The 141,404-nt window shown below is 51.7% G+C and overlaps 2 protein-coding genes across 9 annotated transcripts; both read left to right on the top strand.

Moving 5' to 3' along the window:
* Window positions 1–8,856: 8,856 nt before the first annotated feature.
* LOC125104943 (uncharacterized) lies at window positions 8,857–12,660 on the top strand. Of its 2 annotated transcripts, XM_047737879.1 has the most exons (4): window positions 8,857–9,126; window positions 9,850–10,049; window positions 10,158–10,262; window positions 10,758–12,660. In XM_047737879.1, the coding sequence occupies exon 4, from the start codon at window positions 11,034–11,036 to the stop codon at window positions 12,261–12,263; it is 1,230 nt and encodes a 409-aa protein (XP_047593835.1). In that variant the 5' UTR covers window positions 8,857–9,126; window positions 9,850–10,049; window positions 10,158–10,262; window positions 10,758–11,033; the 3' UTR covers window positions 12,264–12,660. The 2 variants fall into 2 exon arrangements, with proteins under 2 accessions (XP_047593835.1, XP_047593836.1); XM_047737880.1 differs by lacking the exon at window positions 8,857–9,126 and having other exon boundaries at window positions 9,843–10,049.
* Window positions 12,661–27,443: 14,783 nt separating this feature from the next.
* Window positions 27,444–135,153, top strand: CLMN (calmin). 7 transcript variants are annotated; one of them, XR_007128642.1, is made up of 16 exons: window positions 27,444–27,640; window positions 100,634–100,695; window positions 105,222–105,317; window positions 107,995–108,078; window positions 113,223–113,315; window positions 115,059–115,249; window positions 117,144–117,337; window positions 118,746–118,828; window positions 123,248–124,915; window positions 125,747–125,815; window positions 128,319–128,515; window positions 132,227–132,287; window positions 132,898–132,968; window positions 133,381–133,473; window positions 134,495–134,584; window positions 134,938–135,026. XR_007128642.1 is itself a non-coding variant. In XM_047736997.1 (15 exons), exons 1-15 carry the CDS (start codon window positions 27,559–27,561, stop codon window positions 135,100–135,102), a joined length of 3,213 nt encoding a protein of 1,070 aa, XP_047592953.1. In that variant the 5' UTR covers window positions 27,444–27,558; the 3' UTR covers window positions 135,103–135,153. The 7 variants fall into 7 exon arrangements, 5 of the variants coding, with proteins under 5 accessions (XP_047592953.1, XP_047592957.1, XP_047592955.1 ...); XM_047736997.1 differs by lacking the exon at window positions 134,495–134,584 and having other exon boundaries at window positions 133,381–133,477; window positions 134,938–135,153; XR_007128643.1 differs by lacking the exon at window positions 133,381–133,473 and having other exon boundaries at window positions 27,445–27,640.
* Window positions 135,154–141,404: the final 6,251 nt, after the last annotated feature.

Below are 141,404 nucleotides of genomic sequence, written 5' to 3'. Positions count from 1 at the left end.
AGTGGGATCAGTATTTCTGATCTTTCCTTTTACCTCAGGTTACAGTATGGATCTGAATGGCGACATCACTGATCCTTCTTTATTTAACATTTTTATATTTTCTTCAGCACTTCTACCCATGAGTCACCAAGGAAATTAGAAAACATCTCAATCTGAATCATAATGAAAAGATAATATAGTGAGATATGTTGGATGCAGCTAAAATACTTCTTATGGGAACATGTTTACCTTTAAATGTCTATATTATAAAAAGAATAAAGTTTTAAAGTCTGTGACCTAAGCTTTCATGTTAAAAGCTAGGGGGGGAATAAAAGAGCAGACTGAATTTGAACAATTTGTTCGTTACAAAGATGCATAGAAATCAATGAAACCAAAAGCAAACAGAACAGTAAATAGCAGCAGGGTCAAAAGTTGTTTCCTTGAAATGATGACTAAAACATACAAATCTCTAGCTAGATTGATAAAGAAAAGATAGGGAGGAAAAAAACCCAATGCAGCTTACCAATACCAGGAATGAAAGAGGAAGCATTGCTGCACATGCTACAAAGTTTCAGTGAATCATAATGAATAACTTTATGGTGATACATTTGACAACTTGGATGAAACAGACAGATTACTTGGAAAGCCCATCCTACTAAAGTTGACTCAAGAAGAAATAGAAACATCTGAAATTATTTAGTCCTGCTCTCAGATAGAGCTACTTTTCCCTCCAGCTCCAGATAATTTTCCAGCCCCTCTGTATCTTGTATCTCAGGTTTCCCTGGCACCTGGCCCCTCTTCTGGGAGCCAGAACTAATTAACTAATTAACTAATTAGTTAACTAATTAACTATTAACTAACTAGTTAACTAATTAACAACCATTAACTAATTAAATGTTGTTATCGGTTGCTATGTTTTATTTTATAGTTTTCTGTTACCTAGTATATATTCATTCTTTTGTTGATTCAGCAAAGCTTTACTGAGCACCTAGGTGTCAGGGCACTGTACTAAGGTATTAAGGACATACCAGCTAATTATATTGATTAATGGTGAATTAAATTTAATCATTTGTGTTCACTCTTATTAAAATCGGGTCTTGGATCCTTGGTGAAGGACACAACCCATCATTATGACACTGTTTCTATGGAAAAATCAGAGTTTCTTGATGTTACTTCAGGGCAGTATCTTTGCATTGGAAATCAAGTTTATTACAAACTTGAGGGTTGTCCGTACTCTAATGAAGTGGTAGGGACATGCGTACTATGATTTAGAAAGCTTTTTAACCGGGGGGGGGGGGGGGGGGGGGGAACAACAACAACTAAAAAATGGTCAAGGTTTGAAAAGGATTGTCAGCTGTCTAGGAAATAAGGACCCCTAGAGGCTGATTCTTGAACAAGAAGCTCTGGATTGCATCTTGTGCTTCACCAGCTGTGGCTTCATCCCTCACCCAGGGACTGGGAGGAGGGTGCTCTTGATGCTGGAAGACCGGAGGTGGGGGAAGGGGCCAGGGTACTTAGGTTGGCGGGTTTGAAATCCCAGCTCTGCCCCTTACCAGCTGCATGTGTCTGGACTGCCCCTCAGGGTGCTCACTGGTCCCAGCTCCCAGTACAAAGCCACATCATTCAGATCTGCCCTGGGTGTGGCTTATGCTGACCCAGCCACCTCCTCTGAACTGGCTGGGGGACCAGAAATTCCAGCCACAAGGGTCCTGAGAACACTTCCCTACAGGGCTCTGGTCCTACACCCATGGACAACGCAGAATCCACTCACACCCACCCAAGAACCACAGTAAAACATCAAGAGGAGATGGAGATACTTATAGGTTTAAAAGAATATGCCTTTGCCTGTGCACGTACTTGACCACTTGGGAAGCCCTACTTCTTAGCTCACTTGGTTTTCACAGCCATCATCTATGACCCTGAGGTACAAATTGCATGCCCATTTCACGGAAGAGAGAACTGTTAATCAGAGGGACATAGTGACTCGCCCCAGGGCCCACAGTAATCGCACGGCTAGGACTACAGACCTATTCAAGTCTTTGTCCTCCCTACCCTGGGCTGCACAGGCTTCCCTTGTTCCTAACAGTAATGGAGGCGATGTGCAAAACTCTTGTGGGTGCTGAAGACCTAGCTGGGGCATTTTTGCTTTGTAATGGACACTTGTAAATATCCCTGGAGCCAGGTGGGGCCAGTAAAATGTTAAACAAATAAGAGCTATTGTTTGGAATCTGTAAGTCGCTTCCTGGAGTCAAAGCCAAGCAGGCGTGGTGGGGGTGGGGTTATCCCTTCTGCTGTGAAGGGACCCAAAGCAACCTTTGGGGGTGGTTAGCTTCTGGGGATGGTTTGGTTTACTCCCCAAACCTGTGTCAACATCTGAAAGGTTTCCAAAGGCTAGAGTGGTATTTGCCAGGGTGATACAACCAGACCGAGAAGGAACTGGAAGGCAGCTTGTACCACGTGAAAGTGGTGCCGAGTCGCTGTTCTGGGCCAGGGTTTTCCCACTGTGTCATCTCCCCCAGGTTTTTCTCCCCACCTGCATGAAACTTGCTTCTTTTCAGAAGCAGAAGTCTGGGCATCTTTCCACAATCTGTCTTCTCTCCAGCCCCACTCTGGGGTAGATTTCAGACCTTTGGCAGCTCCTGAATTCCACCTGGGATTTCCATCTCAAGTTCAAGGTCTACATACAAATCTACCCCAGGACTGTTGCACTGCCTTGGGTCTCAGCCAGGGGCAGCTCCAGAGGCAGCTCTGGGTGGGGGGCTTAACCATCTCCAGCCCAGATCTTCACCAGCCTCCTCTCTCCCAAGCCACTCCAGGTGATATCAAGGGAGACAGCCTGCTTGTCCTGGGAATGGGGAACAGCTCTTACATCCTCCTCCACTGGCAGGGAGACCCATCCGCCTGTCCTATACTGGATTTCCAGAGCTACCACAAGCTTCCCCTCACCTCTAATCTGCCCTCTCAAAACCTGTGCCTCAGCCCTGTGCCTCAGTTTCCTCATTGTAGACTACTAAGAATAATAGGACAGACCTCACTGGATAACGGGGTCAGGCCTGCCCCTGTCCCATCGTAGGGCCTCAAGGAGACTATGAAGCCACTCCAGCCTGCCTTCCACAGCCTCGTCCAAACCTGCTCTTTGGGGCTAGTTTCTGACCCATGGTGAAATCTTGGGCAGTTCTCCTGGCTGATCTGCTCCCTCTGGGACAATACCCCCAATAATAGTAGTAATCACAGTGGCCTCCTGTCTCATTTTAATAAGTACTGTGTTCCTTCAATACGATGATTAAAACTCCTCACTTCATTCAGAGTTAAAGCCTCTCCTCCCTCAGTCAGGAAGCAAAGAGCTAGAAGCCTCGCGGTCTGGGGAGAATGCTTCCACACCCTCTGTCCCATTTTCAACCCAATGACCATTGTGCTGTCCCCTCCTAGGCTGCCAGATCCACTCAGGCAGCCTCTCAGAGCCCTTGAGACTTCTTAAAAGTGAGTCACAGCCCAGTCCGCTGTGTCTCTGAGGCTGAGGAGGACACAAGACAGGCTCTCTGAGCCTTGCTTCCTTGAAGTCCCTCCCAACCAGAGCTGGAGAGAAAAGCACCACCCAGATGCACCCCCCTACATGTCCCCAGTTGGAGGAGGGATAAAGGGTGGGGTTGGGGAAGGGCTCATCTACAGGGACTCCTCCATTGAAGGACGCCCCCCCATCTTCTGGCCTCTCTTTCGTGGTCTGGGGCAGAGAAGACCACAGAGGTCCTGAGATCAGTTCTGGGCTACCCCCCTTGGCAAGTTCCGCAGAGGCGGTCCGGTACCCACTTTAGAATGTGGGAGTCTGTGCATCGAAGCCATCATCTCAGGGTCTGGATAGAAAAAGAACATAAAATAGCTCTGTCCTTTTCAATAGAAAAGGAACATAAAATAGCTCTGTCTAAACACTGCAGGATACAGTGTTCCCTCCATTGAGAAGCGCCTGGCACACGGCAACCACGCAATAAATGTTGCTGTTCAACTAACTACATAACTGTTACCTGGAGCTATTGTTACTAATAGTAATTACTGTCCTTACTTGTCCAGGCTCAGCTCTTGCAAGTCTTCTCCCCATTTATGGTCTAAGCTCTGCAAACGCCTTGCAGTTCCCTGCTTCAGCCCCCCTGGATACCTCCCTGTCCCACTCCCAGTCTCGGGGACTTGACCGATTGCTTCACGCCCCAGGCAGCTGCTGGCCTCACTGGTGGGTGGTTTCCACCTGCCCAGATGAAGCTGACCCCTCTCTTATTCTGGTGCTCCCTGCAGCAACTATCCTGCTTCTGTCCTGGCACTAATCCCACCCACTGCATGGCCTTTAGCTGCTGTATGCCCTTCCTCCCCAACACGACTTTGAACTAGGTCTTATGCTTTTGCATAGCTCTAGCATACCTGTCTTCAGCAAGGATTGTTGGATAAATAAGTCGTAAGTGAATGAATGAATGAATCAATCAATCAAAGAATCAAAAAACCAACCAACCAATCAAGGAACCAACCAACCAACCAACCAATCGAGGAACCAACCAACCAACCAACCAATCAACCAATCAACACGCTAGTAAAAGGAAGTGAACTCCTCCTCGGTGAATCTTGCCCTCAGCTCCCACCCTTGATTTCAATGAGGCCTAGAAACTAAAATGGAGCTGGGGATTTGTTCTGCATTAAAAAAAAAATGTAGATTTCTCTTCCATATTCATCTAAAAATAAAGACCAGTGAGTGGTAGCAAGAATGTGGTTCACTTCAGGTCTTCATAGCCAACCACCTGAGTGGCCCAGACCCTGACCAACCCCAAGTTTCTGAGGCCATTAAAATCAGTGCTTTGAGTGACAGTGGTTCCTTCCCATTTTACTGGGGTTGCCATTCCTGCGATTCAAGAGGTGTGAGGGACCTGTTCCCTGTGGGGTGCTGATAACTGTGATCACGAACACTGTCTGACCCTGACCAAGTCCTGCCCTTGACAGTTTATGGAGGGATGCCATTTATCCAGTCTCACTTGGAGTCCATAGTCATTGGACGTCCAGTTTGCCAAATCTAATGGTCAACTTTCATCATCATCTTGGCAGCATTTGACCTGACTGATCACAATTTCCTCCATTTTGAGATACTTTCTTCACATACTTTCTGAGCCACCACATTTTCCTGGTTTTCCTCCTACTGAGCGGACGGTGCTTTCCAGATCCTGCCTTCCCCGGGTCTCCTCTCCTTTCCCCCTCTCCTCCTACAATCCCTCCATCAGTGACCTGTCCATTCTCATGGCATTGAATATGACTTGACCCTAACGACTCTAAAATATCCATCCATAGTCCTGTCCTCTCTCCCGAGCTTCAGATTCACAATCCCAACAGCCTATTTGACACCCCACCCTTCTCTGAATGTCTCAAACTTCAGACTCTTTATTCCCACGACTCACCTCACTGGACGTAAGCCTGTCCCAGTCCCCTGGCCTCACCCATCTCAGTAAATGACACAATCGTTTATCCAGATGTTCAAGCCAACAATCTAGCATCATCATTCTTGCCTCCCATTGGCAAATCCTTTTGGCAGTCTCTTTGAAGTGTCTCTGAATTCTGAGTACTTCTCTTCTCTCTGCACCTGCTCTCATCCACATCACTGTCGTCTCTTCCTTGGATGAACAACAGTCTCCTGAATCGCCCCATTACTGCCAAACTCTGCCCCATTTGTTCTTCACACAGACACCTGAGTCATTTTTCAAAGCAACAAATCATATCATGCCACTCATCTCCTTTTAATTCTCTGATGATGTCCTAGCCAATGCAATAAAGCAAGAAATAGAATTGTCGTAATGGAGTCCAGTCATGAGAAACAACCAATTTGGATTCTGTGTTCATATCTTTGCAGTCTCCACCAATCTGGAATGAATTCTCATTTTTTCCTTAACTTTCAGGTCCTCAACAAATCTGTAGGATGACGCTCCACTCAGGCCCATCTGATATGTATGTTGACAGGATGTCCGTATGTTCAGCATCAGTAGAAACCACCTGGGAGTTTTCCAAAAAGGTTGTATTTAATGTGCACTCCTTCCAGGAGTCACTACACATCCTTACCAACACTAGTTGTTTTCTGTTCTGTTTCATTTTAACCACTCTGGTGGGTGGGTAGTGGAATCTCAAGGAGTTTGAATTTGCATTTCCCCGATGACTAATGATGTCGAATCTCTTTTTATGTGCTTATTGGCCATTTGGATGTCCTCTTTTGTGAAGATCCTATTCAATAATTTTACCCATTTGAAAAAATAGGTTTCCCCTGGGGGCGCCTGGCTGCTTCCATGGGTAGATCATGTGACTTTTGATCTCAGGGTTTTGAGGTTGAGCCCCACATTGGATACACAGTTTACTTAAAAGTAAAATCTTTTTTAAAAATTTCAAAAACAAGTTTTTCTGTCTTTTTCTTATTGATTTGTGTGAGTTTGTTAAATATTTTCGATATGAGTTATTAAATGTTAAAAATAATACAATAAAGCATGCAAAGGAAGCATAGGGGAATATCCTTATGATTTTTGAGTCAGCAAAGACTTCTTTAATTGAATACAAAGAACACTAACTACAAAGAAAAAGACTGATAAATTGGATTTTATTAAAATTAAGAATTCTTGGTCACCAAAAGACACTTTATTTTATTTTTTTTTAAAGATTTTATTTATCTGACAGAGAGAGATCACAAGTGGGCAGACAGGCAAGCAGAGAGAGAGAGAGAGAGAGAGAGAGGAGGAAGCAGGCTCCCTGCAGAGCAGAGAGCCAGATGTGGGACTCGATCCCAGGACCCTGAGATCATGACCCGAGCTGAAGGCAGAGGCTTAACCACTGAGCCACCCAGGTGCCCCCAAAAGACACTTTAAAAGGTGACAAAAGGAAAGCCACACAGTGGGAGACCCTTGTAGTACATATGTCCAATAATCATATTTTTTGGCCATATCTATAAAGTAGACTATATATACATCTAATGAATACATATACATACATATTCCTAGGTATGTATCTAACAGAAATGCTTACCTATGTGTGTCAAAAAACATGGACAAAAATATTATTAGCAAGATTTTTATTCATAGCCCCAAGCTGGAAACTACTCAAATGTCCATTAATAATAGAATGGATAGTTAAGATATAGTATAATGGAATACTACATAGTGATGTGGAAAAAAGGAACCAAATTTCTACATGGAACGCTATGGGTGACTTTTGGATACAAGTTAGATCAAAAGAAGACAGACAGAAAGAAATGTATACTGTCTCATTCCATTTATATAGAGTTCAAAATTGGCAAAACTCACCTTTCACTATGTAAACATTTATCGCTGATGTGTATACTTAATTTTTGTGTACTTTATTGTGTGCAATATACTTTGATTAAAATTAAAATAAAGATAACTAGCCCCCTGGTGGCTTCTCATCACACTCATTAGTCCATATTCTTATCAAGGTCATATATGATATGGCCCTACCTGGGTCATTGACCTCAAATCCTACCTCTCTGCTCTTCCTTCATTCTAGCCACACTGGCCTGTGGCTGATCCTCAAACACACAAAGCTGGCTCCCATCTGTAGTCAATAGCACCACTGTTCCCAGTTTTTTACCCTTCCATCTCTGTACTTCGCAGGTGCACCCACTAGAGGTAAGGTCTACTTCTCTGCCCAATGGTATTAAGCTTGATCATGTGATGTGCTTTCATCCATGAAGTATGGGTGGAAGCCCAGTGTGCCAGATCCAAGCCTAAGCTCTCAGAGAGCCCCCTCTTTCTGCTTGTCCTATTCTCTCCCACCTCCAAGCTGAGAACCCATCCTCCCTAGTGTGCTGATCTGAAGAGGACGAGAGACACATGGTTGCAGCTTTTAGCCAAGCCTGGATGAGGCCACCCTAGATCATCCAACCACTGAGGGATCTGCAGAGGCCACATCAAGAATAAGGAACTGTTTTCTCAAGCCACTGAGTTTGGGGATGTTTGTTACATGGCATTACTGTGGCACTAGCGGACCAATTCATCATCTCTGGATCATCACCTTCAGCCAGATACTCTTTCCCCCCAAATATTCACATGGTTCACATCCTCATTCTCTTCTCAGTTCCAATGTCCCTTCTTCAAAGAGTCCTTGTCTGGTCACTCTAACTGCAGAGCCGCACTGATCCTCTCATCCTGCTTTATCCCCTTGCCCTACTTCATATTTTCATAGTTCTTATTGCCACCAATGTTTTATTAACTACGTGTGCATTTGTTCAAGCTGCCTTCCCTAAGAGAATATAAGGCCCACAAGAGCAGGGTCCTCATCTTCTCATCACTGGATCTCCAGTGTCTAGCACAGGGTCTGGCAATAACAAGGAACTCAGTAAATATTTGCTGTGTCCTTGCCCTTGTCCTCACACGCAGCATTGCTGGCACATGGAGGAAAAAGATAGACTCAAATGTAGTATCCTTTCCCCTGCTTACCCAGGTGGGGCTAACCCGGAAACACAAAGTGACCAGCCACTGTGCTGGTGGAGGGAAAAAAAACAGAAGCAAAGAATTTGCAAAATCTACAAGCCGTCACTCCAGCCCCTGGGAAAACTTCTCCATTGTGAGGGTGCTTAGGTGTAAGTCAGTGGGGCCCATAAGAGCACACTTGCTCACCTCATCCCTGGGAAGGACTTTCTGGGGCTTTGTTGCAGGAGAACATGCCCCAGACAGGAAGCAACAACCTACCGGCAAGGCACTGGGCATCTGCCAAACGCCACCCCCACACCTGATGTTCCCAGAGTCTCCCGGCAGTCCACAAAGAGGACCAAGGGCCAACTCTGTGTCCGATTCTGCACTCTGCCCATTGAGGGCATTATGCCATCAATCCTCCAAAAGTCAAGCCAGGGAAACATCATCCTTATCACTATTTACCAAGGAAACTGTAGCCAGGGCGGCTCAGAAGTTTGCCCAAGGAGCTGGCAGCGCCATATTTGAATCCCAAGACTGATGATGCTGAAGCCCATATGGTTGCCACCACATTACCCAGTGCTCCTGCAGGAGAGGGGGCCCCAGGGCCACGGTGGACCCCCACAGCACCGTCAGCACACTGAGTCCTACCACACGCTCCCGAATCTGGAATTTGATTATGCGGGAACATCTCATTGAATCTGACCTGCTGGCTGTGAATAATTTGGGGGGTTATTTAGGTGGATAAACAGACAGCCCTTGATTGGAATTTTAGATCCCTGCCTCCTCCTGAAATGCTGAAATAAAGGCGGGAGCAGAGCACCTACATACAACTATAAATACAGGTGCAGACAGTTAGAAAGATAGATCATTATTAAAAAAAAAAAAAAAGGAAGGAGGAAGAAGTGGCCACGAAATATTTAGAGGGAATTGAAATAGAAGAAGGAAAGGGAATAAAAATTGCTTCGCCTTCTATAAGGAAATAGCACAGCAGAATTTGCAGAATTATGTATGCAGAAGCCTCTGGCAAGAGAGAAAGAAAGATGCAGAAAGTTTCTTGTTAAATAACTTTTCCAACTGCAGTGCAAAGGTCTCTGGGTGTGTGCCTGGCAGCCAGGGTGGCAGCAGCAGGCGGCGGGGTTGGGGGAGGCGCGAGAGCAGGACAAAGCCATGGGAACGAGCCCTTCAGCTCAGTTGGGTGCTTACCCATCTAGAACACCTAGAGGATCAGTCCTGGGAGAATTAAATCCACCTGTGAGCTGTTTGCGGCTCTGCAAGCCCCCCAGGTTGGTGGCCCGGTGTCATGGCTGAAAGGCACTCGGGTGAGAAGCAGAGCTGGTGCGAGTCTTGGGACTGCTCTTAGCTGGCTAGGACACTGAGCAAGTGGCTTCCCTCTCCCTGGGCCTGGGAAACGTCAACAGCAGTCTGTACCTTGCAGGACTGCACAGGAAGAAGAGGTGTAGTCACATCACTCGCATGGGACTCAGAGCCCCAGAAAGCCGACGGTGGTTAGAGCTAAGCTGCTCCTGATTCGGGTTTCTTGCCATTGGAGGTGGAGCTTTGTTAGTTCCAGCCAATATTACAAATGATTTGCATCTTCTGAGCTTGCACCGGCGGATCGGGACGAAGCCGATGCAGGTACTTATTTTTGCATACTCAGTAATAACACTCTTTCCGTGCTCCCCAAGAGCCTTCTCATTTGCCGACTTGCTACTTGTCTGTCGACCCCGCTGGAGTATGTTTCAGAATGGGAGCAAGGATGTTGAGCCCTAAGAACCTGCCAGCGCCAGCACACCGGAAGGAGCACGGGAAAGAGTTGGCAGCGGGAAGCTATGCATGCCCAGAAGCTGGGTTAGACTCTCTGGGGGGATCAGCCTTCGGAGACACTCACCAGTGTGCTGCCTGCAGGCAGTGCTCTGCCAGTCTCAAGTCCATGACGGCACCCTAGATGGTTTCAGGGTTTGAAGCTTAGCAACCAATGACACCTCCTCCTGGAAGCCTTCCTATACTTTAGTCAGAATCGATCCCCCTATGCTGTGCTTCCATGGCCCACGCTATGGGCCTCTATCATTCCACTGATGCCGGGCATTATGTCAATGACCCCAGTGCATCTCCCCATGGGGGAGTGAGAAGCAGCTGGATGATTGGAGCAGAAAAGCAACATTATCTGAATTAAGGATTTGCAGGATCCATCCAGCTGCTGGGCTGAGCCTGCAGAGCAGCGGGGGAGCAAGGGACAGATGGCAGGAGATTAGTCAGGACGCAACTGCAGTAATCTCTGGGAGAGGTGATGGTGGCAGGGAAGGTGGGGTGAAATCATTGCATTGTGGAATTTTTTTTTTAAAGGTAGCACTGACAGGATGTCCCAGAGAAACCAAATACGAAGGTCTGGGAGACCCCAGGAGGAGCCAGTTTGGGAGGAAGCCGAGGACGTCTGTTTGGGACGTAGTGAATTGGAGGCGTCAATTAGACACCCAGTGGAGATGGGACATGGGCAGCTGGATGTGTGCGACCAATTGTGGGAAGGGTCACGCTACGCACGATATCTGAAAGCCAGGAGCCCTGGATGACATCCCTGAGAAGTACGTGTTAGAGAAAAAAGAAGACAAGCGACTCATCCCCATGTCGAGTCCACAAGGCTGGGCGTTTGCACCGTGGCTGGCTCTGTACGGGGAGCTGAGGGAGGCACGGATTCGAATGAGACCTGATTTCTGTCCTCAGGAAGCGCCAAGCCTGGTGGAGAAGAGGGAGCCTGAAGCTGCCCAGAAGATTGGCAGTGTGGAAAGATCTCCGATCAGAGCTTGGCAGACCTGGGGTGGACCCCCTCCCCAACCCCCACCCACCAGCCACGGCTTTTCTCTGAGCCTCAGCCTCCTCGTCTATAAAATGGGGATAATTATACCTCCCAGCAGAGGCCACGCTGAGAGCTTTAGAGAGAAGAAATGTGCTTGGCACAGAAGTGCTTGGGAACCTGCGCTCTTCATTGTTTGTTGGCACATTTCACACCCTGACGCCCCCCCACCCCCGCCCTCTGCCCTGGAGTCCCACTGTCGCACATCATGTCAGCTGGGTTTCCAGGAAGGGAGCTGCGGACTCCCCTCACCTACCGCCCAGCCTCCCTCTGTGGCTGCTGCTGCCTTGTGCTGGCTGGGGACATGCAGTGGCAAGGTCAAGGCCATGCTGCCCCTTGCAGTAATTGGAGATGACAATAGCATTTTGTCTCTTGTGGAGACGGGTAGAGATCAAAGCCGGCACAAAGGAGCGGCTGCGACAGGCAGGAATGCCCCTGCAAATGCCACCAATTACCGAAAATTGGCTGCACTTAGGACTATTACCATTCAGGGCTGCCCGGCTTCCCCAGTCTGCCCCAGCGGCTCATTCCTGACTGCAGGGGTGAGAGCGTCCCACAGGGCTGGTGGGAAGGCGGCCGGAATTCCAAGGGTTTCCATGGACCACGACCAAGCTTCAAAGCGTGGATTACTGGCCAGGAGACAGGCCAAAGTGGAGTCTGGGAATGTTCTCTGGGCAAAGAAGAAGCAGGGGTCCTGGAAAAGTATGTTGGGGAGAGAAGGTGAGCTCTGGAGACCTGTAAGGAGAAGACCCGTGGACTCTGGGCTCTCTCACACCGGCTACTGCTGTGCTTGGCAGAGAGGTGGGCATCAGCCTTCTGCCCTCTGGCTCCGGAGCACAGGGCACAATTCTATGATGAACCAGCCGGAGGCCTCCTGTGAGCACAAGAACAAAGCAAAGACAGGATGCAGGACCCTGAGCCAAACCCCAGGGCACTCTTCGTGTCTGATGTCCATGCACTGTCCTCTTGTCCAAGCAGCAACTTCAGGAACAGAGTCCTAAGGAAGACAGGCAGCCAGAGAGTGGCCCCCAGAGCCACATGGGGCACATGGAAGAATTCTAGCAGGTTCCAGGGAAGATAGGAGAAAGTCGTGAAGGAACGAGTTACCCCTTCGAGAGAGGTTGACTCGGGGTGGAAAGAGCACTGTCTTTCTAGCCGTGAAATATGGATCTCATCTCTGCCTCCAGTGCTTAGGAGCTGTGTGACCTTAAACAAATTACTTAACTTCTCTGAGCCTCACAGTCCACATCTGCAAAGTGAGGAAAGTAATCCTGACATCAGAATCGTAGAAGATGGCACTTTGAAATGAGTCATGACAGTACTATTGCTGTGTATAAAAAGTCCAAGGCTAACTGCTGCTTGGCCATGTGCGTGGGGACACGGCCGTCACTCGGCTGCTCGGTGGGGGCCCTAAAGCATCATAAGTAAAATATAATTAAAAAATTATATTTTATATTTATTTATTTTTATTTACGTATTTATATTTCTTTATTATATTCATGTTTCTAAAACTAAATTATAAATAAAGAGTAAAAAAAGTAAAAAATAAAACGACACCATGTTAGGATGCTTTGGGGAGCAAATAACAAAATGTCACCTGACAATGGCTTAAACAATGAAGAGAATTAGCTCGGCCAGCAGCTGGGGGGGGGGGCTCTTCCAGGTCTGGTCTGGTTTAACAGCCCAATGAATAGAGAATCCAGTTTCTTTCTCCCCTCTGTCCCTGTCACCACGCCATCCTGTCCTCTCAGCCAGGGCCAGCTACACAGTCCGAAAGGCCCAGTGTAACGAAAACGAAGGGCCTGTGGTTTAAAAAGGAGGATAAAAGTGATGGGAAAAGTACTGGAATATAAAACCTTTTCTTTTTTTCTATTGTCTCTTTCTCGACCCTTCACAGTGTTTTTATTTGCTACTTAATGATACGCAGGGGGCCAGGGGCATCCCACCCTGCAGCCAATGGGGGGCGCTGGCTGCTGGGCACCTCTCCCGGTGACTGTGGGACAGACACGCAGTGACCAGGCTGCGGCCCTGAGCGCCAGGAGGTGGGTGGCCCCCCGCCGAGACCCCTCCTGAGAGGTGGGGAAAAGGCAGTAGGAGACAGGACCACGGGTGAGCGAAGGCTCCCTCAGACTTCACTTACAAAACACACGTTCAAAGATAAAATGGATTTTGTTTATTTCATTAATTGTTAAGAGAGGGACCCCAGAGCTCTAGATGTCAAGCGCGGGGTGCTTCCGAGTGACTGCACTGCCCCCCACCCCACCACCAGCCTCTGCCTCTGCTCTGCCCACCGTCAGGTCACAGTCACGATGCCCGCAGGTGGGAGTAGAGGGGCTTTATCCACAGCACCTCACCCCTCTTTAGGTGCCAGTGAGACACTGCTACTGTCCTCTCCTTAATGAGGGCGGGCGTGTGGCCACTGATGGCCACAGAGGAGTCTGGGAAGGTGAGGGTCTAAAACTCCAAGTTTCCACTGGAGGAGGTTGGCCAGGAGAAGTGGGCGGGCCATAGCTGGTGCTCAGACAGTTGGAGGCGTGGGCCCGGGCTGGTATGGGGAGCGCTCCGGGCTGGCTGCTGTGGCCTTGAGCTACGCTGGGCGGCTGGGTGACCACATGTCCGGAGTTCAGATCCATCGACCTGCAAAGGAATGGGTGCGGGAGACAGGATGGTGGCCACGCCAACAGGCTCCAGGCCACGGAGCACCCCCTTCCTGACCCAGGCTGCAGGAAGGGGGTGTTAATCCCACTTTCTGCAGATGAGGAACCTGACACGGTCTTCAGCACATTGTCCTGTGTCACATAGGAAGTGAGTTCAGGGAGAGCGTGAGTACGTGAACCTGAGCCGGCCTAACTGTGACGCCTCTGCCCTTAGCCTTGGCCCGGCCCGGTGCTCACTGCGGATGAGGGCATGGGGGCGACTTGCCCTGTGTGGGGGCGGGCAGAGGGCAGGGGCTGGACTGCAAACCAGGCTGGTCCTTGCTATATTCTGGATGGCCTCAGGTCCTTGCAGGCAGGCTGTGAGGGAATAGTTCTCTCCCAGAAGGTCACGGCTGAGTCAATGCCACACCCCGAGTAAGGAGAATGAGGAAACCCCGTTGAGGAAGGTCTCCACTCTTGCCTGTGACAATGCCGGGTGAACTGGGGGCTTGAAGAACAGACTAGCTTGCTTGACAGAAGCGGTAAAGACATCCCATTAAATACGACTGAAGAAGGTGAGTGACCACCCCGTAGCTCGTGGCTAGAGAGGCTCTCGAGCTTCACGGGACAACCTTCAGAGCTCTGCTCCCGCACCTGAGCCCCCCAGCCAGCTCCATGAAGCTGCCCGGATCTGGCCCATTGGTGCAGAAAAGGGCAGACCCAGGAAGGCCTCGAATGGAAAGGAAAGTGAAGGACCAGACTCTGAGAGAAGGATAAGGCTGCCTGGGGGTGACAGTGGGGCAAAAGAGGCGGCTAGGGAGCAGGAACCAACAAGGGGGGGGGGGCTCCTTGCACACTTCCCCCACCTGTTCCTCAGCCTCAGCCATCTTTAGTGCTTTTGTCCCTGTGCAGGAGATCGAAACTCCAGAGAGCAGAGACAGAGCCTCTGAGGGGCACAACTGGGGCCCAGACCCACTCCTGGGCCAGAGGATGTGAGCCCCTCAATTGAGAATCCCACCATCCAGCCTATCAGGAGGAGGAGGTGATTGCCCTCAAGGAAGTCAGGGCGCTACTGTCAGAAGGAGCAGGAATCAGTGTTGGACAGGAAAAAGGGACACATTCCTACCCCATTGCCCTTTCCAAGGGCTCAGTTTCCTCATCCATAAAATGAAAATAATGATATCCATCTGACGTGAAGATGGGGCTGATTCCATGCAGCTGTGTGTGCTGACACGGTGCCCAGCGGCTGTTCCTCTTACAGCCCAAGGGTGTCCCACCTGGTCAAGACCATCCCTCGTGTCAGTTGCACAGTCACGCAGTTGGAACTGACGAAGGGCTAGATGTTCGTGGCTGCTCCTGGGGGTCCGGAAGGTGTTTCCTCCACCAGGAAAAGGGGCAGGCCATACAGGCATCCAGTCTTGTTTAATCCCACAGCCAGCCCATTTTCTGGATGGGAGCTGAGCCTCAGAGAAGCCGGAGAGGTTGTTAGTGGTGCACACTGCCGAGTCTGGTTCCAGTCTATGCAACTCCAAAGTCACGATGACAGTCACGGTTTGAGGGCTGTGCAGCACATCCAAAATGAGTAGTCTGATTCACAGCCTCCCACCAGGGATGCTGCATTCCCTCTGGAATCCCTCAATGAGTTTTAGGGCCCCTGAGCTCTGTAGCTTTGCTCCTGGAAGAGTATTACGTGGATTCACTTGAAGTCATTTTTGGGGTGAACGATGTACCAGATGCTGGCATACGGCCACCCCCTCACTCTTCCTGAGAGGTATGAAGCTTTAATTTTTGCTTTTCTTAAGAAATAATGGTTCTGGGGGCAGGAGGACACATACAATGAATAGGAAATTATAGGCAACGCGCAGACAATTCTTAGTTTCCAGATGCGTGTCAACCAACGTCAGGAAACAGGCCCTCCTCACAGGTAGGGGCAGCCAGAAACCCTTCGGAACATCCCGCTGGAGAATTAGCAAGAACTCTACCTTCTCACCTGGGACCCATTGCTATATTTAGCAGCATTTAAGAAGCAATCCCCCCATCACCGCTGATTAAGAGGAACATCAATTTTAATGGAGAGGTGTTACCAAAGCCTGGCCATATGCCCTAACTGGAAAGGTCACTTTTCTCAGAGTGTCTGCATTACTTTCCCTCCCAAATTAGGCACGGGTATGTGGGAGGGGGCGAGCCTTTTCTACTGAGTGGCTGGCCTCCGTCACTTTCCAGGACGGGGGATCGCCCCGGCAAAGCTATCGGATGGCAAGTAGAGCCCACTTGTTTATACAAGGTTGTGGGTCAGGAGTGGGGTTACAGATTTTTCTGGTACTGAGGTCTCACCTAGAAACTCTGGGAAACATGATCACCCCTCCCCGAGCCATCTTCTCCTGTGCGCTATTTCACGCCTGTGTGCATTTCCAGCAACCCAGCATATCAGGTACATGCAAACTGCAACATTTGAAAGGAGGCCCAGCTCCCTTGGGCTGCAGGGTCTCTGCCCGGCCTCTTTGCCAAAGAGTCCCTGAGGCTGGGGGTAGAGGGGATGGGCTTCCAGCAAGCAAGGGATGGAGAAGGAGGAAGGTCGTGCGGTGCCCATTAGTCTTGATTCAGTTCCATGGAAAGCTTCGTGCAAATTGATCTGATGCATTGGTTATACTATTGTAGCTTACAGAGCAAAAAACATCGTCATTCTTCAGTCTACACCCTTGGCCATAGAGCCAAGCTGGGGGCAGGGTCAGGGGCAGAGACTGAAGAGTAAGTCCAGAGCAGGAGATGCGTCTGGTCTCATTTTCCCCAACCAGTTTCAATGCAGAGCCTCCCAAGTGCAGGGCAGCATTCTATGCATTAATATCCTGTGATGAGCAGGATGGACCAGATCCCTGTCCTCAGGGAGCCGTGCCTCAGAGTGCAGAAACAGGGGGAGGGGAGAGAATGAACAGAAGCAAGAAAGTAATGCCAGCTTGTGAAAGGTGCTAATAAGGAAAGGCCAAGGCTGATGCGAGCGTAACTGGGGCTTCTTAAAATTGCCCGTCAACACACAAGGACATTCCAGGTATGGAGCTATGAGTGTGTAGGGTCCTGTGTTACTGAGCAGGAAGAGATCCCTGAAAATACGTACCAGTTTTTAAACTCCTGCAACATGGCAGAAGCTGTATCTGGTGCCTGGTGTGCATTTTCTCTAACCCGTACACCAGCCAGGAGGGAAACTTGATTGTCCTACTGCGCAGATGGGGGAAACTGAGGTTTCAGAGAAGTTGAGTCACCAGTTCAAGGTCACACAGCAAAGTGAGGCCAAGTGAGGGTGGCCTCTAGGGTGGTCTGCCGCCAAGGGTAGAGGTTGTCCAGGCCCACTGTCTCTGTACAGGCGGTGAGGTCTGAGTGGAATCTTTTTTTTTTTTTTTATATGACAGAGAGAGAGAGAGATCACAAGTAGGCAGAGAGGCAGGCAGAGAGAGGAGGAAGCAGGCTCACTGCTGAGCAGAGAGCCCGATGTGGGGCTCGATCCCAGAACTCTGAGATCATGACCTGAGCCGAAGACAGAGGCTTAACCCACTGAGCCACCCAGGTGCCCCCCCCTTTTTTTTTTTTTAAGATTTATTTATTTATTCTGAGAGAGGAGAGAGAGAGAGAGAGCACAAGCAGGGTGGGTAGCGCGGGAGAATCCCAAGCATAGTCTGCTCAGCGCGGAGCCCGACGTAGGACTCCATCTCAGGACTCAGATCACCAGCCTGAGGTCACCACCTGAGCTGAAACCAAGAGGGCAAACGGAATGACATCACTGTCCTGACCATCCTCAGTGCTCTGCCTGTTCATCCCTCCACACCACGAACCCTCAGCGGCTGCTCATCTTTTTACCTTCTATGTAGTTTTGCCTTTTCTAGAATGTTACGCGGTTGAAAGGTACAGAACGCAGCCTTTCCAGATTCAAGTTTCCCCATGGCTTTTTATGGTGTGATACCACTTTCCTTTTCCTTCTTTTCTTTCTGCTGAATACTATTCTATTGTATGTGTAGACCACAAATGATTTATCCACTGACCGTGGTAAAATTCCAACAAGATAATACATGAACGGCATCAAAAATGTTCCTACCACGTAGCAGGCTCGCAGCAAGGGCCACTCGCTGTTCTTCGGGGCATCCGGTTAGCACCCTGAAGGCCCATGTTGCTCTAAGGCAAGGACAACCCTCTTCCAAAATGAGGACCCCTCATGAAGGCAGGACCTCCCATAAAGACAGGGTCCTCAGGTTTCTAGCGGTCTAGTGGTGACGAGGGCCCCACTGGAGCTGTGGTGTGAGGTGTGAGGCCTCGGGGCTCTTATATCCTTGAACTTGGCTCACGGAGAGAGGAAGGGCTCGTGTGGCCTTGGTCTCAGACCACATTTCCTGCACACGGCTCCTTTTACCAAAGAGAAAGCATTCACCGCATCTCCTATGCTAATTAGCCAAACCCCTCGGTGCCCATTTACAAAGCCATATTTGAAGCTCTCTGTGCTGTGGAGTGGGAGTCACCATTGTGTTCCTTCAAACACTAGCCCCTAGGGTGTAGGTTAAAGTTAACTAGCACACCCACACTCACGCAGCAGTTTCTACCGAAGCGTGCTTCTAAAGGTGGTCACGGACGTGTGACAAAGGCTCATGCAGGGTTGTGTCTCAGTCAACTCCCATTCCCTCTTGGGCGTTGGGAACTGGCTTGTCAGTAACTAGTCTCATCCCCTTGGGTTGGTCACAGACCCGGCTGGAAGCTGGGTGTGGAGATGGGGAGGGGGGCTGGGAAGGCAGTTAGGAAGGACAGGCTGTGACAGAAAGGATGCTGGCCTCCACTGGGAGCCCCAGGCTGCCCTAATTTGCTGCATAGGATTGGAAGTCCCTTTGCCTCTCGAGAATCGGCTCATCTCTTCTCTGAGCCAGTGGGCTGGGCTTGTCCTGACCTTCCTTGGAAACCGTGGCCGTGCACTGCCCACAGGAGCATCGCCCTGGAAGTGCAGGTCTGTCCCGGGGCCCCAACATTCCAGGACAGCCCCGTGCCAGCCAGGAGATGAGTCCCTTTGGCTCCCCTCTATCTGCTATTGCCCAGAGGTCAGAACCACGGATCCTCCAGGTCCAGCATCCATGAAGGCAAACAGCTCATGCCCTGGCCCCCCAGGTCCAAGGCCTCTTTCAGCTCCCGTTACACGCCCCCCCCTCCCCAAAGCCATTCCCGTTCTCATCCCCTTAATGGAAATATCAGTATACCCATCCCAGATTTCTCACCGGGATGGTGGGGTGTTCAGTTGAAATTGTGAAGGAATGTGTTCATGACACTGTGGGCATTGAATGCCAGGGACCCTTGGGCCATGCGGATATCCAGGAGGAGAGCATGGGGTGGGGGAGTTTGTTGGAGTGGGATGGGTAGACTTTGAGCTGCCCATGGGAGGATCCAAGGGCTGGGCGTGCAGGAGGGGGAAGGTGGGAGGGCAGCCCCGTGGGAAGAACAGGGGAAGCTAAGATACAAAAGCTAAAGGAGGAATAGTGAATTTGGGGGGAGTGGAGAATATGTGGGTACCTAGCCTCCCAGAGATGGCCCAGTCTGTCCTCTTCCAAAGAAGTGCCTCCGTTTCTCTAGGACTTCTCCCACCTTCCTTCTTTTCCTTCCTCCCTGCTCCCTATCTCTCTTTTTCTTCTCTTCTTTTGACTTTCTTCATCAAATATTTATCAGTACCCATCATGTCCCAGCCACTGTTCTGGACATGGACTGTATGCCCCAGTCCTTGTGTGCAGAGTTATAGGAAGCGAGGGAGGAAGATAATGAACTACCCACTCTACAAATAGTTAGTTACGGGGGGTGGGGTGAGCGCATGGAGGGAACTCTCAGGGAGGGGTAACAGGGAGGTTGTTCTCTGGGAGGAGCTGGGGAGGACAGCAGTGGTTGGAAGGTTTAGAAGACACAGTCAGACGACTTCCTCCTGTCCAGAGGTGGAGCTCCTTGCTTTAGCTCCTGAATCTGGGCTTAGCTTTGTACTCACCTTGGCCAATGGACATTAGCAAATGTGACACTAGCAGAGGCTTAAGAAGACCTTGGGCATTGAGGCTGGCCCTCTTTGATGGGCCTTGGAATCCTGAGCCCATGATGTGACAAGGCCAACTAGTCCACTGGAGAGGCCACATGCTGGTTTGAGGGGCCTCCACCAACACTGGACCTGCTGGGACACATGTGAGCCCATCCTAGAGCCATCGGTCCTGGCCAAGTGCAGAGACTAAGCAGGCCCAGATGAGACTCACACAAGACCCCTCCCCCCAACACTGGCAACCAGAGTCTGCAGCTGGTTCATGACTGTTGCTGTAAGTCACTATGTTTGTGGGTGGTTTGTTACACAGCCGAGACTGACCGATACAAGAGGAAAAGGGTCCCCCAATGAAAGAAGATCTGAGCTAGATCTGAACAATGGGCAGGAATTCACCAGGGAAAGGCTAAGGGAAGGTGGAGAATTCCAGGTGCAGCAAAGAACGTGTGTATTTTGGCAGGAGGCAAAACTGTGCTTTTATTTTGTACAAATTGGACTGTTCATGTAATGAGTAAATACCGTGTAACCAGACCCATATAAGAAACAAGACATGAGTGGCCTCCCAGAGGACCCCCTTCTGCCCTTTCCCAGGACCCCCTCCCTCCCAGGCTGACCACTACCCTGACTTGTATCACCACAGAAAGGAATGGTTTTGAACTTCCTCGATTGCTCTTGAACTTTTTCCCTGTGGAATCCTAAAGGACACATTCTTCTGTTATTTATCCATTCTCCGTTATTTATCTTCCATTATTTATCCATTCTCCTCCTGGTCGATGTTTGGGTCATTTTAGCTACTCAGAGGAAACCTGCTATACATGCTTCGAGACACATATTTGGGCAGTCTGTATGCATTTGTGTTCAGTATAGACCAGCAATGGAACTGCCGGGCCATGAAGCTCGCGTATAGAGTGATTCTTTCAAGGAAGTGAAAGGAACAGGTGGACGGCACAGGGCAGCATTGCTTTAGGGGAGAAGTGAGACCTTGCCGAGCACTATAGACATAGGATAGTGAACATTGGACGCTAGCTACAAGCATGGATTTGGGAAGAGCACGTAAAACTGGCAGGACAAGCTGCTGACTTAAGTGAGACTTTTACCCTTCGTCCTTTGGAATCTGCATGTCCAAATCCATTTGCATAGCCTGAAATACTTACTTTTCCAGCAGAGCCACACTGAGGGATCTTTACAAAGACAAGTTGCCATCTGAGCTGCACAGGGGTCGGAAGTGGAAATCCCTGCCAGCATTTCACCTAAACCTAAGAATCATCCCTGCAGAGGGCAAAGGAGAGTGTATTTTTTTTTCCTGACCTACTAGGAAAAACATGCTCCTAGTGGTCTTGTTTCCTTAAGGCCACCAATGGGCTGCACTTTTTTTTTTTTTTTTTTTACAGTGAATCTCTAACATGAACAGTTCCACTTAGTGACCTGGGCTAGTTCCAAAAGGTCAGCATTTGCTGACCAGAAGCAGAAAGATCATCAGGCTTGGTTTCTGCCTAATACCTAGGGTCAAATCCCTTCTCTGTTAGCCTATGACCTGTGTGACCTTGGGGATATTACTGAACTTCTTATCGTTAGTTTCCATCAATAAAGAGGCTGATTGGACCTCCTTCAAATGGTTGTGGGATTAAAATAGTAAATGCCAAGCCCTTGACACAACTCTCAGCAACTGTTAGCTGCACAGCGGGGAAGAGATACAGAGTAACTTTGTTAAGATCCACTTGCTTGTGCTGGGAACACAGGCGTGAGGGGCTGGTCCCAGGGATCTTAGTTGCACCAAGCTTTGGCTTTTAAATCCCCCTTCTGGGGATTATCATCAACAAAGTTTGCTTTGGATTCCAAAATGTTAAAAACTATATATATTTCTGCAGTACTGTTGCAAACAACAATATGAGATGTTTTTGCTCTGTGCATAACATCTCCCCTCTCCCCACAATTTCACATAGCCAACATCTCACACGTTCCTTTGCTTTACCGGAAAATCTACGGTCCTTAAATAGTGTTCTAATGCCTGAAAAAAAAAAAAAATTAGCAGTACTGTCTCCAGGGAAGCAGCCTTTGACTATTCAAACCTGGAAGAAATGAAGGGTTTTATTTGTGGAAATTGGGACATCCGGTGCTGTCTACTTAGGGAAGCAGGTTTTTTTTTTTTTAACCACCCATCAACACCTACACATACCAAAAAATTTAATAAAATTCCAGAGAACACATTAATATTTTACACTGTAGGTAATCTCCCAAGTTCAGGGGCAATTTTTCTTCTGAGTGTGGTTCATTTTATGCCATGCAAATGATCTGAATCTTACTGAAGAATCTTACCAAAAATCTTACTGAAGCATCTTTTCTCTATACCTATATCTTGGTTCTCACAACAATCCAGATAGGGACTCTGGGCCCCATCTTACAGATGAAATCAGAGGCCCAGAGAGGTTCAGAGCTTGCCTGAGGTCACACAGCTCAGGCCATTAACTGTCTGCCTACTATCCACCACCCCACACACCTTCCCTCCTTTTTGCTTGAGCCTGACTCTTCCCATTTCTCAGAATTTCTCTCTGCCACCAGCCTTTGCGTCATGTACTGCAGGATTCCCCGGGGCCAGGGAGCAATCAGTGGGAATATTTAACAGGAAAAAAATCAGCAGATAGGTAGACACCTGGCATTCCTAAGGCACGGGGAGACCTTCTTTAGGGGAGCCGGGACTCCAAAAGTTTTAAGGATTACTGCTTGGTGGGTTTCAATATAATTTGTTCACTCATACACACCGCTAACCCTTACTGAGCACCTACTACGTGTCCAGCGCACAGACAGGTGCTGCGCTGTTCTGGGCCATCCTCGGGTGGGTGCTGTCACCTCCACCATCTGAACAGCTGCCTCCATGGCCACGGCCACCTCACTGCCTCACTGAGATGGACTGTTCCCTGGGCTCCTGTCCCACACCTCTGACCCTCCCTCCACACCACAACAGAAGGGACAAGCTGACCCCTGAGAATCCTCCAAAGGCTCCTCTTAGGACAAAGTCCAAACCCCTGAGCAGGGACCCCCCCACCCCTCGTAAGCAGATTCTGGGTCTTGTCCACAGTTGGGTCCTGGCGCAGGGCCAGGCCATGGGTAGATATTCGACCAATGTTTATTAAGTGCATAAATGAGGGTGGGGCTGTTCATGCTACAGGGCAGCCTTGTGACATCATAATGCAGACCCGGCCTGCCCCAGCCCAGGAAGTGGTCTGGGTCTTTGTGAATCATCATCGGTGAGTCTAGCTGGGATCCACTACAGCCTCTTAACTTGACTTCCCAACAGTTTTTTTTTTTTTTCCAAAATTTTATTTATTTATCTGAGAGGGAGAGAGACAGGTAGCGAGTGAGAGAGAGAGCATGAGTGGAGAGTAGAGGGAGAAGCGGGCTTTCCGCCAAGCCAGAAGCCCGAGGCGGGGCTTGATCTCTGGACCCCAAGATCATGACCTGAGCCGAAGGCAGATGCTTAACAGACTGAGCCACCCAGGTGCCCCTCCCCAACAGTTTTTACATGCTGATGAGCTGTCTTTTTTTAAAATGTCAAATAAAAAAGACAATACATAAGTACATATGACTAATACCAAACTGCTATGTGTTCGGTCCACAGCATAAGTCCAGCTATACTTGGGATGGACACGGGCAGGCAGTGAGAAGGACAGTTCAAAGTCTCCTTTTGCTTTACTTTGTGACCTTGGGCAAGTATCTGAACAGCTTTAAGCCTCACCAAAAAATGAGCCTGCTTTGTTGGCCTCATGACATTATTAGGAAGACTGGCTGACACCGGCCATTCAGGGCTATTCAAGGGCTATTCAGGGGCTATTCAAACCTCAAGTGTCACACACAAATACGGGATCATGACCGGAGAAGGCAGCTTCCCACTGGCTGCGACCCTCATACCGCTTTCCTGCAGGGGGCTGGTGGGGACACTGGGGTTATCTCCGTTGTCTTCATTCTTTCCCAAAGTGGGTCTGGGATGCAGACCTGCAAACCTCCTGTCCAGATCATCTGCATGAAGTCATCCGTCCCCATAAACAGAGGCAAGAAGATAACTGGGCCAGATGTTTTAAAAGTCCCTACATAGGGAGGGATGTTGGACTTGATCTCTGAGGTCCCATGAGGGATTCTTTGAGATTCTCTGATGCCATGTCCTTTCACTTGGCAGAAGTCAGTTTTAAACAATGGCACAGATTCTAATGGAATTGGGCAATTTCTAGAAAATCCGTTTCTGGAAACTCCCAGGAAGCCAAGCCTTCAGGCAGAGTACTTTTCCTTCCCAAAAATAAAAGTGTGAAAGAAAAATAGTACTGTTAATTCAGGCAAGAGGGCAAACAGCCTAAAAACCCCCATGGAAGTCACATGCCCTTCTCTCCCCGCTGGACTTTCAGAACCAGGAGGCTGTATACACCCAAAGAAGGTACAGTGTGGTCTTTGCTTGGGGCCCGGCTTTGCCCATTGCCAGTATGTGAACATTGCTTTGACGGCCACTCCAGAAGTTCACTTGGGCCCAGGACATGGGGATCAACCATTTGTCATTTGGTCCTTGCTTTGTGAGTTCAGGCCTATAATGAACTCTTCAATCATCCACCCACTCAATATTGAGAACTCCCTCTGTGCCAGGCACTGTGGTAGTGCTCAGATAGACAAAGTCATGAGACAGCCGTGTTCTCAAGTACTTCAGCTTCGGCGGGAAACCACCAAGTATACCCAATTATAATGTAACGTGTTAAGATGGGGTTCATGGGGTATCATGAGCTTGTACTGAATATTATGGGACTCGTAGAAGATGGGCACTCAGCTGGGCTTAGGGGTTTTTGAGGAGGTCCTCTTGGGATGAACATGAGTTAGCGGTGATGTGCTGGGTGAAGGGAAAGTACAGGGAACAGGGGAGGGGAAGGGCATTTCAAAGGGAACAGAATAAGTAGAGGCCTAGGGGTTACTGGGCTGTGGCCAAACCTCTGTTTTCCACATCCTAGGTAGAAAAGCATAAAACCAGGATAGATGGGCAAGGAGGTGACACAGGGACCAGTCCGGGAGGGCCAGAGTTCAGGGAGAATGAAGGAAAGAGGAGTGATACTGACACATTAGCTCAGTGAATATTCAGGTACCTGCTAGGGACTAGCCTTATGCTTTGTGCCAGCTTGGGTTCCTGCTCCATCTTAACCACCTAAAATTCTCTACGCCTTGGTACAAAGAATTCCTCTGCACTGACATTTAGTACACGGTTGGTGCTCCATCGATGGTGATCAGGCCCCTCTCTGCCAGGGCATTGTTACCATCCCCACAACGTTCCTCCAATGATGCAGCCTTCCACTCACAGGACAGTCGTCTTTGTGTCCCAAAAAAGGGCCCATTCCTGCCCCTGCCATCCGCACCACCTTGTTTAAAGCCTTCTGCTCCCTGAGACCCTCTTCTCGATGCAGAAGGAAGCTGATTTTCTTAGCTCTTTGCTTTGTAAAGAAAATGATTTTCAGCCTCACTCCCCTCTCCACAGCAATTATGGAATATAAATTGAAGCATAAAAACGGGAGATGGTTAGCAGATGGGGCCAAACCAAGGGATGTCTGGCTACTGGCACCCAGCTCTGGAGGACACAGAAGCGGCCCTGCTCCCCCGAGTGTGAAATGAACAGGAGTTTTCAGACCCAGTGAAGGAGAAGGCAGCGCCTGCCTCGAGCCCCAGGGCCTGCACCCAGGCACCTAGGAGCCCCCCGTTGGCTTCACTGGCCTCCATTGGGCATGTCGACCCGCAGATGAGGAGAGCCTGGAAATACAGAGTCTTGAGAAGTTAGAGGAGAACTTGTTGGTTTTCTGCCTGATTATAAAAATACTTGCTCATGGTGAGAAACTTGGCAAACAGAACAAGAGAAAGAAAAAGCAATGCAGAGCCTGACATTATATTCCTGTTTATCCTCCACTGAAACTTCCCTACTGTTATGGTCAGCTCACTGGGCTGCAGTGTCCCATCCCTGATTATGCCCCTGGCGTCTAGAAACCGGTGGCACACAGGACGCCATCCTGGGGCCTGTGTCCACGGACCCTGCCCAAGTCGCTTTCCCGGTGGGGGCTCCCTTCATCCTCCAGGTTCAGCTCCAAGGTCAGTCCCCCTGAGATCTCCCTGGACCCCTTCCCCATCTCTGCACCTACCCCGGTGCATTTTCTCTGTTCTGGAAATCATTTCCATGTGTATTATTTGGTTTCTTGGTTGTTATGTCCCCCCTCCCCTCCAGGAATCTGAGTCTGATCATAGATTCATTCATCTTAGGGGCACAGGGTCTGTTCACCAGTAGGGGCTGCATAGTTATTAGCTACTGAGGAAGTAGCCCGTCTATATGAGTTTCTAGTGGTTCAGTAGCATGAACATGGCAATGAGGAACACAACTCAACCTGTATTTAAATGCTCAGGGAGACCTGCCCACAATTTTTTATTTTTTATTTTTTGGACTACCCCATATATAAGCCATTCTGTGTGGAGCCGGGCGGGGAGAGCCTGTCCCAGCACTCAAGAAAAGGTCAAAGTACTGAGCCAGGGGCTTGGATCTCATGTCCCTAACTCATTCTTCAGCCTTGAGTAAATTCCAAGATCCCAGGACCTCACTTTTTGTGTTCGGGAAACCAGTTAATTTTGCCTGATGTAGTAGCCAGCCCCAAACAAGATTAAGATCCTGCAACTCTCAAGAGTTAAAACAGTGAAGAACCGCCCCCCCCCACACACCCCAGAAGGCCCATACTCATTTTCAGGAAAGCCCCAGAAAGGGTCACTTGGAGATTCAGGGGCCTGGGACTGCCCGGTGTGGGGGTGGGGTCTCGGGCTGCTTCTTCCCTCCCCAGAATCTGGGGTCATCTCCGGACCGGATCCCCAAGGAAAAGGTTTCCAAGCCCGGAGAGAAGTCCTCTCGCTCGAGCTCCCCAGTCTGGAGGCAGAGGAGAGACTGCCCCCGACTCCATCTCTGCTTGCGTTCGCCCCTACCCAGGTGCTCGCCGCTACCCCAGGTGCCCACAGGGGCTCCTGGCCTCGGCCCGGGCCCCTGTCTTCCGCAGAGATGGCCTCTCGGAATTGTGCGGAGGCAGGGGACCTGAGGCGGTGGGGCGTCTGCAGGGGTTTGTACCCCGGACAGGGGTGAGCTGAGGCCCCGGGAGCTGGGTGGGAGGGGGCGTGCCCTCCCCGACCCGCTCTGGGACCCGAGGGCTCACCCAAGCCGGCGTCGCCCCGCCCACCGCCCCCTGAGACATCACAATCTGGGGGCCGGGACCCCGCGCCTCATCACCGCCCGTTTGCAACCCAACAATCCACCCAACAAACACCCCGGGGGGGGGGAAAGAAACCGGCCCGAGCCCAGCCTCCCTCCTCCTCCCCCACCCCGTCCCGCCCCGCCCCGCCCCTCGCCCCCCGGGGCCCCCGCCCCCGGATGGGGGAGTGAGCGCCAGCCGGGCGCCCCGCACCCGCCGCCCCGCGCCCGCCCGCTGCCCGCCCGCGGCGGGGGCGGCCCGACCGCGCGCCCGCCCCGCCCGCCGCCGCCAGCCGCCGCCGCCGCTCCGGCTCTGCGGCGCCCTCGCCCGCCAGGCTCTCCGCCCGCCGCCCGCGCCCTGCCCCGGCGCCCCGGCCCGCCGCCCGCGCTTCATGGCTGCGCACGAGTGGGACTGGTTCCAACGCGAGGAGCTCATAGGGCAGATCAGCGACATCCGCGTCCAGAACCTGCAAGGTAAGGCGCCCCAGCACCCCCCCCACCACCACCACCAACCACGGGGAGGGACGCCCGGTCGGGTGGCCCCGGGAGCCCCGGCGCCGCTCCCGCCCGGGACAGCGCCGCCCGGCGCCACCTCCTGGCCCCGCCTGACCCCGCTCGGGTCGCCCGCTGGCGGGGAGGGGGCAGAGACGGCCGCCCCCCGCCCCCCCAGGCCCCCACGGGGCCGCCCAGCCAGATTCGCGGTCGCCCAGGGGGTGGGGCGGCACACGTGCGTGTGTGTGTCGGGGGTCCGGCTTTCTTTGGCGGGGGTCGTCACGACTCCCCTGCAGCCGCTGCTGCGAGTTTGGCCAAGTTTGAACGTGTGGGCTCTTGGGGGCTGTGGCCCAGGTCAGGGAGGGAGGAGAAAGTGCGACTGCGTTTGTGTGTGTGCGCGCGCGTGAGCTTGCACACCTCCCAAGTGCCTCTGAGGCTACGGGAATGGACCGGGGGGCGGCGCCTGAGGGGGTGGGCTGGGGACCAGGGCCGGGGGCGCGGATCCGGGGGCTGGGCGGGCTCAGCTCGGGGCCAGCCACTTGCCGCAGGGAGCGGCCCAGCCGCGGGCTCCAGTGGGGAGGGGGCGAGAGGCCCCGCCCGCCGGACGCGGGACGCTGGGACCCGCGGCTACCTCGACGAGGTGAAAGAGAAACTCGGGAGGCCGGCGCGTCCGACCGGGGCTGGGGGTGGCTCCCGCCACACACGAAGTGTATTAATCTTTAGTTTATTCATGGTGGAAACTCGGAAAGCACAATATTTAAAGGGAAAAAGTTACCCACAACCACCGTCTAACCCACGCACCCCCCCGCCTACCCAAAGAAAGCTGCTGTTCGCGGAGGTGTATTTCTAGCCCCTTTTCATCCGTGGGCTTTGCAGAACGAGGCAGAGTTCCACTTCCGGCCTCGCAGGCACAGAGACCTGGCTGGGCAGGGAAGTTTCTTTCTAAGTTTTCTGGGCAGACTTGGGTTTCCAGAGATTCCAAGGTTGGGGGCGCTGCAGAGAGAGCTGGGAGCCCCGGACAGAGAGAGGATGGGGCGGTGGGTGCCCCCCTACCGGGTACCTGCCTTTACTGCCCGAGGTGGCCTGGGGGGTGGGGAGGGTGGGGATGGCCAGGCAGTCAAATTTAAACATTGCACCTGAGAGAATGTTTCCTGGGAGTCGTGTGGACCTGCTCCACCCCTAGGCTACGCAAGGACAGGGCTAGGAAAGGTGAGCTCCGGTGGGGTGAGGGAAGCCCAGTGCGGTGTCGGCTGGAAACGGAGTTTGCTCTGGGCTCCCCCCACCCTTCTGGCTGTGATTTGTGTAAGAGGAGGAGGATCAGGCTGGAGATGTTGCAAATGGTCCCTTCTGATAACAAGCCTGGTGTCTGGATCCTGTTGCCCCAGAACTGACATCCTATTTGGGGGTGGGAATTAGCATTTCTTGCTGAGATGGCATGTGGTTTGGGCGGTCGTGCTGTGTGTGTGTGTGTGTGTGCATGCGTGCGTGTGCGTGTGGGCACGTGTGTGTGTGTGTGTTAGGCAATCAGTGGGTGTTTAATAAACGCATGCTAACCAGTTTTTAATGCAGCAGCTCCCTGCATTCCTCAAAGCCCAGCTCCCAGCGTAAAGGGGATTGACTTTCATGGCGGAATGCTCAGCAGTGGGAGCAGTTACACCTGGAACTCTGAGAGAGGGCTTCACTCCATGGGGCGATTTGAGATGGATCCTGAAGGTTGGGTAGGAGGTCCCTGAATGGGTTCTCCCCTCAGCTCCCAGTGAGCAAACTGTCCTTCCCCTTTAGGCAATGTCAGGTACAATGTCAGCATCCGTGGGCTTTGCTGTTTAAAAAGATAAGCTTTTAGATTTGTGTCTATATTATGCGTACATCTTCTGTATGGTTATGTATGTGTAGAAAATGTGCCTTGCTCTTCGGTGCTGGGCCAACAAAGTTCTATCCATGGATATCCCAGGTAGTCACCGTCCATATCAAGATGTAGATGATTTCCAGTGCCCTGGATGGATGCCTCGTCTCCCTTCCAGGGCAGTGACTCCCTCCCCTGCACCCCCCCCCCCCCCCGCCCACGCAGCTACTATTCTGGGCTTTATCACTATAACTTTGCCTGTAGAACTTCCTATAAAATGGAAGACTACGATACACCCTCTTTTGCACGGACTTGCTTTGCTCTGTACTTGATCCATGTTCTTGCATGTGTTTTTTAAGAGCTTTTGTAGACTGCTTTGTTAAAGTATAATTTCCATACCATAAAATTCACTTGCCTTAAGTTTACAATGCAGTCATGTTTAGCAACTCGACAGAATGGGGGAAACCTGCCAACAGTCCAGGTTTGGAACACTTTCACCCCTCGATAAAGCTCCCCGGTTGTGGGCACATATGCATGTCTCAGCCCTGGGCCCAGGCGACACGTGGCTCCTGTTCCTTCTGTCTGACGGGTGCATCCCTCTTCGTGGGGCTGCTCATCGGTGGGGGGACAATGCGTTGTTTGCAGGTTGGCATTATTGTGAAGCGGTTTGTCCTGCGGGGGAGGTGTTTGCATGGTAGAAGTGCCTGTCGTGGCTTTGCTGATGTCAGGGGCAGGAATCCACCTTCTGTCCCTTTCTCCTTGGGCTTCCCCGTCTTTGGACTGGATGCTTCGTGGAGATCTTCTCTCCCCATCTCCGTGGTCCTCAGAAAGCCCCAGCCAAAGGGCCAAATCCAGAAGGCTCTGCTTGGCCGTGCTTTGAGCATTTGCCCAGACCAGCTGGCCAGTGTCACTGGGCCTGGACATATGTGGATGGCCAGCTCTGCTGGCCACAGGCAGAGTGGGGGACCTTGTCATCTGAACTCCGTGTGGGTGGTAGGCAAGGGAAGCAGGGAGAGTCCAGGCAGAAGGGCTGTGTTTTGAATAAAGCTGTGTGCTTGCTTAGAGCACAGGTAGCCTGCAGTTGTCGTGGTGATGGGAGGCCGGGTACTGTGGGATTTCATGAATCTGTAATCTTAGGGACCAAGGATGCCCAGCCTCCGTCTGCAGGTGGTGGCTGCTGTTCTGGGCAGGCATCCTGTTCTTTTCACAAGGCTTTGACTCTTGTGGTCCTGGGACCAGGGGCTTGCCCCACAATCTCAGGCTGGAGGACACTGCGTTTCAGGGAAGAATGGCTCAGTAGTATACCTGTATGTTTACATCTTTCTCCGTATCTTTATTTCAAATTTGACTTGGAGGTCTGTTGACCTCCTCTCATTTGCCCCTTGAAGCCTTTGTCCATGGCCCTGAACTGTGGGGTTCTGGAGTTCGAGCAGCTATGACTGCGATGTCACCCGATCACCCCCCCGCAGACCACCGGAATGAAGACTTCCGGGCCTGTCTTTGGAGAGCCGGGTGAGCCCGGCAGAAAGCATGGTCTCTCCCGAGAGGCCTATCCCTGAGCTTGCTGTCGCTGCCGCAGGAGCCGATGAAGTCCTCGTGGATACGTTTGCTCTGATGGCTCCTAAAAGGGCGCTCTGGTGGAGAGCACGGGTGTCCCTCTGAGCCCAGGCTGCCTCTGCCACCCTCACGGGGACTCCTTCAGGGAAACGGAGGTAGCCTAGGCAGTTGACCTTTTCAGAGAGGAGAGGGCAGAGCTGTGCCCCACCCCCCTGCCCGGTGGTCCCACTTCCCTGGAGCTTTGTGGGGTAGCCCTGAGGTCTGAGGTGGTCGGTGGACTGTCTGTGCCTTAGTTCTTGGCCTGGCTGTGCGTGGCCAGCGCTTCGGTGCTTTTCCTGCAACGAGGCTGCTTTGGCTGTTCCCTGCCCACCCCCGCCCCTCCCCTGTCCCTCCACTCCTCCCCCCATCCCCCTTTGACTTGGCCTCAGGGTACCGCTGAGTTGCTCCACCAGGTCTGTCGGTCCAAGGTTGGGTGGGTTGTTGGGAGTTTGGAAGACACTCCTGTTCAGGTCGGAAGCCTCCACCATCCTCAGAATTCCCCGGACTTTCCTGTTCTGTTGGGCAAATGTGTGCCAAGCGTATAGCAGTGTGCGGACAACAAGGAATATCACTGGTCCTTGTTCCTGCCATTAGAGCAGCACAAAGCCAGGCTGGGACTCCAGTGTCCTGCTTCTGGCCATCTGGTGCCTTGTTCCTTCTGATGCTGTGAACCTTGACCTCACTGCTTTAGAGCGGTTTGGTCAAGTCCTGGTCCCCAGAGCAGGGGTGGGGGTGAGGGTGGCTGGAGTTCGGTGAGCCCAGGCCTGCTCTGGCGGTGGACCCGGGGGGAGCGTCCACCGCTGCCAGCTGGTCCCTGCTGGCTGGTCGTCCCCGAGCTGTGTCCCCACCCCTGCCTCCGTGTCTCCCTCAGTCAGATGGGCTGGGAAGCCGTACTGCCCAGGGTTGACAAACAGGACTGAGGTTTGGGGCCCTTGGAACTGAGGTGGTGCCGGGCATGGTGCTAGCTGCCTCCTTAAGGTTTCCCACAGGCTTTTGAGGGGGGGGTGCTTGTTTCGGATGGGACTTGCCCACAGTCATGGGCTTCTAAGTGGAGCTGGGTTGTGAACCCAGGACCCACTGAGCCCATGTATCCTGTCACACTAGCTCCGTGAGTCAAGTATGATGGGTGCCCAAGGGAGGAGCTGGTGGCCTCAGGGCTGGGAGCTGGGCAGGCCTTGCAGAGGAGGGGCGTTGGGGTCCAGCCTTGGGGGCTAAGCAGAAACGTGATGGTGTGAAATCCCCGTTTCACAGTTCATAGCGTCAGAAGAAGGACAGTCGGGAGAGCCTGAAGGCAGGCTCTGGGCAGGACAGTGCCTGTGTGGTTAAAAAGATCAGGCCTTGCCATGTTCTCTGCCCCCTTCTCTGATTGCGTTGGCTTGGGTCCAGGAGCCGGCCTTCCCGTGCTAGCCTGGACTCTGTGGTCATGTCTTTATGGCTCAGGGCCTTGAGTCACTTCTTCCCATGCATCTACCACTTAGCCACCCCACACGTGCCCCTCCCAAGCTCCTCGGTGGGTCTCCATGACCAACCTGCGGGCTGAGGCAGCCCCTGAGTCCACCCCAGGATGATAGCATCATGGTCCACTGACGTCACGATGTGAAAAATGCTGGGCCGCACTGGCTTATGGGATCAAGGCCAAGCCCCTTAGTCTGGCGTGCGAGGTCCTCTGTGGTCATGTTTGAGATGCCAACCAGCCTCCCCTCCCACAGCTCCCTACCGGCTCCCAGCCCCCTACACCCTCCCCTCCTGGCTCTTATCCCCCTACCTGGAGACCTCCTGTGCAAACAGCAGACAGATCAGGGATGCCACCGTGGTCAAAGTTACCGTGCAGCAAGGAGGAATCGTTCCTGCTCCTACCGCACCCAGCTCCTGGAGGGCACAGCAAATGTGCTGGAAGTTTCTGTGTGAAAACAAAGAAAATCAAATGCAGAGGTTTCCAGGCCTCTAAGAACTGCTACCTATAAAGTCCCAGCCCAGGTCTGTGTGCTTGGTTCTAAAGGATTAAGTGCTCATGGAGAACATTTTTTCCAGGCTCCCTGCTGGAGTCAGGCCACAGGCTTTGAGTTAACGCTGGATTTTGCCTCCTTCAAAGACCATGTTCCAGTCCCGGCTCTAACCCTCACTTGGGGTGTGGATTCTTCTCCAGGAGCCTTTCTGGTTGGAGCATTTTGTGCAGCTGGGGAAGCCATAGCCAGGACCTGGAGGTTGACACCCTGAGCCCGAGTCCTGGCTTTGTCACTAACTTGCTATGGGATCCTGGGAAATCTCTTCCCCTGGCCGTGTCTCAGTTTCCTCACTGCAAAACAAGATGGCTGAACTCCCGGACTCAAATGGGCCCCCTGGAAGGTGGTGTGAGGAGTGGCATGGCCTGGACGGAGCATGTCCCTGTAAAGGCACCTGAGTTCCAGTCCTTGGCACGCTTCGGCGGCCAGCATGCAACAGCGGGCTCCCTCCTGGATTCTTTTCAGTGTTAAGTGCTAGACACTCACCCCACTGAGGGTCCCCTGTAGAAAAGGTTGCAGTTGATAAGCTCGTTATAGAAGTAGAACACAGTATACGGTGTGCGTTTTTGGTCTGTTCTCGGCTGATCCGTTACAGCTTCTATGAAGAGCCCAGGGCAGGTCTGGGACGCCTGCTCCGAACCAGCTGGGCACAGTTGGAGGTTCCCCGGGTGGGTGGAGTGACCCGTCCACAGTCAGGGCGAATGAGGGGATCCTGCCGTCACCCCTGTCACATTTATGCTGAGGACCGAGAGCGTCCAGGGACCAGGTGGGATGGAAGTCCGTACTGAGGGGGCCCCCCAGTCAGTTGGCGGCAGAGCTAGGAAGAGGTGTGATCACAGGGTTACTTACTAGCGGTCCCGGCTCCTGCTTGGCCTTGACTCCAGCGGAGCAGCCCAGAGCCGCCGGCCGCCGAGCCTCACGGGAGAGGCAGAACTTCTGACTCCACGGAGCGCTCCGGGGAGGCGGCCCTTAGCCGAAGAGGCCCAGATTGCATTAAGTGCCCTCCCTGACCTGTGGAACACTCTGGCATTTAATTTTTGCCTGGAACAGCTGAGGCCCAGGGCACAGTCCTCCCGCCTGACCAGCCAGAGGTCTCGCCCGCTCTGCTCCAGAGGGGAAGTGAGAAAAATAAAGTAATTGTCTTTTTAGTGATTGAACCATTAAAAATGAACTCCCTGTTCCCATAGAAACCTTCTCTGATTTCTCCCACCCCCTCCCTGTGTGTCTTTTTTTTTTCTTTTTACCCAGTGGTAGATTGCGTCAGTCTCAGAAGGAATTAGAGGCGGCATCAAAAATCACAAGTGTGGGTTTAAAGACTCCTTGTGGGTTTTTCCCCTCACAGGCCTGTCTCCTGGCCTTTCATCAGTTGTTTTCTATCAGAGCGGGGCCAGGGGTGGGGGCGGGTGGCAAACTCTGGTTTGCAGGCTGAATCTCGCCCACTGCCCGTTTTTGTGAATAAAGTTTTATTGGAACACAGCTGTGCTCATTTGTTTGCCTAATGTCCACGGCTGCCTTTGCCCTCCAAGGGCAGTTGAGGCGTCGTGACAAGAAAGTACCCCCCAAACCGGAAATATTTACTGTTTGGTTATTTACTCTATGGGATGTGGGAATCCAGAGGGCTTTCTGTGGGCTGGCAGGGGCCTCGAACCCAGACCTGGCACTTGACCAGTGGTTGATGCCCTGATGACCACAGCGGACGATGGTTGTTCCATGTGTAACAGGCCCAGCCTTGTTTCTAGAAGGTTGATGATGCCCGCCGAGGAGGGTTCCGGCCTTACAAAACCACATGCCCTCTGTGAGCCTGGCCATTCAGCCAAGCCGCAGTCCCGGGATTGCTGGAATCCTGAAATCCTGGGAGCTGGCATGTCCCCAGGACACAGAGGAGGTGGATATCATGAGGCGAAGATGAAGCACGCTAGGACTGAGGGTGCTCAGTGGGTGCTGCAGGAGTATGGGGGGGAGGGGAGGTCCAATCCAACCTGACGGGTGGGGGTCCTGGGAGGATGGGGAAAAGTCTGTAATTGCAGATCTGTATCTTGTGTGCAACCAGGGAGTAGGGGAGTGTATGGTGGTGGGTGAGGTGGGGGCTCTTGGGGAGAACCGTGGCCATGGTTGGGGTATGGGGCATATAGGGAAATGGGCCCCAGAAGTAGCCTGTGCCCCTGACAATTCCCTTTTCATCTGGCCCTTCTGGAGCCCTGTGATCCACTGTATGGGCGATTAGAGCCCAAGTCCCCCAGACGAGGACAGGGATAAGCCTGGGAGGATCTGGGGAATCTGCAGAAAGCCCTAGAGTCACTTGTCTGGTCTTGCAGAACTGGAGGTCTCACTGGAAGGACCTTTAGGGCTCCGATGATGTCATGCCCCACTCCTGCCTCCCTCTCCTGGGGGGCTCTCCACGCAGGCAGGAACCTTGGCGATATTTATATCCCTCTCCTCTTTTAAACTATTTTCAATCCTCTATGGTATGACATACTTAAAAAGCAGGGTTCTGAGGCCTTCTAGCTGGGAACTGGGACGGGGGGTGGGGAGGGGGCATGGCGATGACCTGCCAGTTTGCTGGTGCGGTAGCTTAGCCCGCCCTGGGCATCCCCCACTCGTCCTCCCTCCCGTCCCGCGTCGGTCCCGGGCCCGAAGTGGCTCTCCCCTCTCACTTTTCCGTGCTTGCCTGCTTTGGCCAACATCCTCTCCTTGGTCACCGGGACCACTGTTTTCCTACTTCCGGCACCTCTGATCCCGTTTCATCCCTGCAGTCCTGGAGATCTTTTTGTGTCTTGGTAGAAGATGCTCTTGGCCTGCAGGAAGAAGCGGTGCTATGTGCTCTGGGTCTCCCTCACTTCTCCTGCCCTTCCTGGAACGAGCCAGCCCCAGCTGCACCCACCCTTGACCCTGTATATGACTCCTGCAGAGAAGGACCATGACCCGGCTTAGAGCAGCTTCCCTGAACCCTGCCTGCACCCACCTGGGTGGAAATCACGGCCGCCACCTCTCGGTCCCCCCCCGCCTCTGGGCCCCCGGGGGCCCCCCACGACTAGGTCCCCGAGAGGGGTTATGTATTTTCCTCTGTGAGCACTTCCTGGGGACCAGGTCTTCAGAACTGTCCACCGCGTTGTGTTATGTTATTTCACCTGTCAGAGGGACTTCACAGATGTGGTTACTTGAAAGATGTTGAGATGGGATAATCCTGGATTACCCAGCTGGGTCCCATTAATCTCAAGCATCCTTAGGGAAGGAGGAGGCTCAGAGAGAGAGAGGAGAGGTGACAGGGGAAGCCGATTAGGGTCATAGTGGTGCCGATGCTAGAAGGGGCCGTGAGCGGGAGAGTGCAGGCAGCTTCTGGAAGCTGGAGAAGAGAAGGAGATGGCTTCTCCCCCAAGCATCTCCAGAAGGAGCACAGTCCTGCTGATAACTTCAATTTTATCCCATCAAGCCCATCTCCAAAGGTAATAAATTTATGTTGTTTGAAGCCACTAAGTATCTGGTAACTTGTCATAGCAACAATCGGAAACTGGCACACAAATGAATTACAACTGGCTGTCAAGCCTGGTGGACACCCAGGTGGTGGCATGGAGCCAGAGCCGGGAGCACAGAGACTGGGGCTCTGGCCACAGGGCTGCCACCACTTGGCTGAGGCTACCTGGCAGAGGGCAGGAGAGCAGGGTTTGAGGGGACAGGAGAGGGCGCTGGCCTGGGCTTGCAGGAATTCCAGCCAGGAATCCACAGGCATGGTGTGATCTGAGATACACATAGGGCTGTGAATGACCCTGGGGACAATGACATGAAGATCGATCTCTGCTCTGGCGCCTGGATGGTATGGATGGCTGGGGCATGAAGAGGGTGACATCACAGCGGCCTCTAGGTACCCACCCGTGCTGGGATCCAACACGTTCTGGCAACTGTGACCTCCCTTCTAAGCCTCCTGTTCTTTAGGGTTGAGCTACATGAATCCTGGAAATGCTGTTACCCAAGAGCGGGTCCAGTCCCGGTGCCTTGAAATAGTCGTCTACTTCACATGAAACGTTGAAGTCTATTTAGAAAACAAGAGAACATCCGTAGGGTATTGGCTTGTAGGCAGTTGTGATTTGTTGGTACCGTTCAAAGTCCAAGGCTAGACATACAAGTTATGAGGAACTTAAGTTCCCAGAGAATGAAAGTAAAGTCCTCATCAAGCCTCACGGTTGGAGCATGATTGAAGGCCGCCATATTGTGTTCTACCATTTTACCCATTTTCCCTTTCCTTCTTAGTTGAAGGGCACCCCCCTGCCCCCCACCAACTTAAAGTTGCTCTTCTCTGTGGTATTAAGTATGAAACCAGTAGTAATCACTGATAATGACACTTTCTTTTTTTCTGTTTCTACTTATTTTTATAAAACAAGGATGAAATGCAATCAGATGTTCCAGTAATTTCTGAAATGTGGTACCATGAAGAAGGCGGTATAGCTAAAGGGCTCCCCTGTGCTGTGGCTCGGCCCCTTCCTTGTCAGACTGTCTTCGTGGAGACCTGACTTGAGTAACAGAGGATAATTTGGTGTGTTGTTGTTGTAAAGTGTGTCATATTGAGTACAGGTTGTGTAAAAATCAACTAAATCAAGGATTGTCTTCATTGGTTATAGGGCATTGATGTTGCGATTATGGGGAATATGGTGGGGGGCTGGCCACTTGCTAGACACTGTATATGTCTTCCAAACAGCCCCCATAATGGGCATTATTATCTGTCCCCAAAACACTAAGGCTGAGCAACAATGCCAAGCTACTGAGCTAACAAGTCATAGAACCAGGAATCAGAAGTTTAAGTCTGGGAGGTTGGAGTAAGTTGGGGATGGGATATGAAGAGGGAGCACTGCTGGGACTTTGGTTTGGGGTAGGGGAGAGACTTGGTGAATGCTGGCTCCAGGCCCAGTTGGCTATGGAGGGCACAGTTGACTTGGAACCCTGGAAGAGAGCTGGACCAGGCTGAAGGATGTTGGGCAAGAAGGTAGCCAGCCTTGGGTACTGAGCCTTATCTGAGGGGACTCAGCGACTCAGCTGTTCGTGGTCATGTACCTACCAGGTTCTTCACACTGACAAAATCAAGTCTAAATTCCTGACTGATGACCCCCAACTAGTGATTCCCAAGGGCAGAGTTAAGAAGATTAGAGACAAGGATCCCATCTTAAGAGCTTGACAATATGAAATCTCTGTAACCTTGAATTATGGCAGAACCAGAGGCAGCCATGGGAAACCATCCTGTCCTCCCCATTGTGGGTTGTGATAAGGGTGGTGTCAGATTATAAAGCACGGTCACCTTCACTCTATCATTTAATTCTACTGTAACCTGTGAGATTAGTGTTCTGTTCCCTCTACAGATGCAGACACTGGGGCCCAGAGGAGGTCACTATGGCATCTGAGACTTCCCATGGCCCTCCAGTCCCACCAGCAGTTGCTGGGAGCTAGTTGTACAAGGGATTCACTTTCCTTTCATGTACACAAGGGACTGTGTGGAACTCTCCCTTGGAGAGTTGGTCTGGCTTTTGAGCTTGACTCTGATCTAAAACAAAACAAAAAGTGATACCTTTCCAATCAAAGCTTGAGAGCCTTGGGCCCCAGTGGCAGGGTGTTGGCAAGCCTGGACGATGGCCTGTCAAGTTCCCAGAATTGCTGTGGGCAAGTGCCATGAAATGGTATGTGCTGGAGGAGGGTGGTGGATGTGGAGGACAAGGTGCCATGATGCCATAGGACTGATGATGGGCGAGCAGAGGAGGTGGCCAGGAATCATTCAAGAGTTGCCCTTGATAGACTGTGTTTGCCCTGGATGGGCACTGCTGCATGGGGATTTGTTATTAGTGACAGCTTGTTGATGGCCTGGCTTGCCCGGATGAACCAGAAGGCTCACTGGGTTGGGCACTGGAGCCCATGCTGACCACCCCTGTGTCCCAGGGCCTAGCTTCCTGTTCTAGGTTCTGCGTGCATTTCAGAGTTTATCTGTTGGATATGTGAATGTGGACGCAAAAGTGTAGATTCCAGGATCTGGCAGAGCTGGGATTTTAATGTTAGTCTCCTTTCTGTGGACTAGCTGTACATATCTGAACCTTACATCTTTTTGGTGAAAATCCCACCTTCTCTTCTCTTGGTTGTTAAAACATTCAGTGGTATCACATACCTTCAGCATGTTTCCCTATACCTCGCCTTTTCTAAATCATATGTAACTCTAGTTTTCCAAGGTTTGAATGAAAAACAGTGTCTTGTTATTTGGTTCAGGGCTCTGATTTACAACTTGGAAGGTAAGGCTATTGCTCTCCTCTTTACCTCTTCTAACCGCAGATCTTTCCTGTCCTTCCAACTGCCTGATATGTTTTCATCATACTTTCGGAAGATTAGTAGTTGAGGTTAACATCATTAGGCCGGCACTATTCAGAGCTGAGTCATCTAGTTACTTATGATCACTGTTCCTTTCCTGTTCTACTTTTTGGTTTCCTTGGAGTTAGAATTGTCCATTGTTATTGGCATATGTGCTTATTAATTCATCCCTAAACTCTATTGGTGTTCTGGATATCCCCGCAACTTGTTTGGTTGCATCATATAAACTCTCTCAGTTTCCTCTTCTTGAGCACATCGGGGTCCTTTGATCTACTCCAATCTGGACTCCTTACCCTCCATACCTGGGGCCTGGCTGTCACCTGGGCCCTCCATCACTATCACCTGGGCCCACCCCCCACCTCTTTCCTGGGTTTGACCTCTCATTTCCTGTCTTCCTCTTCTGGTTTAGTCTCTTAAATACAAGGGCACATCCTTCCTGAGAAAGTGTGCCTGAGGGGCCAACTTTCTGAGAACTTGCCCATGGAAAAATGAATTTATTCTTTTCTGACTCTTGATTGCTAGTTTAGCTGGGTATCAAATTCAAGGTTGGAAATCACTTTCCTTTGGAAGTGGAGGCTTGCTCCATTGTTTGTTTGTTTTTTTAAGATTTTTAAAATTTATCAATTTGTCAGAGAGAGCGAGAGAGAGCGAGTGAGCACACAAGTGGGCAGAGTGGCAGGCAGAGATGGAGAGAGAAGCAGGATCCCTGCCGAGCAAGGAGCCCGATGCGAAACTCAATCCCAGGACCCTGGGCAGCAGCTTAACCGACTGAGGCATCCTGCTCCATTGTCTTCTAGCTCCCAGCATGGCAGTTGAGAAGTGTGAAGCCATTCTTGATCCTTTATGTGACTGGCTTTGTTCTCTCTGGAACCTTATGGGATCCTCTTTCTGTCCCCAGTGCCCTGAGACTTCAGGGTGGCCTGCCTGGGTGCTGGTCTCTCCATGCTGATCACTTAGTGAGACATTTCCCTCTGGAACTGTGGCCGCCTGTTCTGGGAAATTTTCTTGTTTTTTGTTGTTGTTGTTACTCGTGATTTCTGCTCATGGTTTTCTCTAATCTTCTAGAACTCCTTTTATTTGGATATTGGTCCTTCTGGACTAATCCTTTAATTTTCGATTTTCCATCCCCACTGCTTTTTGCTCTACTTTCTGGGAGATTTCATCAGTTTTATATTCTGCATTTTAATCTTCCACATTTTTAATTTACAAGAGCAATTTGTTATTCTTTGAAGAAGCCTTTATTTCAGGGTTGCAGTACCTTCTCCTACACACTGGGAATATTAACTGTGGACAGTGAGAGCCCAGGGGGTGCTTTGAAGGGCAGCATCTGAGAGCACAGAGCCGGGGCGCCTGGGTGGCTCAGTGGGTTAAGCTGCTGCCTTCGGCTCAGGTCATGATCTCAGAGTCCTGGGATTGAGCCCCGCATCGGGCTCTCTGCTCAGCAGGGAGCCTGCTTCCTCCTCTCTCTCTGCCTGCCTCTCTGCCTGCTTGTGATCTCTCTGTCAAATAAATAAATAAAATCTTTTGAGAGCACAGAGCCAAATGATCTGGTTCGAATCCCGGCTCTGCCACTCACTTGCTCTGTGAGCTTGAGCAAGTTTCTCAATGTCGTTATTCCTCCAACACCTCCTTTTCAAAATGAAAGTAATAATAATGTGGTCTGCCTCAGGACGCCAAAGGGCGCAGAGCTGTTGGGGGTGCTGTGTGTCTGTTACATCCGCCGTCCTTGTTTATGTGGGTTGGTTGCGTCTGGAGCTTTCACGTTAGAGCCTTCTTTGTTTCGCTGGCTCATAGTCCTTGATTGTTTTCTCATATTAAGAGTTGGGGACTGAAAAGTGTTCTGTGAGCTTGGAGCACGGGCTGGTGTGGGGGGGGCACTTCTTGGCGGGAAGTCTCTCTGATGGGCACCCTGCTGGGTTGTGTCACAGGGAACCCCGTGTTCCCTGAATCCTCCTGGCTGACCAGATTGAGAGAGGCTTACAGTCTTCTGTCTGGAGGGTACAGGCCACGGTGCTGGGGGTGAGGGTCGGGGGTCTGGGAGCTGGAGGAAGAAAGGGAGCTAGGGGCGAGGAGCTCCTCGGCATCCAGTGTGTAGAAATCACTTACTGTGCCACGTTTCAGCCCAATTCACACTCAGGCCTTCTGTTTTATCCTCTTTAGAGAATAGACTTGTGGTCTATTCTCTAAAGAATAGACCATCACCTGCGAGTAGACATGCGGGAGGGGATATAGGAACTCATCTTACTGTGTTTTCCCACCCCAACCCCATGTCCACAGATACCTGTCACCAGTAATTCCTGAGAACCTTTGAGACTTCTGGGTCATAAATTGGGCTGTCTTTGCCCTTCCTCACCGCCACATTAAGGTGTGGATTTCTTGCAATGCTAATCAGTTACCACAGATCTGTCTTCTCTCCACCCTTTGGGATCTTGCTACTGTCCTCCCTCCTCCTGTTCTCTCCATCCTTGTGGATTTATATTCTAAATACATAGCGCATATCCCAGAAAGACCCCTTTGCCCTAGGTTTTAGTAGGATTTCAAGATGGACTGAAATCAGAAGCTTGTGCTGAGTAGAAGCCCAACTCCTGTTCGGCAGGAAGTCACTCCCTCACCTCTCCCAGTGTCTCCCAGCAGCTGGGGAGGAAGCCGGCGACAGCAGCGTCCACCCCAGCCCTGAAGGTTTGAGGTGTGAGGACACTTGCTTGCCTGTGTTCCCTGCCATTTTGACTGTTTATCAGAAGCTGCTGCCCGGTCCTGGTTACCAGGGGAGATCAGGGACATTGCAGATGCGTTGGTCACCCCTGCTGGCTGTTTTTCCAGGCACGCTCTGGTTACCTGGAGTTTTGAGGCATGGGGATCAGGGGTCCAGGCAAGGGTGCAGTTCTAGGAGCAGAGGGACCTTCTCTGACAAACTTGCCCCTGACGTCCTCCCAGGTCTCAAATCCCCAGCCAGCAGCCTAAAGGCTCCTCTCGGCTGGGCTGCAGCCTGTGCTGCCCACGGGGTACACTGGCTCCCAGGAGAGAAAAACCAACAGGGAAGGAACGGGTTGTTTGGTTGCTACATTGTTTGATGTTGGAGCCCTGCCTGCTTTTATAAAACATCCCAAGCCCAAAGCCACAGGCTACCTGGGGGAGAATTGGCTGGTGCCAAGCTTTGATAGTTAAGCTATTCTTCATGGCAAGATGAAAGATTATCCTGCCTGAACCTCCATCAGACACTGGCAGGCTGACTGTACTTGATCTTCTCGATTTTTGAGTGGGTTGGATTACCCAGGAGGAGGAGCCCGTGGAAGAACCTTGGAGATACCCAGGAAAGGCAGAATCAATACATGACCCCGCAGGCTCCCTGAAATGATGCTTTTTTATCCTGCAGCCCCGATCGAGTCAACAGAGTTGATGAATAAGAACAAAACCAGAGAAAGGAGAGCCTGCCTGATCTCCAGTGGGAAGAGGTGTTTGAGGCCAGGTGTGAACTTGAATTTTAGCCCCTTCGCTTTGTGGCTGTGGAACGTTAGTCCAGTTATAGGTCCCTATGGAATTTTGATCTTCTCTATCTGTAATGTGGCTTTAATAATAGTAATGCCCTCCCAAGGTTGTTTGGAAGACTCCGTGAAGTCATGAATGCCCAGTGCCCAGCGCTCTTCAGGACCTTTGAAATAAATGTTTCTTTCTTTAAAAGAGGATTTTTGTTTTGTTTTGTTTTTTGGTATGGTGATAGAGATTTTGATAGGGGTCCAACTGAACCATAGGAATGGATCGATTGCTTAGTCCATATTTCAAGGTCAGATTCGGTGTCTATCCTCGGGATGATGTTGTGAAGACCACAGGGCAGTAGCTGACACTAAGTGAGTAGTGTAGTTGGAGGCCTGGCATCCTTTGGGGATAGGAGAGATGATGGGGGGTGAGCCATCCAGCAAGATGGAAGTAGCAGCTCCTTGTGTTGACAGAGGATCTAGGATGGTAGGAGGAGACAAGCCGGGATGACCCTCGCGGTGAGTGAGGAAGTTGGTGTGAGCCAAGGTGCAGAGGCCGGAATGAGCTGGAGTGTTCAGAAGGTGAGTGGTCCAGCCTGGGTCAGAAAGGGGCCCAGAGTGGGGCAGTGTCTGTGGGTGCTCGTTAATAATCAAGTGACCTTTTGGACTCATTTCTTCCTCCGCCAGCGTTTGACCCTGGAGACATGGCCTAGGTTGGCTTGTGGCCCTCTTTCCTTGGTGAGTGAGTAGTAGGGGGGGCCACTGTTGGTTTTCGGAGCAGGATGGTCTTCCTGGGATGAGATGTCCCCAATGTTGCAGGTGGTTTAGCATCCTTGAGTGAGCCCACGAAATGCTAATCAGGTGACAATCAAAATCTCCCTCCACGTTTCTCCCCGGGAGTGGTAACCACCCATTTCATACTAATGGGGTACCGTGGATGCAGATGAAGGGGGAGCCCGTGCTTCTCCAGAGCTGTCTCCACTTGTGTATGCAGAAGTGTCATCACTACATGTGCCCCTCACTCAAAAGACTCTTTGATCTGAAGCTCCAGCTCCAAGGCTCTTGGAGAATCAGTCGTTGATGTAATAGGCATTCTGTGAATCGTGTCCATTATAACCAAGTGCGCTCCAGCTGTTGGAAGAATCCGGCCGAGTGAGGTGATAACGCGTGACCTTTCATATTATTCCGTGGAAAACCGCTTGCTGCATCAGGAGAAGCTGTAATTTTTACTTCTGTGTTCTAAAATGTTGCCCGTTTTCTCTCCGTATCAGAACAGGCAGAGCCCCTCTGGCTCCTGAGTTAACTTCATGCGAGGACAACGTGCAGTGGGTAGTACGAGCGTCTGCTCAACAACCCTACCAGGCTCCGGGGAGAGACAGGCCTGTCTGTGTCCCATGGCAGGGACTCCATCCCGTGGTCCCATCGGGACATTAATGATGACCATGATGGGGAGCTATTGTGAGTGTCTCCCAAGAGAGCCCTGCATAGGCGCCGTGAAGGACTTGTGGACGAGGTGACATTTTCAGTTGAAGTGAGAAGAAGTGGAATTAGCCAGACGGAAGGGGGAGAGGAACATTCCATGCCGAGGGGTCAACTCAGCCAGGGGCTGCGGTGGGCAGGAGCATGGCTCAAAGACACAGCGCTACCGACTGGGGCCCCCAGAGATTGCCGTGGGGGCTGTGTTGGATCCCAGGCACTGTTGTGCAGACCCCTGGAGCCCTGCCCTGGGTGAAGATGGGCATATCTTTGGAGTTGGAGGTAGAGCCTCTGGATTTTTTCCGTGCAACGAAGCTGGTGGGGCTTTGGGCCCTTATCAGGGGGATCACAAGGTCTGTGAGTCACTTCCTTTCAAATAGGCTCAGCTCTGAAGACCTGCTCCCCACCACTGAGAGTGCACTGCGTGGCTTTGGGTCACAGAGCTGGGGTGGCTTTTGTCTTACTCCTATGTGTGCCCTGAGGGTCTGGTGTCCTGGGGGCGTGTCCTCTCCTGTCCCCATGTCATCTCATTTCTTCTTCCTGCTCTTGTCCCACCTGTCCCAGGCTAGGCAGATCTGCTCTGTTCAAGCACCATTTCTCTGTTTGGGGAGGATGACAGTGTAGATGGTGATGGTGACACAGTCACCGTGTATGTCACCATTATGTCCTTGTATTGACTACCTATTGTGTGTTAGGAACTCTGGTGGGTATTTTGTATTTAACTCTCCAGAAGCTGTATGAGTAGGGAAGGGGCTTATTTTGTTATATAGGATATTAAGGCTCAGAGAGGTCCAGTTCAAAGTTCACGGTCACACAGCTGGTTAGAGTTGCAGGCTCAGAATTTGGCTTTAGATTTTCTTGCTCCCAAAGCTGTGCTTTTTCCACCTAAGCCACACCAGGTCCCCCACTGAAGTTGAGCTTACAATGTGGTTTACAAGCCTGTGGCTCTGGCCTCTTTGAGTCCCCCGTGTAGACCTCTGAGTCTGCAGTGAACACTGAGCGCCTCTGTGGTCACCACCACTGATCTGAGGCTCCTGGGGACTTCGGTCTTATCCACGTTGAGACAGGCTAGGAGTGGGAAGGATGCACCACATTTGAAGACCCGCTAGGAGAAAAGGATGTAAAACATCTCAATAGTGGTCTTTAAAAATTGCTTCCATGTTGAAATGAAAATACTCTGGTTGTAGTTGGTTAAATAAAGTACGTTGTTAAGGTGAATTTCACCCGCGTCGCCTGACCTTCTGCAATATGGCAACTAGAAATTTGCAACATAACCCGCGTGGCTCGCATTGTATTTCGATTCAGCAGAACTTCGGCGAGACTGTGGTTTCTGAGGACCTTTCAGTGGTTCCTTCTGCAGACTCAGTGTCTGCCTTTCTCCTCTTCCTGTCCAATGTCCTTGATCCCCAAGCCCCCTTGTGAATTACTTGCCCCATGTGTGTCCCCGAGACTGTCCCGGAGGACTCCTCTCCTGTCTGACCTCTGACCCCATCATAGGATGTGCTGCTCCAGTGTCCCTTGCCACCCTGGACAAGTCATTCTGGCTGTTCTGAGTCTCATATGGCTTGTCTATAGAATGGAAGTGACTCGCCCTCCTCGTGGGGCCGTTCCGATATGAGGATATCCGTCAGGCCCCAGCACCTGGTAGGGGCCTTCTATAGCCAACCCGTGTCACCCCCATGACAGACAGGAGGTGAGGGAATGCCGCAGAGGCCGGTGAGACGCCCCCGCAGCAGGGCACACCAGGTGGTGCCGGCCCGTCCTGTGGCTTGGAGGCCTAGCTGGCGTTGCACACCCGGCACGGGGAAATCAGAGTCCGCCCTCTGAACAGATGGGTCAAGTGCCCACCTGTAATCCTGTCTCTGGTGCCCTTAGATCCCTCACTGGTCCGTCTGTCCCCTCACCTGGGCTCAGATCGAGAGACCCTGGGGTCAAGGATTTAAAACGGTAATTCACGGTGCTGGTGGGGCCATCCTGGCTGGTGGCAGCAACAAGGGGACAGGGGTAGAACAGAGTGCAGGGCAGCAGCGAGGGAAGGCTCACCCACCCTTAGACTGTGTTCTGTCTGGACACAGAGCCCTCGTAGGCCACAATAGCCGCGGATTCCAGGGCGAGCCTCCTGACCTCCCTGGTCCGTTTCCTTGTCTGTACTTGGAGGAAGCCAGGGCCCGCCTTATGATAAGGCCCAGAAAGCCCTTGGCACTGCTGGGCGCTGTGGTGTGCAGGGGTGTCCCGCGGGGTCCTCATCTGTAGCAGTTGCTGGTTTTGTTTTCACTTGGTTATACAAGTGCTACAAGCACATTTTGCTCCCCCCCACCCCCGCCCTGCACACTTCTGTGTTGCCCCTCCGGTATGTTTCTTGCGATCCTAGTTCCACACTTGTATCTCTTACCCCTTTGAGGCCTGCTTTGGGCTTTTCCATGTTGCGTCTCACCCAGTGCCGCCTTCCGTGCTGCTGGGGAGCCTCTCTGACACCCCGAGCTGGGTGAAGCCGCCCCCCCGCCATGCCCATCTGCTCTTGGCACCGTGTCTCAGCTCTTGTCACTTCGTTGTCATGCTGTCGTGACTTGTGACCGGAGCCCTTTGCCGGGAGGGTTCAGTCTGAGCCGGCCCAGCAGTGCCCACAGAGTGGACGTGCCGCGCCCCACTGAGCAGCCCGACTAGAATTTCCTTAACCAGCTCCCTCCTGAGACAGGCGCCCCCGCTTTCCAAGTAGAGCACCGCCGTGAGCATCTCGCTCGGGACAGCCATCTTGACCTTGGGGTGGTACTTTCTCAGGCTAGATGGGTTCCCTGAAAAATGACCAGGGCAAACATTCTCTGAGTCCCGATCAACATTCGTGGTGAGTTTTAAACTTGGGGCTGCTCCTTCTTTTTGGGAGTGGCGTTCCGGGTTCCCTTCAAACTCCCTTCACTGGACACTTAGGCAGGAAAAACCAGTTGTGAAGCTGATTCTAATGGGAGCAAGTGCGAGCCAGGAATTAAGATGGAATGGAACAGTCTGACCGAATCTTGGGCTCCCCTCAGCCCCTCCCTAGTGGGCACAGGCCGAGGGAAGGTGATTTCAGGTGGTCCCTGGAAGCCGGGCATGAAAGCCACTTCCCCAGGGTGGCCCATGTGGACAGAGCCTCATAGGCCAGCTCTCCCGGGAAGGGGGCTGTCCAGAGGGGAGGTGGCCAGCGAGGGCCAGGCGGTGCCTTGGGGTGAGGACGATCACAGTGCAGAGCCTGGGGCCTGGGCTGAACCTGTCCTACTCCTCGAAGCAATTCCCTGGGGAGCTCCTGGAAGGAGGTGTCGGCTTCATGCCCCGGAGAGCAGTGGTTCCCAAACTAGAGGTCCCTTGTCCTCAGCACAGGGTGATTTTGCCCCCGGGAGACCTCTGACAAGGTCTGGAGACATTTCTGGTTGTCACAGCTGCAAGGATGCTCCTGGCCTCTGGTTGGGGGAGCCCAGGGATGCTGTCGACATCCTACAGTGCACAGGACGGCCGCCAGCAGAGAGTGACCCAGCCCAGAATGTGCATCCCGCCGAGTCTGAGGAACCCTGCCAAGGGCCCATTGGGATTGCCTGGAGGTCTGGCTGAACCCCAGCTGTCCGGCCCCACCCCACTAGGTCTGATTGGGGGCCAAGAATTTGCATGTCTAGCCAGTCCCAGCGACAAGGGGACAGGGGTAGAACAGAGGGCAGGGCAGCAGCGAGGGAAGGCTCACCCACCCTTAGACTGTGTTCTGTCTGGACACAGAGCCCTCATAGGCCACAATAGCCGCGGATTCCAGGGCGAGCCTCCTGACCTCCCTGGTCCGTTTCCTTGTCTGTACTTGGAGGAAGCCAGGGCCCGCCTTATGATAAGGCCCAGGAAGCCCTTGGCACTGCTGGGCACTGTGGTGTGTAGGGGTGTCCCCCGGGGTCCTCATTTGTAGCAGTTGCTGGTTTTGTTTTCACGTGGTTATACAAGTGCTACAAGCACATTTTGCCCCCCCCCCCCCCCCCCCCCCCCCCGCACACTTCTGTATTGCTGGTGCTACTGGTCCCTCGAGACAGATCGACAATCCCCGGGCACATTCACCCGCTCTGCTCCTGGCTAAGGCTATTTTCAGTGCTTGTGAGAGCTCACCAGGGGCCTTGTGAACAGGTTACCCGCATGTCACGACTATCCTGAGAGAGGGCTACTTTTGTCTACCCCCCCATTTTCCAGAGGAAGAAACTGAGGCTCGTAAAATGTGATTCACGCTAAGTACCTGCATGCATCATTTCCCGGTGGAGTGGTGAGCTCTCCCTCTGAAGGGCCCAGGCCAGCCCAGAGGCGGCCTCCCGGCCCAGCAGCTGCTGGGAGATGAGGTCGGCGTGCTCCTCCCCCTTTTCCCCTCCCAGTCCAAGTTCTGTTCCTTAGCTTCACGGGGTGCGGGGGGGGGGGTTAGGACCCCCGGGCTTTAGTCCCCTGTCCTAGAGAAGAGTGGCGAGGGGAGGCTGCCCAGGACCAGCTTTGGGGACCCGTCTCCTGCCCAGAAGTGGATGGGCAGGGCCTCAGAACTCAGGGTGGGAGCGCTAAGCCCCCTTGTGTCCCTTCCTGCCCCTGGGACTTGGTGTGGGAGCTGAGGCCTGACGGGCCCGCGGAGGACAGGGGGAGACCCAGGTCTATGGGATGGCCACACTGGGTGTTGGACCCCAACACTCGCGAAGCCGAGCCTTGAATCTTGGCTCTTCCCATGACTTTGCACAAGACACTTTTTCACGAGAAATGGGAGAGATTCTCCTACCCCACTCAGAACTGTGGTGTGGATTAGCTGATGCCCACCATGTGTGTCACGCAGACCTCACACACAGCAGCCCTTCCAGAATCAGCAGCTGTCCATCCTAGGCTGCTGAGGAGCCACCAGACCCTGACTGGCCTCCCAGTCTCCCATCTCCTCCGCTGAGAAGCAGGTTTAAACCATTGGCCTGTCTTCCTCACAGTGGCAAAAGGGTTCGATGAAGCCTGGGTGAGGAATACCCCTCCCTCCACTCCCCATCTGTCTACTTTTGCTGCTCACCACTTCCAGGCAGCCTTCCTTGATTCTCCACCTCCTGTTTCCAGCATCCCAGCACTTAGCCCTCTGCCCCCTAATGAGCATTGACAGCTCTCCTCTGGAAGGTGTGAGCCCCCTCTGGGGCAAGGGCTCTGTTGTGGTCCCGTGTCCCCTGTGCCTGGTGTGGAGTGTGGGTGCTCAGAAAACACCAGAACAAATGCACAGAATGGCTGTGTGCTTGGGGAGCACTCTCGCTCCTGCTGTCAGAGCACCTCCCTTCTGATGGGAGAACCTCAGTGGGGCCTGAGCACCAAGAAACCGAATATTCTCTGGGGGTTCTGGTTTTCCCTGGCTGCTCACTCCTGATTTGGGCAAACCTTTTCGGGTTGGGAGAGGGCCTGGGGGGTGGCCCAAGGGGAGGACCCCAGGCAGACCACATCTCCCAGCTCCACGCACTGGCTCATTAGACCCTAAGTTCTGCCAAGGCCGGATTTGGTCTGGTTCATTCATGGACGTGTCCCAAGTGTCTGGAACAGCATCTGGCACATAGAGGGCACTCAATAAACATTTGCATGAGTGAATGAATGAATTCTAGAAGGTGCTAGAAGGTTTTTTTATGAGGCATTAAAATACCTAGAACCTGGTGGTAACATAGGAGTTTTTAAAATAAGTTTTCCAAAGATACGTTGGAGTCAGGAAAGCCCAGATGGACTCACCAACTGGCCACTCTGGATGTGTGACCCAAGCGGGTTGTTGTGTGTCTCTGGGCTCTTGTTCCTCTTCTGCAAAGTGAGGATGATGACACCCAAGTCACAGGGGGTTAGGTTGGATGTGCTCGTTTACGTGCGTCCTGTTCCCTTTTATGTTAGCCTGTGCCAGGCCCACTGCCCCTCCCCGCAGGTATGAACTCACCTTTTGTTTTTTAAAGATTTATTTATTTATTTTAGAGAGAGAGAAAGAGCCCACAAGTTCACAAGTGGGGGGAGGGGCAGAGGGGGAGGGGCGGAGGAGGAAGGGGAGGGAGCATCTCAAGCAGACTCCCCGCTGAGCCCAGAGCCCGATGCAGGGCTGGATCTCAGCACCCCAAGATCACGACCTGAGCTGAAATCAGGAGTCAGACGCTCTTCCGACAGAGCCCCCCAGGAGCCCCTAAAATATACCTTTTTGAGTGAAACAGTGCCTGCTCACCTGTTAGGGATCCTCCTGGTTGATCCCTGGCTCAGCGCTCAGGCCCCAGATCTCCTTCGCCTGAGCGGAAAGCTTCTTTCTCATACAGATTGTGTGTTTTCGGGGAGGGGCTGACAAGTGGGGGAGTCACATTGCTTTCGCCGAGGTTACCATCCTTTTGCACCACTGACCCTCCCCTGTTGGGGGCCCCTGGGCCAGCAGCTGTGTGGCTCTATGAGCAATCTCTGTTTCCGTGACCCAGCCTGACTCCAGGGGTGGCAGACCAGACGGCGGGAGAAGGTCCTGATGGCAAGATAACCTTTGCCAGTGGGGGGCTGCCTGGTACAGGCTTAACGGAGTCCACAGCTCTCCCTCAGGCAGATCTTTCTGTCCATAATGATAAGAGAGAGAAGCAGGCTTTGTGCTTTGTGGTTAGCTGGGGTACAACACCTGTTTGGGGGCGGCTAGCGGGAGAGGACAGAGAGCTGCAGGTGGGTCCCCATTGGGAGCTGGGCATGGCGGTGGTGGTGGTCCAGGGGCTGGGGCTGGGATGATCCCTGGTGTCTACAAGCTAGGACTTTACGGTAGTTCTCAGCAAGGGCTGGCGAGGTGGGGGCCCCCGGAGCGCCCTCACTGTCCACAGGAATGAAGGATGGCACCTGGGAAATCAGAAGTCAGACGCTGGGAAAACTGCAGTGGTTTTTCAAAAGCGACACATAGAGTTGCATTCGCCTCAGTCATTCCCCTCCCAGCTATTTCCCAAGAGAAATGAAAACAGGTTCACACACACAACACACTCACACACACACACACACTCTCTCTCTCTCTCTCTCTCTCTATATATATATATATATATATGAATTTTTGTGTGTGTGCTATTCCCAGTAGCCAAAAAGTGGAAATAAATCACATGTACCCGGGCTGGTGAGTCGCTAACCAGACTGTGGTGCCTCCCGCAGAGGAGTCCTGCTCCGCCACAAGAAAGGACATACGACCCAGGTGGATCGCACAAACCTAAGTGGGGGAAGCCAGATTCTAAAGGCTCTAATGGCATTCCATTTATAGAACATTCTGGAAAAGCCAAAATTATAGAACAAAAACATGGATCTGTGGTTGTCAGGGGCCGAGGAATTGGGAAGAGAATTGACTGCAGTGGGGCACTAAGGTATTTATTTGGGGGGGGATACACTATTCTGTACCTCGAATGTGGTGGTTACTCAACTTTATTCATCAAAACTCATAGAACTGTATATAAGACAGGGTGAATTTTACTGTCTATAAGTCATGCCTCAATAAATGTGACTTTAAAAGTGGGGGGAGGGAGACAGAGAGAGGGACAGACCACTAACAAGCAGAGTGTCTTTATCACGGTTGTTCTCATGACGCTGGCGTGTCCATTGAAATGGGCCATCGCACACAAGTGGCCTTCCTTGGTCCTGTGATCGTTGATGTAAGTCAGCACTTTCTAACTGATCTTTGAAATCTCTTCCTCGTAAAAGCCACGGGAACCCCCACTGAGCCCTGGACATGGATTTACCTTGTAAATGAGACTTTACAGACTTCTTTCAAGTCTAGTAAAGTGAGACCTGCAGGGAGAACCACAGGGAGGAGGCTGGCAGCCACCCTTTCGCTCTGGCCCCTAGCAGGCACCAAGCCCAGAGCCCGCCCTGGGAACACACCAACGGGCCCGCCTTTATTCCAAGAGAGACAGACTTAGGGGTGATTCTGGATCCATCTTGACTAGGTTTGGCCGTGCATTACAGAGAGCCCCACAACAGTGTCGTAAACAGGTGCACATTCTGCACAGGCAATCCAGAGCTGGTGTGGCAATTGTGAACCACAAAACCGGAGGGATCCAGGCTTCCTCTAGCTCCCTGCACTGCCATCTCCTGGTCTGGCTCTTGGCGTCCTGATCCAGCGTGGCTGCTAGAGCTCCAGCCATCACCTTTAGTGTTTCAGGCAGCAGGGTGGAGGGAGGGACAATAAATAAGGGTCAGGCAAGGGCTGGGTGCTACATCTCTGTTAACGGAAGTTTCAAGAAGCTGTCTCTTGGTATTTCTGCTGACATCTCATTGGCCAGCACATGGTCACATAGTTTCAGTGAACTTTGAGGCAGGCTGGGAAGTTGAGTCTAGTGCTACCCACCTAAGAATGGGGTTCTAGTTCTACAGAAGGAAGAGAGAATGGCTTTTTGGGGTGGAAATGCAAACCCTGCTTTCCACCACAGCTCCCGACCCTGCCATGGTTTTGCTCTGGGTCCCTGGACCGGGTTCAAAGCCCATTAGGACTTACTTTTCCTGTCTGTAAAGTGAGCACAAGTCCTTCTCTTCTTGCTTGTTATGGGTATTAAACAAGATAATTACAATACCCCCCTGGTGGCACTCAGTTTCCCCATGGTAACCGTGTTTATTACTCCTACTGTGTTTTCTCTAAGTGGCCTCTGGTCATTAAGGGGCACTTCAGGGACTGCCATACAGAGAGCACACACTTTGAAGGCACCCAAGATCCAGCCATCCAAACCTCTTTGCACAGCAGTCAACTCTACTAGGCTCGCAGGACCAAGCTCCTCGCTTTCTGGTATCACCATGAGCTTCCCTCTGTAGCAGCCCTTGGGCCTCTCTGGGAGCTGGAGAGATGCTGTTGTCCTTCCTGCTTAGCCCAAGGCACTGAGAAGATCAGAGGCCCGCCCAAGGTCACCTGGTCAGAGGCGGGCTGAAATTTGAGCCCAGGCAGCATGGGAACAGGGCCTGGACTCCCTGGATGACGGGCAGGTGCCCACAGCTCTGTGCAGGGACAAACAGCATGCACAGCGGGGCAGGACACTGGGGCAGGATGGGCAGATACGTTACAGGTGGCCATGGGATCCCCAAGATTGATGCCCCCCCTTGAAAGCACAGCAACTCAGCAGAGAGACCAGCTGGTGGTGCAGGGGGGCATGCCAGGCAGAGGGAAATGCTGGTGAAGGTGGAGAGGGCTATGTCCATTGGGAGTGATCTAGATGAGGTCATGGCGATTCATTCCATTTGGCATTGAACTGTCGGTCCTCAAAATAAGTACTATACGTGCTGGGCAGGAGGGCGGGGGCTGTCGTTGACCCTGAGTTTACAGGGTGATGTGAATCCCAGCTCTGTAACCTCTCTGAACTTATGCTTTGTTTTTCTCCATATCATGGGCCTGATGCCAGGCCTGCTTGAGGAGACTGGATATATCCATCAGTGTCTGGCACCTGTCGGCAGTGGCCTGTCCTCCCCATGACCCATCCTGACCGTGGCCTTCATGGGCTCTGTGGCCTCCACTTACCCTGGCTGAGGGTCTGCAGAGCAGACCAGCCCCCCTTCAGTGTCAGGATCCATCGTGCCCTCTTCCTTGGGAGTGGAAGAAGCCCCCTGTGCTGCCTCCCAACAAGGTTGCCATACCTGGTGGGGGGTCAGCGCCCCGGTGGTCCCGGTGAAAGGAAGGTCCCTTAGTCCCCCAAGGCCACATCTCATTGCCACAGGTGCCTTTTCTCTGCGAGCCATGCACATAGCAGAGGGGAGGGGAGCGGGTTGCCACCTTGAAAAACCCCTGGCTGGACCCCAGGCTGTGGCCATCGGCTCTCTCCCCGTGGTAGACCTGATAGTCTGATTATTTTCCTCTCTTGGCTTTGCGGAGTTCCTAATTTTTCTACAAACAATATGTTGAATTTTGCTAAGTAGAAAACTGGTTTTTAAAGAATGAGCTTCCAGCCTTCCACCTGGTGCATAGGCGGCACTGGGACTTGCTTTCCAGTCCCGCCTTCCCCGCAGACACATCCACCCTGCTCACGCTTTGTCTCCATCTCAACCTACTCCATGGAAATGGAACGTCTTAAAACTCATGAATAATTCACAATACAAAGGGAGTATCGCCTTGACAGCAGTCTGCTTTCGGGGTTTATCATCTGACAGAGGCTGTTTGGGGAAACCAAAAGTTTGGCCTGATGGAGGGTGGAACCGCTTTGTGCGGGTCTTAGGGTCTCCAACGCGTCCTCCTTGGTCTGTCTGCGGGTCTTAGGGTCTCCAACGCGTCCTCCTTGGTCTGTCTCTCCGACCCCCCAGGGCTCCACCCCCCACCGCCGGGAGTGGAGGGTTGGACTTTGCTGCCTGTTCTGATTGGTCAATCACCCAGATCAGGGGTGGGGCCAGCTCTGGGCTCCCCGGGCTGGCGTGCAGGGTTTGATTAGCAATGTCTGCCGGGATGCTGGGTTGGGAGTATTCCTAGCGGGTGGAGGATTTACTGCCCTAGGACTAGATTATCTCAGAAATCTCTGTGATGGTCTGCGTTTCTGTGACCCGTCCTGGGGCTGTGCAGTGGTTGGAGGAGGGTAGTGTGGAATGAGAATAGGGCCCTGGCTGGCAGTGAGGAGGTCAGTCTGTCCCGTCCTCCTCAGGAGCTCGCTGCTGGCAGCCCTCAGACAGGAGCTCCCTGGAGCCCAGGGTGGGACCGGGGCCCTGCTTCCTGCTTGCCGAAGGCCTCACCTTTTGTGCCTGCACATGCCTGGGCCCCAAACTTGTGACTTGTGATACCTTCCTGCCCCAATCTCCCTCCGCTGTGGGGCCCCGAGCCACCTTGTCCTGGGCTCCCGCCTGCTGTGCCGGGGTCCAGCTGTTTCTGTTGGCTCACCTTACTCCTCCTCTGCCGGGCGTCCGCCGGGCAGCCTCCCCTCTCTGTCTGATGACCCCTGGCTTGAACCCTCCTCCCTCAGCCCAGAGGGTGACTGTCCTAGGACACTGGCTTGGGTGGCTCCAGGAGGAGGTTGGACACAGGGACTATGGCTCTGACCTCAGTATGGATTGCAACCTCCTGCTCAGCCTTCCCAGTTCCCAGCTCCTTACAGGAGCCTGAACTAGCCAGCCTGTGAGCCTTGCAGCCTGAACACATTTCCGCCCCCACCATGTCCTCCACCATCCCGGTCACTACCAGATGGGTTGAGCTTGTCGCAGGGCTGGATCCGTGAGGAGCCCAGCTGGGCGCGCACAGAAGTGAGTACAGAGTGGAAGAAGGGCTGATTCCGAGGGGAGGGGGGCAGGAGGAGGACCCCTGCAGGGACCATACAGCATTTGGGGGGACTCACAGCAGCGGGGAGCTGTTGCGGGCATGGAGAGGGAGTGGGCTGGAGGAACCCCCAAAAGCCGTAGCCTGGTGAGGGGTACCCCTGCAGGAACTGGGGACGGAGATGGGGGAAGGCAGCCCTGGCCAAAACCACAGCTGGGGAGCTGCGGGTGGTGGCAGTGGGATGAGTCCTCGGTGCCTTCTACCCAGTCGTCCTGCCAGCGTCACCTGTGGGCCGAGCCCAGCAGGCAGCCAGAGGACAAGAGTGCCCAGTGATGCAGCCTGTGGAGAGACCGGCCTCTCGGATGGGGCGTGAATTGGAGAGAGGGAATGTGCAAGTGGAGACCGAGCCCTACAGGGACTTACATTCTCCTCCTCAACAGGGCACTTGAAAATGACTGTCTTTCTGTGTGTTTTTATAGACCATGAAGTAATTTACAAGCTCACACTGCTCAGAAGGGACAGGCGAGGGACAGGGAGCTGGGGTGGGGGAAGGTCTGTCTCCAGGCTCGTTCTGCTCTACCTGATCCTTGCGTCCAAAAGCTGGTGGGCTTGCGTACCCTTCCCATAGGTCCCTGAGCACTGGCTGTGTGCAGGGCCTGCCCCGAGTGTGCCAGCCAAGCACCCTGGCCCTTCTCCTTCCAGAGGCATTCTGGGCTTTCACCTCCAGCAGCCTAGCTTCTCCTTTAGTGTAACCATCACAGTAATTCCGTGGTTGGGTTTCTGGATTCGTACCTGCTTCCCCATGGCAAGCAGGAACCATGCATCTTGCTTCCCACTGTAGCCTAGTCTGGAGCCCGGAACATAATAAATGCTTAGCAAATAGCCCTAGAAATATGGGTAACTCTTCCCTGTTCGTTTTCAGCTCTTCAGCAAGCAGGCTGACCTCTGTCCTGGCCATTTGGGGAGAGGGTTATCTGGAGAGTTGCTTCCCCCTCCCCTCTCCCTCAGCATCCCATCTCTCTGTTCCCGAGGAGGGGTGTAGACAGCACCTGCTTCCTCCTCTGCGGCCCACGCCCATCCCCCCAGCCAGGCTGGGACTGGCTCCTTCCCTGCTGGAGTTCTGCAAGCTTTAGCTGCAGCATTAGGGAAGAGACTGAGGGAAGGAAGTGGGCTTCTTCCTTTTTCTCTTTCCGCTGCCTCCTTTCTAGCCATTTCCCCCACTAGGCCCAGTTTCTAGAGACCATAGCTTGGTCTCATGGAGGGAGGGAGAAGTCGGGAGCAGTGCCCCAGCTTGGCTCTGCCCTTGTGCCCTGCCGCTGGAGTTTGTATGGTTTCCTCCTGCCTGCAAGGTCAGGTGCTCAGAACCCACTGGAAACTGCTTCTGGCCTTGGGTCCAAAGAGGGCAGTAAAGACTGGCTCTTGGCAGGCTTCCCAGGACGGCTTCAGAGATATGTATGTTTATTTGATTTGATTTAAAGACAAATTAGAGAAAACGTGGGCCTATAGGGTGGGGGTAGAGAAAGAAAGTATCTTCCAGCACATTCCCTGTGCCATCATTATGGTCGTGTTATGTATTTGTTTATTTAATCCTCTCTCAAATACACTTACGTTTGTTCCCACAGCCATGAAAGGCTACGTACAAACTGCATTCTGTTCTGTGTCACTTACCTACCCCCTTTCTCCTGCTGCTTGCTTTCCCCTCTTGGATCAGGTTCAATGACTGGTTGGGGGCATTGGGGTTGGATTAGCTATGTCCTTGGAGATGCACAGACTCCAGGCCTCCTGTCCCTACCCCCCGCTGGCATCCTGTGCTCCCACAGGCCTGTCCTTTCCCAGCCTCATCTTGCCCCCCCAAGCTTGCTTGTGTTAATCCTCGATGATTTCTCTCTAGCTCCCAGAGAAAATCCTGGCTCCTGGGAGACTGGTGTTTGTAGTGGGGGGCACAAGTTCGACCCCCACCCCTTCCCCTGCCACCAGCCTGGGAATCCAGAGAGCAGGTGCAGAGGGTCCCCTGTATCCCCGAGAGGGCGGCAGGGGAGAGCTGTTCTCAGGCTCTTGACCTGAAGCTATTTAAAGTCAAGGGCACAGTCTCCCAGGAAGGAAAATCAATGTGTAAGACAGTACATACTGCCCGGGGCAGGGGGTGGGGGCGAGCCCTGAGAGGGCACATTTCCTTGCATCACTGGTCTTTGTTTGTGTTGTTATTTAAGCCATTCTAGGGAAGGTTATGAAATCTCTGGAAGCCTTTTAAAAATAGCATGGTTTCTGGTTTTAAAAGTAGTCTTTGTGCATGGATAAAATACGGAAAATACCCAAGATATAAAGAACTTTGAAAATAAAAATCATCCCACATGGCACCACCCAGAAATGACTACCCTTAACTTCAGGCTCTTTGTCCTATAAATGTGGTGATGGCTTTAACATTAATGTCATCACGTGCAGTATTCTGGACCTGCAAATGGGTCCCAAAGTCACTGCTCAGTGATCTTAGGGCCTGGTGCTGTGAAGCTGATGATGTGTTCTCTCTGCACCTCCATGCCTTCATCTGTGAAATGGGCGTGAGGTTGGACCTTCCTCTCAGGCTTGCGCCAAGGCTAAACGAAGCCCATCCTTGGGGCCCCCCAGGGAGCTCGCCATAAATGCTCATCATCACCATTAGCGATTTCAGTCAATCACATGTGCAATTTTGACTCTACTCTTTTTCATGTTGTGTTAGGCTCCCAGAATTTTCCCATCTGAAATGTCCGGTGAACATCGCCCCGTGGCTACGGGAGAATTCTCCTTATGGTGTCTTCAGCCACCGTCTACAATTCTGTTCTCAGCTTTTCCACTCCTTTCTGTACATCCTGTGATGATGCACTTCTTTGCATGTCGATTGTCATCCCCGATTTCTGATGACCTTTCTTAGGGCAGACACCGAGAGGCAGACCTACTGGGTCACAAGCTATGGGAATTGATTTCTGGGGCTCTGGAACAGGGACCAGATGGCTTTGCAAAAGGGTGATAGCCCCTCGCATTCCCCCGACCGGATTCGCCGGGGCCACCTCACCCCTCCCTCGCCCGCATTCTGGTTGGGTTGATGTTTATTTGCAAAAGCGATCCGTGCCAGCCATGCCTGTGACCAGGAGCCTCTGGGGATGAGAGGCGGCTACTCTGGACTGTGACATTTGCAGGGAGGATGTGGGTGGCCAGGTTTTGTGTTTCTGGCGTGGGCAGCCCGCAGTCCCAGTTGTCAGGCAGCTCGGAGAAGGGCAGGAGCTATAGCATGCAGATTGGTGTGGGTGGGAGGAGGAATCTGTTTACAGCCATCGCTAGGCTGCTGGGCTCGCGCTGAACAGGGGACCTGCAGCAGGTGGTTTCCTGGATGGCGAGCCAAGCCCCAGGCAGACTGGAAAGAGCCACTCCTCCCACTCAACTTGGGAATGTTTCATCTGTAACCAGGGACACCTTCGTTGCTTGGGTTCTGCTCCAGCCAGCTAGAACCTTTGCCACGGTCATTTCTCTTTTAATTGTCCTTGTTCTTTGGGGGAGGAAGAAAAGTCCGAATTCAACCCCAGAGCTGGGTCAGGTCAGAGCCTAGCAGGTGGCTAATATGATGAGGAGAACGATGGCCTCGGTTGCTGGTGGGTCAGAGAGCCATGCTCTGGCCACGCACCTGTTCATGTGACTCCTGCTGCTTCCAGGGGGGCTCCCCGCCTTATTTCTCTGCACCCTGTTCTGGGCCACCCAGAGCAGGTGCCTGGAGGAGAAAGGGGTCCCCCCCATCTGACTCTTCATCTTTACACGTTTAGGTCCTGGATTATTTTATTTTGTTATAATTTTTTATTTGGAAAAGCAATTTTTTTTTTTATTTGGGGGCAAAACCCTTTTTTAACAAAGTGCATAAAATTAACCACTTTACAGCATATAGATCAGGGGCCCCTGGGTGGCTCAGTCGGTTAAGCGTACGACTCTTGGTTTTGGCTCAGGTCATGATCTCAGAGTCCTGGGATCGAGCCCCCCGTGGTGGGCTCTGCGCTTAGCGTGGAGTCTGCTTGGGATTCTCTCTCTCCCTCCCACTTTGCCCCTCCCCCCGCTCACGTGCACATGTTCTCTCTCAAATAAATAAAATAATCCATAAAGTGTCCAAATTAGAGGCATTTAGCGTGTTCAGAGTATTGTCCATTGATCACCTCTCTCTAGTTCCAAAATATTCTCATCACCCTCCAAGGAGATCCCTGCGCCGGGTCGTAGTTTGTCCCGGTGCCTCCCCCAACCCCAGTCCCAGTAAGCACTGATCTGCTTTCCGTCTCTATGGATTTACCTCTTCTGGATATATCGTTTAAATGGAATCATACAGTAGGTGCCCTTTTGTCAGGCTTTTTCTGTACTACATGGTGGCTGGGTTCATCCGTGTTGTCGCGTCGGTCAGCACTGCGTTCCTTTTTTATGGGCAGATAATGCTCTGTGACATGGATATTACCTTTCCCCTCTCGATTCTCCTGCCTCACTCTCTGAGACTTAGTGAATTGCAGACATCGCACTGGTCCATCCATAAATATTTTAGTATGTTTCTTTAAGTAAGGACGCTCTAAAAGCCACGGCCACACTTAAAACAATGAATGAAAGTTTCTGAGCATCACCAAACAGCCAGAGGAAGAAGTTTCTCAGCCTGGCCCTGGGTGCCCAGCCCCTGCCTCCTCTACTCTCCTCGTCCTCCTCCTCCTCCTCCTCCTCCTCCTCCTCCTCCTCAGAGATCGGAGAGCTCACGGAGACTTTATTATGCGGTCCCACGTGGATCGATGGTTAGTGGCTGTCTGGAGCTCTCAGCACAAAAGGATCTTGAGGTCAAGTCCAGGATGAGTGGAAGGCGAGCCGTGTGGGTCATTAGCAGTGCCCGCCTGGGAGCGGATGGAGCCTGTGCCTTAGCCGCAGATCCCAGAGATTGTGTCTGCATTTATTCAGGAACCTACGTCACCGGTGCACTGTCCCTGACCTCCCACCTGCCCACCCCTCTTCCACGCCCCCCCCCCCCCCCCCCGCCAGATCTCATCCTGCTGAATCCCCAGCGCAAATGTGCACTCTTCTGAAAGACCTTCTCCGTCCACCCAGTCATTGCTAATCTTTTCCAGCTCGGCTCCGCTCCGTGACTTTGGGGGACCTTGGGTGGGTTGTTGTTCCTCCCCTGGTCCTGTGTGGTCCTGTGTTCACCAGGGCCGGGGGCTCGGTCACAGCTGATCCCTCTGCCGGCCCTGCTGCATCTGATGGCTCCTCTCCTGCTCCCACAAAGAACAGCCCAGACCCGCTGAAGAGAGGACTGCAAGCCGAGAAGAAGCAGAGAGATTGTTAGAAATTGGGCTGTGTTTCCTCTCGGGGCCCTGTTCTGGCCTCTGATCAGGACAATAACCCTGCTAGCACCCAGGTGGGAAATGCCTTGGAATTCAGGCCTCAACTCTGCCTTGGGGGGCGGGGGGGGCGTGGCATTTGCCTGGCGCCTGCGTACTGGACTCAGCAGCCCATGTAAGCCCTCCCACCTTACTCCCTGCTGCTTCCTGGAAACTCTGAGCAAATCATTAGCTCTTTCCTCAGATCTGACCCTTTCTACCTCACCCCCAGCTCCTGCCCTTGGTCAGGGCCCCCGGCACTCATGTCTGGGTTAATAGTGCTTCCTAAATGGCTGCTGGTCAGTCTCCTCTCTGTGTGCTGCCAGAGTCCCATTCGTAACAATTAAGTCTGATCTGGCCACTCCCCACGATTCTCTAGAAATCCAAATGTTAGTGCAAGAAAAACCACTCAAGATCTGTTTTTTATCTTCTACCCATCCTCTGCTCCTACAGAGCCAAACTCTTTGTGCTTTTTTGCACATGCTGTTTCCTGGAAATTCTTTTCTCCAGCAACTGTGCCTGGTGAACTCCTATTCATCCTTCAGAACCCAGTTTACATCTTCTCGCCTCCCATACAGCTGATGGCTCTGAGGGAAACTACTAACATGATCAGGAAGAGAAACACAGCCAAACCCGGAACATGTGGGCCACAGCAGATGAGAACGGAGCCCTTCCTTGGCCAACGGGGGATGGTGGAGCAGGTGCCTACTCACTTCTCTCTCCCTTATCCGCCGGCCAGTGTTGGAGTGGCCCATCTCTGTGCATGAACAGCGTGTTGTCGCAACAGATCATGGGAGGCTGTGAGTCAGATTTTCTTAAAAGTTGCTTCAACTTTCCATACGTAGATGGCATCAACGGGACCATCTTCTTCTCAAGCCAAGAAGTGTTGTCATAACAGATTATAAGAAATGTCAAACTGTCACCCAGTGATAGACTTGATTCTGGCTCTGTGTCCTAGTAGATTACACCCGTGGCACCCCGTTTTCCCCCAGTCTTGATGGAGCACCTCTGAGCAGAGAGAACACTTTGCCTTTGCAAGGCCAAGGGATCCCTGCATACAAAGGTCTACTGATGTCAGCAGTTTCACGCTGCCCCAGAACTCTGTCCAGGGAAGTGCGTACGTACCCATAGTGCCACCAGGCGTCACCTCCTCAGGGAGCCCTCCTTGATTCCCACAGTCAAGGGGGTTAGGAGCTTACTGCTGCCGGAGTTTGTAGCTGGGGCTTATTTGCGTCCAAACCACAAGCTCCTGGAGGCAGGGATGGTGTGTTTTCATGCTGTTATTTTGTGTGTCTAAGCAGTGCTGGGTTCAGAGGTGGTGCTCAGGGTTTGTTGAATGAATGCGTGAATGATCACTGACTGATCATTTTGGATTTGGGGGAGACCGCCTGACTGTCCCCCACAACCTGGTTCTCTGGGTTTTGCCCTCACTTCCCCATTTCAGTTTTTCCTCCGTTTCTCTTCTCTCAATTAGCCCACCCTTCTCTAGGCTTGGCCCTGCACACTCTGGCAGTGTCTGCCTGCTTTGTATTTGAAACATCAAAGAGGAGTGTGTTTACAGAGGTTTTTATCAGAAGGAGTTTGTTTGGATCACGGGGAGATAAGCTTTGGTTATCTAGAAGCTTCTCTGTCCCAGCAACCACCTAAATGAAGTGCCTTTCCTTGAAATGACTCAGAGGGCTTGCAGGTGGGCCATGAGCTTGCACTGAAGTCATCGGCTCCCGATGTTTGCGTTGCCAGAATGGAAACTGACCAGGAGTCTGATAGCTCGGCTTGGTGATTCTTCCTTGGCCTGGCCGAGGTCCCCGTCTGTAAGTTGTTCACGGCGGCATGGGATGGGGAGAGGTTTCTGGGCACTTGGCAAAAAGTCCATTTTATTCCGAAGCCGTGTTGAGGTGGGCTGCCCGAACGGCCAGCCGGTGGTGACGGACTTGCTCAGCTGGGAAGGGAACGGAGGGTCCCAGCGGCAGGGGCCTCATCACTGTGACAAGCTGCCCCCTCCTGTGTCCCTGTATTCATGGCAGCAGAAGGACCCGGTCAGGACCCTGTGGTCGATACCCTCACTGACTTCCATCTGCCAGGAGGGGACGATAAAATTGCTCCCCACCGACCTCTTCTTAGAGGCACTGAATACCTTAATTTCTATTAAATTTAAAAACATGGTTATGGAATATCTCGAGCATCCAGCAGTGTAGAGGGAACGGGACAGTGACGCCCCTGTGTCCTTCACGCTTCAGCAGTAATGAAGCTGTGACCCACTCGAGTGTCACCGGTGACCCGCCCGCATGCCCCCGGGGTTAATTTGCAGCAGATCTCAGACATTATATCATTTTATCCACATATATTATAGTGTAGAACTCTAAAGGAGAAACGCTTTTAAAAATTTAACTACAATGACATTATCACACCTGAACCAAACAGAAACCCTCAGTTAATTATCAGACACCATCAGCCGGCACAGTTCCCCACCGTCTCAGCATCGGGGTTCGGTTTTGCGTTTTGCCCTTGTCCTTCACATGGGAATCCAAACAAGGGCTGGGCGTTGTACTTGGCGGCTCTGTCTTCTAGGTGTTTTGCAGTGAGAGGTGCATTGTTGGGGGGGCTTGGAAATACTCAAGAGGGTTTCCAGCCCCTGGCGTCCCTGCCTCCGCCCCTCCAGAGCTCCTGCTTCCATCTGTCTGTCCGTCTGTCCTTCGCCTTCCTCGACAAGCCCCTCCTTGTTCCTGTGTTTATTTTATTGTGTCCTAAATGTCCCCCCAGGGTTTGTGGTCTGAGCTAGACACCAGGATGAAGAGCAGAGTCTCACCAGAAAGACATAGGTGAGGTGCCTGGTGTTGGTCAAAGTCTATTTACAGTGTGTGTGTGTGTGTGTGTGCGCACGCGCGCACGTGTATGTGTGTGTGTGTGTGATCACATAAATCTGGTGCTCCTTGTTTCCGTCCGGTCTTTATCCGAATGCTACCTTCTCAGTAAGGTACTCCCGAGATACTGTTTTGAAATCAGGGTTTCGCAACCTCAGTGTTGAGCACTTGTTCGCTGAGGGGTTCTGAGTCCTAGGGGGGCTGCCCTGTGCATTCCGGGATGCTGAAGCAGCCTTCCTGGCTTGTGCCCTCTGGACGCCAAGAGCTCCCTCCCCTCCACTGGTGACCATTAAAACCTCTGGAATTGCCAGTGTCCCCTGGGGGCAAAATCCTCTCTGATTGAGAACTCATTTAAATATAAATTGGGGAAAATAAAAAAAAAATCACCCTTTGCCCACCCATTTCTACTGCACTGCCCTGCCTCCACCTATAATCTCCATCCCCCTTCCTTATTAAAAAAAAATTTTTTTTTTTCTCTTGAGCCCCTATCCCCTCCTAACCAAGTAGTCATTTTACGTATTTATGCAGGGATGGTTGGCTTCTTCATACCAGACTGTAAGTGCCATGCGCCTGGGACTTTTGTCTGCCTCGTCTGTAAGATACCCATCTTTATGGTCTCCTAGAACCCTGCCAGGCCCGTAGGAGGGATCATAAATGTTGCATCAACAAGGGACCGCACAGTAATACCGCAGGACACACTCAGAAGGAAGCAGGCAGTCAGAGTCTCCCCTGCAAGGAGCTACCCGAGGCTTGGAGCCTTCCTTCCAAGGCAGCGTGCTGAGGGTGACCAGCTCCCTGGGGCTCAGGATATGCTTCGCTCCCAGGAGGTGGCCTGGACCACGTGGCGGAGGTGCCCAGGAAGGAAGCAGAAGGGCTCCAGACAGCTTCTGCCGGGCAGGGGTGAGTGTGCTGCTGGGCGCACCATGACACGGCAATGGCTATTCACGAGGCCACGAGTGCGAGGTGTGGGCAGGGGTGGCAATTAAAATACCAGCTGACTTCATGGTCTTGGGTGCCACGTAGCCCCAGGAAGTTAATCGGGTGCCGTTAGCACAGTGCGGGGTCTGATGGGGGAAAAGAGAGAAAACAGACATTGCCAAGCAGAGCAGGGGAGAGAAAGAGCAGAAGAGGGAGAGCTCTGGGTGTGCAGAGATCTGACGGCAAACAGGCCAGAAGGAAGAGAGCTGGAGCAGAAAAATCACCACAGGGGGCGGGGGCTGCCCAGCAAAACTGGGGTGGAAAAATGATGGGAAATACAAGAATTGCAATAAAGGGTAGCACGAAATGGACTGGGAAGCCAGAGACAAAATGAAGAAACCCAGAGTTAAAAGGCAAGGCTCGTCCTCGCCTTTGTGTGCCACAGACACACAGCAAAGAAGTAAAACCAGCTCCGGAGCCATGTAGCTGCGGGTTCTCTGACACCCAGAGCGGGCGGAGGGTTCCTGGCTGGGCGGCCGAGTGCAGAGCGAGCCTGCGTCGGAGACTCTGATTGCGGATGCGCATCCCAGGGCCAGTCTTTGAGAGTTTTGGGAGGATCCCTCGTGGTCATCCTATCGTGGGACCGGTTCTAGGAACCAGTGAGGACTCGGGACATTGTAAATGTCTTATTGCTGTTGACTTAACGTGTGCAGTCAGAGCGGAGATCAGGTAGGGGGAGGGCGGAGGCCGTTTGTGCAGAACCAGAGGTCAAATACACATGCATATTTACCCGTCCTCCCTTCTCCACGTCCAGTGGGGCAGACTGAGCCGGTCAAGGTCATGACATTCCCAAGATGCAGCCATGGGCATCGGGAGTGCAGGACAAGGGTGGTTGTTACTGATCTGTCACAAAGACCCCTGAGCCTTTAGGGGCTGTTCCTGAATATGGCTCACTGCACGGGGAGTATTACTTGTCTAGGGGTGAGCCAGCTTCGGACTGGGGATGTGAAGCCTGTCGGGTGACACGGGCAGCTCCTGGTTCTAGGTGAACTATGGTCTCATGAATGCTGCCTCCTCCTCCTCCTCTCTGATAAGCACATGGCCCGATACCAGATGAGGATCCTCCCACGAGGGGGTGAGTAATGGAGGAGCTCGCCCAGATGTCCACAAGGTCTGTATGTCCTTTGGGGCTTTCCACCGGCTGGTCCCTCTTTCTGGAATGTTCTTCCCAGGGCTGACTCCTCCTCACCCTTCAGGATCCTGTCCTTCAGAGTCTGCTAAATTGGCGGGGGAGGGAGGGTGGGAATGTGTATGGAGACATTTGTTTATAAAAGACTCAAGTATTTCCAGAAGAAATCGCACATACCACGACTCTATTATTTACTTTGGAGAAAGGAAATTGACTGGCTGGAGAGAGAGGAAGCTCACATGTATTATCTTATTATCTATTATTTTATTATTCACTTTGGTTACACATTTTGAATTTTGAACCCCGTGAATGTTTATTCAAATTTACATTAAAACAAATAACGGAAATTCAATATTTTGTGCCACCCCCCCCAGGGTTTTACCTCTGGAGCCCTATAAACCACATACAGTTATTTTATTGATTAGCTTGAGTTTGGTTTTTGTTTTCTCCCTTTAGAATATGAACACGCAGGCAGGGCCGTGTTGGCCTTGTTCTTTGGAATCGGGCATAGGGCTGGGCACACAGCCTGACTTAACCCTTTGGTAAGTGGAGGAAGAATGAACTAACTCAGGGCATATGGCTGGTGATTGGAGTAGTAAAGTTGAATTTGTATCCACCAAACTCCATACTTTGCTGCCGTAGATGTCAAGGAACACACAGAGTCCAGTGAGTTTAGTGCTGAAATGCTTGCGTTTCCTGGCACCCCAGCATGGGGCCTGGTGCATAGTAGGTGGGTAGAGAGATTACTGAGTGACACACGGGTGGCTGATGGCAGTGGACTGAGTACCTCGCTCTACCCAACGATGATCCCTGTTTGTTTTTTATTATTTATTTATTTATTTTAATTTTTTTTTTAATGATCCCTATTTGACATTGTGGCATTTTCCTTTCCATCCCTTTTTCCATTCAAATATTTTTCTTTAAGAGAAGACAGGGTTAATGCCTATAGGCAGGAGAACAGATAAATCGTGCATTTGCGATACAATAAAATAATACACAGCTGTAATAGTTTTTAAAAAGACCATTGTATTGATACACACAGTAACATAGATGAAAATAGGAAATATTAATAGAATAAAAAAAAAGGCACAAAGACCAGGTGCTATGTGATTCGTGTATCTGAAGTTCAAGAATAGGCAAATTGAATCTATGGTGATGAAAGTCAGAACAGTACCTACCTTTGGCCAGGGCCAGGTGGATATGGACCATGAAGGGACACAGAAGAGCTTTCTGGGTAGTGGACATATTCTGATTATTGATCTGGTTGTGGGTATATAGATATATGCCTGTGTTAAAATTTGTTTAACTATATGCACTTGACTTTTGTGCATTGGGGGAAATGAAGGAGAGGTTTGTGCTTTGCAACCTGCTCTGTTCCCTGATACTTGACCTTGGTTTTTTAAAAACATTCTGCCATGCTGCCTAGTATTCCACTGAGTGGCCATCATTTGTATCTTTGAGACCAGCTTTGTTCCCAAGTAGAACATCCTTCTGCAATGATGCAAGAGGACAGGGGCTGCCCAGTATCTTTAGTATCCTCCTTCTGCTTCCGGGGGATGTGGTCTCTACAGATAGGGCAGGAGAACACGGCTCTTGTCCTGGAATTGAACGTCCAGAATAATTTTGTTCATCAGGAAGAACTTATAAAAATGGAACGGGTGGGGGCACTTGGGTGGCCCAGTGGTTTAAAGCCTCTGTCTTCAGCTCAGGTCATGATCCCAGGGTCCTGGGATCGAGCCCCGCATCGGGCTCTCTGCTCGGGGGGGGGCCTGCTTCCCCCTCTCTCTCTGCCTGCCTCTCTGCCTACCTGTGATCTCTCTCTGTCAAATAAATAAATAAAATCTTTAAAAAAAAATGGAACGCGTGTCATTAAAATTAAAAACTTTTGTGCTCCGAAGGACACCATCAAGACAGCAAAAAGATGAGCCATAAAATGGAGAAAATATTTGCAAATCACGTATCTGATAAGGAACTTGAATCCAGAATGTATCAAGAACTCTTGTAACTTAAAAAGACAAACAGCCCAATTTTAAAAATGAGCAAAGAATTTGACTAGACAGTTCTCCAAAAAAGAGGTACACATGGTCAGTGCACAGAGAAGAAGCCTAGCATCATTAGTTATTAGAGGAATGGCACAGAAGCTGCAGTGAACTATCACATCACACCCCATGGCTGGCTAAAATTAAAAACAAAACAAAAACATGGGGCGCCTGGGTGGCTCAGTGGGTTAAGCCGCTGCCTTCGGCTCAGGTCATGATCCCAGGTCCTGGGTTCGAGCCCCACATCGGGCTTTCTGCTCAGCGGGGAGCCTGCTTCCTCCTCTCTCTCTGCCTGCCTCTCTGCCTACTTGTGATTTCTCTCTGTCAAATAAATAAATAAAATCTTTAAAAAAAAAAAAACAAAAAAAACAAAAACAGACAATAGCAAGTGACGGCAAGAATGTGGTGAAGTTGGAGCTCTCATACGCTGCTGGTGGGAATGTAGGATTGGGCAGCTGCTTTAGAAAATAGCCTAGCAGTTGTTCAGAATTTCAGTTATCATAAAAAAAATCCCACAGTTCCCCTTCTGGGTATCTACCCAAAAGAAATGAAAGCCTACATCCACACAAAACTTGCATATGCATGTTCGAGCAGCAGAGCAGAATTATCCAGAAATGAAAACCACCCGGATGTCCATCAGCTGACAAATGGACAAGCAACGTGGTTTCCTAGGACATTGTTGAGTGCTAAAAAGGAATAAAGCCCTGATTCCTGCTACAACATGGATGAACCTTGAAAACGTTACGTTGAATGGAAGAAGCAAGTCACAAAAGGCCACTTGTGATGACTCCATTGAGATGAGAGGAGATGTCCTGAACCAAGGGAGAGAGTATATTGGTGTCTGCCTGGGGCTGGGGCGGGCGTGCGGATTGGGGAGTGACTGCTAATGGGAATAGCATTTTTGTTGCGTATTCTAAAATTAGGTCATGGTGATGTTTGGAGGACTCCGTGTGCTACTAAAAAATCACTGACCTGCACTTTAAATAGGTAATGGCATGTGAGTTATATTTTTTAAAAAATGAGTAAGGCACTTGGCAGATACAATGGGAAATTAATTATTTTTTATTAAAAACACCGAATTAGGTGATCATGATGGGAAGATGGCCAGTATGAACAGGGCTAACTGGACTGTGGCTTGACAAAGAGATGGGGCATGACACGTGGGGACGGTCCCATGGACGGCCCGCATCCTGGGCTCGGCCCTCCCCCATGTTGGCTGTCCCCCGTGCATGGCCAAGTCATTCTACCTCCTTGGGTTTTGTTTATTTATTCATAAAAGAGAAATCCCATGTTAGGGGAAATGTAGCTGCTGTAACAGATAAACCTACACATTGCAGTGGTTTAACACAGCAAACGTTAAAAGTTAATTTTTTTTATTATTGAAATATAATTGACATTCGATGTTAACTTAGTTTCAAATGTCCGACCTACTGATTTGCCAATTCTGTGCATTACACAGTGCTTATGATGGTAAGTGTAGCTCCCACAATCTGTTGCCGTGCAACGTTGTTACATCATTGACTATATTCTCCATGCTGTACTTTCATGTCTGTGACATAACTGGAAGCTTGTCCTTCTTAATCCCTTTAATCTATTTCCACCAGTTTGTTCTCTGGAATTAAGAGTCTGTCTGGTTTTTGCTTTGTTTTTTAGAACCCACATGTAAGTGAAATCATATGGTGTTTGTCTTTCTCTGTCTGATTTCACTTAGCATAATACCCTCTGGGTCCACTCATGTGGTCGCAAATGGTAAGATCTCATTCTTTTTCATGGCTGAGTAATATCCCATTGTATAAACATACCACATCTTCTTTATCCATTCGTCAGTGGACACTTGGGTTGCTTCCATATCTTGGCTCTTGTAAACAATGTTGTAGTAGACATAGGGGCGCATATATCTTTTTGAATCAGTGTTTTTGTTTTCTTATGTTAAATATCCGGTAGTGGAATTACTAGATCTGTGGTATTTCTATTTTTTATTTTTTGAGGAGCCTCCATACTGTTTTCCATGGTAGCTGCACCAATTTGCATTCCCACCCACAGTGCGTGAGGGTTCCTTTTTTCCCACACCCCTGCCAACACTTGTTATTCCTTGTCTTTTTGATACTAGCCATTCTGACAGGTACGATATATCATTGTGGTTTTGATTTGCATTTCCCTGATGATTAGTGATATGGAACATTTTTTCACGCATCTCTTGGCTGTTGGTATGTCTTTGGGAAAATGTCTGTTCAGGTCTTCTGCCCATTTTAATCAGATTCTTTCTTTTTTTTTTTTTTTTTAAACATTTTATTTATTTGACAGGGAGATCACAAGTAGGCAGAGAGGCAGGCAGGTGGGCCGAGGGGAGCAGGCTCCCTGCCAAGTAGAGAGCCTGACACGGGACTCAATTCCAGGACCCCAAGATCATGACCCGAGCTGAAGGCAGAGGCTTAACCCACTGAGCCACCCAGGTGCCCCAGATTATTTCTTTTGTTTGATGTGTAGTTGTATACGTTTTTATACACTTTGGCTACCAACCCCTTGTCATGTATGCCATTTGCAGATATGTCCTCATGTTCACTAGGCTGCCTTCACACAGGTTAATTTCTCATGCAAAGTCCACCTTAGCCAGTGGGTGGGATGGGAGAGCACGTGGGAGGGCGTTAGGGCCAAGCTAGAGGTGACACCCATCCTTCCACCCCATCCCATCGACCAGAACTATCACATGATGCTAGCTAGATGCAGGGGCCCGGCGATACTGTTGCCTCCTGGGAATGTCTGCACAGTTCGGAGGGAAAGTGTGAACATTCGTGGGAAGGCAGCCAGGCTCATGGCTCCAGGAGGGGAGCCTGGCAGAGGCTCAGGCTGACAGAGCCTTTTGACCAGTCAGAGGAGGCCACATTATTGTTCGGTCGGACCATGAGAATAAGCCCTTTGATGAGTTGGAAGGCAAGATATGAACACAAAGCACTCTAACCCTAATTGTGGGTCATGAGCTGGGGTAAAGTGCTTTGGGTTCTGAGGGTCAGACCGTCTTGAACACCTTTCAGATCTGCCAGTCAGAGGGGAGGCATGTTTTTACCAGAACAACTGTCAAGTGCCGAACCGAAGGCCTGTGGTGGCCGGCCTGCTCTATTTTCGCTTTGGTCTCCAGCTGAGGCCTCAATGTGACTGTGCCACGTATGGCTCTGGTGTCTCGTGTGCCGGTGGCGGCTTCTCCCGTGGCAGCTTGTCCTGTGGCCTCCGTGTGAGATGTGTTTCACCGGGAGTTGGCCACTCGCTGCTTGTAGCTGCCAAGAGGCCTGTGTTGTGGAGCTGTTGCTATAGAGAAAATCTGATTATATTCAAACTTGAATTCATTAAATCAGGATGTTCTTTTTCCTCGAGGCTGGAGAATGTCACAGGGAGGCCCTTCCTCCTCCTTCCTACCCCAGGCTATTGGAAGGTATGTGTTCAACAGCGTGTGTGTGAGCATGAAAGGAGGCCTTGTTCCTTCTGATCCCAGCCAGCAGTCTGAAGGATGATTCTCTGAGAAGTGAAAATGAGACGGGTTGATTGCAGATTAATGCAGATAGGAGGTCTGATACAGAAGTGCCGCTCTCCTCCTCTTTCCCGTTTTCCACATACCACAGTTCATACCTGTGTGTATCAGTCAGGGTTCTCCAGAGGAAAAAGAAACAACAGGGCATGTATATAGAGATTTATTTTTAAAAATTGACTAAAGATTATGGAGACAGATGGGCTGGCAGACCAGAGGCCAGGGAAGAGCTACAGGTCAAGTCCAGATGATGCTGGCACCATCCCTTCTTGCTCAGAGGAGCTCAGTTTTTATTCTATGAAGGTCTTCAACTGATTGGGCGAGGCCCACCCACATCCCAAAGAGTCATCCGCTTTACTCAGAGTCTACTAATTTAAATATCAGTCTCATTCAGAAAACACCTTACCAGAAAACAATCCAACTTACTCTTTGACTAGATATCGGGGTACATGGCCTCATCCAGTGAGCACATAAAATTAACCATCATGCTGTGTTTAATCCAGACAGGCTCACAGAAACAGCCAGCTGACATGCAAAGTGCATGGAGGCTGGGAAGCCAGGGTGGGCATCTTTCCAACTGAACTTTCTAGGGATGTAACCTTAACCTCTTTGAGCCCCTGCAGCCTTGTAAAAGTACTGGCCACTCATGGAGCCCGAGTGCTGGGGAGTCGTGATTCTTCCCAAGTTTAAAGACAGGACATTTCAGGAGACTGTCCTCATGTCATACCGCTTGGAGTTGGAAGAGTGGGGTGTGGGATCCAGGTCTGGCTTAGGCGGCATGGTCTTCCCACCTCCACGCTCCAGCCCGGGTAAGAATTAGTTCTGTAAGAAGCAGGTGCGCGTGTGGCATCTGCCTGACTCGGTCCATAACAGGTTCCTTCCCCGAAGTGCCCCACTGGGAATGGTGGACTTGCAGAGTCTCAGGCCAGGTGACGATGGCGACAAGGACAGTGACAACCACCATTCACTGGGCATTTGCCAGCTCTTCTGGCTCAGGGAGCTGTCATGGTAGCCCTGTGAGGTGGAGACGCTGTTGGCCTCTTCTTCCAGGAGATCGAGGCTCTGTGTGTATGACTTGCCTGAAGTGTCCTCCTTCGCCTCACGGCCGGTGGCTGCAGAGTCTGTCCACTCAGCGTGGGCCGCTCTGATGCACTCTGTGACAGCAGTTCATTTCCTCCAGTTCTGGTTATTGGAAGGCTACGCTCACCGTGTCCGGGGACAGCTCGTACCTGGTTCACAGATGCCACCTTCTCGCTCTGTCCTCGCGAGGAAGCTGTCCCGGGTGCCTTCTATCAGGGCGCTAATCCCCATTCATGAGGAGTCCACCCTTGGGACCTAACGGCCCCCCAGGGCCCCACCTCCTAAAACCATCCCATTAGGGGTTGGGTTTCAACGTAGGAATTTTGGGGAGACACGAATGTTCAGTCCCTCACACAGCACCCCCCCCCACTTGCATCCAGCTCAGAAAAGCGGTCGTTCCAGTTCTAAGTGTGTGGCCCCACTGCAAATAAATGTTACAGCTTCGTTGCTGAGATTCCACATCTGGGGTGAAGTGAGCAGGTTTTCCATCCTCTTTCTCTTCCTGGGCCACTCCACAGCCCTTTTTCTGGAAGTCTGTGGCTATGCCCTCCTCCCGTCAGTATCTGGGTCACTCAGGCCTGCTGGGTGCCTGGCCCCAACGAGCCACATGCCCCCTGGGCTCTGGGTTTAGCCACCAGAAGCTGGGCCCGGGGTGGCCCCCACTGCTCACTGATTAAAGGCTGGACTCTGGGACCCAGCCCTGGCTTCACACTCCCCTCCCCGAAGGGCAAGCTGTGTGGCCCAGGACCCATTCCCAGACTCCCTAGGCTTGACCTCCTCATCTGGAAAAGGGGGAAAGAGCAGCACCCACCTCGAACTTACCAGGACTGGAGAAAGTACTCTTTAAAGCACGTAGCCCAGTGCCTTGCCTGGCACACAGCAGGAGCTCAAGAAATGGTGTCTATTTTTATTAGGCCTTTAATAAATACTCAGTGGATATCTCTTGGCTGACCCTCCGCTTGCTCTAGATTATTTTGGAGGCAATAGCTTGCTGAGTTGTCCTCTGGTCGCTGGAATATATTTGCTTGTCTTCTGTGGAGGGAGGTGGGGTTGGCTTTCCGGTGAGCCGCACAGCTGGAGAAAGGCTGCGTGTCGAGTAGCCAGGCCAGAAACCCGGGTCACCATGGGGTGGGTACCGGGCCCTAAGGAATGTTAACTTCCAGAGAGACCCCCGGAGCTCAGCTCTGAGAATAGCTTTAATATCTTTGGACAGGTGATGACGCATGATGGCTGGTGCCCCACGCGACTCAGGGAGAGTGCATCTTGACTTTCCAGAATGGTTGGGGACACAGACGCTGGCCTAGCCCCAGCACATGTCACCCAGGCTTCTGATGCCGGCTCTCCCACACCCCAAGCTGAGCTGCTGCTCCGAGGAGAAATTCCCAGAAAAGGCATCTGGGAGAGGGAGCTCCTTGCAGCTTTTTGGGATTCATTCCCTCTCGGAATGACCGCCCTCGGAGGCCAGGGTGGGGACAGTTTCAGGCCCCTGCTGCGGGTGGGGGATGGGCAGTGGGGATCCTGGCAGGCCTTCATGGGGGAGGCGGGGGGGAGGGAGGGCCCACACAGCTGCAGACAGCTGCAGACAGCCACGGCTGGCCAGGGCTGGAAGAGCCACCTGGCCCGACAGCCACTGTGTGCGCGACACAGGTCTCGGGGACCTTGGTGACTCAAACTTTTGAGAACGAGAAAGGGGATGCCGCTTATTCTAGGTGACACCCCTTCTTCAGACATCCCACATTTGCAGTTCACTCACTCGCTGAAATTATTTGGAACCCTAAAATCCACAGCAGTGGTCTTTTCCCGGTCATGTGGAGACATGCGCACAGTGACCAAAAAATCCGTGTCCTCTCTGGGGCACGCGGCCCCGGCGGAGGCAGAACAAAGCAACGATCTGTCTTCCTGTTTCGGCTCTCCTCGCGTGAACCAGTGTCTTTTTTGAGGTCTAGCTGGTGTCACGTTTGTAGTGTTTTTGGGCTTTTGGTTGGTGATTTTGCTGTTTAAGGTGCCCCCGCCCGAAGGGGCCATGACCTACCTAATGGGAAGAATTGCTTGTGTTACCTAAACTTTGTCCAGGCCAGAGTTACAGTGCTGTGGTCATGAGTTCAGTATTAAAGAGTCGACAAGGTACAGTTGACCCCGGAGTTTGGGGGGGAGGTGATGCCTCCCGCAGTCAAGATTCATGTGTAATTTCTGCCTCCCCTCCCCGGCTTACTCGCTAAGAGCCTGCTGCGAACTGGAAGGCTTACCAGCCGCACGAACGGTCGGTTACGCATATATTGTATGTTGTATGTACTGTATACTGTAATCTTCTAACAAAGTGAGCTAGAGAGGAAACATTTCTTGGAAAATCATGAGGCAGATACTTTTTCAGGACATATTGGATTGATTGAGAAAATCTGCGCAGAAGCAGGCCCCTGCAGTTCAGACTTTCTAGAGCGTAACTGCTGTGAACAAGGAGAACCAACTGTATGATCTTTGGCCGACAGGGATAAACGGGATCATGTAGTCACTCAAGACATGATGCAAAGCCGCCACCTCCTCCAGGAAGCCTCTCATGGTCTCTCCAGCCTCCAAAGATCTTTCCCTTAGACAGTTTCACCCCCCATATGTTCATCCTTGATTTAACACGTGACAGACTGCAGGAAGGCAGTCATTATCCCCATACAGTTCTCTTCCTGTGTGACAAGAGGATGAGCACTGAAGGCTGGGAACGTGTCCTTTAGAATTCTTTGGACCCTACGCACGGTAGGCAATGGAAGTGTTTGATTCCACAAATATTCCATTCATTCATTTGATTTGTGTGTTTGATTCCTTACTTTGAATGAATGCTGGCCTGCAGACTGCCTGGAGGCAGGAAGGAAAACGTGCTCATTGAGTGCCCATATCCATGGGAGGCAGGGAGGCTGTAGGGATGAGGAGGGCCTTAGTCCCAAGTCTTGGGTGCTGCTGTCATGGAGAGCAGAGGGGGGCACTCTCCCATCTAAGGAGGGAAATCAGACAGCTGGGTGCAGAAGCACAGGGACAGTGTTCCAGGCAGCAGGAACAAGCATGTGCAAAGGCCCAGAGGCATGGCAGGCAGATGGGCTAGGAAACTACAAAGATGTGCAGCATCGAAGGGGATTATGGTCTGGGGGAGAGTGGGGGGGGCAGAAAGGATGGTAGAGCTGAACAAGCAGTGGGGCCAGGCCCCAGGGGCCATGTGTGTGCACGGGAGTGGCCCTGAGTGACCAAGAGCCTTTGAGGGGTTGGAGCATGCAGTGGGACATGAGACTTTGTCCTTAATCAGCTCCGCCGCCCATGTGCGTACTGCAGAGCAGGGATCTGTCCCATGCTGGCCGGCAGGAGGGCTTAGGGCACAAGGTACCCCATGGTCCTCCAGGGAGCTCACATCCAGGAGAGGGCCGAGACGCACATTTCTTGCCCAGCCCTTCCAGCGAGGCATGAAAACAGGATCCCCAAACAGATCAAGATCTCGATTTGCTGGCCCACTCCCAGGGGCTCTGTGGGAACTGCAGCCATCTCGCTTCCTCTCCAGTGTTTCTGGAAATCCCAGAGGGGCCCAGCAGCCCTGGGGGCGGGGTGTCCTTCCCAGTCCTCCGAAGTCTGCCTTCTGGCACCTACCAGGCTTTTCCAGGCAGCATTTCCTCCTTGCTCCTGGGCCAGAGGTCGGGCCAGGGGTGGGGGGAGTGGGGTGTGGCTGGGGGGTCCAGCCCTGCCCTGTGTCCCACACCCCCTCCTGCCCACCGTGGGGGGGCGCTGCCTGCCCTCTCTCACCTCCCCCAGCCCTGGCGGGCTGGCCCTCCTGGCTCCCTGTTTCCAGGGACGCCAGTGGCCCCGAACACACACTACACACAATACATACCCCACACAGAGATTATTGCACACGTCCCCAGACCCCCCACACACATACCATACACACAACACACACAAAACACTCATGTACTACACACCTCCCCCCACACACAGCACACACATACACGACACACACCATGCACACATATACCGCACGTGTGCTACACACTTACCCATACCATACACATGCCACATACACATCACACATGTTCTACACACCCCTATACACACCCACACACATATGTGACACACACCACACACACCACACATGTACTACACATTTCCCACACACACACAACACATATGTACTAAACACTTCCCCATACCCCACACACATACTCCTCATACTCCACACTTCACAGACACACACACACACACACACACACACATTTCTTCTTCGGTGAGTTGGTGATGATGGTGCCTGTCTATTAGGACTCGTGGTGGCAAGTGACAGAAACCCTAACTGGAAACACAAAAGGGAGTAAATCTGCGTGTGGATTTCAAGGAGGAGATACTGGTGCAGCCACTAGCCGGGCAGGGGTACAGCGGGGGCCCAGGAGTGAAGGACACCAGGACTCTGGCATCAACCACTAGTTCACTCCTCTCCGCGTTTTGTCAAATTCCCTCTAATTCTTGGAGTGCCTGGGAGGGTAGTTGGTTGGGCATCCAACTCTTGATTTCCACTCAAGTCATGATCCTGGAGTCATGGGATCAAGCCTCATGTCAGGCTCCGCATAGCACCTGCTTGTCACTCTCCCTCTTCTCCTCCCCTTGCTCACTCATTCTGTCTCTCTCTCTCAAATAAATAAATCTTGAAAAAAATTCTCTCTTACCCTCCAGACCAGCTTTCACCATGGAGTGGAAATAAGACGCCATTAACCCCCCAAGTTCAAATCATAGCTCCAGTCATGAGCGAGAGACATCCCTCGTGGTCTCTGTAGTCCCAAGTCCTAAGGTCCCGGGGAAGGAGCTCATTGGCTCAGCTGGGTCCCATGTCCTCCAAGGCCATCTGTGACTGCAAAGGGCCAGGTTCTGACAGGTGTGGGTTCATGGCCTCGGACGTGAGATCCCAGTAGAACACAGTAGCTCCATACCCCTCAGCCACGTGGCAGTGGCAAGGGAGCAAGGAGGCAGTGTCCAAAACGGAGCTCCCAGACACAGGTGTTACAAGAAGGAAACAAGATGGCGCTCATGATCGCGATCGGCCAGTCACCTGCCTCTGGAAATGTTCGCTCCCTCCCCCACCCACCGCTTATGGAATGCGAGGGAGTTGAGGGAGATTAATTTGAATTAATGAGGTGCAGTTAAAATATTTTTAACGATGAAGCACATCATTATTCTATTAACAAAATATTTCAAGTGGCTGGTGCTGGGTCTTCGTCGATGAATAGACACCTTCATTATGGTTGGCGTCCTTCACATCCGAGAGAATGACTTAAAATCCGTTCCTCATAGAGGATGAAGACAGAAAACGAATAAAAACAGTAGCGAATAGTTCCTTGTCTAGACGCAGTTGGCAGTAGGTATGCGACAATCGTATACTTGGGTGAACAAAGTATAAATCATTCTCTTTTACTCTTGCCTCCTTTGGTTTACTAATCAAATTCTAACTAGTGTAAACTGCAACCCAGAATGAAAGATCGCACATTCTAATTTAAGGAACCCTGATGAAGAATGGCCTCATTGTATGCTTGGTCCAAAGGAAGCCCTTGGGTGGCATTCGAGGCTCTCGCCGAGCTCCCCTCCTCCCCTCCCTGCCACGGAGCTGGGCTTGGCACGTCTCAGAAGCCACCATTCATCACTATTATTATTATCATTATTAATATCCCATTTCCCTGTCTGTCAGGTCCTCCAGGCTGGTGACCCGGCCCCGCAGCAGAGCCCTTCTGCCATCCAGACGTTACCAGGGTCTCTGCCCAGCAGGGTGTGGAGGGGGAGTCTGTATTTGGCAGTGTTTCTCCCAGACCAGCAAAGACACATGTGTCAAGTGCGTTGTTTCACCTTTAAATGAGTAAATAAAAGGACATAGAACCCCTGGTTATTTAAGTGTCTTGAGTGAATGTTTTTTTTTTTTTTTTTTTTTTTTTTTTTTTTAAAGATTTTACTTATTTGACAGAGAGAGAGAAATCACAAGTAGGCAGAGAGGCAGGCAGAGAGAGAGGGGGAGGAAGCAGGCTCCCTGCGGGGCAGAGAGCCCGACTTGGGGCTTGATCCCAGGACCCTGAGATCATGACCCGAGCCGAAGGCAGAGGCTTTAACCCACTGAGCCACCCAGGCGCCCCTTGAGTGAATGTTTAAGAGATGGTTGAGAAGGGGGGCGGTTTGGGGGCTCGGGGAGGACTCGCCCCCCCCTGGGCACAGCAGGTGGGGTATGCTCGCTGAGGCAGCCTCTTAGGGAACAAAACAGTGGTCATAAAGAGCTTCCTACGTTGTAAGTGCTACAATTATCTGCTAAATCACAGAGCCACCGGTTGCCGGTTGCCGTCTCCTCTGGCAAGAGTCATTGTCTTACAGCACAACCAGAGTTCCTTCCCACGAAATATGCATAAACCTGATCCAGTGATGCTGCTTTGTGAATAAGATGGGCTGAAAATGATGTGTAGGGGGCACCACGCAGTCCTTCCCGACTGGTGGCAGGGACTCGGTGGCGGCTGAGCTGTGGGAGGAGTGTGTCCCCCGTGTCCGCACCCCCTCCCCGTACAACCACCGAACATCCCAGTGTCGGGATGCTGGGCTCCAGAGAGCCTGACTGCCTGGGCTCGAACTGCAGCGGCGCCCACTTCTAGGGGTACGACTCGAGGCAAGTTACTTGACCTCTCTGTGCCTCAGGTTTCCTGTTTGTAATATGGGATAATAACCCATAGTTGCTTCACAGGGGTAAGAGAATTAAGATTAAAAGTATTGATTTAGGCAAAGTGCTTAGAATAGTCCATCCGTAACAGGCTATGTAACATATGCCCTATGAGCCCCCCCAAATCACCCCATTCTTATAAGCAGAAGAATAAGAGGGGCTCCTGGGTGGCCCAGATGGTTAAGCATCTGCCTTCGGCTCAGGTCACGATCTCCAGGCCCTGGGATCGAGCCCTGCATCCGGTGGGAGTCTGCTTCTCCCTCTCCCTCTGCCCCTCCCCCTGCTTGTATGTGAGTGCTCTTTCTCTAATGAGTAGATAAAATCTTAAAAAAAAAAACAAAACAAAACACGAGAATAAGAGAAAAATAGGCTGGAGTCATGAGTATTAGAATAAAATGCTATAGACCAGGGGGCTCATAAATAACAGAAATTTATTTCTTGTGATTTGGGAGGCTGGAAGTCAAGGTTGAGGTGCTGGCAGATTTGGGGTCTGGCAAGAGCCTGCTTCTGATTCACTGTGCGTGTCTTATTGTGCACTCCACTGATGGACGGTCAGCGGGGTGGGGTGCGGGGAGGGGGTGACAAGGGAGCTTTCTGGGATTCCTTTTATCAGGGCACTAATCCCATCCATGGGGGCACCACCCTCTCAACCTCATCACCTCCTGGGGCCCCACCTCCAACACCATTCCATTGGTGGTGAGGATTACACCATGCGAATTTGGGGGGGACACAGCATCTGGTCTAGAACAGAGCACGACACTCAAGAACTTGGCAGGGACACATAGGAAAAAGAAGTGGGAACCTCGTAAAAAGAGCAGCCCAGTTTTATACCTGGGAAGGGGTTGTGAAAGACATAAAGATGCAGCCGGTGTGGCAGCCTGCCTTGAGGAAGGCCCGAAGCTTGCTCGTGGTGGGGAGCGCGGCACGCAGTGTGGCTCATGAGAGACGGTGAGCTGGTGGAAGGAGGGTGACCCAGAACTGGATGGAAGGCTGTATGTGCCCGTCCGCTCCAGCTGCCGTCGCTAAACACCTCAGGCTGCGTGGGATGAACAGCAGACATTTTTTGTCCCCCAGTCTGGAGGCTAGAAGGCCAGGATCAAGGTGTTGGCTGGGTTGTTTTCTCCGGAAGCTTCTCTCCTGGGCCTGCAGACAACCAGCCATTTTCTTGCTGGGGTCCCCCATGGTCTTCCCTCTGCACAGTCGCTGCCCTGGGGTCTGTGTGTCCAAATCTCCTCTTTTTATGAGGACGCCGGTCATACTGGACTAGGGCCCAACCTAATAGCCTCATTTCAGTGGAATCATTTTTTATGTCTACATCTCCAGCTGTAGTCCCATGCGGCGGCCCTGGGGGTCAGGACTCCAACAGAGGAATGTGGGGAGGATGCTGGTCAGCCCACAGTAACACGTAACAGGAGGTGTGGTTGGACACGGCTCGTGACACGGCGAACGAGGTAGCGGGTCGATGTCTGCAGTGTGCACATTTGAGTGTATGTGTGTGTGTGTGTATGTGTGTCTGTTATAGATTCCTGTGTGACTCTGTTTAGCTCCGATCGGCAGGGTGGCGCCATCTGTGTACGTCTATTGTTTCTTAAAGACAAAACTGCGTGAGCCAGTGCGAAATTCATGTCATGCTTAAATTTCTCCCAAACATGCCAATTGTACCAGCAGGAGTTTGTGTTTTTGGCAAGGGCAGTAGTGGGCCTGGCTGTCTGCACGGGATGGTCCAGGGAGGGCTGTGTGCTGCGGCTCTGCAGGGCAGGGCAGGGCGGGGCTTCTGGGTTGTGGTGCTGGACGCTGCCCAGGTATGTCATCCTCATGGCTGGGACCACGAGTGAGAAAGTGCAGCCATAAGCATCACCCCTGTTTGCACAGGTGGGGACCCAGGCCCTTTTGATCTGGATGGCGATTCTCAAACCCGCCCCTGTGAGAGGTTGGGCCCCAGAGCATATTGGACATGCAGATTCCCAGGCTCCTCTGCTGGCATGTGGTTCTCAGCAGGGCCTAGGCCGAAGAGGCTCCCGGGTGATCGTCATGACACTACCAGGCAGTGTTAGGTGACACCTGTCCTCCATCTTCCAACATGTAGGCAAGACTTGATCCGTGTTTGTCATTGTGATGATTCAGATGTCTGAGACGATGTTTTCCGTGTGAGTGAGACCTGCCGCTAAGGTTGGGTCTGTCTCCCCACTGAGCTGACCTCAGCCCGGAGAGGTAGCAAAGCTCGGTGCGAAAGGCTGAGACTGTGGAGGTCACCCGTGTGCTCTTGCTCCCTGGCTGTGAGACCTCGGATAAGCCACAGCCTGGAGAGAGGCCAATTCGGTGGGTCCCATTTTATGGATGGGTGGACTGAGGCACCCAGGAGTTTGCCTCTGGAAAATAGGTCACGTAGTGCCCGCCCAAGCTCCCTTTGTCCCCTCATCCTTTCTAGTTCAAGTGGTTGGGGGTGACGGTGGGCAGGAAGCTCAGGAGGGTTCATGTTGTAGAAATCACCCTGGGGGCACCAGACTGCAGAGGTCATGGAAACAGTCTCCCCATAAGACCACTTGTATTTCCAACACCAACTACAAGTTCAAGGAGTTCCAGAAAGCACCCTCTGCTTTGAGAATTCGTTAGAAGGACACCGTACTCACCGAAAGCTGTTACCCTCCCATTACATTGGGGAGGGTCCCTGAGCCCAGGGCTTTCACTGAGGCACGATGGACTGACTGATGGACGGCCCTCCTTGTGGAACTTGGTCTCTAGGCCAGCTGATACTGGGTCCCCCTACCCCCACAAAATCACACGGTTGGTCTTTCTGGCATGGCCAGCCCTACCCTAAGATCCAGAGTAGTCCGGCCCTGCCCTAACCAGACACATTCCTATTGCCCGTGACCTAGATCGCCTCCCAGAAGCCCAGCGTGCAGGCCAGACTCTCTTTGCACAAGGCCAAAGTCGGCCCTGCTCAGAAGTCATGGCGGGGTCTGGCTTTGGCTGCTCTGGTGAATGTAAATAAGCTCATGGGGACAGGCCTGGGGCTGTCCCTTCTGCAGGCACAGCCGTGAGTCCCTTGGAAGGCCTTTGCAGACCTCAGATCTCATTTCATCCTCGCCAACCGCACAGTGCTGCAGACAACTCCCGCTCCACACACACACACACAGACACACACACGATGCAGATGGGGACAGTGGGGGAGGCCCCTCCCCACCATCACAGAGCTAGTAAGTGGTGGAGCCAGAAGGCCTTGACACCTCAGAGTTGGCTATTGGTTTAAAAAACATTAATAAGTTGCTGCCCTACTTCAGATGGCCTGTCCAGTACCCCATGGTGTTCCTTTGGTAATTTCCGGCCCCTTGGAGAAGGAAAGACCACCCCGAGTCCCCTGGTCCCCGGGCCAGACTCAGCGAGAGCTAGAAGAGGTGCAAAGCCATAAAGCAGCCTGGAGGGAAGTTATTTTTCAATCAAGTTGGGCTTTGCCTCGCTAATCCTTCCCTCCTGCGGGGGCCAAGGGCAGAAAACTCTTCTCTGCGTGAAGGGACCCCAGGCCTGACTCTGGCCCTCGGGCCCGAGTATAGAACCTGGGCCTAGAAGTAAAGGATGTGTCTCAGGACACCACGCAGCCGGAAGAGCTCCAGCTGCCCCTTCTGAAGGAAAAGATTGAATGGGGGAGGAGCGGCTTCCAAAAAAGGCCCCACGATTCTCTGCGATTCCACGGCTCTGGAGTCAGAGGGAATTTGCTCCCTGCGTTTAGAGTTTCTCTTTCTTCCTGTGTGATCCTGAGCACGAAAATCCCCCATCACCTCTCTTTCCTCACCCATAAGGTGGATATCGTGACGTCCACCCACCCCGTGCCCAGCACCGTGCACACAACTTAACACATCAAGTTTCCTGGTTTCCGCATGCGAGGGTAACAGATGACCTCTGTAACTCGGACACCGGGCGCTCCTTGCTCTATAGCAAAGGAGCTCGGTTTATAAACTGAAGGCGTTCAGAATGGCGCAAGGAGGGAACTGGTGTGTTTGGAAGATGGCGAAGACTGCTCCACTGGGAGATGAGCCACGTTTAGGGTCCCCATTCCCCAAATGAGCACGCGGGGCAGAGGCGTGAGGCTTTGGCAGCAAGACGGTGGGTGGACGTCTCATCGCCGCCGTCTAAGGGCCAGGAAGATGGACGTTGCCTTTGGCTCTTCAACAGTCCCCACACACACACCCCCACACACACCCACACACACGTGGGATCACTTGGTGCAGACGCGAAGCCCACATACCACCTGGGAAATAACAAGTGTGCGCAGGAAACCTGGAGGTTAGACGGGGTGGGGTTTGGTTCCAGGTGGTCCCCCGAGCAGATTTCCTGTATCGTCGTTAAAAGCCTAATGCCTTTTCAAGATCTCAGTCTTTGCCCCCTTGGCTAATACCTGCCCTTCCCAGGTTCCCCCCGGTCCCCCAGCTCACCCCCAACGCACAGAAACGTTCGGTTCCTCGTCTCTGAGACTTCCGTCCAGTTCCTGCGCCCCGTCCACTGCCACGTTGTTCAGGGGCCCCGGGCCACATGCAGGATGCGTGAGTCCTTCCTCGTGCCTCCCCCTCTTGCGTCCATTCATTCTTTGCACCCCGAGATGAGAGGCTTCCCGGCTCGCAGGGTGACTCCCAGGAGGGCTCATCCTCGGGGACAACACGTCCCTTAGCTCTTCTCCATTTGTTTCGCCATGTGTAGTTGTTTCTCGTTTCTTGTGTAGACTAGCACCCACAATTTGCTGAAGTTCATGGCTTTTTGAGCACAGCGTAGACGGGGGGAGGGTCACGAAGGAGAGAAAAGACGTGGCAGAGAGCCCGTTGTCTGTCATGTGGTTCCTGAGCCATTCATTCACTAGTCACTTTTGGCTGCTGCACTGGGGATGGGGTGTGTGCGGAACGGGGTTGCAGGTTGTGATGTGGGGTAGAGGTGTCGGAGCCCACCGGAGCGTATGCATAACTGTACTCATTGCTCAAGTATTTTCAGTGGCCTGAAACATCGCAGCTAGCCTGACTGCCAACAATGGGGATGTGGCTGAGTCGGCGCCGGTGGGTTTCAAGAAACAAGAAAGGTGTCTTGTACCGGTTAGGATTGTGTTTAGCTGCAAGTAACAAAAACGCAACTTACGGGACTTCAGCCGAGAGCGTTGATCTAGGTTGCACAATAGGAAGCCCAGAGCTGGGCCGCCCACGGCCGGTTCGGGACCCAGTGGGGCCGCTAGGGAACCGTCAGGGAATCAGCTGCTTCCACCCACTGCTCAGCCATCCTTAGCACTGGCTCTTGTGTTTCTAGCTCCACCGCCCCACAGGGTCAGGAGAGAGGCAGAGAGGACACACTCCAGCATTCTCCTCTCCCTTCTACAGAGCCCTCCTGGAATCCCCACCCCAAGTCCCTAATTTCCACCCCTACTTCATTGGCCAGGAGCTGTCACATGAGTACCCCTCGCTGCCCAGGAGGCTGCGAAATGAACTAGGCAGATTGCTGACTCGAAATTAGGATCCTGGTGTAGTCGAGAAGAGCAAAATGGTTAGAGGGGAGGCGTCCCGCAGTGTGTGCTCAGCCCACTCTAAGCCACATGGCATCCATACAGTCCATACACGCCTTCTTCCAGGGAGAGAGCCACAGGGTTTCATCCCATCCCTGCAGCCCCATTCCTGGGGCTCAGAATCCAGGATCGTGAAGGGCTCTGCCAGGTTCCCTTCCAGGTCTGAATGTGGCTGGTTCCTTGAAACGGAGGGACAGGTTGTCTGCCTGCCTCCCCTCACCCACCCCCAGTGTTCAGTGATGGAGAGGAGAAGGAAGGTAATAATAAGGGCAACAATAACCACGTCCAGGAAAGGCGAGGAGAGATCCTGCCTCGGCACCCAGCAGCACCCGCCACAGGGAATACCACGCTGTATGCGTAACGGGGTCTAAAAGTATATTAAAACAAGTGAGGGGCGCCTGGGTGGCTCCATGGGCTAAAGCCTCTCCTTTGGCTCAGGTCATGATCTCAGGGTCCTGGGATCAAGCCCTGCACTCTGCTCAGCGGGGAGCCTGCTTCCCGCCGCCCCCCCCCGCCCCCGCTCCGCCTGCTTCTCTGCCTACTTGTGATCTCTGTCTGTCAAGTAAATAAATAAAATCTTAAAACAAACAAACAAACACAAGTGAGCACAATGAAAACCCATGCAGAAGGCAAAAATGGAAGGAAAGAAGCACTCTGGGAATAAATAACCCGTGTGACCCTTTTCTGTTGACTTTTCCAGTTTTTTCTGTTCTGGGTATCTTTTATAAATAGAAAATCCTTTTGTCAAATTTTATGTTTGTAAATATTTCCCCCCTGATGGTCTGGAGCACAGAAGATCAGAAACACTGCGCTCTGCACAGGGTTGAGTACATGGTAGGTTTTTTAAAGTAAAACTTAAAATTTCTCCCAAATACGTTCCCATGGTTCAAACGATAAAATACACAGACAGGCTTATAAGGAAAGCAGAGGCCTTCTCCAGCAGCTTCCTCCACCAGTGGGCCTGTCCCCACGGGGAAGCCCTTCTGCAGCATTCAGACTTTATCCCGTCGGGTTCTTCTGGGCCCAAGGTATGGTTCTGTGTAGAAGAACTGAGTAAAAATGTGACCTTGAAAATAATCAATCCCAAAAATACAGATCCATTTGCAGAGGGAACCACCAAGGTGGCAGGCAGTGTGGCTGGAGGTGGTGACCTAAATTGGAAGGACTTCGAATATTCTACGAATGTTCTAGAATGATCTCCATCCTGGTTTACCAGCGAGTCTGAGTTGATGGAGGGCAAGGGCGGGAGAAGTGTCATAGTTAGGACCACACGCTTTGAGGCCAGACTTAGGTGTGAAACCTGGCTCCGTTTCTTCCCGGCTGGGATGACCTCACTTGTCCCCACCTCGGTAGTGCATCTGTGAAATGGGAATTAGGGATGTTCATGGTAAAGGCTCTTTGCTGTGTGTGGTTTTTTTTTGTTTTTTTTTTTACATCTGTTGATTTATTTGAAGTCCCTATTTCTTCATTCTCTCATTTTAGCTGTTTCTGGTTTTCCAAGAATTTATTTTAGTTCTGTTTTTGAACTTTCAGAACACAGTTAATTTTGTTTTTAAAAAGTTTGTTTGAATCGGGATCCAGAGAAGGGCCCTACATGGCAGTGGGCTGGTGTCTCCGAAGCCTTCAACCCTTTCTTAATCCACAGGTTTTCCCTCATCTCTTTCTTCTTCGTACTTTGTTTGTTGAAGAGGTTAGTGAGGCTACTTTGAACCGTAACCAGCAGAAACCCATGAGAGTGTGACGAGGGTAAATATCGCATTGAGAAAACGAGAGCCGTCCCACTGAGTCCAAAGGCCCGGGTGTAGCAGGGCTTCAGGAAAAGGCTGGAACAGGACTTTGTACGCTTTGCCCCGCTCCATCTTCTCCTGTTTCTCTTCTTTTGCTCTCCAGCCTGTGCTGTGTCCAGCTTCTGTGCCATCCTCTCCGTTCAGGGTCCAGCTGGATGGAGACGGCATTCAGTCCCCATCTGAGTTGGCCTCCAGGGTCCCACTGCCCTTACCACCCAAAGCAACTGGCAGAGCACTCAGGGGGTACGCACCCCAATGGCAGTATGCAGCCACCGTGGGTTCACAGAGTCAGAAGAAAGAGACAAGGCATGCATGGTGTGAGCCCCAAAGACATCACACCTTAAGCCATAAAAAAACGGACCGCCAAAAACTCTTAGGAGTCGTGACGTTTCCTTTAAGCACATGGGCCTGCACGGCATGGTATCCCACATCTTCCTGAGAGTCAATCAGACCTAGCTGCTTCATTGGCCATTCATTTAAGCCAAGTGCCAAATGCTAATTGGGCCAGAGGTGGCCCTTGGCCACTGTGTGCAGGTGGGGGGCGTTCTGCGGTCAGGCTTGTCCTCATGATCCCGGAACCCAGGCACCAGATATGCTGGCCTGGGAGAAATCCCCGAACAAGCCCGTGGACTTGGATTCCAGGTCCCGACTCCCACCGATAGAGCCACAGTGATCTACTGTGGGTCACCACAGTAGGGCCACCACCCTGCTGAGCTGGTCCCCTCTCTGATTCCTGGAAATCTTCCCCCAAACTTTCTGGGTTCCATCCCGTTGGATCTGCCTGAGGTTGTGGCTCCCAGAAACAGTGAGCAGGGACTATGGGAGTCTCATGGGGCAGATTCAAAATGGGAAAATACCTCAATTTTTTCCTAGAGCCACTCTGGAGAGGTTAGATGGACAGGCTGGAGGTCAAGGTTGCAGTTGGAAAGTGAGATCCAGGCCATATTGGAATGGGTGTGGTGGTTTCAGAGGCCAGACGCAAGGAGCAGACTGGTACATGGATTTTCCACTTTTTCGACAAGCATCTGCTCTCACATACTAGGGGCAATAGTGATGTACAAGACAGTTTCTGCTAATGGAGTTACTCATTCACGTGTTCATGCCTTCACCGAGGATACCCTACATTCTTGAACAGAAACCTTTAAGGGAGCTTACCTGCTCTGTAAAACAGACTTAAAAAATCAACAAAAGAGGCTGCATCAAATAATACCTTCGTAAACATGGGGTGAAAGTTAGTGTCCAGATTACGTGAGCCACGGTCCCATTCATCGGCGAAACTTGGACTTCAGGTTTCGTAAAGAACTTCCCGGCAGCTGAGCAGTAAAGGAATCTCCGCGGGCTGTGAGGTTTTCTTGCCCCCAGTGAGGAAAATATGAGTTTTTCCAGCAGCCCCTGCACCTTTCTGTAAGAAGCTGTTTGTGACAGGGTCTGTCCCTTTTTGGGGTGGACTCCTCTGTGTTTTCATCTCCTGCACAAACACACAGATTCATTTTCAAATACAGATTCACCCCGAAGAAATCTGTGACAAGGAGAGTTGTCGCAGCATATCCGGATGGAGGAAAGAGAATCGTTTTCAAGTGCTGTAACAAAGCCTTCTTCCAGCTCACTGGCTTTTTCGGCAGCCTAGAAACCATTTACCACGCTTTCTACCGAAATCACCTGCTGGCGAGGACCGGTGTAGTTTTAGTTTCTAAAATGCGAAGATTTGAAGGACTGGAAATGTTTAGCCTCTCCAGGTAGCCCATTGTGCTGTTGGTCACCTCTGATGGCCTGCCTTCCTGATGTCAAACGGAGGCCCGTTGATTTCCTCTCCCTTCCCTAACTGTTGTACCCCTACTGGGTTTGCCCTTTTCCGAAAGACAGCTTTAAGATCATGGGAGCCTGATTTTGGAGAAGTGCTGAGTGCCTTGTCCTGAGAGGCATTCAAGTAGACCCTGGATGACTGCCTTAATAATGCCAGTGCTGGTGGGGAAGCTACCCTCGGTAATCTTAAAAACCTTTCCAATCAGAACACCAGGTTCCTGAATGATCTGATGAACGGAGGGATTCTGGGTTCCTCATGGAGCTCAGAAAATGGGGAAGACAATTACTCTCCTTGAACAAAATTTAATCTACTGAGAAGTTTTGCCTACAAGAAGGAGGTAGCCTTTCATTTTTTTTTTTTTTTTTTACTCATTTCCATTTAAACATTACAGAAGAAGAGAAAAAAATCAATGATGATTATTTGTGGGTGATTTTTCCTCTTGCTCCCTTGGGTTCCTCAGACAAAGGGGTGAGGCGAGTAAGGAGTAGGTGCTCTGACCAATTTGTCTTGGAAAAGGCCAGTAGCTGAACAAGGAAAGCAAAGTAAGAATCACATCAAAGTGTGATTGCCTGAGTGTTATTTTTCTTACTGGAGTTGGTGACAGGAGGAGAGAAGGTATTCTCTGATCTGCAGGCACTAAACACTCAGCTTTTCTGCTTTTCTCTCTCTTTTTTTAAAGATTTTATTTATTTGGGGGAGGGGGTGGGACAGAGGGAGGAAGGATCTGAAGCAGATTCCCCACTGAGTGTGGACCCCACACGGGGCTCAATCCCGCGATCACGAGATCATGACCCGGGCCGAAACCAAGAGTTGGATGGCTCAACCGACTGAGCCACCCAGGCGCCCCTGCTTTTCGGCCCTTATTCCCCCCCCTGCCTGCCACTCCACCCACCCCATGCACTCCACCACTGCTGTTTTGTTTTCCTATGACAGCAAATAGAATGCAAACAAAACCCCGCTCTTGAAGCCCCAATGTGAATTTTAAAAGTTGGGCTGTCACTTCTCCAAAGAAGACATACAAATGGCCAACAGACACATGAAAAAATGCTCCACATCACTAGCCATCGGGAAATACAAATCAAAACCACAATGAGATACCAGCTTACCCCAGTTAGAGTGGCAAAAATTTAACAAAACAGGAAACGACAAGTGTTGGGTGAGGATGTGGAGAAAGGGGAACCCTCTCCTACACTGTTGGTGGGAATGCAAGCTGGTGCAGCCACTCTGGGAAACAGTGTGGAGGTTAAGAATAGAGCTACCCTACGAACCAGCGATCGCACTACTGGGTATTTACCCCAAAGATACAGACATAGTGAAAAGAAGGGGCATGTGCACCCCAACATTCATAGCAGCAGTGTCCAGTCGCCAGACTGTGGAAAGAGCTGAGATGCCCTTCAGCAGACGAATGGATAAGGAAGATGTGGTCCATATACACAATGGAATATTACGCAGCCATCAGAAAGGATGAAGACCCAACTTTTGCATCAACATGGATGGAACTGGAGGGGATTATGCTGAGTGAAGTAAGTCAAGCAGAGAGAGTCAAATATCATATGGTCTCACTCATATGTGGACCGTAAGCAATAGCACGGAGGACCATAGGGGAAGGGAGGGAAATCCAAAGAGGGAGCAATCAGAGAGGGAGATGAACCATGAGCGGCTGTGGACCCCAAGAAACAATCTGGGGGTTTCAGAGTGGAGGAGGGCGGGGGGAACAGTGTAACCGGGCGATGGGTACAGAGGGCACGTGGTGTTATACTTAACTAATGAGTCACTGAGCACTGCATCAAGGACTAATCATGTACTACACAGTGGCTAACTGAACATAATTGAAAAACAAAAAAGTTGCCCTGTGAGGTTGGGCCACCGTTAAGACCCGGGATGGCTGCTTGAATCAGGAGGAGGAGCCAGTGGAGTCCAGGGCCGGGCTTGGCAAACTGCGGCCCACTATCTGTTCATATAAATAAAGTTTTATTGGAACATAGCCATGTCCATTTATGTACTGTCTCGGCTGCTTTCCCGCCAGGACCACAGAGTTGACTAGTTGCTGGAGACCACGTGGCCTGCAAAGTCTAAAACATTTACTGTCTGGCCCTTGACAGGAGAAGTTGCCAACTCTTGGCCCAGAGCAGTGGCTCTCAGCTCTGGCTCAGTGTCAGAATCACCTGGGGAGCTTTAAAAATGCAGATGCCTGGGCTCTGCCCCCAGGGAACTGGGTTCAGTTAGTCTGGAGTGGAGCCCAGGCATCCCTATATTTTAGCGCTTCCCCAGGTGACTGTCATGTGTGCCAAGGTTGAGAATCACATGTCTAGTCTCTGGGTTGTTTTTTTTTTTTGTTTTTTTTTTAAGATTACAGACCTGGAATTTGCCATTCTGCAGGATTCGTACCCCTGACAGTGATCCAACCTTGACCTCAATGTCAGAGTGCAGCTGTTGGGTCCCAACCATGTGTCTGTGGCACAGGGAGAGCTTGTAACACTAAAATCCCTCCGGGGCCCTTGGGGACTCAATATGCCTGAAGAGGGTTGGAGGTGCCCTCGTGTGCACACGGACACACGCAGGTGTGTCCATTTGGATGGTCTGTGTTAAGAGGTAACTTTGGTCTGCTTTCAAACCAATGCATTTCTAACAGGAGCCAGTGTTGTGTGAAGCATTCATCGTTGTCATGTTGGCACAGCTCAGTGGCTGGACCCCGGCGCAGGCAGCCTGTCCTCTCTCCTGTTAATTAATGTGGAATGTTGGTGACACGTCCAGCCCCCCACCCCCCGCCGCAGGTCCCAGCCCTCCCTGTCCTGCTCACCGTAGGAATTTAGAGTCATGCTGGTGTCACTTTGTGTTAGCAGCGAAAGCTGTAAATGGGGGTTTCACAGTTTGCTTTCTCCCTCGCATGTAAAGCAAGTATTAACCACCTTGCTTCTCCCCGTCCTCTGTGTCTCCCACGGGGATCCCCGTGCCTTCTGCCCTCTTGGCCACTATCCCCTGGGGACCTGCCCTCCCGGCCTCAGACTGTGTCTACCGGCCAGGATGACCAACTCATCCCAGTGTGCCGGAAACTTTCCCAGTTCTAGCCCTGAACGTCCCAAGTCCTGGGGTCCCCCCCTGGGTCCTGGATGACCCGGGGAAGTGGGTTGCCGTAACACTCGAGATTCCCACGGCTGATCGGCCTTTGCTTGTATCTGAAAACATCAGTATGTGAGGGCAGGTGCGGGGTTTATTAAAGACAGATGTGCTTAAAAATGCAAATCAAGGTCATTTGTATGAAGTGGAATGTTTTTAATCTCCTTAAAAAAAAAAAAAAAAAAGCTGAACCCAAGCGGTCGAGTTAATTCTTCTCATGAGGCCTGGGAAGATCAGTTTGGGGATAAAATACCAGGTCGGTGGTTACTGCACCGTTGACCGAACCCGGGTACGAAACAGGTTCTTCGTGAAGGTTCTTCAGTGAAGTGTTCATCTGGAAGGGGGTTGCCCAGCCCAGCGCTGCGCCGCGGGGAGAGTCTTGGCTTACGGTGACCGCACTAGAGTCTTCCGGGCTCGACTGCCAAGTGTGCAGCACTCGGTGTCCTCGTCCACGCCCGAAGCACTGTTGCTCCCCTTGGGGGAGCAGGCGCTGGGACGGGTGAATGGCAGGTGTCAGTTGATGCTCGCTGTGCCGGGAACAAACAGTAAATGTGGGCTTCCTCCCTTCCTTCCTGGGGAGCCTGGTTCTCACTCATGACAGGTATTAGCTAGGACAGGTGGGTCCCCAGCAAAAACCCCAGGATGCCTGTGGCTTAACACAGGGACAGCATGTTTCTGACTCACTCAGCGGTCCGACCGTGGTATTCCTCATTGGGCGGTATCATTGGGTGATCCTTGTCCAAGGGGAGAATTGGGAGTCCAGGCTCCTTCCCTCCTGTGGCATGTCATCCTCTGTGTCCTTAGAGTCGTCCTTGTGTAGTGGTCACAAAGCATGGCGGATTATACGCGCCTGCTCTGAAGGTGGCCTACCTTGGACCCACCCACATGCCACTGGCCAGGACCCAGTCGTGAGGCCCCCGCCACCTGCAAGGAGGGGGCTGGGAAGTATAGTTTGGCTATGTGCCCAAGAGGAAAAGGAAACAGAGTTTGGCAAACACATGCTAGTCTGTCCCAGGACGTGTGGCTGCCCGGTTCATTGGCTGTCAGGACCCAGTGGAGACGTCCCTCGTTAATGAACATCTCTCTCTATTTGCAAAGCAGACATCTGCAAGGAAGCTGTGATCAGTTTTACGCAGAAGAGTGGTCTGGCTTCAAATGAGCTTGGTTTAGAACAAGTTAAAGAATTTTTTTTTTAATTGTGGGACTTATCACAACCTTTAATAGACTGCTATTTCCCAGTCCTCTTTTGAGAGGCCTTTGAAAACTAGTAGTCTACAGAATGTGGTTCAGAAAACACTGCCTTAGAAGTTAACTCAGTATTCAGAGGACAGAATACTTTCACGAAAACACTCGTGTAAAAAAAAAAAAAATCACCAAAATATAGCAGAGTTCAGTCCCCCAAGGATCTCGGTGTCAGGAGTTTCCTGAGGTGAGCCTCCATGCTGTGTGTGAAGAGAATATTTCTCTACCTTTTTTTCCTTTTTTTTTTTTCTTCCTTCCCTCCTTCTCTCCTCCTCTACATCCATCCTTGTAGAACTGTCAGGACAGGGTCCCCATCTTACTATCCATGGCTGAGTGTCGTTGTTGCTGTCTGCGTCCTGGAGGGCCGCGTGAATGATCCATGCGGGGCTCCTTCAGTCCCCATCTCACCTTCAGCTGGACACGTCAGGGCGGTCCGCCTGGACTGGTCATGTCACCCTGGTCTGTCCATCTGGGGAGATGTGAAAAATCCCTTTCCCAGGCTTGGGTTTTTATGACTGGCTGGCGTCATCCGTCATCATAAAAGTGGACTGAGGTTTAATGTTGAGGTTAGACAGAATCGCTCGCGGAGAAAAACTAGAGCGGCTTTCTTTTTTATTTCTATATATATATATATATATATATATATAGCTTAAAACTTAATTTGGTGTGTAATTGGGACTAGCTCTGTGGAGCCCTGGGTTATGTGTTTTGGAGCAGCTGAGAAGCAGGGGCATGGCGGGGCAGGACGTGGTATGTTAATTGGTGGCCTCTGGGACCTGTGAGAGAATTGGATTTGAGTCCCCAGTTAGAATGAGCTTGGCAGTTTTATTTGAGTCTCTAGTGGTACAAACTGGGAAGACCACTGGTTTGCACCAGCTCGAGCAGGTTGCTGGTAGTCTCCGGTCTGCGATGCCCCTGGGCGCGTCCCCCGCCTGCATGAGGGACAGAGGCCAGCAGGCGGGAGCCAGAGAGAGGGTGACCCAGCTCGGCCAGCTCTGGCCTGCCACTTCTCTGCACACTTAGGCAATAGTAAGTTGCGTGCTGCTGGGCCTGTGGTCCCAAGGAGGTTTTTGCATTTTACTACCAAAGTCTTGATAAAAGGAACTCAGGTCAGAGCAAACATTCAGGGAGGAAAAACAAAGGAAATTAAATGCAAAATCAGTGCGGGTGCAAAACCACATGGAGGCCTTGGCTTTAATACCACCAGAGCCGGTGGGGGGAAGTGGCCCCCAGGAGTCGGAACCAAGGAATGCTGGCCTGGTGTTCCTGAAGCCTGGCCCCTCTCTCCTGTTGAAAAAGAAATTGCCGTTTAATTTGTTTCTGAGTTTTATTTCTCAAGTGAACCAGCATGGGGCCATGTAATGAGCTTGTGTTTCTGAGAGGTGTTGAAAGACGGGAAAGGAGCAAAACCATGGCCAGACGGGGTGGCCGAGAGCTCCTGGGGGTCCAGCAGCAGCAGGACCGGGGGCCAGAGGGGATCTGCCGAAGCACTGGCTTCTCTGGGTGCTTCTGGGGGTGGGGGTGGGAGGGACATGTCCTTGCATGGGCTGCTGGCAGTCCACGGGGAGACCAGAGAGAGGGAGCTGTCTCTCTGTCTCTGTTTAAGATCCTCCGGCCAGCCCGAGCCGACGGAGGAGGGTGGCACAGGCGATGTGAGCCAAGGAGGACACTTCAAATGAGAGCGGGTCTGAGCCATGGATAAAAAGAAGAATATTTGGCAGGAATGGGAGTATCTGTGTAAGCCTCTCAGGAGGCTGCTGGTAGAAGGCTTTCTGGATCAGATTATTACCAGAGGAAGCCCTAGAGATTGTCCCCGGTGGGGGCTGCAGCTATTCCCTGGAGCTGAGATGGCCATCTGTCCCATGCCTGACGGATGGGAGCGGGCACATGCTAGGAACTCACCCCTGCGCCAAACAGAAGTAAGGATAGGAAGGTGTGGGGCCCTCCCACCACCCTGCCTGCCCCTGGACAGAGAGGGGTGGGTGACTCTCCCACTGGAGACAGGCAGAGCCCACCAGCCATAGCCAGGGTAGCAATGCCCCTTAGCCAGATGCCCTTGCTGTCCCAGTCCTGGGTATTTGACCCCATGCGCCCCCCACTGCCACTGCTATCCCCTCCTAAGCGCTGACCTGACCGAAAGGAACGGCCTCCACGACCTCCAGGTTGACTTGTAAAAAGGAGCTTGTGTCCCAGACTTGCTAAAGGACTAAAGGATACAGGAGCACGTGTGCCCATGAGAGCCGTGAATGGTGAGGACGGGCAGGTCTGGTTCCCGAGCTGCGTCACATGCCAGGAGGTGAGCAGTAATGGGGACAGCTGGGTTTCCACAGTGCCGCGTGCCCTGCTCTGGGCCGAACCCTTTGAATGCTGTGCCCCGTGGAAGGCCCATCGTCACTGCCACTGCCCCTGCCCCCGTCTGTCCCCTCCTGCACCCTCTCCACAGCTGCCTGATGACCTGAAGAGTCACTGCCGTGCATCACACACACACACATACACACACACACACACACACACACACACACACACACACACACACAAACAACCCACGCTGTGGGAAAGCCCTTCTGCAATGGCTAAGACCTTCACGACCACATGACGTAGGTATCATGAGCCCCATTCTATGGATGGGTAAACAGAGTCTCTCCGGGAAGATACCAGCAGACCTCTCGTTTGGTGGAGCTTTTCTTTGTACTCTTGTGGCAGGAAGGCTGAGACAGGAGCCGGCTCGGGGGGTCCCATAGGCAACCTTCTCACCCTGAGCGCTGTTGACATTCAGGGCTGGATAATCTGTCCTGTGGTAGGGGCCATCCTGAGCATGCTAGGGTGTGGAGCTGCATCCCTGGCCTCAAGCCGCTAGATGCCGGTCGAACCCTCTGCTCCATGACAATCAAAACGTCCCCAGATGCTGTCAGGTGTCCCACGGGGACAGAGGCACCCCCCCCCCCGCCGCCTCCTGAGCACCGCTGGCTAGGAGCCAGGCCTATGAGGGGACGTCAGCCGATATAGGGCCTGCCCAGCGTGGGGAGTAGGGCCAGGGTCACAGGAAAGCCAGAGGACTTCCTGGAGGTGGGTGTGGAGCACTGAGCCCAGCAGCCTGGCTGAGGAGGAAAGCGATGAGGCCTCAGCCTGCCTGTCTGCCTCCTGCCTCTCGCCAGGCAGTGCCTCTGACGCTGGAAAGAAACACTCCCGGCTGACACGGCTGAATGGACATTGCAGAGTGAAGGCCGCCTGTGGAAATTCGGGTCTGCAGTCCTTCTGGTAAATTCTGGTTCATCTGTTGGAGAGTCAGAGAGGTGTATGAATTCAGGACTAAAGCCACTCTCAGGGAGAGCCCTTTGGACAATGAAGGCACAAGAAATACCATTTTTTTTTTTGCCTGTTGCTGGAAGACAACCTGTGTCCCCTATCTTTGGTCTCCGGTGCCACCTATGTACCAGGCTCCGGACGGCCTGTTCCTTCCATGCCTGGCGACAGGTCTGGTGCACGCCAGACACCACCTGAACAGAACCAAGGGATTGTGCCAATTGTCTCTTCTCAGTTAGATCCAGGTTCTCAAAGTGTGCCACGTGGTCACCCAGCAAGCTGATTAAATGCAAGTGCCCAGGCCCAGGCCCCAGAAAGAGCGAGTCGGGAGGTCTTGGATGGTGTCCAGGAATAGCAAGTTAACTGTCACCCTGGAAGGTCTTGGTGTGAGTCATCTGTGGGCCATACTTTGAGAAACACCGAGGTATTTGCTGATCCCATTAAAGTTGAGTACATGAGTATCTTCGTGCTTTAGCTGTGTGTGTGTGTGTGTGTGTGTGTGTGTGTGTCAGTGTGCACACACATGGTTCTAGAAGGATAATCAATAAATTATCAATAGTGGTGATCTCTGGATGTAATAAGATTTCAACAACAGATTTTAGATCTGTTTCTCTATGCTTTCCTGTATTTTAATTTTCTTATTACGAGCTTGTGCTTATAGACAGATAAACCATCAGGCCTTTCTCATGGGTGAGGAAGAGCAGAGATATTACAGAGGAAATGTTAGAGAGGAAGTAGTTTTAAGGGAAGTGTGGACATAGGGAAAGAAGGCTACAGTATGAATCTATTTTCACTCCCAAGCCAACATCCCTCTCTCTGTGGTTCCCAACTCCTGAACGGGCCGCCAGTGGCCTGAAAAGGGAGAAAGGTCACATTTTGGAATTGCCTATTCTTTTTTTTTTTTTTTTTTTTTTAGAGAGAGAGAGAGAGCATGTGTGCATGTGGGTGAGATAGGATAGAGGGAGAGAATCCCAAGCAGGCTCTGTTCAACCTCAAGACCCTAAAATTATGACCTGAGCCGAAATCAGGAGTCAGACACTTGACCGACTGAGCCACCCAGGCACCCCTGAAACTGTCTATTCTTGGCAAAGCAGGGGGCTAGAGTCACGCCGGGCAGGGGGGGGCGGGGTACTCAGAACGGTGGCTTTGTGCCCAAAGCTTGGGCTTCCCTTTCTGCCTTTCTCCCGTGGGTCCCGGGGCTGGCAAGCTCCTCCTCCTCCTCCAGCCTGCCCCACACTGGGGCACCCGGGGCAGCCAGGCAGGCCCGGAGATGGTGCTTTTATAGCTCTGTTATTGCTCTGCTGTTTCCCGGCACCCCCACTCTGGGCCCCACAAACACTCTGTGAAAAGGCCAGACCCCTTCCAGAGAAATCGCTCCCTACACCTTTACAACGTGATAGGTGCGGAGGAAAAAAGGGGCCACGGGATTTATGGAAACTATATAAAGTTTATGGAGTCTTGGCAGGCCAGCAGTAGAAAGAGTCTGTGGGGTGGGGTAGGGTATCTCGAAATGGAGAAGGTCATGAAAGATCGTCAGACTTTGGTGCCGAGACGGCAGACGGAATACTACGGGTCCCGGGTGCGCCGTGTGACCGTGAGGCCCGGGCAGGTGGCCCTCCCTTAGCAGCTGCTGGTGGAGCCTTGTGGGGGTGATGCCTTTGAATCTTCGCCGCATGCCTGTGAGGAAGGCACAGTTTTCCTCCTTCTGTAGAGGGGAGACTGAGGCAAGGGTATGTTGGCTGTCGTGAACTTGCCCAAGGTTGCACAGCTAGTGGTGTGTGGCTCATAGGGGATATTCTGGGGCAGGCTAAATTCGCACAGTCTCTCTCTCCTGTGTATTGAGCAATGTGTCCCAGTTTCAGGTCCAGAAATTATAGTCTCCGTACCCTATTTCAGTTTGGGACTCATCTGTTATTTGTGATTTAGTCGCACGGTCCCCTGGTGTCATCCGTCATCATGTTGCCCTCCTGTGGGTCAGCTTTGCTGTCAAAGCTAATCTGTGCTAAGATTCACCCACGGGCGGTGGCTGGAAGGGAAATGAAGCCTCCCAGAGATTGGTTGTGGGGCAGGGCAGGGCTGGGACACTGCCCTTGCCTGCAGGAGCCCCCCTCCATGTCTCACTTCTACTGTGGGATCCTCTTAGGACCCCTGGAGGAGTACTTCCCCGGGGTGTGAAATTACCTCCTTTCATCCCTATCAGCCCTGGAAACTTGTAATTTATTTTGTCTTCATATGTGCCTTTTAGCTTCCATGTTTTCTCTCCTGCTTAGCTGTGAATTCTTGGGGTGCAGATTCCATGAATGTAGTTTTTTTAAAAATATTTTATTTATTTATTTGTCAGAGAGGGAGACTAAGCACAAGCAGGGGGAACAGCAAGCAGAGGGACAAGCAGGCTCCCTGCCGAGCAAGAGGCCCGATGCGGGACTCGATCTCAGGATGCTGAAATCATGACTTGAGCCAAGGGCAGATACTTAACCGACTGAGCCACCCAGAAGTCCCACCATGAATGTGTTCTTTATCTCTGACTTTGCCCACAGGGTCTGACGTAGTTCCTAGCATGTAATGATCACTCACTAAATATCAGCCAGGAGGATGGAAGGATGGAAGGATGGATGGGTACATGGTGGATGGACGGATGGTTGGATGGATGGATGGATGGATGGATACTTGGTGGGTGGAAAGATGGATGGATGGAAGGATGCATGGTTGGATGGATGGATGGATACATGGTTAGGTGGAAGGAAGGAAGGAAGGAAGGTAGGTTGGATGGATAGATGGAAGTTTGCATGGATGGATGGAAGGATGGATAGATGCATGGATGGATAGATGCATGTTTGGATGGATGGATAGATGGATATGTGGTTGGGTAGAAGGATGGATGGATGGATGGATGGACGGACGGACGGATGGATACATGGTTGGGTGGAAAGATGGGTGGACGGATGGAAGGTTGTATGATTGGATGGATGGATACATGGTTGGATGGATGGATAATTGCAAGGATGAATAGATGGACAGACAGATGGGTGGCTGGATGGATAGATACATGAGGCATACATAGGCTAACAGACACCCACTTCCTCTTTTGTAGCCTTCCACGTAGTTAAACCAACAGTCCAAACCAGGTTCTCTCAGGCTTTCACTGAATGCACTTCTGTTTCAGGGGACGCACTTTGCTCTCTCTGAAGCCATATGGAGAAACCAGCCTGAGTGTTTGAATGTGTGTGTAAATACTTTACAATCCCATAAACTTGTTTAAAGACAGGTGGCGGGGGGAGTATAAACCAGGGCAGCCTTTTGGGAGGGCAATTTAGAAGTAGCTATTAAAATGTTAAATGTGCCCACCACTGCGCCTCTGCAGTTGCACTTTCAGTTGTCAGGCATGAGACATACATTCATACGCTTGTGCCCAAAGAACCCCTCAGAAGGGCACTTACACAAGCATGTGCACTGCCACACTGCTTGTGACACTGAAACACTGGAAACTGCCAAGTGCCATCAACAGAGAAATGGCCACCAAGCTGTGGGACACCCATACCATGTCAAACACTGCAGAGGCAGAAAGGTCCCACGTGGGGCTGGGGGCAGGGCGCACTCCAGTCTTCTGGAAAACCCTGAGTCTCTGTAGCCCCTGGCCCTCAGCAAATGCCCTCCTCCCTCCCTCCCTCCCTCATTTCTATCAACTTCTTTTCCTTTCCTCCTCTTCTACCCACAAAACACAGTTTACTGGAATTAGATCTTTAATTCCTATGCCTGCTTGCTAAGTGACCTTTCCTTACAGAAAAGGAGGAAAATGAGGAAAAAGCAGTTAATGTGCCTAATTACTGTCTGCCGGCTCTTCAGTTAAAAAGATTGAAAGCCACAATATTAAAATTTGATTTATGGGCACCACTATCTACCTAATAATGAGGCTGAGAGGGAAAAAGAACCATGGTGGTTACAGAAAACCCTAGCCCCTTGGCTCCCCCGGGAGATGAATTGCCTCCCATTTTCTTATTGCTAAAGAAACATGGAATGGTTTTAAGCACGTGTGATATGTTCCTCCAATATGTTGAAATCCAGAACTTAGTAATTCCGGAGTCTTCTGGCTCAGACATTTCAAGGAAGCTTCCTGAGGGGCGCGGCAGCCTGAGCTGGGGTGCGGGGGGTGGGGGGTATCCCGGGGTCCCAGGGTCCCAGAGTCCCAGGGCACCAAGCCAGCTAACCCTGCAGAGAAACGCACGGAATCCAGCTGCCGAGTCCCAGCTTGGCTGCGTATTAGCGGTTTGTCCCTCTGTTTCATCATCAGTAAAATGGGAATAACCTGACTGGTTGTGTGATGTTGGGCAGATGCCTCTGTTTTCCTACTGGAAAGAACATGTTCTGTGTGTCTGAATTCGTGGTTATTTATTCTCGTTAAGGGGCTGTGGGGTTGGGCTGGGGGAGAGTGGATTCCAGGTGCCACGTAAGCCGTCTCGGACCCCGTTCCGGGAAGGACTTCCCTTATACAAGGGCACGCTGGGGTCCATCTGCCGTCCGCCTGGAACCCCTCTTGGGAAGAGGAGAGCAGCATTTTGCCTGTATTCTGTTTCACCCAGCTAATGACATTTCTTTGTTTTCAGTCGAAAGGGAAAATGTGCAGAAGAGAACCTTTACGCGATGGGTAAACCTGCATCTAGAGAAGGTAAGTGGGGCTCTTGGCCTTCCGTTCGGTGACCGATTCATCCGTGAGTGTCAGTGCAGGAGCGTGGCGGGAGGGGAGGGGTAGCTCGGTGTTTTTGGCTGTTGCTTTTTCACGCGTTCGTTTAAACATGTGCTGAGTACATTTCACTGCCAAGTGTCCAGCTCTGTGTCGGGAACACGGACGTTAAGACAGGGTTCTGCCCTCGTGGGGTGATCAGTCCAGTTGCAGAAGGAAAGGGTCTGTCTTTAAATAGGAATGAGTGAGCACATGTTTGAAGACATTCACTGTCGAACACCCCAGATGCTTCCATGAACAGAGGGACCTGGGGTGGGGCTAGGGCTGGGCTTCCAGTCCTAGGGGGACAGTAGGGGACCCTCTGTGTGAGCGTCATTTGTAGGTATTTGGATTGATTTATGCAAGAACTCAACACCTTTTAACAAAGCCAAATTCCCTTGTTAATCACAGAACATCGCTACTGACCAGCAATATTACGTGCCCCTTTGGTTGCCTCTGGCTTTGCGCATCACACGTCTCCTTCAATCCCCACGACAACCCTCATTCCCCCTCCTGTTACCAATGAGGGAAGAGGCTTTTGAGACCTGAAATGGTTTTCCTAAAACCAAGAAGGAACCTCTTCCAGTGGCTTCTCCTCTGTATTCAACTTGACGTTCAACTTCTTTTACCCCCTTTTCTTTCTGACACTCTGGGGCCAGGCAATTTGGGATTGCATTTTTGTCTGCAGACTTCTCACACACGGTCACCATAAAACCAAAGCGGCTGTTTCAGCCCCTGAGAAACAGACAGAAGGATGAGCTGCAGAGGAGAGGCCGGTTGGAGAGTGGATAACCAGCCCAGCCCTGAGCCGAGCCGGTGGAAATCTGAGCCCTCTGAGCCCTCCACACACACCAGTTACCCCCGAGGCAGGGAACATTCTAACTTGCCAAGGGCAGGGGGAGGAGAGATGATTTGAAGAGACAGCTGATTCATCAGGCTGCGTTTCCTTCCCATCATTTCTTCTTAAATTCCACTTTGTGGTTCCCCCGATGGATGCAGCCCACTGCACGTTTCCTTATAAAGTTGATCGTGTTCAAGTTTCCCACTTTAGTGAGGTTAGGTGTGTGGATTTTCTTCTTTCCTGTCCTCCGAGAAGATGCAGAGGCAGCTACTGACTGCCCGTAGAGTTAACCCAGAAGAAGGGGTCATAGGGGAAATCTGTGAGATCGCCAAGAAAATAATTGGGGTTTTTCGGAAGTGCAGCTCTTGACCAAGATTCTAATTCGTGCCGTTGACCTTGGGGTCGGTAATGTTTCCCCGAGCAGCCCCTGACCACCCACACCTCTATCCCGCACCTGCACAGTGGGGTCCCCTGGACCCAGGAGGGCTCCCGAACTGCCCAGGATACAAAGTTACAAATCACTTGCCAGTTGTTTCGACTCTTGGTGCATTGCGAAGTGTTATTTTTGGAAAAAAGGAAAACCGTTCCCCCAATCTAAGTTCGCAGGACTCTTAAATTAATGCCTGACGTGTGTTAGCTGGAAATTCCTCCTGGTGGATGGAGGGCAGCCATGGCAGTTTTCTTTCTTTCTTTCTTTCTTAATTGAAAAGTAAATACTGAAAAGGACAGAGCGTAATGCAGCAAATACCCATACACACACTCACCAGCCTCAGGGGAGCCCCCGTCCGCGCCTGTCGGATCAGGGATGGCCTCCTTGGCCAAGGCCCCCGTCCCTTCTTCGGGGCAGGTGGGTCGCCCCGCTCTGAGAATAAATCAGATAACACCTGAAACCCATGCCTAATAAACAGGGCGAAATTAACAGCCATGTTTCCAACCTGGAGACTTTCAAGACCAACCTTTCATGTCAAGGAAACCCGGGAACCGCTCAGGGACCTGGGCTTAACTACAGTTTGAAGGCTGTCAGAGATATTTACGGAGTCTGGGGCTTCTGGAAAAATTCCTTCATTTACCAAAGGAGTTAGATCATGAAGAAAGCCCTGGGGGTGCTGTTTACTCGGCCATACCGATCTCATGAAGCCCGCGGAACATTTGGGGCCCCGGCCGTGTTTTCGCTGGAGCAGGTTCAATGTCTCCCGCTGCTGTCCCGCCGTGTGGCCTCCGGCCAAGGCCCCATTTGCTGCTGCAGAGGCCCTTCCAGATGCTGTCGGTGGAAATTACTCTCCGGGTTCGACGCCCAAGCAAGGCTTGGCCGTGGCCGGGACTGGTACCTGGAAAATTTGTTAGTCCATCTATCAGGGGGTGTTTTGTCCGGGCGTCACGTTTTTCTGCCTCATGTTAGCAGGAATAACATTTCCGTGAGAGTCTCTGTAACCTGATGCCGTCACGTTCCGAGCGGAATGTGCCCAGGGAGCTGTGGGGGTTTGCAAAGAAAATAATTTGCCTGGTGGTTAAAAGGCACTGTTGCCCTAGAAGCAGATCCCTTTTCTGTGCACCTGCAGGAGGAATTGGCCTGTATTTGGACTAACGGGGGGTTAGGGGGCTCATATAAGGGGTAAGGAAATGCCACCTTCCTTCATAAAAAAAGAACACAAGGACTCTCCAAAGCTATCACAGAAAGGAGGCCTTCCCGGAAGGAAAAGGTGCCCAGACCACAGCTCCTCCGTGTTTCCGAGGCTCTGCTTGGACCCCTGAGTCTCTGGCTGGTTTCCAGCCGCCAGCCCCACCCCCCAGTCCTGTGTCCCATGTGAACGGCCCATTCATTGTACCCAGGAGCAGAGCCTACCTGTTGCAATATTGCCAAAAGCCCCACGACCAAAAACTAAACTGAGAATTCAGGCTGAGGTAAGGGTGTATTACAAATGTGCATTTCTAGAGTCTGTTCCCTGCGATTCTGTACGCTAAGTTCTAATCATAGGGCGTTGAAGGACCTGTTATCAAGCTGGTTTGGTCAACAGCAACCTTTCTTCAGGCAAAGTGTTAACCTTGAACCCGAAAGAAAGGCCAGTAAGAGCTGAACCTCTCTGATGAAAGCATGGGGTGCAAGCGATCAGACTCCTTCTCAGCACCCCCAGGTCCCCATAAGACACCCTGAAGCTGTTCTGCTCCAGGCCAGGGTTCCAGGAAAAACATGCTTGGAGATCTGTGTGCTGGGGCCTCTGACTGACAGTTTCCAGGCAGCCCTGGGAGCCCCCAGGCCACACGTCCAGCAAGACTCCTGGTGGACACAGTTCACAGTCGATCTCTCTGCATCCAGGCCCAGAGAGGAAACCCCAGGCAGCCTCCAGCTTTGCCCACCCAGGCCTCCTTCATGCTCCAGATGGTGGGAGCCGAGTTGCCCCAGGGAAGCCTACGTGTGGCTCTAAGACCTCGCAGACCAGGACAGTTGGGCCCAGGGACGTTAAGGAAAATGCCCAAGGCCCAGTTCCTGTTGAGGGTAGAGCCTGGATTTGAACTCAGGAGCTCCCTTGATTCTTAGTGGAACAGGTAAGAGGAGCGTCTTGAGGTTACACTGGTTCTCCAGAAGTCTGGCTTTTGGAGAAGAACCAAGGGAGTGGCGTTCAGAATGCTAATTAACATTTTTATACGATTTAATTAGTTTAATTTGTAATAATGAGCATGGATTACTTTTGTGGCTAAACATAGAAATATACATGAACACTTACGGATAAATCAGCCTTCCAACCTTTGAGTCCCTAACAGGCCTACGAACTTGGTGGGGGTGGGGGGCGGAGAAGGGATTCTCCTCCTGAGCCAGTCTTCCAGTCTGTCCATCCGGCCCCTACTCACCACAGCTGAGTCACACACACTCACCGCCTTCCTGGCTCCCTCCGCCAGGGGTCCCACCACCTCTAGAGTTGGACTGAAGATTGATGAGGGTCAGTTGGTACGTCAGGATGGTCACGTTCGCAGATGGAGCAGTGTGGGAGGCGGGGAATCCCTGTGGACACTGGCACTGAGGCCCAGAGGGTCACTGACTCAGCATTATGCCATTGTGGCGTGGGTCTGGACAGCGCCCGTGGGCAGCCAGTGCATCCTGATGAAGGAACACGACTGATGGTATGAAAGAGCAGATCTGCCCAAACACTGGGGGTGTCACCTAGCCTCTTTGAGCCTCAGTTTCCCCAAATCTAAAGTGAAGGGCTTATACTAGGTAATTTCCTAGAAGTCCTGCTGGAATCATTTTTGAGCCTCCGTTTTCCCAAATCTGAAGTGAAGGGCTTATACTAGGTAATTTCCTGGAAGTCCTGCTAGAATCATTTTAGTCTATGGAGGGCGATAATACCCTTTCTTTCTCCCCTTAAGGAGAAGTGTGGATGTAATGTAATGCGGATGGGGGGTCCCAGATCTCAGGGTCCCAGGGATCTCCAAGGTCCCTTTTGTGATCAGCCCTTTGGTGCCAAGTCTCCACGGTTCACCAGCCCAGGTGTGCCTTCCCCCCGCCCCCAGGGACTGCCTGTACCCAGATTTGGATGCATAGAAGTCTTCCCCTGGGGGAGACCTGCAAGCTCGGGCACAGTTTGGTGAATTACATAGGCCGCTAATCAGCTTCTTTCTTCCGCTTCTTCAACAGTGCAACCCACCTCTAGAAGTTAAAGATTTATTCGTTGATATACAAGATGGCAAAATCCTAATGGCTTTGTTAGAAGTCCTGTCTGGGCGAAATCTGGTACGTATGTCATAGAGGGTCAGGGAGACATCAGAGGCAAAGGAAAACACTGCTGGTTTGTGTTCAGTACACAGCTATATGTGTGCATCCATGCCTGGCCATGCCTGATCCCGTGACCAGAAACTTGGAAGGGTGACATTCCTTTCTCAGTGACCAAGAGTGATACAATCATGGACAGCTAAGCAGCATCTTTTTTTTTTTTTTTTAAGTAAATACACTTCAGTAAGTAAATAAATAAATGCTCAGTATTTTCCGGGAGTCAGCTAAGGGTAAAGATGGAAACTAGATCATTAAACTTTAGCTCTCCAGGCATTATAGTAACTAGCCAAGAATCAGGAAGTTGGAGGAGAAAGTTGGAGGAGAAAGGCATCTTGCCAACCGGATTCCATTACCCGCCTGAGGCTAAAACTACAACTGCTGGCTTCTAGAACCTTCTCTTAAGTATAGTCATTCCGCCTTATCTGCGGAGGATATGTGCCAAGACCCCCAGTGGATGCCTGAAACTGGGAGCAGTACGGAGCCCCGTCTATGCTATGTTTTTTCCAATACACACATCCCTGTGATGAAGTTTAATTTTGAAATTAGGGGGGCGCCTGGGTGGCTCAGTGGGTTAAGCCACTGCCTTCGGCTCAGGTCATGATCTCAGAGTCCTGGGATCGAGCCCCACATCGGGCTCTCTGCTCAGCAGGGAGCCTGCTTCCTCCTCTCTCTCTGCCTGCCTCTCTGCCTGCTTGTGATCTCTCTGTCAAATAAATAAATAAAATCTTTAAAAAAAAAAAAAAAGAAAAAAGAAATTAGGTACAGTGAGAGATTAGCAAGGATAACTAATGATAAAACAGAACAATTCTATCACCACATACGGTCATAGAAATTACATGAACATGAAAAAAATAAGTTAAATTAAAAATAAATTATGTGAATATGAACTCTCCCTCTCTCACAATGCCTTACTGTCCTGTCCTTATCCTTCTCCTCGTGATGATGTCAGATGACATCAAGCCCACGTGGTGAGAGGAAGCGAGGGGAAGTGACGTAGGTCCATGACGTAGCATGAGGCCACTCTGACCCTCTGACCACACATCAGAAGGAGGGTCCTCGGCTTCTGGACTGCAGTCAGCTGAAAGTGAAACCACATATAAGGGGCGAGTGTGATAGGACCATGTTGTACTGAAGCAGCCAAGCTCAAGGGGTCATTCTACTGCGGATCTCCGCCCTGCCTCTCCATGTTGTATGTGTCCGATGTGTACAGGTTGGTCCTTTCTCTCTCCCCTTCCCAGAGCAGGGCTTCTGAACCCCAACACTGTTGGCATTTTGGGTCTGATAGTTCTGCGTCGTGGGGACTGTCCTGGGCATTGCAGGATCTATAACAGCAGCGTTGGTCTCTACCTACTGGATGCCAGTCGTACCCCCAGGGATGACAGCCAAAAATGTCACTTGACATTGCCAGATGTCCACTGAGGGGGTGTGGGGACCCGGCCAAAATGCCAGTGCTGTTGATGTTGAGAAACCATACTCTAGCATTTGATGTGGCCTCTGTTCCCCGTGGCGGCAGAAGAGAAGGCACAGCCATGGTCACAACTCTGCCAGCCTATAGCTTGGCCAGTGCGGACCTCTCCAGATCTATTTCTAATTATAGTTAAAGTCAAGAGCCCATCCTGCTTTCAGATCTACTGTTGCTGGGATCTCATCGTACCCATTTAACCCTTCCCGTCTTCACCTCCCAAAGCAAAACGGGAGATTCCTGTTTGCCACTCCAGGGGGGCTTGCGGAATCTCATAATGAACTCTCACAAGGGATGGACCCACTGCGGTAAAAACAGGGTTCGTTTCCTTAGGGCTGATAATGAGCCAGCAGCACAGTCCCCACAGGCTTCCTGCAAAAGTGTATCCTCCTTCCTTGTTCTGTGGTTCCAGTGACACACACTCCCACTCTGCAGTCCAGGCCACTGGTTGATAGATACCATGTCCTTGGTGGGCCTGTGTTGGGGGGTCTTTGATTCTGGAGCCCAGCTAAGAACTGGCCTCTGCCTGCCCGCTAGCCTGGCTGGCAGGTCCCCGCCGGTGGAGCTGACTCCCACTGGTTTGCCGGGTAACGTTAACCCACCCAACCGGAGGCACTTCCTTGGGATGGTCAACTACCATCCTCAGAGTTTCAGCTTCTACAAGCCTATCTCTCTCTCGCTCTCTGTCTCCCTCTGTCTCTCTCTCTGCCTGTCTGTCCTTCTGCCTCTTTCTCTGACCCGGGACAACTGTCCACAGAGCTCCTGGCAGAAAACAGACACATCTGCTGTTGGCAGGAGGGACTTGCTGGCTGATTTAGCAGCTGTAGGGACACCCTGGCTGGTGTTCCCTGTCTGACAAGACCATCAGCGTGGGGAGGAGAACGCGTCCCTGGAGGTCTCTGGACGGGGGTCGATATCAAAGCTAGGAGCCGGGTCAGAGAGAACAATTTGACAAATCTGTCCCCTGTGTAACCTGCCTAGGTCCTCCCCATTCACCAACTCAAGTGAGTTTAAGTCCCAAGGACCGTACATAAGGGGTGGGTTTCAGCTGCGAGCCCCTAACTGTCTCTTGGGGTTAATGAGAAAGAGACAGCGACACAGGCCCGCCCCACAACACCGCTGCCATGGAGTGCCTCTGCTGGACTCACTACTTGTTTTCTCTGTTCTGTCTTGCAGCTGCAAGACTACAAGTCCTCGTCCCATCGCATTTTCCGGTTGAACAACATAGCGAAAGCACTTAAGTTTTTGGAAGATAGCAACGTAAGTATTTGAAACACATCTTGTTAACACAAGCTTTTCTTGCAGTGAGAAGGACAAGGGCCAGTCACAGGAGAAGCGTGAAAAGGGGACCCTGCTAACACGGCAAAATTTAAATTTAAACATAACAGGATTCCCTCTGGCCAGCCTTCAACTGGACAGATGGTCCCTGACTCCCGCGCCTGCCGTGGCCTGTCCATCCGATGCCATCTCTGCTGGGCACCCAGCCACGGGAAGGGTAGACCAGCAGGCTGGCCCTCTGACTTTAGTATTTCACATTTCCTTCTGTATCCCTTTGAAGCGTGATGCAGCGAGCATGCCACAGTGGGGCACTTCCTCTTAGCAAGGAACTTTCTAGACGGAAGTTAGCTTTTTCTGTGTTTTGGGCTCTGCTTCATGTCCTTCAAAAGTAGGGAGGGGCGGTCTTAGAGGGATGAACTTTCCAGAGCTGCTCTTCCATTAAAGCTTCACCAGGTAGCCTGGGTAGAAATCCCACAGCTTGCCCCACATATCGGAGCATGCAAGAAAACTTCAAGTGTGACGCACGTGGGGTTCTTAATGGTAAGCAGTGGAAGCTGACCTGGGCTGCTGTAAGCAGAAAAGGAATTCGTGGAAGGGCTGCTGAGTGCACTGAGAGTGCCTTACTGGACTGAGGCGTCGGGGAATCCAGGGGTGTGAGGCACCAGGACCATTGCAGAGCCCGCCTCCCCACAGTGTATGGACCCGTGTGCACAATCCACTGTACGGCCCCTGGAATGAACTCTCAGTGTCATACATTCAGATTCAAAGGCCTGGGGGACGCCTGGGTGGCTCAGTTGGTTAAGCCGCTGCCTTCGGCTCAGGTCATGATCCCAGCGTCCTGGGATCGAGTCCCACATCAGGCTCCTTGTTCTGTGGGGAGCCTGCTTCTCCCTCTGCCTCTGCCTGCCACTCTGTCTGCCTGTGCTCGCTCTCTCTCTCTCTCTGACAAATAAATAAATAAAATCTTTAAAAAAAAAAAAAAAAGGCCTGGGCCACCATGCTTGGATCCCGTCCAGGTCCACACTACCATGGGGGAGAGAAAGCCCTTTCCCTTTTGAAGGAGGTGGGCTCCGCCTCCCATACTGTGGGGAAAGCTCCAGATACAGGAGGGAGCTCAGGTGATGGCAGCAAGGAAGCCTGGTACAGTTTACTACAGTGGCTTTCACACAGCCAAAAAGGGGTAGGGCACTCGGGGTGCCTGGGTGGCCCAGTCATTTGCGTAGATGACTCCTTCAGCTCAGGTCGGGATGCTCAGCATGGAGTCTGCTTGGAATTCTTTCTCTCCCTCTGCCCCTCTCACCTCTCCTTCTCTCTCTCTCTCTCAAATAAATAAATAAATAAATCTTTAAAAAAGAAAAGAAAAGGAAGACGGAGACAGCCCAAGTGTCCATCAGCAGATGAGTGGATGAACAAAGTGGGTCTGTCCCCCAGTGGAATATTATTCACCCATGAAAAAGAGTGAAGTACAACATGGTGGACTCTTGAAAACATTGTGCCGTAGGACAGGAGTCAGACACAAAGGACGTTATTCTTTGACTCCATTCATATGAAAAGTCCAACAGTGGGAAATCTTTCAAGACAGAAAATAGGGGCGCCTGGGTCACTCAGTTGGTTAGGCATCCGCCTTCAGCTCAGGTCAAGATCCCAGGGTCCTGAGATCAAGTCCCACATTGGGCTCCCTGCTCAGCGGAGAGCCTGCTTCTCCCTCTCCCTCTGTCTGCTGCTGTTCCTGCTTGTGCTCTCTCTCTGTGTCAAATAAATAAAATCTTAAAAAAAAAAAAAAGAAAATAGATTCATGGCTGCTTAGGGTTGTAGAGGCGTGATAGTTCAAGGGTATGGAGTCTCTTGTTGAGGTGCTGAAAATGTTCTAAAAATTGTGATGACAGGCACGTACCTTCATCAGTATACCAAAAACCACTGACAGATACAGCTTACACGGGTGAGTTGGAACGGAATGTGAGTTACAGCTCAATAAAGCTGTTCTTTTTTTTTTTTTTTTTTAAGACTGACTTATTTAGAGAGAGTAAGAGTGCGCATGCGTGGGGGGAACGGCGGAGGGGGAGAGAGAAACGCAAGCAGACTCCCGGGTGAGTACGGAGCCCAACAGGGGGGCGGGGGGGGGTCAGTCTCACACCCTGAGATCATGACCTGAGCGGAAGTCAAGAGTCAGAGGCTCAACTGACTGAGCCACCCAGGCGCCCCAAGCCATTTTTTTAAAAAGCAGATCACAGGGGCGCCTGGGTGGCTCAGTGGGTTAAGCCGCTGCCTTCGGCTCAGGTCATGATCTCAGGGTCCTGGGATCGAGCCCCGCATAGGGTTCTTTGCTCAGCGGGGAGCCTGCTTCCTCCTCTCTCTCTGACTGCCTCTCTGCCTGCTTGTGATCTCTCTCTGTCAAATAAATAAATAGAATCTTAAATTTAAAAAAAAAAAAAGCAGATCACATTTCATGAAAATGTTTGGCGGGTCCGCGGCGTTGGCTTCACCCTGGCGTCGGCTTCTGTGGTGCTCGGAGCACGGGTCCTGGGCCACACCTGGCGGGCTTCCAGCCCGGGAAAATCAGGCTGGCTCTCCGAGCCTCAGTCCCCAAGTCTGTAAAATGAAAAGTGATAAAAACACAGAAGAGAGAATTGAGAATTGGGTGCGCCCGGCCCGGTGGAGGTCAGCCAAGTGCTGGCCGTGGGCCAGGGTTCCGTGGGCACCTGCTCTGACTTCTTCCCTGCCCCCCACATTTCTGCTTCTGGAAGGGAGCACCGGGCATGACTCTTCTGGGCAGTGTCTCCCCCATTCCCAAAGCGGCTCTTTTTGTGATAACGTAGAGCCTAGGAACAAGTGCCTGGGAGGCTCGTTGCTCTTCCTTCCTGCTGGTCGACCCCCAGCCCTTCCCTGCCCTGTCCGCTGCCCCGAGTTGTTGGGCCTGCAGTGTGGGCAGCGGAGATGGCGGGTCTGCTTCCAACAACCCTTCGGAGCACATTGAACAAGTGTCTTCTGTGGGCCTGGGTTGTGCCCAGGGTTGGGGACACACAGCTGCGTGAGAAGCACACCTGCACCTTCGGGGAGCCTGGGGTCCGGCGGGAGAGGTCTCGCGTGGCCGGCACGCTGCGTGTCGCACCAGGGGCATCCAAAGGAGCCATTATCCCTTCGTGGTTGGCAGAGGGCAGGCAGGGTGGCAGGCTGCGCAGGTAGGACTAGGGAAGCCCACAGCTAAGGCGGGAAGGCCCGGTCTCTGTCATCCTCCGGGGCTGGTCCACCAGCCGACTCAGCTTCTCCCAACAAGGCCGCTCTGGCATTTTTTGGCTTGGGAAGGTTTCCCATAAAAGCCCAGCTCAGAAGGCCATGCTCAGCTTCCTCCAGGTGGGAGTGAGGCCCGAGACAGGCCTGTGGGCTGCTATGATCCCAGTGCAGGGCATCGCTGATGGGAGGGGGGCAGTCAGCGAAGGGTGTCCGGAGACAGCAGGCCCCCATGTGGCAGGTGACTCCTCCCTCGGGACGGGGCTGCCCCTGAGGAGCATGAAGAGAACGCCGGACCCAAATTCCATCAGCCCTTGAATTCACAACATTGACGGATTCCTTCCGGCTCCCAGCTGCCGGAATCGTGTGCTCTCTGCTAGGCAGACCAGGACCTCGGGAGTCTCTCCCCCGATCAGGAAAGCCCAGCCCTACCGGCGGGGGTCATCAGATCCCCCTGACACATTGAGAGAACCTGAGACCCGCATGGACAGTTGTTAAAAGGCCCCGGGAGGAGTGAGAGAGGAATATTTGAGCGAGACGCGCTCCTCATTCTTGCTTTCCAGGGTCTCCTGGCAGAATTTTGCAGGGTGGATTTGGGAGGAGAACTTGACTGACTTTAATTCTCCTCTCTGCCCCCAAAGAATGGTTTTTACTTCTTAGAGGAATCGGGAAGGAAAGAAGCCAATGTGCCCGAGGCCTGTGTGGCCCACAAATCCTTGTGGTTATCTCCTGCCCTTTCCAGAAGAAGGGTGTGGATCTGTGCCGGATCTGTGCACTCAGATTCTGTTCGCAGGATAAAGGGACGTCCTCAACCCTGAGCGCACATCAGAATCCCCTGGAGCTCTGGTTCCAAGGGCAGGTGGCTGGGCCCCGCTCTCGGACTTCCTGATTCCTGATTCGGGAGGATGAGGAGAGAATGTGTATTCTGACCAAATCGCAGGCCATGCTGTTGCCCCTGGCCCAGGGAACACACTTTGAAAACGAGTGCCGTAGGGATTCACCAAGAGCATCATCCTGTGGTCAGAACATAGTTAAATAAATAGGTTATTCCTCTAAGAGTTTCTGTAATGGGAGCATTTTAACCAAAATACTTGGTAACGGTGCAGACACTCAGGGTATAAGTCTTATACCAACACTCTCTCTTTATCTCTTTCTTTCTTTCTCCCTCTCTGTCTGTCTCCCTCTCTTTTCAGAGAGAGGGAAAGCGTCAGGAAGGGGATGGGGGGGCAGAGGGGGAGAATCTTGAGCAGACTCTGCGCCCAGTGAGGAGCCCGACATGGGGCTCGATCTCACAACCCCGAGATCATGGCCTGAGCCGAAATGAAGAGTTGTACGCTCGACCGACTGAGCCACCCCGTACTCCCTGCCCCCCGCAAGCCGCTGTTTGCACTTAGCAGTGGATAATTATCTTAGCCATCGGTGGTCCATGATTGCTGTTGTTGGTGCTCTGTGTTTGTCCAAACGTGTGTTAAATCTGGAGGTTTTGTGCTGTTGGCGCGGCATGCAAACAGACAGCGGGCACTCACCATCTCCCCTTGAAAACAATGACCAGGACCTTTCCTGGCTCTGGGTCTCAGGCGCGTCACATTTGGCCTCGGTGAGATTTCCTCACCCGACACGTAGGGATAACAGAAGCACCTACGTTGCGGAGTGCTTGTGAGGTCGAACCGAGTTCCTCCTTATGAGGAGCTTATGATAGCGGCTACTGGTAAGTACCGTGGACACGTTTAATAAACCCATTTACGTGTGTTCTGCACGCGAGGGTCCCTGAGGTGGCCTCGGGCAGGCCTGAGTGATACAGACAAGAAAGAGCAAGAGGCCCACGAGGGCATCACACAGCAACAGGCTGCAACCTTCTGGAAGGCCCCATGTTAAGCTCCTCAATTGCTTCTCTGCAGGTTAAACTGGTTAGCATCGACGCAGCAGAAATAGCAGACGGTAACCCCTCTCTGGTTCTTGGGCTGATATGGAACATAATCCTCTTTTTCCAGGTAAAGTGACTTCTGTGACACACAGTATGATCTCCTTGAGCCTGGTTAGGGCCAGCAGAATGGGATGGGGGGATGGGGGTGGGCACGTCGAGGGAGACTGTGAGATCGTGTGGTGTTCCTGACGGATTATGACTTCTCTGCGTCTTGAGAAAGAACCAGGAGCCATCTGATTGCTGACCATCTGGGTCCCTCTGATTTTAATAGGGATGTGAGCTCCGTCCTCCAGAAGGATAGAGCCGTCCACTTGGGACTTAGGGAGTTACAGATTTATTTCAGAAAATCGTTTTGTTGTAAAGCAGGGAAATAGACATTTACTGAATGAATGAATGAATGAAGTAAATGTCATTCCAACCAAAAACTGAGCTTGGAGTTACTTTACTAAAATGACCGACGCGCAGAAGAGAGAATTAAGGAGTCGGTGGGGAGGATGGCTATGGGAAGGGGAATGTGTGACAGGTGAGACCCTGCTCTCCATCCTTGGTGACTTCAGCCTGTTTTTGGAAACACGGATTTTATAGGGAAGGACAGAATTGGTGGCTGGAGTCTGAGGGTGGCATTTAAAACAAGCTCAAGTTCTTGTCCCCGAACAGGAGGGAGTAAGCTGACATTTTGTCTTCTAAAATCCCCTCTTCTGAAATAGAAAGTCCTGGCTCATTGAATTGTCCTGCCAGGAGTAACAGTGACCTGCCCAGTGGCAATGTGTTGGGACTTTTTTCTCGGCGCTTGCGTTGCTAAGAGGAATGTGCACAAACAAGGTTTACAGACAACAGACCCAGTTCTGTGTGAGCCTTGAACTTAAAAAAGCCCTTAAAAAACAGTGTTATATACAGGCTCCAATTACTAATGTCTCTTATGAAACTCTCCGATCAATGTTGGGAACATCCTGAAAATGTGTCCAAGGTCAAGGCCTTAAATCTACCCCCAATCATTCATTCATTCATTCATTCAGTAAATGACTAGTGAGGTCTTCCTACGTGCCAGGCTCTTCACACACAAAGTCCTGCCCTCCTGACACTCTGGGACCACAGACAAGGCAGTCCCATAGTACAGAATTGTGTGGTGCAAATTCTGATCAAAGTATGAGCTGAGTGTTGTTAGAATGCAGAGCAACTGTCTCAGAGTAGGGAAGGGAGTGAGGTAAACTTCCTAGAGGAAGTGACGCCAGAGCTGGGTTTTAAAGGATGAGTAGGAGTGTGTTAGACCGGTTCTCGGACTTCTCTGTGTGAACAGATTGTACAGATTGCTTGGGGGAGGTGTTGAAATGCGGATTCTGATTCTGTAGTTCTGGGGCAGGGCTGGGGTTCTGTATTTCGTGCGAGAGCCACATGATAGGAGCCAGGAATCTGGTGATGGAGGAAAGGAACATCCAGGCAGCAGGACCAGGAGGAACATAGGCATGGGGCTTGAAACAGCCTCCTGCGTCCTGGCGCCAATAAGCCATGATGAGAGGAAAGGTATAGGCAGAAGCAGGTCAGGAAGACCTCGCAGGCGTGCATGGCCAAAGCCCCAAAAGAGAGAGACTCCAGGAAGAAACGAGCATCCCTGGGAAATGTCTACACGCACCACCAGCCCCACAGAGCAGTCTGGCGGTCACGGGTACTTTAGGAAGCGGCTTTTCCCTGTGTGGAGAACTGGTTGTGTGTGAGCTGGACCCTCCAGCTAGGCTCCTTGTGGCCGGGGGCGGGCAGAGAAGGGTTTGCCCTGGGACTGTCTCCGGGGCCTGAAATGCCGTTTTCCTTCCAGATTAAGGAGCTCACGGGCAATCTCAGCAGAAACTCTCCATCTTCCAGCCTGTCGCCTGGCTCGGGGGGCACAGACTCCGACTCTTCCTTCCCACCCACGCCCACCGCAGAGAGGAGCCTAGCGGTAGCAGTGAAAGATCAGAGGAAGGCCATCAGGACCCTGCTGGCATGGGTGCAGAGGAAGACGAGGAAGTAAGCCCTCGGGCCCTGTCCCCTGCCCAGCACTGCTGTCATCAGGCCAAGGGCAGTGTGGGGGGGCTACCCTGGGGGTTGGGGCAGAGGAAGGGGACATCAGCATGTGTTAACTTATGCACCTGTTGCCTCCTAGAGGCTCTGAGAGCAGGGAGCACTGTGCGTCTGCAGTTTCTGCGCACGCAGAGCTGCATTTGCAGAGCTCTTGGTTTGCAGAAAACTGACAGGAAGATAGGAATACAAATCAAAGGGGCTTTGCCCCGTTTAATGCCAAAGCGAGAAAGGCTCTTGGATCTTCATGATGGGTACGTATCCACGCTAAGCTTCAGGGGCTCTTTCAGAGTCTGTACCAACTTAAACACTAAGAACAATAAAGGCTGTATCATGCTCTGTTTGGTGTAACCTTGCCAAAACCGAGACAGGTGACCCAGAGCAAAGGTCCTGGGGCTGCTGGGTGACCCCGTGCCAGCAGGTCGGGGCTCTCTGCAATTTTGTGTCAGACTTTTACTGGCAGCCAGCTGACGGCTCTTGGGGCCCCTGGGCAGTGAACCCTGGGTGGGGACGGCTGGAAAGTTAGGTCACCTGTGATGGGAGCCACGCCCCTGCGGGGCCACACAGAGACCTGGTGCCCTCCTGGCACATCACAGCCACGCCTGCAAGATGGTAACTTACCCACCTTCCGGGACCGTGAGGATTAAGTGACACAAGGTCATGAAAGCGCCTTGCACGGTCTTCTAGCACTTAACAAGCACCATCGGGCCCCTTCTCTCTGCTCAATGGAAATAGAAAAGAAAAAAGAGAAGAGAGAGTTGGATCTTCGGGTTTGGGCCGAGGGATCGGGCATGATAGTGTCGGTGAACACTAACAACCCTCAGATGTGGTTTAAAATAAATCAGCCAAAAGAGAGCTCAGTGCCAGGAGGTAGGGCGACAGTCAAGGAGAAGTCATGTCCACGGGATGGTGGACCGGATCTGTGTCTGTATCATGGCAGTGGCCGCCGTCTGTACCCTATGCTACCCCACGGGAGAGCCTCTGGAGAAATCCAGGTGAGGTCTATGGCTCAGCAGTTTCCCACCAATGTCAGGGTCCCGCTTCTGGCGGTTGACTCGGGACAGAAGATGTGCGAGGGAAGCCAGACGAACGGTATGGGAGCTCTCTACCCACTTTTCCAGCTTCTTAGCAATCTCAAGCGATTTCTAAATGAAACTCTCTTTTCAGAGAGGTCAGTGACCACAGTTGGGAGATGGGTGGTGTCTTGGGATGGATCCTAAAGGAAATTAGTGCCTGGCAGGACTCTCTCTCTATCCCTCACTTGTAGATTGTTGATGTTTTTGATAGGAATAATGACATTGGCTGCCACTTACTTGGTGGCTTGTGTGTGCCACGTGGGCAAAACCTAACGCCTCCCCCCAACAGCCACCAAGGGGTCATCATGAGACAATCCCCATTTTACAACTGAGGAACTGGAGGGTCAGAGGATCCGGGACTCGCCGCAGAGTGGCTGCGCCCCTGGCAATGCACAGGGGCAGCCAGGCTGTGACCTTGGGTGTTGACCGCACGCCCCTATTGGCTGTTGTGACCCTCACTGCAGAGTGACCTTCACAGTGTGCAGAGTCGCTCCTTTATGTGTCTGGGAATCTGGGAGCACAAGTTCCTATATTTGGCCTCTCAGTGCAAATTATACCTTTCTCTTCTATTATTCTAGATTATTCTAACATTATTCTGTTTTCCTGGAAATGGAGATCTGGGTGGTTCGGCACCGCTCTCCCGGGACCCAGAGCCTCGAGAATCGGCAGCTCGGGGGGCTCCGAGGCTTGTGAGGCTGCCACGTGTGGGCTCCTCCCTGGGAAGGGGTGTGCCTGTCCTGACCCACAGCGTGGCCACTTTGCTGCAGGTATGGCGTGGCGGTGCAGGACTTTGCCGGCAGCTGGAGAAGCGGGATGGCCTTCCTGGCGGTGATCAAGGCCATCGACCCCAGCCTGGTGGACATGAAGCAGGCCCTGGAAGACTCCATGCGGGAGAACCTGGAGAAGGCTTTCAGCATCGCGCACGAGGCCCTCCACATCCCCAGGCTCCTGGAGCCGGAAGGTAGCGCTCGTTCTCTCTCTCTCTTTTTTTGCTTGTTAACAATTTTTGTGACATAAGATGTAGACAAATTTGGTACAGAAAAATCTAATGAAGCCGTGTATGTATTTCCTATATCCCTGCTCCTTAGTATTTTTCCGCACATCTCATTACATTTTTTTTTTTTTATGTAATTGAGATCATTTGGTGCATGTATACAGGTGACCCTTGAACAACGTGGCGGGGTAGGGTGCTGACTGGCCCACCATACTTGGAAATCCACGGGTCACTTCTGACCCCGCAGAAACGTGACTGCCAGTAGCCTGCTACTGACTAGAAGCCTTGCCGAGAACATGACCAGTTAATTAACACATTCTGTACGTTATATATATTATGCGCCATGTTCTTACGGTAAAGTAAGCTAGAGAAAAGAAAATGTTACTAAGGAAAACATAAGGAAGAGAAAATACATTTATAGGACTGTACCGTGTTTTTTGGGGAAAAAAAAAAAATCTGCATTGAGTGGCCCCGCCCAGCTCAAACCCGAGTCGTTCCAGGGTCAACTGTGGTTTTATATTTTACTTTTTGTAATTAAGTTTTTTATTTTAATGCAGCACAGTTACCATACAGTGTTGTGTTCGTTTCAGGTGTACAGTCTAGTGATTCAGCAGTTCTGTACATTGCTCAGTGCTCCTTGTGATAACCGTGCTCTCCGTCCCCACTGCCTGTCTTTTGCTTTTTTTACTTAGCATTGTAATTATGACAGCAGCGCTGTGCCTGTTGCTGTCATGTCTCTGTTATACATTTCTACACAGTGGCCTAGCTCATTGGCATACCAAAAGTCTCCTTAGGTCTCCTACCCCCGGGGGACACAGGTTGTTTGGGAAATAGTCACATTTATACATAACCTGCAGTGACCATCTTACTGAACGGACCTCAGCGGGCGTCCCACAGGATGTCCTCCGGAACCAGACGCTGCCTGGGGGGGGGAATGCCGGACTTGGAAAGTGAGCACCTTTCTAAGGTGCTTGGCTGTCTGTCAGGTTGCTTTCCGCATGGCTGGGGCTGATTTGGGACTTCCTCCAGCAGAGAGGAAGGGTCCTGACTCAGCGGACTCCCTGATGGGGCCAGCAGTGAGCAGGCTGCTCCCGGGGTGGGGAGAGCAAGAGGAGGTGGGAATTCAGCAGGAAATACCGGACAGCCTTGGGAACGAGGAATTCTGGATTCTTCGGCATCCCAGCTCTGCTGTCCATCAGCCAGATGTGAGACTATAGTCAAGTGATTCATCCCCTCTGGGTCTAAATTTCCTCAAATACAAAACAAAGAGAAAAAACTCAAAGTTCTGGGGGGCTCTTCACCATGAAGCATCCCTTGATCGTGTTTAAACATCACACGATTGCCATCCTTCTAACGCCTGTGTCTCTCTTGACAGACATCATGGTTGACACGCCAGACGAGCAGTCTATCGTGACTTACGTGGCACAGTTTCTGGAACATTTCCCGGAGCTGGAGGCCGTATGTTTGTTTCCCTTACCTTTAATACAGAAAGTGTACATTCGCATCTACTGGCATCACATAAAGCTGGGGTTCCGGCCGCATTGCTCTGTACAGCAAGCAGGGATAGTCAAAATTGGATCTCAAGTCCCCTGAGCGTTGCCTTGGCACGTTTTAATTTCAGAATCATAGATAAGGTTTACGTTTAAAAGCAGGATGGCAAATTGGCTAGCCATACCTCTTGCAGACGTCTTCCCATAGCAGACTTCACTGAGATTGTCCAAGGTGCTCTCTTGTCACATGGATTGGTGACCTGATCCTCTAGGCATCCGATGGAACATTTTAGCAGTTTATCAGATTTTATCAGAGTGTGCAAAAAAAGACAAACTTGATATGATAACAGTGATGGCAACAATGTAACAGTAAATCTCCATTGAATTCCCTGGTAATTTACGAGACACGCTCAGGGGGACTCAGTAGTAAGCTGGATGGATGAGGTCCCTGACCTGGTACAGCTTTGTTCTACTAGCTAAACCAGTTAACAAGTGAGCAGACATTCTAGAGGTTCAGGTGGTGGTTAAGTACTAGACAGAAATAGAGTAAGCATGAGAAGCCGATGCTGACGGGGAGCAGAGCCGCACTTGGAGCTGGAGGCTGGTCAGATCGGTGCCCTGCGTGTCTCCGGGCTGGCTGCCCCTCCTGCCCGACGTGGCTCTGTGTGTTACAGATGAGGATACAGATGGTCAGAGAAGCTCAAAGACCACCCCAGAGTCACGGCTACTGAGAGACCTCAGGTCTCTGTGACTCCTCAGTTCAGGCTCTTAGATCCCTTACAACATGTGGCTGAAACTGAGGCCCCATTTTGTGCACCTCCAAAGAGCCAGATGGGGTCTTCCTGTGCTGTGGCTCGGCTCTCGTTCCATTCCCTTTCTGTGTGTCTGTGTTTCCCCCTGTCCCTGCACCACAGATCACTCCCCAAGGTGCCTAAAAGGAATTCCCTGGGCTGGAATGGCAGTTCTGCCACTTAAAGCTGTGTGACCTTGAGCTGCTTACTTAACGTCTCTGATACGTGTTATCAGTGAAATGAAAATATTACCCATATGGCAGAGTTGCATGAAGAATAAATTGATGATATAAAGTACCCAGTCTTCTGCCTGCCAGACAGTTGATGCTCAGCAAAGGGTGGTGATTGTGACCACCCTTTATAATTTTTATATTTTTATAATTCCGTTTTTCTCTGCCCATGACTAAATTCTGAGATGCTAGGCACCAGAGCCTTCATGAACCCTGAGCTCTTAAGCTGTAGGCAGAGTCTGAAATCAACTGAATCTTAAGGTAACCGTGTGAGTCGAGGTCATAGCCAAGATTCAGCAAATCTGACACTTGGACCTCGCCAGCGCTGGGGTCAGAGACTGGGGCTGGGAGGAAAGAGATTGAATGAGGCAAGATAAGTGGAGAGAGTGGTCCTGGTTCCCAGAACACAGCACATCACTGCAGAACTGACCATATACATCCTCAAGGGAATACAGGTGGGAAGTCCCAGCCGATCTAGACACTCACTCAGTGGTCCCTTAACCATTCAGCTGAATGTAATTCATCTTCCTAAACCTTGGGTAAGCCGAGCTCAGCCATGTGCCAGGCACCGTGTCTGCTTTGTGGTCCAACATATGGTTTCTTTGAGTAAATGGATCGCATGCACTTGGAAAGAAGGTGCCTTAAGCAGTGAAAAAATGAACATTTTTTGAATACTGATTAGATAGAGTTGGTTACTCTGTTCTTCTAGTATTGTGTATACATACTGACTTTTTTTCCCCATCAACTAGTGTGAGGGGAAAATGTTAAAAATCTCCGACTTTTAATGGTTGTGGATAGGTTTCTCTTAGTTCTGTTAGTTTTCGCTTTCTGATGTTGAAGCTGTGCTATACATGCACACACATTTAGGATTGTTGTTTGTTTCCCATACCTTGAGCATTGGCTTTTTCTGCTGTTTTGGTCTTTGTCTCAAAGTATACTTTGTCTGATAGGAATATAACCATACCAGCTTTCTTATGATTAGTGTTTACATGATCTACCTTTTTTTTTTTTTCCCATCTTTTCTTTCCAGTGTATGTGTGCTTATAGTTAAAGCAGGTCCTTGTAAAAACAGTATACAGTTAGGTCTTCTTTTTTATCCATTCTCACAAGAGTTAGTGAGTCATTTTATTAGTGTGTTTCTCAACTATTGACATAGATTTAATCTACCATTATTGTTTTTCATTGGTCCTGTCTGTTCTGTGCTCCTTGGTCCTTCCTTCCTAAGCTTCTTTATTATTATTATTTGATTTTTTTTGTTTCCATTTTATCTCCTCTGTTGGCTTTTTGACCACGTCTCCTTGTTTTATCTTTGCAATAGATTCTCTAGGGATTATAATACTCATCTTGAACCTACTTTAGTCTGCCTTGAATTGTTATATTGCTTTGAGTAAAATGCATATTGTATGCATTTTTAAGTATGTAACAATGCAATTCCATTCATTTCTCTGTTCCTTTGGGCTATTACTGTCATTTACTTTACTTCTATATGTGTTTTAACCCCGAGTGCTTTGTTATTATTGCTGCTTTAAATAGGAGATTTTTTAAGAAAAATTTTGTTTTTTTTTAAAGGTTTTATTTATTTGACAGACAGAGATCCCAAGTAGGCAGAGAAGCAGGCACAGAGAGAGAAGGAACCAGGCTCCCTGCTGAGCAGAGAGCCTGATTCGGGGCTCCATCCCAGAACCCTGGGATCATGACCTGAGCCGAAGGCAGAGGCTTTAACCCACTGAGCCACCCAGCCGCCCCAAGAAAAGTTTTTAAATAGTCTTTTATGTTGACCATATATTTACCACTGGATGCTTTGTAGTCACTCCTTCAGATCCAGGCTTCCATCTATGGTCCTTTCCCTTCAGCCCGGAGAACTACCTCTGTATTTCTTGTCGTCCTCCTTACTTTTGGAGTCTTAATTTGCTAGTTCTAACCCTGGGTCATACTGGAGTCTACTTCTAATGATTGTCGTTTCTCTTGACTATGGATCTCATTTTCCTGCTTCTCTGTGTCTTAAAATGTTATATTTTATGCTAGACCTGGTATAAGAAAGAACAGTAGAGACTGAGATAGCCAACATTTTTATCCCAGAGACATGTAGCCTTTTCCCAAACAAGGACCTAGTTGAGTAGCTGATTGTTTTGACCTTCTCAGGAGTCAGTAACGGCTACATTGCAGTTTCACTTAATGTCAGCCACCTAGTTTCCAATGATTTTAGAATGAGGTCAGTCAACTCTCTCCACCAGTATGCCGGGAGCCAGTACCACCAAGATGGCTCTCTGCTGTCCACCCCTGCTCTCAGCTGCTTCTTAGCAAAAGTCCCCGTGTGGAAGGAATAGTCTATGAAGACAATTGGTTTTGCATTTGGGGCCCTTCCACATTTAATCTCTCACACTGGCCCATGCAATCAAGAAAGATTCAGCTAATCTTTCCTTAGCCTGGGTAGGTTCACTCTCTTATCCATGCTCAGACTAGGTAACGGCCTGCCCATGTAAAGTAGCTGAGACTCACTTAGGAAGGGCTTGTCCTTTTCTAGAGTTCAGTTTTTTTTTTTTTAATTTATTTATTTGAGAGACAGAGAGAGAGCATGAGAGGGGAAGTCAGAGGGAGAAGCAGACTCCCCATGGAGCTGGAAGCCCGATGTGGGACTCGATCCCAGGACTCCGGGATCATGACCTGAGCCGAAGGCAGTTGCTTAACCAACTGAGCCACCCAGGCGCCCCTAGAGTTCAGTTTTTTGAGATTTCTTTGCACCCATAGCTTTTAAAAAAAAAAATACTTTATTTTGGGGCACCTGGGTGGCTCAGTGGGTTAAAGCCTCTGTCTTCAGCTCAGGTCATGATCCCAGGGTTCTGGGATTGAGCTCTGCATCGGGCTTTCTGCTCACAGGGAGCTGAGCTGCTTCCTCCTCTCTCCCTGCCTGCCTCTCTGCCTACTTGTGATCTCTGTCAAATAAATAAAATCTTTTTTTTTAAAGATTTTATTTATTTATTTGACAGAGAGAGAGATCACAAGTAGGCAGAGAGTCAGGCAGAGAGAGAGAGAGAAGCAGGCTCCCCGCTGAGCAAAGAGCCCGATGTGGGGCTCGATCCCAGGACACTGAGATCATGACCTGAGCCAAAGGCAGCGGCTTAATCCACTGAGCCACCCAGGCGCCCCTAAATAAATAAAATCTTTTAAAAAAATTTTAAAAATACATTATTTTGAACTTATCTGGTGTTTTCACATTTCAGCAAGAGCAACTATTGGCATCTCTCCATGAGAACACTTTGCATTAGTTCTGAAGTGGCTTTTTCCATGTTGGTCTTTGTTTTATGAAAATGGAATATACATTGTACTTCAGCGCTCCTGATTTTATGTTGCCCTGTTTCTTCGCAGGAAGATTTCATGGATTCAGATAAAGAAGCCCCTATTGAATCCACCTTTGTCCGCATCAAAGAAACTCCCTCTGAACAGGAAAGCACAGTGCTCCTTCTGACTGAAAACGGGGAACGAGCCTACACTGTTAACCATGAGGCCAGCCAACCACCACCCTCCAAAGTCTTTGTCTGTGATAAGCCCGAGAGCGAGAAAGAATGCTTCCTTAGTGGTGTGTCCAGCCATGCACTGTCAGACAGTTCCCCCGAGTTCACGCCCCAGATCATCGACCAGGCCCTCCAAGGGGTCCCAGGTAAGGCCAGCAGCACCAATGACCCACCTCCAGAATCTTCCATTTTATCATCCAGAAAGGACAGCCGGAGGTCCAACTCTTTGCCCATCAAGAAAACTGTGCACTTCGAGGCTGACACCTACAAGGATGCTTCCTGCAGTAAGGACCCTTTCTACAGTCAAGACCTTCGCTTTGAAGGGAGCGCAAGAGGGACAAAGGACTCATTGCCAAAGCAGGATGGGTACATCCTGGCAGTTGAGACTGCTGAGGAAAAGCCAAAACAGGAGGGTCCAAAAGGTTCAGAAGCAGCCTCTGATGAGTCCCCAGGTAACATCTCTTTGGTGGACGGTAAGATCAATCATTCGCAGACTGCCCAGAGTTCTCCCTCCTGGAACGGGGAGCCAGAGGGTGCAGCCAGCCCCGGGGAGGAGAGTTGTCCACTTTCACCCTTCAGGGACAACACTGTTATGGCTGATTCCTTGGAGATCAAGGTCAAGCTGCTGACCGTAGAAGCTATGGGTAACAAAGACTATTATGAAGACGTTCCTTTAAAAGCCTCTACATTTAACAAGGACCTCATAGATTTTGCCTCAACCAGCCAGGCTTTCAAGGAGGTTTCTTGGCCTCATGAGAAAAAACCAGCGGAGGAGGAGGTTTTGGAGAATCAGGCTGAGAAACTGGGGAAGAGGAGAAGTAAGTCTGCGCACCAGAGGAAAGGTTCGGATGAGTCCCCGGAGAGGCCCAGTAAGCTTGAACCTCACAAGGACCTCAGGCAAGAAGACCAAGGCCATTCTCTGGCCCCAGGAGGGGCTCCTGCTGATACGAAGCCGGAGGTGTACGAGAAGCCCAAGCGGAAGTCCCCGCGCCGCCATCTGGACGAGGACGAAGGGGAGGTTGCGGGGCTGCAGGGGCCGGAAGGGGAGGCGGCCTCTGAGCCGAGGAGCAGCAGCGTCAGCCTGGAGACCCTGCACAGTCGCAGCGAGGAGGGCCTGGGCTTCAAGCCCTCCCCGCCGCTGTCCAAGGTCTCCGTCATCCCCCACGAGCTATTCTACTACCCGCACTATGAGGTGCCCCTGGCTGCGGTTCTGGAGGCTTATGCAGAGGGCGCGGAGGACTTGAAAAACGAAGACCTGGATCTCGAGGAGCCGGCCGGCTATCTGTGTGACGTGGGGGCCAGGGACGAGGCCGAGGAGGCCGAGGAGGTCGAGGTGTCTCAGAGCAGCTGCAGCTTCTCGGGGCTGGGCGAGGATGTCCCCGAGGCCAGTGTCCCCGCGGTGCCGTGTCCCGTTGGGGGTGTGGAAAATGCCAGACTGGCCTCAGAACCTGCCGACCTGTCCCCACCAGATGACCACCAGCAAGGGGAGGCTGAAGACAGTTCCCATGTGGAGAACCAGCAGGTACTTGATCGTGGGTTCGGGAACCCTGGGCCCTACATGAGGACTCTGCTCTTCTCCCTCCACAAAATAGAGAAGAAGATTCCCTCGCGGGCAGCCCAGGCCAGAATTTAAGGAGGCACTCGCTCAGGCTCGGGCAAGGACAGGGCTGGCACCCTTCGGCACTTCTGAGGCTTGTACGTCGGGTGCCTCCCTGGCCCTACACCCAAGGGGGCCGAGGGGATGGAATGAGGTCATGTTTGAGGGTCAAGGGTAGTGGTAGCTGTGATTACTGTCAGTGCTACTCAGAGCTACATCTAGTGCACGCTCAGTGAACCTGAGCCCCGCCTCCTGCAGCAGCCTGAGGAAACCCAGTGTGCTCACACTTGACTCTGGCCTTGAGTTTTGAAAATTGCCTCTTGGTACATTGTCTGCTTACAAGCGGGGGACATGCACTTCAGAGTTCTAGCAGAGGGGGCACACACTCAGCCACCACTTGGTATCCCCATTTGCCTGGCCCAGCAGCTTGAAGGGCTACCGGCATGGGTGATGAAAGGGTACGGGGTGCCCTGAGCTGCTGTTCCTCTCGGTCCTCTCCCTTCCCTCCCCTCCAGCCAAGCCAGCCTTCCCCCAGGCTCCCAGGCACTCCACACTCTGCTCTCCCTCCCTCAGCTTTGCTTCGCAAACACTGATGCCCCCTTCAAAGCCCAGTGTCAGTGACACCTCCTCCTAGGAGCCTTCCTAGCTTCTCCCCAGTCAGAACGGTTGCTTTCTCCTCTATAGCCAGCAACGCATGACAGCTCTCGACTTTTCTGCTAGCCTGGTGTGGTAGGTTGTGATTTTCTGTCCCAGCAGAAGAGTGAGCATTTGAATCTTCAGACTCTGGAGAGCAGCCTGGAAGGGCTTGAGGTGCAGGAGACAAAGGTGGCTGGATTGCATGATGCCTTGGGGAGGTGTAAGGTGACACGTAGGGTCAAGTCAAAGGCCAAGATAAAGATGACACTCTGGCTTGCAGCAGGGGAGATTCAAGGCTGAGGGAGGGGCTGAAAGGCACTCAGGGGAATGAGAAATCCTTGCATGAGGGCTTCCAGAGAAAGGGACACTCCCAGTAGCCCCACAAAAGACCCGTAGGATTTAGATGGGCCAGAAGGGGTGGCTTGGTCTTCTGGGTTCGTCAATCCCAGAGAACGCACTGGGTGGAGCAGAATTCTCTGATAGTGACGACCTAGAAGCAAGCACAGCAGGACCGATGCTGTGTCTGTGTTTGGAGAGAGAAGGGAGTGGGGGAATTCCGCAGGTGCCCGGACCCATCTGCCACCTGCCCCTTCTGCCTCCAGGGTGAGGAACCCGGACCCAGGCCCACACCCCGCCCCCCACCTGCCGTCTGCTGACTTGCTGGAAGACCAGATCTTGGGGTCCCCAGGCTGGGGGACCATGACAACAACTACAGCAATTCTCGGGACTGTTAAGGGACAGAAGATCTTTTAGGACAGAAGAAAGGGGACTGAGTGGGTGACAGGAAGAAAGACTAATTTTCATCTCTGCCCGTCTGTACTATTTAAAATGGCTTCTTAGCAGCTCCCTTCCTCCCCCAGGGCAGACTGAATGTCCCTGTGGCCTTGCAGACCTGTCCTTTACTGCCTTCTGCTTTACAAAGACAGAAGTTCTTTGCCAGGAGCAGGTGGTATGGGTGCATGTGCCCAGCACGTGGACAGGTGATCTGGGGTGTAGCTGGACGAGTCCTGGGCTGGGAATGGAATTGGGAGACGTAGATTTGACTACCCTACACTAAGCTCAGCATGAGCCCTTGGGGAGAGCTTCTATTCCTGGGGCCAGTGGACCACCATTTCCATCTCTGGGCTCTGACCTGCCTCCCATGGTGCTCGCCCCTCCCGTGAATGGGCACCCACTGCTGCCCCCAAGCACACCTGGTCCTTGGCTCCCACATGGGGCCCCGGTAGTCCCGGGGGGGCTGGCTTGGGGCCCAGGAGGACAGGTGAGGCCTGGGAGTCTTGCCTCCTGTCAGAGAAGACGACACAGGAGCATTTCTTGGATACCTGGGCCTCTTTAAAAAAAAAAAAAAAAAAAAAAAAGTAAAGTCTTCCAAGAAGACTAGAACATGGAAAGTTTCTTCCAGTCTTTAAAAAAAAAAAAAAAATGCCCTCTTCTCATTTCACCTTTCAAAAAAGGTAGCGTTGGCCCCTGGATCCCAGAGAAGGAACTGGCATTTCCAAATTGCTAGGAGCATTTTTTTAGTTGCTGCAAGGACCTTTGTTCTCCTGGAGGCGGGGGGGGGGGGGGGGGGGGGGGGGGGGGGGGGGGGGACTAGCCCCGCTAATCCCCAGCTTCCCATACCTGTTGAGCGGGTTCTTCCAGCCCCTGAAGGGACTCTTTTTTTTTTTTTTTTTTTTTTAATTGTGTTATGTACAATATGTGATATGGTACAATATGTCATTAGTTTTTGATGCAGTGTTCCAAGATTCGTGGTTTACGTGTAACACCCAGGGAGAGGGGGCTCCAACAATCCCCAGGCTTCTTGGCTTCCATTTTTTTTTTTTTTTAAGATTTTACTTATTAATTGAACAGAGAGAGAGAGAGCATACACAAGCAGGAGGAGCGGCAGGCAGATCGAGAGGGAAAAGCAGGCTCCCCACTTAGCAGGGAGCCCGAGGCAGGGCTCAATCCCAGGACCCTGATATCATGACCTGAGCCAAAAGCAGACGCTTAACCGACTGAGCCACCCAGGCGCCGCTGCTTCTTGGCTTCTTAACTTCCCTCTGGAACGTTGCTGATGGGCTCCAGATTTGCCCACTGTGGACGGCGATCAAAGAATCTTCCTCGCCAAAGAGATGCTAGATATGTTGCCCTGTGAGCCACCAAAGGCACAGTGAAGCTGTCCTCCCACAAGCTATGGGTTTGTGTGTGTGGGCACCTCTCCCAGCTCAGGGGCCCCCTTTGCACCTGGTGGCCCACCTGGCTTCCCGGATGGTGGTTGTGTGAAGGGCCCCACATGGCCCACTGTACGGGGCAGCCCTCGTGGGAAACACTGTGGTGTAGTGAGAAAAGACTGATCATGATTATACCCATCAGACAGGACAAGGAGACTGAGGGCAAAAGAAATTCAACTGGGTAAGCTAACTAACTCAGCCGGGAGGTGAAAGCAGTCTGAGTGACTCTGAAACCCATGCTGTTTTTACAGTCTCTGGCCTTTGCCCTCTGCCCAGGGAGCCCGAGTGCGGGTGGGCTTGTCTTCCACGACAGGCCGTGCTGGAAGGACTCCCCCGGAGGGGCAGAACTGGAGGGGATGCCCTAGCTTTCTGGACTTCAGTGGAGTGGAGCGCTGCTGGTGGGGGCCGGGGGCCGGGTATCACGCACTGGGCCTCCCAGCATGAAACGCTGACTCGTGTTTGGTTGTCTTGTCCTTAAGTCCCAGGAATTCGGAAACCCGGGAAACTTAGCAAACTCTTTAGAAGAAAAGGTAATGGGAGAATCGATCAGCAGTAAAAAAAAGGAGAAAAGGAAGCACGTGGACCACGTAGAAAGTTCCATATTTATAGCACCCGGTAGCGTCCGATCCTCAGAGGACCTCGAAGAAGACACTGGCGACCACAAAGTCCTCTCCAGGTATCTTGTTACTCTCTTCTTCCCTAGGGACCGAGCTCAAGAGTTGCTCCCTGAACTCATTCCGTTCTTGGTTTCTGATTCGAAGACTCAGAGTGCGGGGACGCAGAGGGGTGGGACCGGACAGCAAGGGAAACACAGGTTCATACAAAATTCATCTGGCCAATGGGTCATCTGCCAGAATCAGAAAGAAACTCACCCTCATCCTCTCCACCCGGGCTGCCCCGCCCTGCCCAGAGAGCTGGAAGGACCTGAGGCCTGTCTTCTCCCCACTCCGAGGATCTTGGGGGGATAGCTGGCAATGGGCAGCAAGATGGCGGAAGCCGAGTAGGTGTGGGGCGTGGAATGTCACCAACTCGGAGGCTCTGGGGCCACCCCAGCCCCCTGATAGCCACTGTTTGACCTGCCCTGATGTGTTCAAGTGTTTCCCATCCAATCCCTCTTTGATTCTCACAGCAGCGCCCGAGGTGGGTAGGAGGGACTGTGTGTCACCACGGTGGGCACAGAGGCTCTGGGGGTGCCACCCAGCCTGGGGGACGGCAGAGCTAGGGTCTCAGATGCAGACCTGTCAGACTCCATGACCCACATTCTCCCCGTGAGCCTTTCTGGCCTGTGGTCAGTGAGCTGCACTGGCTGCAAAAGGGCAATCATTGAGATCAGCATTTAGGGAGAGAGTGGGGAGAAGCCAGGGCAGGGGGACCCGGAGGAAGGTCTGGCAGGGGTCCTGCTTTCCATCTCCCTTCCGCTCTACTCCTGCACCTGCTCTACAGAGGATAAAAGGCGGCTAGACGGGAGCCCAGGTGAGGGGCAAAACACTGCCGCCCACTTTGCACGTGACTCCAGAATCCCTCTCCCTATAGGGACATGGTATTGGCCATCCAGCAGACATCCGTGGCTTAGCAGGCAGGTGCCTGGGCTGCCATCTTGTCACCCCAGCTCAGGGAAGGGCCACTGGTCATCTAGTCGGGAGAACGAAGCAGGGCAGCTGGTAGTGCTCCTTCACCAGTTACTCCGGGAAGATGTCAGCCGTAGCGGTGACGCGAGCACGGCCCCAGCCCCCGGGGGCTCGGGCAAGCGGGAGGGAAAGTGTGCAATGTTCTTTGAGCTCAGCACGGAGGGACAGTGGGGTCTGGATTTGGGGGTGAGGAGAAAAGGCATCCCGAGTGGAGGAGATAGCCCGAGCCGGTAGCAGGCACACAGGACACGTTAGCTGGACGCGAGGGGGTCAGAAGGAGCAGGGGGAGCCTTGTGGGGATCGAGCATCTTGGACACAGCTGCATCCAGCCATGCCCGCAAAAGCCGTCCCAGGGAAGAGGAGACAAAGCAGGTCGGTGTTGGAAGGGGAATGTCATCTCGGTGTGTGTACGGGAAGGAGGCCCAGTTGGCTTTTCCCGGCAGAGATCTGACGGATCTGCGTGGAGTGGGTGGCATCACCCCTCCCGCGGCTTCCTATCCCACCCCGGGCAAAGCTGTCCGTACTGCCTCGCGTTCCAGCTGTGGTCAGCTCTTTCCAGCCGTTCAGCAGACGGGCAGAGGTGCGCTCCTTGGAGGCAATGAGTGAGGAACCCTGGAGCCCCTCCCGTGCACCACGTCATCTCCCCTGCCCCCTGCAATGCAGAGGGGGCCACCGCCCCCTTTGACAACCAAGAAAATGGGCTCAAAAAAGTCAGCGCCTGGCCTAAAGCTATCTTGCAGGGGACGGAGCCCCGGGCACCTTCCCTGCCAGACACAGCCTGTTTTCCTGACTGTACCTTGACTGGGTCCCCCCTGGCGCTTCCCATTGGTCTAGGCAGAAAGGCCCGTTGTCCCAGAGCCTGTGGGACCTCTGGAGGACCTGTCTGTCCAGGCTCATCCGTGTCCGCTCTGGGTCACCTCTGCCTTCCTCCCCAGCCTGCCAAGCCCTTTGGCCTTCTTTGAGATCGTTGAATGTCCCTCAAGCTCCTTTGCCTTTGAGGACCCCCTCTGTCCCCTGCGCGTTCCCTGACTTGCTTCCCTGGGTTTCGGCTCCACTCCCACTTCCTCCAGGTAGCCTTCTTGGATTGCTCTGGGCTCTTTTTAATCCCCCTTCGTCTGTTCTCACAATCCTACTCTCTTTCTTCACAGCATTTCTCAGAACAGTCCTTTCTCCAGTCATTTGTGTAAGGCTCTGTTTATCATCTGCTGCCCCCTGAGACGGGGAAGCAGCTCCCCGGAGGCAGGGAGGGCGAGCAGCAGTCCTGGCACTTAGCGCCACGCCTGGCTCGCAGCCGGCCTTTAATAAGAACTCTTCTTCGGGTGGATGATGAATGAGTCAGATTGCTCTCTCAGGCTGTGGTGGGTGGGCTCAGCGCCAAGCCCAGTGCCTGGCACACAGTAGGCTCTTGATAGTGTCTGGTGAAAGAATGAGGTTCAGGAGGGAAGCCTGACGGTCCTAGAACACAAAAAACACCTACAAGTAAGCAGGAGGAAAAAAAGAGGGCAGGAGAAGGACAGGGGCCCTTCCTGAAGCAGATGTGCTTTTTTACTGGAAAATACTATGAGCAGGTGGGGCTTCCTGCGTCTCTGGGCACTCCCGTGAAGTGGGACAGTGCTGGGTCCCTGACACCTGAGGCTCTTTTTCCTTCGTGATACGTTTTGTTTCGTTCCTGTGCTGTGATACCTGCTGGGGAAAACTAGCATATGCTTTGCATTGAGGGCAAGGACTGAAGTTTCCTGGGGCCGCACCCAGCGCCTGGCACATAGTAGGTACTCAATGCCTATTAGCTGGAAACATGTCCAAGGCAGGGGAAGAGGTTGATGAAGCTTTGGGATGGCAGCGGGCAGGATTACCAAGGCTGCCAGGTATGAATTCCCAGGGAATAAACTCTTGGGTCAGATGCCTTTTTCTTGGAGCCCCAGATGCCACGTGGGAGGTTTGCCTTAAGGAAACTGAGGTGGCTCTCTCTGACACCCAACCCGTAGTTCTCCTGTTGAGTGGCAAGACGGGGCCCTTGGGACCTGGAGTATACTGCACCAGCACTGCAGCTCCGTGAAGTAGTTGGGGAAGGAATGATGACCCATTTTACAGATGAGGAAAACTGATCAGAGACCTACAGTATGTGGCTAAGATGGCCAGTTAATCAGGAGCCCAGGCTGCTTGGCTGGGTATCTTTTGCCTCAGCCCCATGTGAACCAGCTCTAGTAGATGATCAGACATACATCAGCCTCAAAGATAGGGTCAGAAAATGAGCCTCCTCGGGCATGAAAGGAAAAGAGGTGGCACACCCCAGAGCTGGACAGTCAGACAGCAGCGCTCTGCCCAGAATGGAGCACTAGAAAGGGAGTCCGGATGGCCAGTCTCAGCCTGGATCTGATATTAGCAGAGGACCTCCAGCAGTTCCCAGATTTTGGGCTGTTTGGAGAAGGACCTCCCTTCCTTCCCTGAAGCCCTAGGACTTTGAAAAATATGTGGTCTGCTTTCTATTTAAAATTCTTTCTACCTGTTATTTTTGCTTTTTTTTTTTTTTTTTTTTTTTCTTATAGATGAGGCCACAGTGTGTCTCTAATACCCATCCCATTATTTGTAAGCACACCCTAACCCAACGGGGAGTACTGGATAAGATTTCCGTTGCTAGGTCTGAAATCCTAGCTTGCCTTAGATCCGCAGGTGGAGGACTCGGGATGGGGGTGACCTGACAGCTGAGCGGTGAAGAGCTCTTGGTGGCAACCAATTCAAAACGTGTGTTTGTTTTTCAGGACTAGTCACAGTGACTCCAGCATTTACATTCGACGACATACTAACAGGTCTTTGGAATCGGTTAGTATGTGAATTTCTTCTTCTGCATGACCCCTGCTAATCAGTTCATTTCCATCCTTCCTCCTCCTCCTCAGCCCAGAGCTTTGGAATCACTGATGTGCAACAGATAGACTTTTGGATAGAAGAGAAGCAAGTTCAAACCTTGTGGTTAAGCGTAGTCCAGTGGGATGTCCAGTGTGGGCAGTAGGGGGTGTGACTAAATAAAGTGATAAAAAATGATGGTAAAGCCCAAAGGCCTCTTTGTGCACCCAAGACCCCCAACCCTACCCTGGTATGCCCAGGGTAGCCCACCCTCGGAGATATCCGTGCGACACTTTAAGGCAGCGACTCTTAGCACGGGCTGTGTTGGGACCCAGAGCACCGTGGTCCGCACCCCGATTCGGGTGGCGGGTGGTGGTGCCTCTCTGATTCACTAGGCGGGGGTTGGGGGAGAGGATAGAATGCTGTAGAACGTCAGTTAGCAACTTGATTTGGGAACTGAATGTTTGCAATGTTGAGAACAGCGCTGCATGCTTGGCTTTGTATGTTTAAAATCACTTTATTTTCTGTTTCAGAGATTTCATCTTTACTAATTGGGTTGCGGGGGTTTTGTTTATAAATTTCACTGTAGGATCATGTTAGCTATGTTCAGTTGAGGAATGCAGCAGATCTGGATGACAGAAGAAACCGAACGTTAACCAGGTTGGTGGCTTTCCTCGCAAGTTTTGTGGGGTCTGTAGATATATATATTTTTTTCTTTTTCCATGATGCAGTCTACTTTGTGGGGTGGCTCTTCTCCACCTCTCGTTGGTTGATGGCCGTAGTCATCGCCTGAGCTCGTGCAAGGAGATACCTGGTGCAGAGCAAATGAATGGAAACTGGATATAAGCAGGAGGGAGAGAGGAAATTGATGGACACCGGGGGGGGGGGGGGGGGGGCGGGACGGGGTTCAGATAATGCTTCCGTCTGAAGCCGGATCAGGGTCATGAGCCTATGGCTGCATTTATACCATGCAGCAGGGGAGGGGTAGAGCGGGACAGGAGAGATGTGATGCTGGGTGTGGTCTCCACCCGGTCGCCCCTGACCCCGTGTTCATTCTGTGTCGCCACTGCAGGTACAATACTCAGAAGCTCACTGAGCTGATTTTACAGTTTTATGGCATCAGAGCAGACATGAAGAGGGAGTACAAACATGCCAGGATGTCTATGAAAGTATTTCTTGCTGTTCGAGAACTAGATGGCCTAGTCAGATCTTGCTGAATCGCAGCCCATTAGAACACAGGAGCCCAGAGGAATCCCCCAAACTCGGGCAATCTGGAGATTCCCCCATCCCTGTTAAAGTTACCGAATCACTTAATTGTCTTGATTTTTTTTTTTTAATATTTGCCACGGATTTCGATTGGCTTGGAAGGACTTAGATTATTGGAGTGGAAAAGCCTCTCTGAATATCGCCCAACACCCGTGAGTGTGACCATTAGAAGCCTGTCTCTCTGGCCAGAGGCAGGGCCTGTTTCCCTCCTCTGCCATAAAACGGAAATATTAATTCACGTTGTCCACCGGGCATGACAGACTCCTTAGGAAAGTAGTGCTTTTCACTTTCAGGAGATAGAGACTTTGACAGTTTAAACTAGAAGGTGAAGAAATGCAATCATGCTTTCCAAATGTTTTGGAGCATTTATTACCTTTGTAATAAATGGAGTTTAAATTTTAAGTTTTAAGAAAGAAAAATTCTGTCCGTTGTCATACGTGAATGAGTCCCTAGACCAAAAGGCCATCGTTTAACCCCCTGTTGGCCTTGACTCTGCATCAGGACACGGATCAAGGATGAGGTGGTTTTCCCTCCTCATAATCTCCACTGCCCGCCCCAGATGACCCTAAGAAGCTCACACTTGAGTTTTCCATAAATGCAGGTCTAAGCAGAAGCCCCCAACCCCCTTCCAGTCAGATGATGCCCCCAGCCCTTTCCTTGGCCAGAACTGGGAGCTGTGGTTGGTCACCACCTCACCCTCGTAGGTTTTATCCACCAAGCCAAAGTGAAACGTCACTTGGACACCCTCTGTAACACAAAAGAAGAAAGACTACTCAGACCAAAGTCAAGTCTAGCCATTATCTTCAAGGTTCTGTTCCAAAGCCAAAATCAAAAGCCGGGTGGGGGGGGTGGCGGGGCGTGCCTGTGTCTCCGATGGCTGTTTTTAAATGATCTGTAATCAGGGCACTCTATTCCTTTAGATGACTTATGACGTCCCCTCTGTTAGTGACAGATGGCAGAGTGCCGTCAGTGTCCAGCTCTGCGTTAAGGACACCGTGACATAAAGGAAGGTGTCCTGGATGAGGGGGGTGGGGGAGTTTAGTCATTGTGTGGCCTTGAGCAAGCCAGCCACGGCCCCCCGTGAGTATCGGTATGCCCATCTGCAGAATGGGGCTGACGGCCCAGCCCTCCTAGGGTTGTGCGGATGAACTGAGCCTGCGCAAAAACGCAGCGCTCTCCCGGGACCCCGGCCCTCCTCTTGGGTCGGCACCTGCCCCGCGGGGCCTCTTGACCGGCTGGCTGGGAAGCCCTGGGCTCTCCCATTGGGCAGTGAGGTTACAGGCCGGGGAGGCAGGGCGGGGGAGTCCTCCGACCCAGGACCCGAGAGTAACTGCCTTGCCTGTGTCTTCCCTCCTGCAGGAAGGCCAACAACTCTGGCGAAGCCACATTGCTAGAGAGCCAGAGCCCCCAGAGCGACTCTCTGACACAGTTTGTCCAGCAGCCGGATATGATGTATTTTATTCTCTTCCTCTGGCTCCTGGTTTACTGCCTGCTGCTGTTCCCACAGCTGGACGTCAACAGACTCTGATGCACGTGTCTGCATAATAAAAATCCACAGGCCCCTGAGCAGGGGGCGGGAGCTCTTCCTCCTTCACTGTTATTAGGGGCTGGAGGGGGGCACCTGTGCAGACGGTAGAGGGCCACAGGGAACCGGCCCCCCTCTCCCTGCTTCTCCCCAGTTTCCTTTCTGTCCTGTTAAGTGTTGAGCGTGCTTTTCTCCCTGGCTGCGTCCTCGACATGCAGGTGTGTGTCAGACTAGAGCGTCAGGTGGTGTTTGATCCTGCGCGTCTGCTTTGTCAGGTAGGAAGCGTCCTTGCTCCTGTTTAGCCATAAGCTGGGTCGTAGCTCATCCCCCATGCAGGTGTTTAAGGTCTGGATGGACTCGAGTGACCTGCCTCTACAGAGGACATCCTCCTGGTGGGAACAAGCTAGGGGGATGCCCCACGGGGGGACCTCCATGGGGAAGAAAACTGCCCCATATTCCTCCCAGAGTGGGGTTTGAGTGAGGGTGCTGGGTGTCCGTGCACCTGTTGTGGCCTGGCTGTTGGTTATATCTGAGCAGTACAAAGCTGCTGACTTCCAGAACAGCAAACCCAAGGAGGAAAGTGGGGGTTGTGTAGGGAGCTAGGGTGCACTCTTATCACCCTAATATTTTTTGGAGGGAGCAGGGGAGGAGAGGGTGGACGTTCAATTTGGTGTTGATTGGACTGAAGTTAAAGCTGTGATTTTCAAATCACCATTTCCACCCATGGAACCCTCCTTTCAAATGACGTCTTAGCCAGGGGAGAATCTCGGAGGAGGAGTACAGGAATGGCTGGGCTCAGGACAAGTTGCGGCTGACGTTGGAGCTGGGGCGTCAGCATGGACAGCCTTCGTGGCTGGTCATAATGGGATTCTTGAAAAGACATTCTGGAAGGTACCTGGAAAAGTAGACTAGAGCAGGCGGTTTGTGGGGAGAACTCCACCCACCCTCCCGTCTTCCTTCTGCCCTGCACCACCCTCTCAGCCCCGTTTCCAACCAAGTTGCAGGCCCTGGGGCCCTCGTATTGCTTCCTCCTCCGTGGCCTTTCCTCTCTGAGCTGTACTCCTAAAAATCACATACCAGTAGGTCAAGGAGATACAAACCGGTAGGTCAGGAGGGGACCTCAAACAGCCTCTTGTCTGCTGAGCCCAGAGAGGCAGAGCGGGTTGACCAGGGTCACACAGCCGACCAGGATCAGACTTGCAAGGGCATCTGTGCCGCCTGATGTCTGGTTCAGAGCCGGCCCCTCTTTAATGAAACCTGTCTTGGGTCCATCCATGAGTGTCCTTAAAAAAAAAAAAAATTAAATGATTAGATAAAGATGTCCTCATTTAAACAAAACCAAAAACTGGGACCAGCTACAACCTTTGCTTTGCACTCGTATTTTCCCAGCGAAGAAGCTGCATTCATTTTTATGCCTGGCCCCTGTGACCCCTGGAGTGCCCTTGACTGCTGGGACAGCCGGTTGGCTGCCTTGCTGGTAATTGTTCCTCCTCCCGAAATCAGAGCTCTCTCCAAGCAAGGCAGGAAGCTTGCTTAAAATTTCAGGCAGCAGGTTTCAAGTTTACAGAATTCCAGCTTGGCCAAAAGAATTTACATAGCATATTTTGATCAATGACAGCCAAAATCCCATTCTGGTTATAGCCTGCCTTCACGCCTCCTTGGTTCTTAGAACAAATCTGAGCCTTCCGTGCCGAAAGCTGTCAAGAGCTTGGAGCGGTTCCATCTTAAAGGCCAAGCGTCCCGTGGAGAACGGGCTAATTACTGAGCTCCCTTGGCATCATTGAAAGCTCAGAGATACGGATAGTACAGATGACGTGTGTGGTATTTCATAACCCCGGACACCACACGGTCCTTGTCTAAACTAGATGCTGGAAGAGCCAGGGAGAAGCTGACCCAAACATGAATCATTCCATTTTATGGGGCTAGACCTTGTTCCAAAAAATCTCTGCAGGCTGCTTCTTCCACCCGTTACAACATGTAATACTGTGTAGAACCACCCAGTGGCCCGTTGCCTAAAAATCGTTTGGTTCCGGTTGGCTGTAAACAGATTTCTTCTTTGAAGGCAAAAAAATTCTGATTTGGGTCTAGGCTTCCATGAGAGAGGAAGTTGGGTATCAAAGGTGTCTAGAGAAGCCTGCAGGACAGACCACCCCATGGCTTTGAGTGTTTTTTTTAAAGAACTGACTTTTAATTCTTATCCAAGTAATACATATTCATAGTTTATGAAGAAACAAGTACCATATGGCTTTTCATGAAAACTAGCAGTCCCCTAAGTCTGGTTCCCTAGAAGCAACACTTTCAAAGCTTTTAGCTATTGCTTATTATTTACCTTTGCATTGCTGCATAACATGCTTATGCTTATTTTCCTGTTTTAAATTAGAAGCACCTGCAACTTCTATTATGGTAGATGGGGTGGGTCTCACCCTTCTCTGTCCCCCACTTTGTGGCCCTGATGTGCTTACATCACATTATTTCATGTGATTATTTCACATGATTATTTCACATAATCATTTCACATGATTATTACATGTCTCTTCAGTGTAGGCACATAACGACAGTTCACTCCTGAGTCAAGTAGTGTACTGTGTAGCACGCTCTTTCTTGCCAAAGTGTTCCGCCTTGGTTTGATAATCTTTGTTTTTTGCTTTTTGTTTTTTGTTTTTTGTTTTATTTTTTGGTGTGGCACGTTGTCTAGTAACTTCCTGAGGAAAGTGACGTGGGAAGTAAATCTTGTAAATTTCTTGAGATTTTGCCTACCTTAAAATGTCTTGATGCCACCCGTCCCCCAGTGTAGCTGGGTATAGGATTGCTGGTGGAGAGCAACTCCCTCCTACTGCCCCCCAGCCTAGTTGTGGAGACTTCTGGCACCATCCAGGTTTCCACGCCTCTAAGATGGGACTTGGGTTTCTCTCCATCTCTCCGGAAGCATTCGAGATCCCTTACTTCTTAGTGTTCCTAGCTGTCCTGATGTCCTGATGGTGGTGCATCCTCAATGCTATGAATGTCATGCTTGGTTTCATGGAAAACTTTGTAATTTTTTTTTTCAAGATTTTATTTGAGAGAGAAAGAGAGCAAGTGAGCACAGAGGCAGAAGCAGACTCCCCCCACTGAGCAGGGAGCCCAACATGGGGCTCAATCCCAGGACCCTGGGATCATGATCTGAGATGAATGCAGATGCTTAACTGACTGAGCCACCTAGGCACCCCATAAATCTTCTAATGGTTCACATCCTTTCTGAACCACCCATTATCCGAGTGTTGGATCTTCTGAGCTATAGTCCTTTAATATTTTATATCTTTTCTGTGTATGGCCTCTTTATTTTGGGGATCTGATCTTAGGGAGAGGTCTTCAGCTTTATCTTCTCGCATACCTGATGGATGTTTAATGCTTGGTTTCTGGAATATTCTGTTGATGTTCTCTTATTCCTGTTTTATCATGCCTTGTTCTCATTGCATGGATGGAGCTCTTCTCTCCCTGTGGATGCCCAGGAGAGTGGCTTTGGGGAAGTTCCTTTCTGTTCCCTGTACTGGCTTTGTCTCCTCTGAGTACCCTTTCTCTTGGTCAGTCTCAGGCTCTGTCTTTCACATCACAGGCTGGTGGTTCTCTGGATCTGTTCATACTGAAAGGTGACCCATCAGAAAACAGACTGGAAGCTCTGTGTGTCAACCGGTGGGCTTTTCTCTAGAGTCATGGGGTTGGCACCTGGACCCTCCATGGGAGGACCCCACATGTCAGTTGCAGGTCTTTTCTCTAGAACTTGTTGTGTTTCTTTCAAGATATTTTCACTTCTCTCCTGCCCGGGAAAGCGGGACATCCATAGAGCTGCTACTGGCCTATGCAGAGTCCTCATGCAATTTCGAGAAAAGGCCTTCCCTCTCGGTGGCTGACTTAGAGAAGGATGCCCCCTCTGGGCAGAAGCCACCCATAGGCACTTGGCTTGACCGGCAGGTGGCCTCTCTTGCCCCTTTCTCCAGTGAGATGTAGACCTGAGCTAGGGCAAGACTTGAGTAGCAGAGCAAGGAATAGATTTTTACTCCCAACTCTTCCCTTAGCCAAGTGCCTTTGTTCAGTGCGCAGACTGTAGAGCTGTACCCAGAGATCCTAGCACACACGTGTCCTGACCCAAGCAGGCAAGTTCATCACGATCAGTACTGAGACTCGCTGAATTGCTCCTGCCTTGCTGTGCCCGGCATCCCCCTGAAATAGAGCTCCTCTGACTCCCCCGTGGGGTAGAACCGCAGCTGTGGCCGCTCGGTGGCGTGACTGGCTCAGTCAGGTCCTCTGCCCCGCTACACGTGGGTTGGCATCTCTCGCCTGCTGTCATCCCTTATTACCCCATTGTCTTTCTTTCTTTGCTCTTATTTTCATGGGCTTTCACGAGGGATGGGAGGAGCCCACGTGTTCAGCACGCCATCGTGAACCACAGATCCCACAGAACACTCACCGCTTGACAGGGTAGCTCACCGCTCTGTTCACCTGTCTGTGAACCCGCCCCGAGTCTACCTGGAGCTGTGGCAGTGGCCATCTGGCTGAGCTGTGGCCAAGTGCCTTTGCATGGTTCCATGCCCGCTGCCAGAGAGGGTTGAAAGGCTTGCAGAAGCTCAGCTAGAAGGCCCCAAATAAGAAGTGATCCTTCTTCATTTCCTCTGTGTTCACACCTTGCCCCCAGACACTCGGATCTCCCACCTCCCCCAAGCTCTTGTCTGAGGTGTCCGACAGTTTCCAGGTTTCCCTCACCACCCTGGCTTCATGTAGGAAACAAGTAGCCCAAGCTCGTGTTTGCCGGCAAACGGGGCTTCTCTTTCTGCTGGTCAGCTACGGGGAACCTGAGCATTGCTTCCTGTCCTGCTCCGAGCTGGCCTCCGTAGGGAGACGGGTTCCCACCAGGACTTGGAACCTGCACTGCCCAGAACAGCTGCTCCCTTTCTGGGGTGCAGCGAACTCCCACCAGTCGTCTCCCCCCACACAGCGCATGCCTGCTCCTTGAAAGGGGGAGCGTTTCAGAAAGCAGAAGCATTGAGAGGCTGCCTCTGTGGTCAATCTTTGTGAATCATAGAATATTTGATAACCTTAGGGATCTCTTATGGGTCTTCCACTCCATCTGAGCGATGAGAACGCTGAAGGTCAGGAAGGGGACGTGACTCGTCACACTGCTACCGAGTGACCCCAGTGTGGTCATCTTGATTACCAATGACGTTTTCTCCAAAACTTCACCCTCCGATTCCTGAAGCTACCCTGTTCCTCCCTCCTTGCCGAGGACTCAGAACGCCATGAAGCTCATCTCTCAAACACAAATGCGAGTAAACAAGTAAAGAAGGTTTTTACTGAGTATCAGTGCATCAGAGCTTCTGGGGTAAGAACTCTTCTTTTCCCGTGGTGACGTCATCAGAGTGCAGTCCCACGACAGGGCGCTATTCATGCAAGCTCAGTTTTTCTTGAATCTTGGCCCACTGGAGTTTTGACATGTGGCCTCTCTCTCTTTCTGCTTAGAGACCTTGGTCACGGGTCTCTGCCGCCTCCCCCACCTGTACTCAGCTTTACATCCTGAAGCCCCCAGAATGGTTTGTGTCAGAGTTTCCGGCCAGCGTGGCTTCTCAGAACCTTCTCGGCAATGCTCTCACCAGGAAACAAGCCCGTAAATCTCTCCAGGTCCAGCTGTGTTCTTTCTCTTTCCCCGACGTTGTATCATCGCAGCTGAAACTGCCTTTAAGGGGAGGTTTAACATCCTGGGCCTGCAGCTGCCATGGGAACCCCGCTGAACGGCAGGTTATCCGTCCGGCCCTTGAGCCGGTGAGCGGGGTGCCTCCGAGGATGAGGGCCAGGAGCAGGGGCGAGCCACCGATGGCTGAGAGCTGCTAGGGGTGATATCGTGCTTGTTTGCTGAAAATTGCTGCAGAGCGTGCTGTCACAGTCAGCCGAGGGAGGGAGCCCAGAAAGGAGACGTAGCTTCTTTGCCGGATGCTGAGTGCACAGATCTCTCGAGTCTGGCTAGTCAAGCATTTCCTTGAGGGAGGACAGTTCAGGGGAGTGAGCCTGGTGCTCGAGAAACACGGGCTTGGGGTGAGCTGGGCCCCAGAGCTTCCATTTCCATCAGGTGCAGACTCGGTGGGTTTAAGCTCCTTGTGAGCACTCAGCCCCCCTGGCTCTGATTTTTCTGAGCTCCCCACTGACCGTCAGGCCTTGTCATCTGTCCTGCATGGGCTTGGGGTGAGCTCGGCCGAGTCGTTGGGCAAAGGCTGAGAGACTGGGAGCTCCTGCTTCGCGAGCCGGGGGAGGCCCATCCTGTGATCCACAGACCCCGCAGA

Source organism: Lutra lutra, chromosome 7, assembly GCF_902655055.1.
Source record: "Lutra lutra chromosome 7, mLutLut1.2, whole genome shotgun sequence".
NCBI lineage: Eukaryota > Metazoa > Chordata > Mammalia > Carnivora > Mustelidae > Lutra > Lutra lutra.
This window is presented reverse-complemented; position numbering and strand designations above follow the sequence as displayed.

Excerpts from the sequence above, each read along its gene's own strand:
- LOC125104943 (XM_047737879.1), top strand. The coding sequence starts at position 11,034 with ATGTCGAGTCCACAAGGCTGGGCGTTTGCACCGTGGCTGGCTCTGTAC.
- CLMN (XM_047736997.1), top strand. The coding sequence starts at position 27,559 with ATGGCTGCGCACGAGTGGGACTGGTTCCAACGCGAGGAGCTCATAGGG. Across the intron at positions 124,916-125,746 it reads CCCATGTGGAGAACCAGCAG|AAGAGTGAGCATTTGAATCT; the intron begins GTACTTGATCGT and ends CTGTCCCAGCAG. Across the intron at positions 132,969-133,380 it reads AGAAACCGAACGTTAACCAG|GTACAATACTCAGAAGCTCA; the intron begins GTTGGTGGCTTT and ends TCGCCACTGCAG.